Source organism: Daphnia pulicaria, chromosome 6, assembly GCF_021234035.1.
Source record: "Daphnia pulicaria isolate SC F1-1A chromosome 6, SC_F0-13Bv2, whole genome shotgun sequence".
NCBI lineage: Eukaryota > Metazoa > Arthropoda > Branchiopoda > Diplostraca > Daphniidae > Daphnia > Daphnia pulicaria.
This window is the reverse complement of record NC_060918.1, coordinates 6,586,986-6,692,365: the sequence shown is the minus strand read 5'-3', so window position 1 is coordinate 6,692,365 and position 105,380 is coordinate 6,586,986. Positions and strand designations below refer to the sequence as shown.

Below are 105,380 nucleotides of genomic sequence, written 5' to 3'. Positions count from 1 at the left end.
ATGAAAGTTGGTTCCTTATATACTGTGCCGTCGAACCATTTGCTTTTGACGTCAGATGCAGCAAAGCAAAAGTGGGAGGATTTTTTAGAAGATTGTAAACTCCATTGTGTGACGCACAGTGCTGCCCACTACAAGGCGTTCTCTTTGACGCGCTAGTAGTTTCATTGAACCATACGGCGATTTCTGGAATGTTTACGAAAAGGGAAACCACTGTCTGCCCTGGGGAAGAGAAAGAGAAAAATGTGCTGATGGCTGCGTTTTTTTTTTGTTTCTTACGATTATTGTTTGATCACAAGATATGCAGCACCACTTATAAAAATTTATGGTGTGTTGTTTCATTATAATCAAAATCAGTATTGTTTTTCTGGAAATGGAATGGAATTAAATTTGGTCGGATGTTTGCCGAATATGTCGTTTATAAGATATATATATTAAAGTCATCCTTCAGCATTGCAAATATCATTTTTCCAAAAACATTTCACATGATTTATATGTGTCTTCAAATGACATCAAATGATCTGAAATTTAAATCAAATTCTGTGAGAAAGAAAGGTTTTGTATTTATGAAACAGCAATTATGACTAATGACTGAAATGAGACAAAGAGAGGTAATTTTTCAATCTAAAAAAATACCGTCTCTCATCTGTGTCAAGTGCTGAAGACCTTTAATATCACAAATAAAATTGACATTATCTTTGTGAATCCGTGTAGAATTAACTATTACACAATAATTATACAATATTTCTATTTATTTGTAATGGGTTGCATTTGTGTTAAAGAAAAACCAAAAATTCTGCCCAAATGTGTTCCCTAAAAAGGTTTCCTTAAAAGTGTATAAAATCATACTAGAGAACTCATTTCAATTACATGTAAAGGTCATTATCGATATGTGAATCAGTTTTATTCAATCTCTTTTTAATGAACTCCAACTTCTGGTTGTTCTTCGAAAATTTAAGTTTGTTGATTGATGAACTGCAACAAAGGGAAGAAAAACATACAAAACCATGGAATTTTTATTAAAAAATCCCACTTAACTGATTTTTCAGATACAAACAGTGAATCTCTGTTATTTATTGTCATTTATTTACATCTTGTGTGAAATCATAACGCAAGTCTAAAAATATAAATTACACAAGATCCTTCTCAAAGTGAATTGTGAATGAAATATGAGTCAATAAGGTAATACAATTTTTAGAATAAAATTCTCGTTATGATAGGGTGATGTTTAACCATAGCTTGGTGCTGGGGGCTCGTAAATGGGCTGTTGATAGATGGGAGCTGGTGCCGGATAAGCTGGAGCTGGGTAAGCCGGGGCCGGTGCTTCGTAAGTCTGGCCTGGAGAACCGGCAGGTCCTGCTGGTCCAGCGGGACCTGGATAACCAGGGGATCCTGGTTTACCTTGAGGTCCGACGGGTCCAACAGGTCCAAGAGGACCAGCTGGTCCAGGGCCACCTGGGTAACCTGGACTGCCTGGTTTGCCTTGTGGGCCGACTGGGCCGAGAGGTCCTACTGGACCAACTGGTCCTGGACCACCAGGGTATCCAGGAGCACCGGGTTTACCTAGTGGGCCAACGGGGCCTGGGCCGCCAGGGTAACCAGGAGTTCCGGCAGGGCCGGGAAGACCATCTTTACCGGGCTTACCTGGTTGGCCAGGTGCACCTATCAAGAAATTATAAATTTAAATTTAAACACATTTACAAAAATTATTTGTGTGGTTAATTTTACCAGTGTATCCAGGAGCTCCGGGCTTTCCATCTTTGCCTGGGTATCCAGGGCCGCCAGGGAGACCATCCTTGCCAGGAGCGCCATTGTAGCCAGGGGATCCAGCAGGTCCAACGGGACCAGGTGGACCAGGGATCTTGCTAGGTGCGCCGGGGTATCCATCTTTGCCTGGGGCTCCAGCATAACCAGGAGTTCCAGCGTCTCCCTTAGGTCCGGGACCTCCAGGATAACCATTGGTGCCCGGTTTGCCAGGAGCTCCTTGAAGTCCAGCAGGGCCAACTGGGCCAACGAGTCCGGGACCACCAGGGTAACCAGGAGCTCCGTCTTTGCCCGGGTAGCCAGGTGCACCTGGTGGGCCTGGGATCTTGGATGGGATAGTGTAACCTGGTGGGCCAGCTTCACCTTTAGGTCCTGCAGGTCCGGGAGCTCCATTGTAACCGTCTTTGCCGGGAAGTCCAGGGCCTCCAGGTAAACCAGGTGCTCCATTGTAACCAGGGGTTCCCTTTTCTCCGTTGTAGCCAGGTTTACCAGGTGCTCCGGGAGCTCCATTGTAGCCTGGTGTTCCTTTTTCTCCAGGATAGCCAGGTGAACCAGGTTTGCCAGCAGGGCCTTGAGGTCCGGGTCCTCCAGAGTAGCCAGGAGCTCCTGGAGCCCCAGCATCTCCCTTATATCCAGCAGGTCCTGGAGGTCCAGGTGGGCCGGGTGGTCCAGGGATAACTTGAGGTTGTGAGTAGCTAGAACCTCCGTAGGCACCACCGTCAGATGATCCAGGTGGGCCTGGTGGGCCTGGTGGTCCCTTCAACCATGGAAGGTATTCATAGAAACTTTCCCACTGTTTCTGTATTTCGTACGTTGCTCCTGACCCATGAGGATTAAGAGTGGCCCACTGTTCCTTTGTAATAGAGACGGTTTCGCCTGCAGCTGGTGGTTGTCCGTATTGGGGTGCAGCCAATACGGATGCAAGCACAAGTGAAACAAATGCCTGTGTAGAGGTAGAACATGTTAAGATACGGTTACTTCACTATTACTAATTATTCTTTTTTCTCGTCACTCACCCAAAGCCACATGTTTGTTTTTTTTTCTATTTTCTACCCGTGTGTGATTTTTAGATATTCTGTCTCTGCAAAAAGAGAAACATGAAGATTTAAAATAAATTAAAAGTTATATATTGGTTCTGTTGTATGTAAAAGAGCAAGTGCTCAGTATTCGCAATTTTTCGAATAAATGGATAGTTTGAAAGATTTTTACCTCTCTCTTTCACGTTCAATGTTCTGAAGCCGTCTGCTCAACACTGAGTTGTACTATGAAAGTTGGTTCCTTATATACTGTGCCGTCGAACCATTTGCTTTTGACGTCAGATGCAGCAAAGCAAAAGTGGGAGGATTTTTTTAGAAGATTGTAAACTCCATTGTGTGACGCACAGTGCTGCCCACTACAAGGCGTTCTCTTTGACGCGCTAGTAGTTTCATTGAACCATACGGCGATTTCTGGAATGTTTACGAAAAGGGAAACCACTGTCTGCCCTGGGGAAGAGAAAGAGAAAAATGTGCTGATGGCTGCGTTTTTTTTTTGTTTCTTACGATTATTGTTTGATCACAAGATATGCAGCACCACTTATAAAAATTTATGGTGTGTTGTTTCATTATAATCAAAATCAGTATTGTTTTTCTGGAAATGGAATGGAATTAAATTTGGTCGGATGTTTGCCGAATATGTCGTTTATAAGATATATATATTAAAGTCATCCTTCAGCATTGCAAATATCATTTTTCCAAAAACATTTCACATGATTTATATGTGTCTTCAAAGGACATCAAATGATCTGAAATTTAAATCAAATTCTGTGAGAAAGAAAGGTTTTGTATTTATGAAACAGCAATTATGACTAATGACTGAAATGAGACAAAGAGAGGTAATTTTTCAATCTAAAAAAATACCGTCTCTCATCTGTGTCAAGTGCTGAAGACCTTTAATATCACAAATAAAATTGACATTATCTTTGTGAATCCGTGTAGAATTAACTATTACACAATAATTATACAATATTTCTATTTATTTGTAATGGGTTGCATTTGTGTTAAAGAAAAACCAAAAATTCTGCCCAAATGTGTTCCCTAAAAAGGTTTCCTTAAAAGTGTATAAAATCATACTAGAGAACTCATTTCAATTACATGTAAAGGTCATTATCGATATGTGAATCAGTTTTATTCAATCTCTTTTTAATGAACTCCAACTTCTGGTTGTTCTTCGAAAATTTAAGTTTGTTGATTGATGAACTGCAACAAAGGGAAGAAAAACATACAAAACCATGGAATTTTTATTAAAAAATCCCACTTAACTGATTTTTCAGATACAAACAGTGAATCTCTGTTATTTATTGTCATTTATTTACATCTTGTGTGAAATCATAACGCAAGTCTAAAAATATAAATTACACAAGATCCTTCTCAAAGTGAATTGTGAATGAAATATGAGTCAATAAGGTAATACAATTTTTAGAATAAAATTCTCGTTATGATAGGGTGATGTTTAACCATAGCTTGGTGCTGGGGGCTCGTAAATGGGCTGTTGATAGATGGGAGCTGGTGCCGGATAAGCTGGAGCTGGGTAAGCCGGGGCCGGTGCTTCGTAAGTCTGGCCTGGAGAACCGGCAGGTCCTGCTGGTCCAGCGGGACCTGGATAACCAGGGGATCCTGGTTTACCTTGAGGTCCGACGGGTCCAACAGGTCCAAGAGGACCAGCTGGTCCAGGGCCACCTGGGTAACCTGGACTGCCTGGTTTGCCTTGTGGGCCGACTGGGCCGAGAGGTCCTACTGGACCAACTGGTCCTGGACCACCAGGGTATCCAGGAGCACCGGGTTTACCTAGTGGGCCAACGGGGCCTGGGCCGCCAGGGTAACCAGGAGTTCCGGCAGGGCCGGGAAGACCATCTTTACCGGGCTTACCTGGTTGGCCAGGTGCACCTATCAAGAAATTATAAATTTAAATTTAAACACATTTACAAAAATTATTTGTGTGGTTAATTTTACCAGTGTATCCAGGAGCTCCGGGCTTTCCATCTTTGCCTGGGTATCCAGGGCCGCCAGGGAGACCATCCTTGCCAGGAGCGCCATTGTAGCCAGGGGATCCAGCAGGTCCAACGGGACCAGGTGGACCAGGGATCTTGCTAGGTGCGCCGGGGTATCCATCTTTGCCTGGGGCTCCAGCATAACCAGGAGTTCCAGCGTCTCCCTTAGGTCCGGGACCTCCAGGATAACCATTGGTGCCCGGTTTGCCAGGAGCTCCTTGAAGTCCAGCAGGGCCAACTGGGCCAACGGGTCCGGGACCACCAGGGTAACCAGGAGCTCCGTCTTTGCCCGGGTAGCCAGGTGCACCTGGTGGGCCTGGGATCTTGGATGGGATAGTGTAACCTGGTGGGCCAGCTTCACCTTTAGGTCCTGCAGGTCCGGGAGCTCCATTGTAACCGTCTTTGCCGGGAAGTCCAGGGCCTCCAGGTAAACCAGGTGCTCCATTGTAACCAGGGGTTCCCTTTTCTCCGTTGTAGCCAGGTTTACCAGGTGCTCCGGGAGCTCCATTGTAGCCTGGTGTTCCTTTTTCTCCAGGATAGCCAGGTGAACCAGGTTTGCCAGCAGGGCCTTGAGGTCCGGGTCCTCCAGAGTAGCCAGGAGCTCCTGGAGCCCCAGCATCTCCCTTATATCCAGCAGGTCCTGGAGGTCCAGGTGGGCCGGGTGGTCCAGGGATAACTTGAGGTTGTGAGTAGCTAGAACCTCCGTAGGCACCACCGTCAGATGATCCAGGTGGGCCTGGTGGGCCTGGTGGTCCCTTCAACCATGGAAGGTATTCATAGAAACTTTCCCACTGTTTCTGTATTTCGTACGTTGCTCCTGACCCATGAGGATTAAGAGTGGCCCACTGTTCCTTTGTAATAGAGACGGTTTCGCCTGCAGCTGGTGGTTGTCCGTATTGGGGTGCAGCCAATACGGATGCAAGCACAAGTGAAACAAATGCCTGTGTAGAGGTAGAACATGTTAAGATACGGTTACTTCACTATTACTAATTATTCTTTTTTCTCGTCACTCACCCAAAGCCACATGTTTGTTTTTTTTTCTATTTTCTACCCGTGTGTGATTTTTAGATATTCTGTCTCTGCAAAAAGAGAAACATGAAGATTTAAAATAAATTAAAAGTTATATATTGGTTCTGTTGTATGTAAAAGAGCAAGTGCTCAGTATTCGCAATTTTTCGAATAAATGGATAGTTTGAAAGATTTTTACCTCTCTCTTTCACGTTCAATGTTCTGAAGCCGTCTGCTCAACACTGAGTTGTACTATGAAAGTTGGTTCCTTATATACTGTGCCGTCGAACCATTTGCTTTTGACGTCAGATGCAGCAAAGCAAAAGTGGGAGGATTTTTTTAGAAGATTGTAAACTCCATTGTGTGACGCACAGTGCTGCCCACTACAAGGCGTTCTCTTTGACGCGCTAGTAGTTTCATTGAACCATACGGCGATTTCTGGAATGTTTACGAAAAGGGAAACCACTGTCTGCCCTGGGGAAGAGAAAGAGAAAAATGTGCTGATGGCTGCGTTTTTTTTTTGTTTCTTACGATTATTGTTTGATCACAAGATATGCAGCACCACTTATAAAAATTTATGGTGTGTTGTTTCATTATAATCAAAATCAGTATTGTTTTTCTGGAAATGGAATGGAATTAAATTTGGTCGGATGTTTGCCGAATATGTCGTTTATAAGATATATATATTAAAGTCATCCTTCAGCATTGCAAATATCATTTTTCCAAAAACATTTCACATGATTTATATGTGTCTTCAAAGGACATCAAATGATCTGAAATTTAAATCAAATTCTGTGAGAAAGAAAGGTTTTGTATTTATGAAACAGCAATTATGACTAATGACTGAAATGAGACAAAGAGAGGTAATTTTTCAATCTAAAAAAATACCGTCTCTCATCTGTGTCAAGTGCTGAAGACCTTTAATATCACAAATAAAATTGACATTATCTTTGTGAATCCGTGTAGAATTAACTATTACACAATAATTATACAATATTTCTATTTATTTGTAATGGGTTGCATTTGTGTTAAAGAAAAACCAAAAATTCTGCCCAAATGTGTTCCCTAAAAAGGTTTCCTTAAAAGTGTATAAAATCATACTAGAGAACTCATTTCAATTACATGTAAAGGTCATTATCGATATGTGAATCAGTTTTATTCAATCTCTTTTTAATGAACTCCAACTTCTGGTTGTTCTTCGAAAATTTAAGTTTGTTGATTGATGAACTGCAACAAAGGGAAGAAAAACATACAAAACCATGGAATTTTTATTAAAAAATCCCACTTAACTGATTTTTCAGATACAAACAGTGAATCTCTGTTATTTATTGTCATTTATTTACATCTTGTGTGAAATCATAACGCAAGTCTAAAAATATAAATTACACAAGATCCTTCTCAAAGTGAATTGTGAATGAAATATGAGTCAATAAGGTAATACAATTTTTAGAATAAAATTCTCGTTATGATAGGGTGATGTTTAACCATAGCTTGGTGCTGGGGGCTCGTAAATGGGCTGTTGATAGATGGGAGCTGGTGCCGGATAAGCTGGAGCTGGGTAAGCCGGGGCCGGTGCTTCGTAAGTCTGGCCTGGAGAACCGGCAGGTCCTGCTGGTCCAGCGGGACCTGGATAACCAGGGGATCCTGGTTTACCTTGAGGTCCGACGGGTCCAACAGGTCCAAGAGGACCAGCTGGTCCAGGGCCACCTGGGTAACCTGGACTGCCTGGTTTGCCTTGTGGGCCGACTGGGCCGAGAGGTCCTACTGGACCAACTGGTCCTGGACCACCAGGGTATCCAGGAGCACCGGGTTTACCTAGTGGGCCAACGGGGCCTGGGCCGCCAGGGTAACCAGGAGTTCCGGCAGGGCCGGGAAGACCATCTTTACCGGGCTTACCTGGTTGGCCAGGTGCACCTATCAAGAAATTATAAATTTAAATTTAAACACATTTACAAAAATTATTTGTGTGGTTAATTTTACCAGTGTATCCAGGAGCTCCGGGCTTTCCATCTTTGCCTGGGTATCCAGGGCCGCCAGGGAGACCATCCTTGCCAGGAGCGCCATTGTAGCCAGGGGATCCAGCAGGTCCAACGGGACCAGGTGGACCAGGGATCTTGCTAGGTGCGCCGGGGTATCCATCTTTGCCTGGGGCTCCAGCATAACCAGGAGTTCCAGCGTCTCCCTTAGGTCCGGGACCTCCAGGATAACCATTGGTGCCCGGTTTGCCAGGAGCTCCTTGAAGTCCAGCAGGGCCAACTGGGCCAACGGGTCCGGGACCACCAGGGTAACCAGGAGCTCCGTCTTTGCCCGGGTAGCCAGGTGCACCTGGTGGGCCTGGGATCTTGGATGGGATAGTGTAACCTGGTGGGCCAGCTTCACCTTTAGGTCCTGCAGGTCCGGGAGCTCCATTGTAACCGTCTTTGCCGGGAAGTCCAGGGCCTCCAGGTAAACCAGGTGCTCCATTGTAACCAGGGGTTCCCTTTTCTCCGTTGTAGCCAGGTTTACCAGGTGCTCCGGGAGCTCCATTGTAGCCTGGTGTTCCTTTTTCTCCAGGATAGCCAGGTGAACCAGGTTTGCCAGCAGGGCCTTGAGGTCCGGGTCCTCCAGAGTAGCCAGGAGCTCCTGGAGCCCCAGCATCTCCCTTATATCCAGCAGGTCCTGGAGGTCCAGGTGGGCCGGGTGGTCCAGGGATAACTTGAGGTTGTGAGTAGCTAGAACCTCCGTAGGCACCACCGTCAGATGATCCAGGTGGGCCTGGTGGGCCTGGTGGTCCCTTCAACCATGGAAGGTATTCATAGAAACTTTCCCACTGTTTCTGTATTTCGTACGTTGCTCCTGACCCATGAGGATTAAGAGTGGCCCACTGTTCCTTTGTAATAGAGACGGTTTCGCCTGCAGCTGGTGGTTGTCCGTATTGGGGTGCAGCCAATACGGATGCAAGCACAAGTGAAACAAATGCCTGTGTAGAGGTAGAACATGTTAAGATACGGTTACTTCACTATTACTAATTATTCTTTTTTCTCGTCACTCACCCAAAGCCACATGTTTGTTTTTTTTTCTATTTTCTACCCGTGTGTGATTTTTAGATATTCTGTCTCTGCAAAAAGAGAAACATGAAGATTTAAAATAAATTAAAAGTTATATATTGGTTCTGTTGTATGTAAAAGAGCAAGTGCTCAGTATTCGCAATTTTTCGAATAAATGGATAGTTTGAAAGATTTTTACCTCTCTCTTTCACGTTCAATGTTCTGAAGCCGTCTGCTCAACACTGAGTCTTACTATGAAAGTTGGTTCCTTATATACTGTGCCGTCGAACCATTTGCTTTTGACGTCAGATGCAGCAAAGCAAAAGTGGGAGGATTTTTTTAGAAGATTGTAAACTCCATTGTGTGACGCACAGTGCTGCCCACTACAAGGCGTTCTCTTTGACGCGCTAGTAGTTTCATTGAACCATACGGCGATTTCTGGAATGTTTACGAAAAGGGAAACCACTGTCTGCCCTGGGGAAGAGAAAGAGAAAAATGTGCTGATGGCTGCGTTTTTTTTTTTGTTTCTTACGATTATTGTTTGATCACAAGATATGCAGCACCACTTATAAAAATTTATGGTGTGTTGTTTCATTATAATCAAAATCAGTATTGTTTTTCTGGAAATGGAATGGAATTAAATTTGGTCGGATGTTTGCCGAATATGTCGTTTATAAGATATATATATTAAAGTCATCCTTCAGCATTGCAAATATCATTTTTCCAAAAACATTTCACATGATTTATATGTGTCTTCAAAGGACATCAAATGATCTGAAATTTAAATCAAATTCTGTGAGAAAGAAAGGTTTTGTATTTATGAAACAGCAATTATGACTAATGACTGAAATGAGACAAAGAGAGGTAATTTTTCAATCTAAAAAAATACCGTCTCTCATCTGTGTCAAGTGCTGAAGACCTTTAATATCACAAATAAAATTGACATTATCTTTGTGAATCCGTGTAGAATTAACTATTACACAATAATTATGCAATATTTCTATTTATTTGTAATGGGTTGCATTTGTGTTAAAGAAAAACCAAAAATTCTGCCCAAATGTGTTCCCTAAAAAGGTTTCCTTAAAAGTGTATAAAATCATACTAGAGAACTCATTTCAATTACATGTAAAGGTCATTATCGATATGTGAATCAGTTTTATTCAATCTCTTTTTAATGAACTCCAACTTCTGGTTGTTCTTCGAAAATTTAAGTTTGTTGATTGATGAACTGCAACAAAGGGAAGAAAAACATACAAAACCATGGAATTTTTATTAAAAAATCCCACTTAACTGATTTTTCAGATACAAACAGTGAATCTCTGTTATTTATTGTCATTTATTTACATCTTGTGTGAAATCATAACGCAAGTCTAAAAATATAAATTACACAAGATCCTTCTCAAAGTGAATTGTGAATGAAATACGAGTCAATAAGGTAATACAATTTTTAGAATAAAATTCTCGTTATGATAGGGTGATGTTTAACCATAGCTTGGTGCTGGGGGCTCGTAAATGGGCTGTTGATAGATGGGAGCTGGTGCCGGATAAGCTGGAGCTGGGTAAGCCGGGGCCGGTGCTTCGTAAGTCTGGCCTGGAGAACCGGCAGGTCCTGCTGGTCCAGCGGGACCTGGATAACCAGGGGATCCTGGTTTACCTTGAGGTCCGACGGGTCCAACAGGTCCAAGAGGACCAGCTGGTCCAGGGCCACCTGGGTAACCTGGACTGCCTGGTTTGCCTTGTGGGCCGACTGGGCCGAGAGGTCCTACTGGACCAACTGGTCCTGGACCACCAGGGTATCCAGGAGCACCGGGTTTACCTAGTGGGCCAACGGGGCCTGGGCCGCCAGGGTAACCAGGAGTTCCGGTAGGGCCGGGAAGACCATCTTTACCGGGCTTACCTGGTTGGCCAGGTGCACCTATCAAGAAATTATAAATTTAAATTTAAACACATTTACAAAAATTATTTGTGTGGTTAATTTTACCAGTGTATCCAGGAGCTCCGGGCTTTCCATCTTTGCCTGGGTATCCAGGGCCGCCAGGGAGACCATCCTTGCCAGGAGCGCCATTGTAGCCAGGGGATCCAGCAGGTCCAACGGGACCAGGTGGACCAGGGATCTTGCTAGGTGCGCCGGGGTATCCATCTTTGCCTGGGGCTCCAGCATAACCAGGAGTTCCAGCGTCTCCCTTAGGTCCGGGACCTCCAGGATAACCATTGGTGCCCGGTTTGCCAGGAGCTCCTTGAAGTCCAGCAGGGCCAACTGGGCCAACGGGTCCGGGACCACCAGGGTAACCAGGAGCTCCGTCTTTGCCCGGGTAGCCAGGTGCACCTGGTGGGCCTGGGATCTTGGATGGGATAGTGTAACCTGGTGGGCCAGCTTCACCTTTAGGTCCTGCAGGTCCGGGAGCTCCATTGTAACCGTCTTTGCCGGGAAGTCCAGGGCCTCCAGGTAAACCAGGTGCTCCATTGTAACCAGGGGTTCCCTTTTCTCCGTTGTAGCCAGGTTTACCAGGTGCTCCGGGAGCTCCATTGTAGCCTGGTGTTCCTTTTTCTCCAGGATAGCCAGGTGAACCAGGTTTGCCAGCAGGGCCTTGAGGTCCGGGTCCTCCAGAGTAGCCAGGAGCTCCTGGAGCCCCAGCATCTCCCTTATATCCAGCAGGTCCTGGAGGTCCAGGTGGGCCGGGTGGTCCAGGGATAACTTGAGGTTGTGAGTAGCTAGAACCTCCGTAGGCACCACCGTCAGATGATCCAGGTGGGCCTGGTGGGCCTGGTGGTCCCTTCAACCATGGAAGGTATTCATAGAAACTTTCCCACTGTTTCTGTATTTCGTACGTTGCTCCTGACCCATGAGGATTAAGAGTGGCCCACTGTTCCTTTGTAATAGAGACGGTTTCGCCTGCAGCTGGTGGTTGTCCGTATTGGGGTGCAGCCAATACGGATGCAAGCACAAGTGAAACAAATGCCTGTGTAGAGGTAGAACATGTTAAGATACGGTTACTTCACTATTACTAATTATTCTTTTTTCTCGTCACTCACCCAAAGCCACATGTTTGTTTTTTTTTCTATTTTCTACCCGTGTGTGATTTTTAGATATTCTGTCTCTGCAAAAAGAGAAACATGAAGATTTAAAATAAATTAAAAGTTATATATTGGTTCTGTTGTATGTAAAAGAGCAAGTGCTCAGTATTCGCAATTTTTCGAATAAATGGATAGTTTGAAAGATTTTTACCTCTCTCTTTCACGTTCAATGTTCTGAAGCCGTCTGCTCAACACTGAGTTGTACTATGAAAGTTGGTTCCTTATATACTGTGCCGTCGAACCATTTGCTTTTGACGTCAGATGCAGCAAAGCAAAAGTGGGAGGATTTTTTTAGAAGATTGTAAACTCCATTGTGTGACGCACAGTGCTGCCCACTACAAGGCGTTCTCTTTGACGCGCTAGTAGTTTCATTGAACCATACGGCGATTTCTGGAATGTTTACGAAAAGGGAAACCACTGTCTGCCCTGGGGAAGAGAAAGAGAAAAATGTGCTGATGGCTGCGTTTTTTTTTTGTTTCTTACGATTATTGTTTGATCACAAGATATGCAGCACCACTTATAAAAATTTATGGTGTGTTGTTTCATTATAATCAAAATCAGTATTGTTTTTCTGGAAATGGAATGGAATTAAATTTGGTCGGATGTTTGCCGAATATGTCGTTTATAAGATATATATATTAAAGTCATCCTTCAGCATTGCAAATATCATTTTTCCAAAAACATTTCACATGATTTATATGTGTCTTCAAAGGACATCAAATGATCTGAAATTTAAATCAAATTCTGTGAGAAAGAAAGGTTTTGTATTTATGAAACAGCAATTATGACTAATGACTGAAATGAGACAAAGAGAGGTAATTTTTCAATCTAAAAAAATACCGTCTCTCATCTGTGTCAAGTGCTGAAGACCTTTAATATCACAAATAAAATTGACATTATCTTTGTGAATCCGTGTAGAATTAACTATTACACAATAATTATGCAATATTTCTATTTATTTGTAATGGGTTGCATTTGTGTTAAAGAAAAACCAAAAATTCTGCCCAAATGTGTTCCCTAAAAAGGTTTCCTTAAAAGTGTATAAAATCATACTAGAGAACTCATTTCAATTACATGTAAAGGTCATTATCGATATGTGAATCAGTTTTATTCAATCTCTTTTTAATGAACTCCAACTTCTGGTTGTTCTTCGAAAATTTAAGTTTGTTGATTGATGAACTGCAACAAAGGGAAGAAAAACATACAAAACCATGGAATTTTTATTAAAAAATCCCACTTAACTGATTTTTCAGATACAAACAGTGAATCTCTGTTATTTATTGTCATTTATTTACATCTTGTGTGAAATCATAACGCAAGTCTAAAAATATAAATTACACAAGATCCTTCTCAAAGTGAATTGTGAATGAAATACGAGTCAATAAGGTAATACAATTTTTAGAATAAAATTCTCGTTATGATAGGGTGATGTTTAACCATAGCTTGGTGCTGGGGGCTCGTAAATGGGCTGTTGATAGATGGGAGCTGGTGCCGGATAAGCTGGAGCTGGGTAAGCCGGGGCCGGTGCTTCGTAAGTCTGGCCTGGAGAACCGGCAGGTCCTGCTGGTCCAGCGGGACCTGGATAACCAGGGGATCCTGGTTTACCTTGAGGTCCGACGGGTCCAACAGGTCCAAGAGGACCAGCTGGTCCAGGGCCACCTGGGTAACCTGGACTGCCTGGTTTGCCTTGTGGGCCGACTGGGCCGAGAGGTCCTACTGGACCAACTGGTCCTGGACCACCAGGGTATCCAGGAGCACCGGGTTTACCTAGTGGGCCAACGGGGCCTGGGCCGCCAGGGTAACCAGGAGTTCCGGTAGGGCCGGGAAGACCATCTTTACCGGGCTTACCTGGTTGGCCAGGTGCACCTATCAAGAAATTATAAATTTAAATTTAAACACATTTACAAAAATTATTTGTGTGGTTAATTTTACCAGTGTATCCAGGAGCTCCGGGCTTTCCATCTTTGCCTGGGTATCCAGGGCCGCCAGGGAGACCATCCTTGCCAGGAGCGCCATTGTAGCCAGGGGATCCAGCAGGTCCAACGGGACCAGGTGGACCAGGGATCTTGCTAGGTGCGCCGGGGTATCCATCTTTGCCTGGGGCTCCAGCATAACCAGGAGTTCCAGCGTCTCCCTTAGGTCCGGGACCTCCAGGATAACCATTGGTGCCCGGTTTGCCAGGAGCTCCTTGAAGTCCAGCAGGGCCAACTGGGCCAACGGGTCCGGGACCACCAGGGTAACCAGGAGCTCCGTCTTTGCCCGGGTAGCCAGGTGCACCTGGTGGGCCTGGGATCTTGGATGGGATAGTGTAACCTGGTGGGCCAGCTTCACCTTTAGGTCCTGCAGGTCCGGGAGCTCCATTGTAACCGTCTTTGCCGGGAAGTCCAGGGCCTCCAGGTAAACCAGGTGCTCCATTGTAACCAGGGGTTCCCTTTTCTCCGTTGTAGCCAGGTTTACCAGGTGCTCCGGGAGCTCCATTGTAGCCTGGTGTTCCTTTTTCTCCAGGATAGCCAGGTGAACCAGGTTTGCCAGCAGGGCCTTGAGGTCCGGGTCCTCCAGAGTAGCCAGGAGCTCCTGGAGCCCCAGCATCTCCCTTATATCCAGCAGGTCCTGGAGGTCCAGGTGGGCCGGGTGGTCCAGGGATAACTTGAGGTTGTGAGTAGCTAGAACCTCCGTAGGCACCACCGTCAGATGATCCAGGTGGGCCTGGTGGGCCTGGTGGTCCCTTCAACCATGGAAGGTATTCATAGAAACTTTCCCACTGTTTCTGTATTTCGTACGTTGCTCCTGACCCATGAGGATTAAGAGTGGCCCACTGTTCCTTTGTAATAGAGACGGTTTCGCCTGCAGCTGGTGGTTGTCCGTATTGGGGTGCAGCCAATACGGATGCAAGCACAAGTGAAACAAATGCCTGTGTAGAGGTAGAACATGTTAAGATACGGTTACTTCACTATTACTAATTATTCTTTTTTCTCGTCACTCACCCAAAGCCACATGTTTGTTTTTTTTTCTATTTTCTACCCGTGTGTGATTTTTAGATATTCTGTCTCTGCAAAAAGAGAAACATGAAGATTTAAAATAAATTAAAAGTTATATATTGGTTCTGTTGTATGTAAAAGAGCAAGTGCTCAGTATTCGCAATTTTTCGAATAAATGGATAGTTTGAAAGATTTTTACCTCTCTCTTTCACGTTCAATGTTCTGAAGCCGTCTGCTCAACACTGAGTTGTACTATGAAAGTTGGTTCCTTATATACTGTGCCGTCGAACCATTTGCTTTTGACGTCAGATGCAGCAAAGCAAAAGTGGGAGGATTTTTTTAGAAGATTGTAAACTCCATTGTGTGACGCACAGTGCTGCCCACTACAAGGCGTTCTCTTTGACGCGCTAGTAGTTTCATTGAACCATACGGCGATTTCTGGAATGTTTACGAAAAGGGAAACCACTGTCTGCCCTGGGGAAGAGAAAGAGAAAAATGTGCTGATGGCTGCGTTTTTTTTTTGTTTCTTACGATTATTGTTTGATCACAAGATATGCAGCACCACTTATAAAAATTTATGGTGTGTTGTTTCATTATAATCAAAATCAGTATTGTTTTTCTGGAAATGGAATGGAATTAAATTTGGTCGGATGTTTGCCGAATATGTCGTTTATAAGATATATATATTAAAGTCATCCTTCAGCATTGCAAATATCATTTTTCCAAAAACATTTCACATGATTTATATGTGTCTTCAAAGGACATCAAATGATCTGAAATTTAAATCAAATTCTGTGAGAAAGAAAGGTTTTGTATTTATGAAACAGCAATTATGACTAATGACTGAAATGAGACAAAGAGAGGTAATTTTTCAATCTAAAAAAATACCGTCTCTCATCTGTGTCAAGTGCTGAAGACCTTTAATATCACAAATAAAATTGACATTATCTTTGTGAATCCGTGTAGAATTAACTATTACACAATAATTATACAATATTTCTATTTATTTGTAATGGGTTGCATTTGTGTTAAAGAAAAACCAAAAATTCTGCCCAAATGTGTTCCCTAAAAAGGTTTCCTTAAAAGTGTATAAAATCATACTAGAGAACTCATTTCAATTACATGTAAAGGTCATTATCGATATGTGAATCAGTTTTATTCAATCTCTTTTTAATGAACTCCAACTTCTGGTTGTTCTTCGAAAATTTAAGTTTGTTGATTGATGAACTGCAACAAAGGGAAGAAAAACATACAAAACCATGGAATTTTTATTAAAAAATCCCACTTAACTGATTTTTCAGATACAAACAGTGAATCTCTGTTATTTATTGTCATTTATTTACATCTTGTGTGAAATCATAACGCAAGTCTAAAAATATAAATTACACAAGATCCTTCTCAAAGTGAATTGTGAATGAAATACGAGTCAATAAGGTAATACAATTTTTAGAATAAAATTCTCGTTATGATAGGGTGATGTTTAACCATAGCTTGGTGCTGGGGGCTCGTAAATGGGCTGTTGATAGATGGGAGCTGGTGCCGGATAAGCTGGAGCTGGGTAAGCCGGGGCCGGTGCTTCGTAAGTCTGGCCTGGAGAACCGGCAGGTCCTGCTGGTCCAGCGGGACCTGGATAACCAGGGGATCCTGGTTTACCTTGAGGTCCGACGGGTCCAACAGGTCCAAGAGGACCAGCTGGTCCAGGGCCACCTGGGTAACCTGGACTGCCTGGTTTGCCTTGTGGGCCGACTGGGCCGAGAGGTCCTACTGGACCAACTGGTCCTGGACCACCAGGGTATCCAGGAGCACCGGGTTTACCTAGTGGGCCAACGGGGCCTGGGCCGCCAGGGTAACCAGGAGTTCCGGCAGGGCCGGGAAGACCATCTTTACCGGGCTTACCTGGTTGGCCAGGTGCACCTATCAAGAAATTATAAATTTAAATTTAAACACATTTACAAAAATTATTTGTGTGGTTAATTTTACCAGTGTATCCAGGAGCTCCGGGCTTTCCATCTTTGCCTGGGTATCCAGGGCCGCCAGGGAGACCATCCTTGCCAGGAGCGCCATTGTAGCCAGGGGATCCAGCAGGTCCAACGGGACCAGGTGGACCAGGGATCTTGCTAGGTGCGCCGGGGTATCCATCTTTGCCTGGGGCTCCAGCATAACCAGGAGTTCCAGCGTCTCCCTTAGGTCCGGGACCTCCAGGATAACCATTGGTGCCCGGTTTGCCAGGAGCTCCTTGAAGTCCAGCAGGGCCAACTGGGCCAACGGGTCCGGGACCACCAGGGTAACCAGGAGCTCCGTCTTTGCCCGGGTAGCCAGGTGCACCTGGTGGGCCTGGGATCTTGGATGGGATAGTGTAACCTGGTGGGCCAGCTTCACCTTTAGGTCCTGCAGGTCCGGGAGCTCCATTGTAACCGTCTTTGCCGGGAAGTCCAGGGCCTCCAGGTAAACCAGGTGCTCCATTGTAACCAGGGGTTCCCTTTTCTCCGTTGTAGCCAGGTTTACCAGGTGCTCCGGGAGCTCCATTGTAGCCTGGTGTTCCTTTTTCTCCAGGATAGCCAGGTGAACCAGGTTTGCCAGCAGGGCCTTGAGGTCCGGGTCCTCCAGAGTAGCCAGGAGCTCCTGGAGCCCCAGCATCTCCCTTATATCCAGCAGGTCCTGGAGGTCCAGGTGGGCCGGGTGGTCCAGGGATAACTTGAGGTTGTGAGTAGCTAGAACCTCCGTAGGCACCACCGTCAGATGATCCAGGTGGGCCTGGTGGGCCTGGTGGTCCCTTCAACCATGGAAGGTATTCATAGAAACTTTCCCACTGTTTCTGTATTTCGTACGTTGCTCCTGACCCATGAGGATTAAGAGTGGCCCACTGTTCCTTTGTAATAGAGACGGTTTCGCCTGCAGCTGGTGGTTGTCCGTATTGGGGTGCAGCCAATACGGATGCAAGCACAAGTGAAACAAATGCCTGTGTAGAGGTAGAACATGTTTAGATACGGTTACTTCACTATTACTAATTATTCTTGTTTCTCGTCACTCACCCAAATCCACATGTTTTTTTCACTTTCTCCGCGTGCGTATTTTCGGGGAAAATGGGTCTGCAAAGAGGAAAACCAGATGAAACTTAATTTTCAAGTAAGACTTTGGTTCTAGTAGTATATATGTATAAAGGTAGATGCAAAGTGTTCGCATTTGTTGTGATCTAAGGATATTAGCATGAAAAATGTTTACCTCTTTCTTTCACGTTCTATGTTCAGAAGCCGTCTGCTCAACACTAAGTTGTGATAAGAAAGTTGGTTCCTTAAATACTCTGCCGTCTACCCACCCGCTTTTGAAGTCAGATCCAGGCTAGAAAATATGGGAGGGTTTTTTGTTGATCGTTTGGAGGTAAATGCTGTGCTGCCCACTACAAGGTGTTCTATTGGTCGCGTTACTCCTTTCATTGAGCCAGGCGGACCTAAAACAATGTTTATTTATTGCTTGTTTTTTTATTCTGGAATATTTGCGAAAAGGGAAACCTCTCTCTGCCTTGGGGGAGAGAAAGAGAAAGACGCGCTTCTTGCGTTGAGTTTCTTGTTGCTTTCGTCAAGTTTAACATCATAAGAGTAAGATGATTTTCAGCACCCCCACTAAAGCAAGTTTTTCTTGTTGTTTCTATGGGAACTTCATTTTGAATACAATCTGGCATATTTTATTTCCTCAGTAAGAAACGTTTTGGGCAACAGGAATTTAACAATAATATTCCTTTGCAATATCCGCAAGTAACACAACACATGTTCATACACTTTTTACATTGTTTTTACTATTGGCTTGCTTTTACCCAGATGAGTCATCAAGATTAAATTTTTTTCAATAATCGTCGTCGTTGTCTCATTTTGCACATTTAACATTTGTGCTGTTTCTTATTAGATCAACGAAGATCTTCTTGTCTCTCATTGAACATATAACGTTAATGCAAATAAATTATATGTTCAAGCATTTGTATCCCGTTCTAAGTCGATAGGCCATTTGGCTATATTTTTTTTTTTGCTATAATAGATGAATATTCTTTCTTATCAACGCATAATAGATTTTTTTATGATTTAAACAAACATGTTATTTGCCATGTTTAAAAAATTTAATTTATCTAGTATACATCCCACCTAATAGGCCTATAGTTGTTTCATTGGCAATAAACACTTGTTAAATATTCTTTCGTTTTCCGGTAGTATACAGTACCTACCACAAGTTTGAAAACGCACGAGAGAAGCTTATGTAAAAAGCCGATTTTCCCCGCATTCCCAAAAATCAGGTTTTTGACGGAAGGGTAAATATCGCCTACTAAAGCAAAGGCGAAAATTTCCCACCTCCGAAAATGAAACAAAGGGGAACACGCGACACACCGCGGGGTGGGATAGAAGTGGAGAAATGGGCAAAAATGACAAATCTCATTTTCAATTTGAATTTCATTATATTAAATGAAACTCAGAAATGTTTAAAATAACATTTGTCATAGAGCTAACGAAGCTTTTTATTGTGCACTTTTTGGCGTCTTCGTAGGGTTATTTTTTCTCTATTTAGAGAGAGGCAAAGTAGCCACTTTTTCATACGCTTCTACAGCGTGTTTCCAAACTTATGAATCCATTTTTAGCTGTCCTTCCCTTTAGCTTTAAAAATCTGAAAAAAATTCAGGAAGTAGCCAACCATTATGGATACTTCCAAATAAAATTCAATGCCCTCCGTCAAAAACCCGATTTTTGGGAACGCGGCAAAAATCGGCTTTTTACATAAGCCGAACACAAGCTTCTCTCGCGCGTTTCCAAACTTCTGGTAGGTACTGTATAACGCTTTCATTTGCTGTATTTGTCACTTTTACTTAGCTTTTCTGCAAAAAAAAATCAGTATTTTTGTGATGTTTGATTGTGGTGCTGTCATCCAACATGCTATAATAGGCTATCTAAAATCAGATAGGCCTTAATAGAAAATAAGCTTAATTTATTGCCATTATACGATATTAATGTGATGTAGATCTATAGGCTCAACGCTGACTTATAAGAAATCCAGCAAAAATTTGAAGAGCCAGAGAAAATTTTATTTAAACAATATTCGCAGGCGATGCCTAAAACCATAAAATAAAACCTCGTGAGTTATATTACATAGGCCCAAGCACCTGTATTGTCGAAATATAATACCATGATTTGACACAGCACGTACAACTATATAAAAATGTGTCTGATGACTTTATATTGATGTCCATTCCTCACTATGAACTAATAGCTGGTGCTGATTGTGGTGAGTTGAAGAAAGAGGAGCAGTGTAGGACTACTATATTAACTCAGCAGCAGAGGCAAACTCCTGTGTTCCTTCGGAAGAGTGGCAGACTCTAAACCGTACGCAGTTTTGGGATCGTTATTATTGGAAACGATCGGGGCGGCAATCATTTCTATGAAACCCCCCGATGATGCTTTATTTTGGAAGATTGGCGTCAGCAGAGTCTCGTAAGCATGTCCTTCGATGGTTGAGTAAGCAAAGCGTCCACCCATACGGTCAAACTTAATGACTGCACTATCGTGACTTGGGACTCGGATCAGATGAGTAGACACAAATAGGGGGATACCACGAGTGGTGGCCACAAAAAGTAAGAAAACTGCAAGCTGTATAAAGAATAAAGTGATTTGGAGATGTAATATTATAGGCTTATTATTAAATAAAGTAATTCGTTCACTTTATCACATTTAAAGTATATCGCTACATTGGACTTACGAATTTCATGTCGTGCAAAATGAGTATACTGGTGATGTTGAAAGCACGGATAAAAGTAGAATAACACTGTTGGGTATTCCAAGATGTAGCTTTTATACATCACATTCATTTCTGGGAGCTTCCGGGACACACAATGAACCAAGGGTTAAATTAACGAAAATAAAGTGCTTCGTGCAGCGACCTTCAGTTCAAAAGGCGTGGTCGCGTTATTGTACTTTTAATACAAGGACCGTCTCACTGATCATCTATTTTATTTGCAAAAGGTAAAGCGTTTTACCTACTATTTACGCTTTCTTTGTTTTCTAAATAATTATGGTTTGTGGTCAAGGTTAGGTCAAATTTTTAATGATGCAATATAAAATCGTCATCCGCCCTTTTATCTTGTGTTCAGCTGTAATTCAGGATGCATCATTATTAACAACCATTTTCAAATCAGCTCACGCATTTCATAAATTGTTCTAGCATTTTCCCTCTCTTTTCACATTAACTTTGGCCTTGTAAATTGAAAGGGATTGCACATTCTTTTCAGGTTTAAAGCAACTACAAAAACTACATAACACATTAACAAAACATGGAGCTAGATTAATCTTATTGACCCGCTTGTATAGGATGCCTTAATGCATTCATAAATTAAGAGAAAACGGTTTTCGGTGTTATAAACAATTGACTTATTGTATAGACGAAGATAGTACCTGTGGGTATAATATATATAGCAAGAATGACACACATAGATAGGCCTACTTATTATAGGCCTACATATATGGAATAAAAATAGCTTGACAGAATTTTTTATTATTCATTATTATTTGTCTACGTCTTCTGCATTGCCTAATAAGTTTTATTGGTCTATTCTTATTTGGTATCTTGTTCTCCTTTCTTTAAATTAAAATAATAAAAATCTGTCTTCGACGAGTCGTGAAATAGGCGAGGGAAAGTCGTTCAATTATTTTTCGATGACCGACTTTCATTAAATGCCACTTATACTATTAATTACTTATTACTATTAACATATGTTTATACAACATTAATGAGATCTATAGTATATCACAAAAAAGGTTGTCTGTGGATGGCATTGCAGTTGCCATCGAAAGAAAACGATGGTATAAATACTCCTATATCACTCACAAGCTCTCAATTAATTTCCTTTAATTTCTCAGTCAATTTACAATAGATTGTAAATTACGCCATGTAGAAAAAATCGATTGGCTGATGGGTCTTATTCCTAAAAGCTAACACATGCTGATGCATTGGTTCTTTTGCATCTTTTTCACGTGTCACCTCCTATATCTACGCTACATTAAATTCTATCAGCACCAGGTCACCAGCATTCATCTATATATATAAAGGAAAACTTCTGTAGTTGAGTCATCGAAGACACCAGCAGCACACTGTTCATGTCACCAGCAGCACAGCTCGTGTGTTTGGCGGTGGAGTAAGAAAGAGAAAGCTTTTGTATATTCTTCTTGTCACCAGTAGTGCTCGTTTATTTGTCGCGTTCAAAAAAGTGAAAGTTTTAGAAGACAAAACTCTATAGACTACACCTTGTAATCTTTTATTTAATATTGATGTTAATATATTTCCTGCTACCCTTATACTGAGACTGTCTTATACAGCATTATGCTATGTATACACCACGCTGAGATTTTTGGTTGCTGCAATCTTGTTGTAATGTGTAATTATTTTGCATGAAATGTAGGCTATTAAAAAAAATTATGCAACCTGCTAGTCTGTTCAATGTATAGGAGACGTAGAGATAGCGCCCTGTGCATATCACCTGTACCCTGTGTCTGTGCTGATGTTGATGGGAATTCTATCTTGAATTCTATAAACGGGAAATTGCACAGAGAAGAGTCCATGTATAATATACGGTAAAACTTGTGTATGGCCCCGTGCATCCCATATATATAATAGAAATTATGTGTGTTTGTGTCTATACGACGAGAAGCTGTATATATAGGTAGAGTCGGGTATATAGTGCATAGTTTGATCTTTTGATGCCCGCAGTTAAATAACAAAAATTTATTCTGTTTTTACATAGGGAAAACAAAACTACTTTCTATAAACTTAATGCCGGAGGAAGTAGAAATTGCAAGTTGTCATGAAAAATAAACGAAGCTTTCAAAGGCCGCTTTCGATGTGCAAAAATCAGACCAACGAATTGGTGCAAGTCCCGACCTAACATTATAGTCAGCAGCATGCAATGTATAAATTAATGCACGATGCACGACTCTAAAATCAGGTATCTTATATTATTTTAAGTTTTATCATTTCTATTATCTTTGAATCGATGGCTATAATTATAATTTTACAGCTTCTCAAAATTCCACTTAGGCTTATTATTCTGTAGCGTAACTCGTGACACATCTAGCATCTGTAGTTTTTTTTTAAATATATATGAATAAGGAGAAATTTCTCTTTTTAACACGGTGAAATTGAAGCATCACTAGATGAATCAATAAACGATGGGAATCATACCAAAAAATGGGCATCTCACGCAACGTCCGAAAAGGAAAAAAATGTTCACTTTCTAATTCATGTTGGTCATTCTCAACAGTTCTTCACAAATTTCGTAAAAGCCATCATCTTTCACTGGTGTCACGTGCCTTAGGTATTTACTTATTAACGTCATAATATCAGAAAAATCCAATTTCTATATTTTTGAGAATACGCTTTTAATTTAAATTCACGATAGATAACTTTTGACACTCGTTACTTTTTTACTCTACCATATTTTCGATTGATAAGCTCTTTTTTGTTGTTTTTTTCAGAAATAAACTGTAACAATTCGTTATTATTATTGTGATTTATTTACACCTTGTGCGAAATCATAACAACAGCTAATATTCAAATATAAACTGCAGCAGACTTCTAAAAGTGAATTGGGAATGAAATATGAGTCAAAGAGGTAATAAAATTTTTAGAATAAAATTCTCGTTGTGATAGGGTGATGTTTAACCATAGCTTGGTGCTGGGGGCTCGTAAATGGGTTGTTGATAGATTGGAGCCGGTGCCGGATAAGCTGGAGCAGGGACTGGGTAAGCTGGAGCTGGGTAAGCCGGGGCCGGTGCTTCGTAAGTCTGGCCTGGAGAACCGGCAGGTCCTGCTGGTCCAGCGGGACCTGGATAACCAGGAGATCCTGGTTTACCTTGAGGTCCGACGGGTCCAACAGGTCCAAGAGGACCAGCTGGTCCAGGGCCACCTGGGTAACCTGGACTGCCTGGTTTGCCTTGTGGGCCGACTGGGCCGAGAGGTCCTACTGGACCAACTGGTCCTGGACCACCAGGGTATCCAGGAGCACCGGGTTTACCTAGTGGGCCAACGGGGCCTGGGCCGCCAGGGTAACCAGGAGTTCCGGCAGGGCCGGGAAGACCATCTTTACCGGGCTTACCTGGTTGGCCAGGTGCACCTATCAAGAAATTATAAATTTAAATTTAAACACATTTACAAAAATTATTTGTGTGGTTAATTTTACCAGTGTATCCAGGAGCTCCGGGCTTTCCATCTTTGCCTGGGTATCCAGGGCCGCCAGGGAGACCATCCTTGCCAGGAGCGCCATTGTAGCCAGGGGATCCAGCAGGTCCAACGGGACCAGGTGGACCAGGGATCTTGCTAGGTGCGCCGGGGTATCCATCTTTGCCTGGGGCTCCAGCATAACCAGGAGTTCCAGCGTCGCCCTTAGGTCCGGGACCTCCAGGATAACCATTGGTGCCCGGTTTGCCAGGAGCTCCTTGAAGTCCAGCAGGGCCAACTGGGCCAACGGGTCCGGGACCACCAGGGTAACCAGGAGCTCCGTCTTTGCCCGGGTAGCCAGGTGCACCTGGTGGGCCTGGGATCTTGGATGGGATAGTGTAACCTGGTGGGCCAGCTTCACCTTTAGGTCCTGCAGGTCCGGGAGCTCCATTGTAACCGTCTTTGCCGGGAAGTCCAGGGCCTCCAGGTAAACCAGGTGCTCCATTGTAACCAGGGGTTCCCTTTTCTCCGTTGTAGCCAGGTTTACCAGGTGCTCCGGGAGCTCCATTGTAGCCTGGTGTTCCTTTTTCTCCAGGATAGCCAGGTGAACCAGGTTTGCCAGCAGGGCCTTGAGGTCCGGGTCCTCCAGAGTAGCCAGGAGCTCCTGGAGCCCCAGCATCTCCCTTATATCCAGCAGGTCCTGGAGGTCCAGGTGGGCCGGGTGGTCCAGGGATAACTTGAGGTTGTGAGTAGCTAGAACCTCCGTAGGCGCTTCCTCCAGATGATCCGGCAGATCCAGGAGATCCTTGTGGGCCTGGTGGGCCTGGAGGTCCCTTCAACCACGGAAGATATTCATAGAATCTCTCCCATTGCTTCTGAATTTCTTCAATTTGTGGGCGTTCAGCAGCGGGGTAGGAAGAAGCAGACCCGTATGGGTTCAGAGAGGCCCACTGTTCCTTGGTAATGGAAACAGTCTCGCCTGCTGCTGGGGGTTGACCGTATTGGGGTGCAGCCAAAACGGTGGCAACCAAAAGTGGAACGAAAGCCTGTTAATCACAAAAATCAGTTAATTAAGTCATTTTTGTGTTGATATGGTTAAATGTTTCTTTTTTAAGAAGAGGGATGTTGTTACTCACCAAAGCTCTCATGGTTGTTTTCTGAATTTACAACCTTTGTGTATACTGAGTCGATCTGCTCGACAAGGAACGATCTGCCGATGAGTAAATGAATGATTACTAATTGAATAAATTGTCGATAAAAGTATAAAGAATCTAAACTTTTTCAACAATAAATAATCTTTTTGTAATAACTGATTCAAGGTAAAAAGGAATTAAAATCATTATTGAACTAATCAGTTAATAGTATCCGTGTTTGGTTGAATATGTTATTACAGCTGGTCGTGACTGTTATTTCAAAAAAGGTGTACTGAATTTTTTTAAATATTATGCTCGTTTCTCTCTGTAAATCCACTATTGAAATTACATTCAAAGTGAATCTTACCTCTTATTGGGTTCGTTGTTTCCTAAACTGTCGACGGCAAAACACTGACTTGAAATGAGAGAACGCGGCCTTTAAATACCGAACGGGGTTGGCGGTGGCGGTGTAAACAGGGTAGCAAGAATGGGAGGGCTTTATTTTAGAGAACGCAATGGAAACTGTATGAATTGAGGTATAGAGTGTCCGCTACAAGACGTCCGATTGGCCGATAGACAGTGGGAAGTGCCAACCGACTAGAGAAATATACTGACAAAACCTTCTCCATGTACTAGAATGTTTGGCGTAAAAGGGAAAGCTCCACCATAGGAGAGAGAAAACGAAAGAATTGAAGAAAAAGAAAAAAAAAGTAGGCGGAGAGAAGTGAAGATCGTCAAGAAAATATTCTTCTTTAACTGGTTCCTCCTCATTGCCGGCGAGTCGTTGGCAAGTGCTGTAGAAGAAGGTTCGTTCGCCCGAGGAGCCCATGATGGTGACCCAGTTTGATGGTTCATGTGTAAAGGGACGACTCGTTCACAACTCTCCTTTTCCTAGAAATATAATCCCGCGTCTTAGCACAAGCACTGCCATAGGAAGATATATACATACAATAACCCAGCAGCACTCGTATTATTTTTGTTTTTCCTCTTCTCCTCTTTGAGACACCTGATGTACTTCACCATATAGCCGCAATTTTATTAAAGTACTTTTGACTCCTACGAGGCCACGCTCTCCATTTAAACTTCCTTTCACTCCTTTTTCCTTATATTATTGTCTCGATCTTTCGTCTCTTGAAAGAGTCAACGTGAAATCAGTACGGTCTCGTCTACTCCTCGTTTCACTGTCCTACACTTGAGAAAACATATTTGAACCTCACGATAATTCATGACGAGGCTATTGTTGGCTACAAAGGGAGGCGGAAATCCAATCTGTCCATCACAGCATTTCTCTCTGCTGTGTTACAACTTAAATCGCGGTCGGAGCGCGTAGGTTGGCGTTTTGACATGCCATCCGGCGCACGGAGCCGCGCTTTCAATATCGGTATGCAATTCTCTTCAGCAGAGCACTCTTGACGCAATAGAATGAGATATGTAGGTATACGTGTATATAGTGGGTTAGTAGAAAAGTGAAGAAGGATGTCGCGAAATATATCCCAACTCAACGTCCGGATCTAATTCGCATGGGCGACTTGCTGCGATTCACATGGGCTCCCCTCGTCGCATTCCACATTTCATGCTTGGCACTTGCCCGATGATGGGCGATGCGATGGACAGCAAAACGAGGACTATGTGTGTACATACCTGTTTATTAGAGAAATCAGGTTCAAGTTGTTTTCGAAAACAGAAACGCGGATCTTAGTATAAAGTCACGGACCCAGCAGTGTAGGTCACACCAGGTAGTCACGTATGTATGGACCGGTATGGACGTATACTATATATACCACTGCGATCTCAACAGATCGTTGCGTCGCCAATCGTTAACCTTAATAAGTAGCTAGCCGTTTGTCTTCCTTCAATCGCTGCCAAGAAATGCAGTAGCTACGAGGAAAACGGATTTCAGATGAACCTGTTGGACGGCCGCTCAGATCGCGAGATTGTGGGTCATCAACGAAAAAAAAAAAGATGAGAAATAGGCGGAAGGACAGCGAGTGAGAGAGAAAGAGATGGGAGAAAAGAAAGAGAGAAGCGATGGATTGCTGTACAGTCTGGACGAAAAGAGGACGCGGCCAGAGGTTGGACAGCACATCCTACATCGCCGAGAAAGTGCGTGAGCGCCAAGCAGATGGGCTGGATACTATACTCTCACTCTATCCGTATTTTGTGATGGACCAAAGGAAACAAATGAAGTGAAAAGTACGTGCGGTAAGAAAAACGTAGCCATGCGGGAATGCGTAGGGTTAGAGCAAGAGACCTACTTTTCACTCCACATCATTCGACTCGGACATTTGCCTCATGGCGAGAATGAAATAAGACAAAAGCAATGAGAAGAAATATGGATGTCAGCGAGCGGTCGGTTGAACGTTGAGGCGAATATAAGTCGATGCCTATAGCCTAGCCTACCTACCTACCTTTTGATCACCGGCCAGATATTCATATTATTTTTTTTTTTTTTCTTATTTTTTTCTTTTTGTTGATGTTGTTGTTTTTCTGGCTGTTGTTTGTATCAATGCTCGAAAAAGCATTCTTTCTCCGCTTCAGGGTGAGAAATCTCTTGGCCGCAAGCCCATTGCAAGCCATAGAAAAGAATCTAACTCATGCCGGAACGACGAAACTCTTCCTCCTTATTATATGTCAAACGCTCGGGTTTGGGATTATTCAGAACAAAATGCACGCGGAGTTAATTACAGTAGTCTACGCGTGACCGATCATTATTTTAATCTCTTTTCGTATATATATACAGAAACACCGACGACCGAACACGGACAAGGCAAAGATCTTAGCATAACGCGGACATAACCTTTTGTCTTCCAACACATCATATGATGACCATCAGTTGAAAGTTTAAGAAAGCTGCCAAGCTCCGAGAATTTCTTTTCGTCGTGACCTTAAGTCACGATATGAGCGACAACAGTCGTTTAAAGTTTACGCTGATGTATAGTTCAAAGACAACGAATTTCTTACTCGTCCCAGTAATATTTATAGCCAACACTCAATCTCCTATTATCTCTCGGTTTAAAGATAAAGTTGAGATAGACTATTATACACAGCGTGACACGTTTACGTATAGCGTACAGGAGAGAAGACTTGGCTGAAGCTGCTAAAAGGAGTGTTCGACAACGGGAGAGGCCGTTGAGTGCTGAGCAAAGTATAAGTATACACGAAAACTGCACGTGTATAACGATTTGGGGATTTTGGTTGGAATAAAGCCCAGCAAGCATAATGTGATAACGGAACGAACCGCAACATTCAGCAGTATATGCGCTCTCCGCTGGTAAGCAGAACGAGAAATTGATGGATACATCGACAAGATTGAGACGAAATCGTCCTGTGGGCGAATCCAAGCACTGGCGTGCTCCACTTCTGTATTATAGATTCTTTTTCTTCGACGAAAATCTAGACAACCAGGCCCTTTTGCTATATGTAGCTGCTGCCTTCGTTTTCTCCAGTTGAATCGGTGCCAACACCTGATAGCGCGTATTCGTTTATACCGCCATACTTCTGGTGCAAACCTGCATGATTCTCACCAGCAGTGAGTAGCCAGGAAGCGCCGGAAGACGCCCGAGGCGGAGACAGCAGCGCGCTCGATGCTCTCATTGTTTCTCTCTCTCTTGAAGCCAAAGAGCTTTCTAATTGAAGCAACCGACATCCTTGTTCTTCGAATAGCCGCAGAGGTTAATAGCAGCGTCTACACGTACGTATACGAGTAAAAGTGAAAGGGTGCGGACGAAATTTACGATGACGGACACGGTGGACTCGTCTTTCCGCAGTCTCAGCACTTTCAAGCAGCAGGGCCTCTGTTTCCTGCTTGCTCCAAGGGGTGAAAGTATGGCAACTGTTACATTCATTTTTTTTTTTTTTTTTTTTTTTTTTGTAAAGCGCTCAACTACATAATAATAGACTGTATAAGAGTTATCTCTGCCATCGCTGACGATGTATAGCTGATGGTGAATGGGTGTATCTATAATGCATGTTACATTCGACTTTCAAAGGAGAGAAGGGTGTGTCCCACTTTATATAGTTTCCCCCTCTTTGAAGATGGGTCACTTGAATAACACTGGAAAGGATTTCGAAATATTCGCATGTCAAAAGATCTTCTCTGAACTCCTTTCCCGTTTTGGTGACGAGCGCGTTGGCGAGTTTACGCGTTTATGGTATGTTTACGGTTATATTTGTAATCAATATGTTGTATTGAATTTTTGAAAGGACATAAACCGTGCGTCTGATCAACGGTGCGTACTGCCCTTGATGTCAATTTGGTTTCTGAATACTTCTCCGTGTCTATACGCTTTTCCAAATGAAAGTGATTCTCACTGATCGCTTCACGATTATTTGATAAATCTCCCACAACCGGCTTTTTATTTCTTTCTTATTTACGCCGTTCAGAACCGTGCCTGGAAAATGTGAATAAGTATATATAGTTGACAAACAACTTGAACGTGGAATTAAAATGGGGGGAAAAAAATCAGAGAGATATAGTGGAAAATAGAAAAAAAGAATTAAAACAAGATCAACAACAATGCTAAGAATCCTCGGTCATCGTACTGGTTTTGATATAATTGATTCAAAACGTGAAAACAAAAAAAAACCTTGAAGCCCCGGCTCTTCCTACACATAGTAAATCGTCTGATGTTCAATCTCAAGTTTACATCTACACGCAGCAAGGAAAGTGAAAGTTGAAGGCTCAATGCCGGAGACTCCCAGCAGACTCATCTGAAGTCGGCCGCGACTCCTTGATGTATGTTTAGAAACTTGTTGTATATAAAATAATAAAGCTCCCAAAAACATTTACATCGATCTCCGACTCTCCGTAATCTTAAGCAGCACATCGTTGAGGGGTTTCCCCGACGATGAAACTTGTGGATACTTTGCTATGGTGTGATTTATCAAATCGACCCAGTATTTTCCAAAAGCTGTCATGGAACCATACGCTGGACAGCTCCCATCACGACGTATCTACTTCTTGATTATACCAAATATTTGAAAACTACACGTAAATATTTATGTGAACTTTTCCCGTATTCCTTTTGAGAAAATTTCCATTCGACTTTTATCCGCTTTTTATATCCCAGTTCCCAGCAATATCTGAATGCTCGTCTTATTGATATGGCAGAGGAAATTACTTTTACCGCGCTCAAGCATATATCTGCATTCTTCAGGTGAGTATAGAAACTTATTGAACGCGCATCAAACATTTTCCATATGTTGGTCATCAGGTTTTAGCCGAGAGCCCGAGACAGGGAATATTATTTCTTTCTGCTCAGCTCGTGAATCTTGTCAATGATGCCCGTGCTGTCCATGTACGGATTAAGAAACTTAAGTGATGAGCACGCGATAGTGCAGCAGAAGATTTTTCAACGAGCTGTCCAGTTGAAGCGAAAGTATTGATCATTGCTTATTCTCTCCTAACCACAGAATAGAGACAATCAAAAAAGTATCTTACAGATTATTTCCATCAGTTATTGATATCTGAGGTATGTTGTGGCCTTCTACGTTTCACGTGGAAAGTGAAAGCTCAGCTATGCTGGTATACCACCGCCGTCGAAGGACGTACACCTCTTTCTGGTTTTAGAAGTTTTTTTTTTATTACTTGACAGAATGTTTCTATTTTCTTCCGTGTGTCTCGATGATGCCCATTTTTTGTTGTTTGCATAAGGTGTCTAGCGAAATCTCGCCAGCTTTCACCTATAAATTTTAACATCGCCCCCTATGACCTTAAGGTCTTATTGTACCAGACTGCATAAAGCAATACAAATGGCGAGTTCGTTGTTCATCGCAGCACGGTGGCTTAAAAGGTTTTAATGCAAAGGTGCGGACTTTCTCTGCATGTAATTAACATTCGGGTTTTATGCAGCCCTACAGATGAGCCGACCTTTCTCATATATCAATAAAAATATGTTTTACGACCATCTTCTATTGTTTCCGTAGGTAACACAGACACGTGAAGAAATAAATTTACAGCAGCAGCTCGCCAACTGCGGGCGGTGTCGGGCGGTGTAATATTCGTTCACCATTCATAAGTTTAGCATGTTGACGGTACCCCTTGAATGGATGTGCGGTCTGAGCAAAATTGCGCGTGGTTCTCATTTGTATACACGGAGGGCAGACTTGTATAGGTATGCTGGCGCAAAAGACCTCATCGGAAAACGATCGGCACGTTGTTGCGTTATTTTCAGACCAAAACTAACAGCTAAAACTAACAGCCATCTCACCCGGGCCGGGACATACAACATCAGATAATGGAACAAGCGTTGACCGCTGAAAAATATGATGTGAGATAGAACCGGAGTAGAACGGTAACTTTCCAGCAGGCTTATACCAACTGCAAGAGCAGTGAGGATGACGCACGCCATAGCACTATATTGCTCAGTCATTCAGCCAAGTCACTTTTTACGACATAGTAGGCTATGTGTGTCAGATCTCTGAAACCGTTGCGCATTTAATGAAATGCTAACATACTTCCGCAACAAAACCTAAGATACTATAGACGAGACGTCTGTATGTATACTTTCGATGGTCGACATTCTCGGATGGGAAGGAGAATGATGAAGAAACTTTTAAGCCCCTCAGAAGTCAGCCAAGTGGAATATCCGACCGAGACGTCAAGCTAGACCCAGTCTTTTTCACACAACACTTTCACTTCTCCGGCCTAGAACTACAATTACGGAACGCGCTCAGCAGCACTCACGATCGTCACACTTGGAGATTAGTCACATGACGAAGCATTCAGAGGATCAGACATGACGCAATTCGAAGCTTGCTGCTGGACGTTTCGCTTTTTACAATCCGCGCGTTCAACCCACTAGGCTAAACAGTAATAAAAGAAACTGTAAAACTCTTGCCTTTTTTTAAAACTTTTTTTAAAACAGCCAACATGTTTCTCCAAATTCGTCAACACTAAAAAAACTATATTTAAACTCGAATGTCTAACGAGCCATAATATATACGTTTAAACTTTATGTGTTTTAAATAAATGTCCTTACAAACAAGCTGAATAATTGCTGATCAACGACCGTGCTGACCGTGCTGCGTGCGCATAACAGCACTCAACAGCTGTATCGCTTAAAGACTTAAATGGAAGGTTGCACTGCAGGTGTTAGCAGGGTGTTAGCTTCTGTTAACTTAATAAAACACAGGGAAAGTGAAGCATTAAAGAGATAAAAGATCGTTTCAAAAAATGAATCCAGAGATTATATGTTCTCATTGGACTCCTGCTGGATTTATGCTCTATCTTGCTGGGACTTTATATCGTACGCCTAGATAAATAACAGGTCTACTCTTTTATCTTGATTGGCCAACGGGGTGGCTCGTTTCATCGATGTACCCGAATATTTCTGGTTATTTGATGGAGAAAAAAAAAAGAAAAAGCGGGGAGCGAAGTCAAACATGATTTCCATTTCAAGGTTTTTTTTTCTCCAAACTTCAAAACTAGATGAATTTACATACAAGCCTTTCCTGTAATTTATTTTCTTTGGGTCGTTTTCCGTGGGACATTCCAAATGAGAACCCTCTGCTGGATTCCACCGGAATCGGCCAGATTGGAACCGCATGGACAGGTACACAAAAATTAGGATTCACAATTTGAGTGTTTAATTAGTGCAGCGCTCAATTTTGAAATGACACGAATTTCAAAAAGGACGAATCCCCAAGTCCGCAAGCCATATTAAATGTCCCCCGCCGTGTATGAAATGGCTGCGCAATTTGAAATATTTACAAAAGTCATGCCCACTCATTGAGAGTTAAGCATCAGTACTCAACTATCCATACTGTAATTAATATAATATGAATTTCAGAGGTTCTAAAAATAACAATCATAGGAACTGGAATAATTTTTTTTTTTTTTTTAGAAAGAAAGAAAGAAAGAAGCAAAAAGAAACGTATCAAGAAACGAGCTAGAGAGATTCTGAAAAAAAGGGGAAATAACCAGACCATCAAGGACAATGCAAACGGGTATATACTGCTTCACTGAGAGAAGGTTTTTTTTATTCTTCTTTTTTTTCAATGCACCCATTGTCCAAACTTCAAAATCAAATATTCAATTTCAAGTTGGATTTTCCCCAAAAAAAATTTCGAAAAGAGAAATGAACCCTTTCATTATATATTGAAAATAACCATATATAGAAAATCGCAAGTCGTTTTTACAGTTTTGGGGAGAAAGTTTGTACCGTATCGTTTGTGGTCTGGTTTTGCCGTTTTTTTTTTCTTTTTTTTTTCTTTTTACCTGTGAGAGTGAGACAGATGTTGTTGTTTGAGGTGTACGAATCTTTCGTTGCCCTTCCCCTTATTTCACTTCAGACAAAGGACGCTGAGAATCCCTAGACTATAATACAGCACCATACATATCGAACCGCGGTTTTGCTAGATTAACTTTCACTTGAGGCTGGGTATGATAATCTTACTGCTGCTGTGGGTAATAACAAATAGTTAACACCACACCAATCAAGTAGGGTCTACAAATTCTGGAAAACCAATTCCGGAACTTTCCCTCGGTACCGTATTTCTATCTAAGCGATTGTTTATTATTAGCCAACGCATTTTTTTCAACAAACATTTTCTATTTGCCGTGTTTAGTTTGACTCCTGCAGCACGGAATCGTTCGCACACTATTCGGTGACCTATATTTTATAAGAATATTCAATTCTTTTTCCATCATCTGTAGGGCCCAATCCCATTAATATTCCCACCTTTATTGGTTAAAAGTATATAGTAATACGTTTAAATGTTATAGAATGCTACACAGGAGGGCGGTTAAATAAAACGCTGTGTCACCAAGATTGATTATTTTACACGTTATATTGATGGATGGACGAACCAGCAGAAGTATGAGGTCGAATCTAGTGCTACACCCAAAATTGTCCCTTTCACTTCAACCTGCTTTTTTTTTAAAATTTTATTACTTTAACCTACCTGCAGAAGGGCTAAAGGTATGTTTCTTTTATCTTCCCAAAAAATCCCCCCCACTCTTTGCCCTGTTGTATGCCTTTTTTGTGACCTATTTTAAACCTTGACCTATTTGCTCGTCCCTCCATTGCAACAAGCTTATAGCGATGGATGTATAGTCTTTTCTTATGGCTCTCGGGATCCAATAACCTTTCTCTCTTTACTGTAAATATAACTGACCTTGCTTAAGACATTCAAGTTGTCCACTTTCCTGTTTTTCTCTTCGTCACATCTTTCAAAACATCTAGGCTAGTAAACCACTCGTACAGTTTCCAAAGCGAAAATTCCCTTTTCACTTAGACTTATAAACTAACATTTTCCAGTTGGCAACCGTTTGTTGTAACTATGGGTTTTACCACACAGACTCATCGAAGAATTTCTTCGCGTTTTTTCGTTTTTTCTTTTGATATCGAGAAAGGTCCCCAATAAGCTTCCGAATTGATGTAGCAACAATGATTATTATCGTTTTTTTATTACTATTCCCAGCAGGTTCTCTTGTTGAAACATCTGATACAGCTTATATAGTAAGAGAAACAAAGAACCGATTTTTTTTTGTCGGCTTTCGCCTGAACGAGCGCGCTTCCTGAAACGACACGATATCGGGTGTTATTAAAGCGTGAGGATTGCATCAGATGGTTTTATAGCGCTTTCTAATATATTCATGAATTCATTGGGCCATGGGAATAAATCACACCAGGCTACATTTGAAGCTCTAGGTGCTCATCGGTAGACCTATCTATCTGTATATCATAGCCTTCGGCAGATGAAGCAGATATAGGCGTTAACTTGTTTCGTTTGATGGCATTACCCGACCGCACTTTTACACGAAACTTAGTTCCAGAGAAAGGGAAAGAAAAAAATTGGGAATACCGCATGAGTGTCTACATTCAGTCCTGCTTCAAAAGACTCGGCAATGAGTCGAGTCCGACGAGCCAGTTTTTAATAATCAGAGCGCATCAAACGCAATGGCTTTGGAAAAAACAAGAATTTAATTTTAATGGCGCACCGCAAGCACCGCAAACACCACAATGGGATGCGACAGCAGTCATGTCGGTCTAATCACATGCTATATGTGTATTATTTCTTATTCATCATTCTTTATACCGCAGCAACTATTTTCTGGACGTTACCCATCGTCTGCCCGCACTTTGGTGTTCGATGAATAATATTTACATCCCAGGCTAACGCAGGATGTACACCCAATCTCCATATTAGACTCATTAGACTCGATTATTTCTATTGCGCTAGTCAGCAGCCACAATAATTCCCGAGAAAAAGACAGAATATTGAAATTCCTTGAAACCGAACAGAAACAGGAAACATTTCTGGTGAATGGGTCAAACCTGTTCGCATGATGGCCAGCTTTCTAGTCGTGGGTAACTGGGCACAAATACAAATGCGCACACAATTTCAAAGGCTTGATTGTGAGGACTTTGTTAGTTAGATAACCAAACAAGACTGATATTGGGGTGACTTGAATGAAAAGTTGGTAAAAATCTGTGCTATAACGATTTGCCTTTCCCCCCTTTTGCCACATAAGGCAATAGAGTATGTAGCGTTTCGCCGCCGCTGTTGATATATGGCGATATAATAACTTCTCCGAAAATAAATCAGGTTTGATTTCGTTTTCAAAATTTTTTTGCTCAAAGTGTCTGCGTGCGTTGGAATTTCAGATACAGCAAAAAAAACGTGAGCAAAACAAATAGAAGGAGAATATAGCGCATGCAACCCCCCAAGCATATTAGACACTTTCGTCAAAGCTTTTTTTTTTATTATTTTTAATTCACGAAAGTTGTTATTCGCTCGCTCAAGTCGAGCTGGGGACTTTTCCGAAACGCAGCGTGATCTCCATCAAAGTTTTTTTTCTCCCGCGTCTGCGGGAGAGACAGCAGCGTAGTGACTATAAGTCTATGTACTATAAGTTATTTTACTATCTACATTGTGTGTTAGGAACGCTCTCTCTCCGTCTGCTGTCTCTTTTCGCTTGAAGTACATTTTCGCTATTAAATTGAGCGCGCGTCATATGGTGCCTTATGTTGCGATTCTCTTTATATTTTACAATTTGACATCCATTAGCTGGATGTATACTCTCAGTTGCTTCCTCGCGGGTATAGCCAGCAGGCGTGACGGGAAACGCAACTCATATAATACTCGCGCAAATGACGAATATAATTTCACTAATGGAGGTCAGGAATTCCAGAGCCACACCTATAAGGAATTGGGTATGCTTGGCGCTTGGCGGAGGGCTGAAGAATTTGATTTTTGCTTTTTGCTTGTAATACCGTTGATGGGAAACCAACCTCTCTGACATGTGAATAAATCGATTCGTAGAAGCGGGTCAGGATATCGTGGCGTGCAGTGGAGAAAGAAAAAAAAAATAGCGAAAGAGATCGATGGGCGGAACAGCACCGCTGGAGACACATGAGAAAGGAACGGGCGCGAGAAAGTGCGCCTTTCTCGGCCATGCGGACATGCGTAATATTTTTAGCAAAATGTCTGCTGCTCTCCCGAAACATATAATAGGAAAAAGTGGCGTGTGGGGGAAAAACCAGTTGCCGGCTGTACTGTATAGAAGGTTTGCGTGCCGCTGCTGTTGAATAGCGCGATTGCTGGATGGAGACGCGGATGACTTGCTCCACTTTCCCTCCCCTTGTAAGTCTGCGCACATACGCGTGAGAGTGATGAAAACAAAAGTTGCTGCTGCAATTGCCAAATAATGCTGGCGAGATAGATACACTTGAGATCAAGCTTGAGATCTGAAATCGGTTTAGCGTGCGGATGCGGTGGTGGGCTGGTGGCAACAACGGGGTGTCGCTTGGTAATTACTGATGTGTCATGCCGCAATAATACGCAATAATAGAGCTGTATATTTTCTCAAATAAGTATATTTTCGATTATCGTCACTATACCACTCTGAGTTCACTGTTCATTAATTTTTTTAATGGAAAGTGAAATGTGCTATGAATGAACAGCATCAGCCTTGATTGCAAGTATATATAATCATCGAGGCGAAGTATGAAGGAATTTATCAGTAATGTGTGCGGCAATATCTCATTCAACCGACATAATAAGGATGTTCTACCCGATTTGCTGGGCAATTTTAGGGCACAAAAGAAAGCAGCGCGAGCCATACGAGGCTAAATTTCAAAAGCGTCTATATGGCTGACTTTTTTGGGCATCCATAATTTCGTCACCGTAAATAATAATGAACCAAATTACAGTTTTTTTCGATGGAAATCCTATATTTAGGCTTGCGTTTCCGCATCATAAATCATCTTCTTCACAGATTGTTTTGGGGAGATTTATTTATATATTTATGAGGTGCTGACCTTGCAGTCTGTTTCCGATGAGCCGCTTTCTAACTACATCAAGTTTTTGTAATAATCAAATTAAGATGGAAGAAAATGATTGGCTCAATAAATCATGGGAAGACAGAACCCCGCAACAATGTTGTTTTTTTTTCGAAATAAAAAAACGCGGTTATATATTTTCGGTTATTTTAAATGGAATCAAATGTGAAACACCACCAAATAAGAATACAATTTCCACAATATCGCCGTGTGTATGTGAAAGCGAACAACGAAGGGGAAAAAAGTGGGCTATATTGCGTCCGCGGGCCACGAATAAATGAGCATCTTTTCTTAGATATAAAATTGCAAGAACCTAGTCGTCTGGAAAACCATCACAATGTGTAGCGGGAGTGGGGGAAAGCTGGCAATTTGTTTGGGGGGAAAATACCATTATACCTTATAACATCTATACAGCAATATATAATAGGCTAAACGAAAGGAAGTGAAGGACACGAGGAGAAATTAGATCTCTGATTTTCTTTTCTTTTCGGTTAAGTGGACTTTAATTGCGTAAAGCCGTAATCTCATTTCTCATATAAATGTCTCTTCACACATGATCGCATCTTCCCTTGAGGCACATGAATCAACTTTCGATTTTTTATTCTCTTTTTAACGCCGTCATCCCATTGTGGCTTTCGATTGTGGCTTTCAACACATGAAATAATTCAAATAAATGAGCGTCTTAACAAAGTCTAAGGCTTTATTTTTGCTGCAGAACTTTCAGATAACCGGAAACACGGATATGGGGAAATTAAGTAAGGTTGCTGAATTACAGGACAAGTTATACATAGTTTCCTCATTCAAACAAATTCAAATAAGCCGCGCTCAATTTATTAATTTAATAATTAGTTTGCATCAATTTTTACTTTCATTACTATTGATACGAAACGAGTACATAATAGGCCTGTAATATTAAAAGAGGATAGCCTATAAATCACAATGATGGAGAAGGATTAGCGGATATACAAACTCACCAAAGGCTCCTCTTAATAAGTAAAAATAATAATACAAAAAAGTTAGTTCAGGCGCTGTCTAGTTTGTGAACCCAAGCAAGGACCCGGACCCTGTTACCTTCACCGAAAATAACATATTATTAAAATCTAATAATTAATTCATCTCCATTGTTTAATTACAGCCTGCTATTTTGTGAGGAAACTGGATGTTAGATACGCTGGGTATATTCAACGTTGAATTGATTCAGGCTTCAGGCTCTTTTCAAGGTTATAGGCCTATTAGGTATGTGGGAAAGTTTTTGTCAACTGGTTGAATATATTAGATACCACATTATTAATATTCTCTATATAAAAGAAAAGGAAAATTTTTAACTTTTTTTTTTTTCAATTTCTCCTGGCGACCTCGTACAAAAAGGGTATTTCCCCGGGGAATTTCTTTAGCTTTCACACGTTATATAGGCGTTTTGCCATTTTTAAAGATAATTCCCCTGGGTATCAAAAGATATAGCCTACCTTCTCCGATTTGATTCTATGTGGAGACAATATGCTGCTTAATTTTATTCTTTTGGTTTTCCCCGACCTAAACATGGCCAGCTAATAGCTTCTACGCATAAATAGTATTTTACTCGGTATTTTTTATCAATTCTTTTATTTGCGTTGCTATCGTGATCAGATTTTCGGAATGTAAATGAGCTTATAGAAGCCACCAAATGCTTTTTATTAGAATGGACATTTCAAGGCAAAACATTTATTCGGCTAACCTTAAAACTAACGCAACCCAGACGAAACTCAGCCATAAAATTTCAAACTTTTCCATAAAAGAAGAAGTCTGCTGGGTGGTTTCGACACGGTTCAAATTGTCCTTGTAAGGTTAACATCCTCTCCGAGATAAAGGTTAATAACTTAATAGGGGTATTTCCCGAATAAAAATCGCCAGCTTTCACGCGTACGTGTGTGTTTTACGCGTTTGGCCATTTTCGTTTTCGGGATTCCCAATACCAAGCCCAATACGGTATCGGTCAGGATGTCAGATTACCAAGTATGTAAATGGTCAACTCAAAAGCCACTTTAAGCTAGCATGTATATACTTTCCAGAAAGTTTTCTTCAAAATGAATCGTTGCTGTCTTTCTTTACCTTTGCGATTGTGTCGATGGTATCAATGCAAAATGCTATAAACAAGAATTAGAAAAGAAACTTTTAGAATTTACCCCAATCTTCTCTTCCGCATGTTTCTTCATCTATTGCGTAAAACAGCAACATGAATAGCTGAAAAAAAAATATCATTTTCATTTTGGCAGAATCAAATAAATAGATTTAGTATTCGCAACGACCAATAAATAACATTAAAATAACAAAGTAGTGAGTTTTTTTGGGGCATTCTATAAATACATATATAAATACTTTATCTTACTCTTAAATGGTTTTTCAATCAAGAGTGGTTCAAACAAATTTTAAAAAATTACTCAATGATGGGAACAATTTCGAACTCTTAATAACAGATGAGAAAGGCCAAAGGACTTGATCAACGAGCCATCCGACTTAAACAGGGACTTAAAAACACAAACGAAAATCCGTTAATTAATTCCAAAGGCTAGTTAACGTGGGAGCAGATAAGAAGCTTAAATCGACGGCAGACGAGGCCTTGTTTGACTTGACTTCGTGGAGATTCGTAACTCTTGGTTCTTTCTGCTGTGATCTGTAATTTTGTGACGAATATCCTGATCCTCCACCAGTACTGTAACTCTGTGGCTCATAGGAAGGTTTCTCGTATTTTGGGGGAGGAGAATATGAAGGTCCTGGTGATCCTGGTGGCCCGGGATAGCCATCAGCACCGGGTTTCCCTCGAGGTCCTGATTGTCCTTCAGGACCAGGCACACCAGGATAACCTGGAGGGCCGGGCTTTCCTTGCGCACCTACTCCTCCAACTGGCCCAATAGGTCCTATTTGACCAGGGCGTCCTGGATTTCCGGGATGGCCGGGTGTCCCAGATTTTCCTTGAGGTCCGATTTGTCCAGGTTCTCCGGGGTAACCAGGAGTACCAGGGGGTCCTATTAAGCCATCTTTTCCTGGTTTACCGGGTGACCCAGGTGCTCCTGATTGTAAAATAGAGATTGAAATTTGAGAATACTTTTATTCAATTATGATTTGATTGATAGAATTTGTATACCCGTATAACCAGGAGGTCCAATAGGGCCGACAATTCCTGGTAAACCATCTTTTCCTTGGGGACCTCTTGGCCCGGGAACTTTACTGGGAGCTCCCGGATATCCATCTTTACCCGGAAGTCCATTGTAGCCAGCATCCCCTTTGAGCCCCGGTTTCCCAGGATAACCTGGAGGTCCCTCTTTGCCGGGATATCCCACTGGCCCAACAGGTCCGATCGATCCCTTTTGTAAAGAAAATCAAGTTACAATATTTTTCAAATTCCAGCGTGATATTCAAATTGTACATTACTATTTAACTGTAGAACCTAAAAGTTTAATAAGACTAGTAATTATAATAACAAAACTTAAAATAGGAATCTCACCTTTGGTCCTGGCACGCCGTTAGCTCCTGGATATCCATCTTTTCCCGGAGATCCAGCATAACCGGGAGGACCAACAGGCCCGGGGAGTCCGTCTTTGCCAGGTCGTCCTACGCACAATATTTAAAAAATTAGCAACTGTCAAAATAGAAATGATGTAGAAGTAGCAAAGTAAGAAAACAATTAAAACACCATTGTATCCAGGTTCTCCTTTAGATCCAGGTAGACCAGGAAAGCCATCCTTTCCGTTGTAGCCTGGTACTCCAGCCAAACCGGGAGGTCCAGCTTTACCCGGATAACCTGGATAATAAAAAATGATATTAAGAATGTTAAAGACTATTGAATAATTCGGGATAGATTGCGACCAAAATATTGATTCGCATTTGTCATTTTATTAAATGCGCTTGTCGACTCAAGTATGTACCTCTTTCTCCAGGAACTCCCTGTTTTCCAGGAATTCCATCATAGCCTGGTTTTCCTGCAAGGCCTCTTTCGCCTTGCGGACCGGGACCTCCATTTTTACCAGGATACCCCGGAGCTCCAATGGCACCAGGATACCCCGGAGCTCCAGTATCTCCCTTGTAACCAGCGGGACCAGGTTGGCCAGGTGGGCCAGGAGGACCGGGAATGTATTTTGGCTTCTCATAGCGATCTCCACCATAGCCTCCTCCTCCTCCACCACCACCACCTCCTCGGTAACCTCCTCCGCCACCTCCATATCTGCCTTCTTCAGCATATTCACCGTCTAATAGAAAAAGTCATGATGTGAATCAAGGAAAATCTCTTTTGAACTATTCTTTACGATTGTAATTGTATATGCGTACCTCTTCCAACTCCTCTTACAATAGCCGGTCCAGGGGGGCCAGGAGGGCCAGGAGGGCCTGGAGGACCTTTAAGCCACGGTAAAAAATCGAAAAAGCGCTCCCATTGTTCTTGAATTCTTTCAATGTTGGCTCGCTCTTCGGCTGGATAGGCACTGGGATCTGAGCCGTAAGGGTTCAACAAGGCCCAATCTTCTCTGGAAATCGGTATAATTCTGTCAAGCACTTCTCGACGCGGAGTCGCTTCAGCCAAGGAGAAAATTGTGACCGCCATCAACATTGGCGCAATAATCTGATATTGGAAATGATTAGTACCAGCAAAGTGTTTTCCAATATAATATTATAAAAAAAGGCAGATGGCAAACTACTGGCATTATTCCTTAATAAACGTACCAGCACCTTCATGGTAGACACTTTAACACACATCAGTAGGTTTGGTGGTCAATGGAAGTGTTGAACCAGTGGTAGTAGGTTAATAAGTTTCGCCTGCAAAAGTTACAAAGGGAAAACCTATTTACTACCAGAGGGTAAATTGGAACAGCCGTTGAGTGGGACACATAACGTTTTCAGTGCCTTGCGGTGCGCTGTAAGCTATATAGGCTATATATATAAGTAAAAGACGTGTTGGAATCACGAATATAGCATCCAAACGTCGTTTCGACCTCTTTTCTATTCATGCATGAATCGCAGAACCTCGATGTGAAATAGACCATGCTGGTGAGAGACAAAATACCATATCATCACTTGACTTAACATCTTATTGTGCGCACTTATAGTTCTGAAATGAAAAATGCATCAAATATTACCGAATAAAAAGCCGCAATAACGTAGGTTCGTGCTGGTTAACAAATCATTTCAAGGTACCGTGAGAATTTCGAAAAATCGAAACCAAATTCTTGGCGATTTGCCCAACTTGAATAGTGTGCGGCTTACCGCGTTGACCAGCAAGGGCGGCGGTGTTCTTGTTTGACAAGTATATCGCGAATAAACCTTTCAGTCCAATGACTTTCTATGATATATATATGATAAGATAGACGTCATGAAAACCACTTGCTGTGATTAACAGATCTAAGGGATATTTACAAACATGCAAATATTCTAACTATCCTATCTAACAAACCTATTCATTTGAAAATAAAATGATATCTCTTATAGCTTATTTACTGATTCAATGCGCAGAAAATGTAATCCTACAAGTGAGACACTATACGATACGGCACGGGCACGACACGAAAATCTTCCCTGCACACTTTGAGGTGTTTGGTAGCCAAACTGAATTACCTACCTCCACCAGGAAACGAATGCGATGTTGCACCACGAACTGCCTGCAGTTGGGCACTGACTAGGGCTGAGAGACCATCGGTCGTTTAAGTAGGTGACGCCATACGATGAGGAGATGAAATTCCCGCGACGCCTTAGTATACACCTTTGAAATAAACGCTGATTGTCCCGAAGAACAAGGCGATCAGCGGATGGGTGAGGGGATTCCACCTGGAGCGATATAGTCCCCAGCATAAGGCCTATGCTGTACAGGGAGGGAATAGAATATGTAGAGAGAGCAGGTGACGTGAATCAGGAAGTAAGTAAACAATGCTCACCGCGGCTTTTATTTGTAACCTATCAGCATTGAGGCTCTCACATGGCGAAACCGCACATCTTTTTAAAAGTGAAGACCTTGAAAAAAAAATGAAATTGTGTTTCGTGTTAGTAATAGTTTCTTTCTTTCTTTCTTTTTTGTTATTCTTTGTTAGTTTTTCTTTGGATTTTATTTTTTTTCATTCAAAAAGATTTGGACGGATAACTGTAATTAAGGTACTAAACACGACGTCTATAATAACTGCAGTAATACATCGAGAATTCAGTTAAGCGCCTTTTCAACGTAAAAAAAAAACAAGCTACAACAGTTGTTTTTTGTGGATCGAACGGTAAAACGCAAACAAGTAGAAATACACTTAGATACGCACTTCTTACTGCGCTTGATAAAAAACAAAATGCAGGCGAATAAGAAAATCGATGCGAATTTGATAAGCAGCATGCTGAAACAAAATTTTCGGCAACAGGTCGCTGCATGCTGCTGGCAATGAGATGCGCCATGTTCTCTCGCTCGCGACGTGATCAGACGTGGAACTGAAGGTATGTTGCTGTTGGCTCCCGGCAAAACAGTGTCCTTTATATAATCTTATTCTCGGAGCAATAATCTGACAAGATTCCTATTCAGGATAAAGATTGATTGCCAATATAGATAAAGACCATAAGACGACACGTATAGCAGCAAGTTACACATCGACTAAATTTACACATAGGTACATGCTACATGTATGTCGCTCAATTATCAGGATTGTAAAAAATGGGACGACTTTAGTTTTCGAGACGCACTTCTTAACAGAGCAAAGCAGCACAGCAGGACTGCTTGTATTACGTATTCTGAACTATTCAGTATCCAGCAGGCGTGCAACCCGTTTACCGTTATACCTGCTGATGCGAAGATGATTTTCCGACTGTACTCTGCTCCACGAACAAGAGCGCTATCTGTTACCCTTCGCACTACTTAAAGATTTAAATATAAAACTTTATTATAAATCCGCTTTATTTCTTATATTAATAAATAAATACATTACAATCATTAGAAATAAAATTTAGGCTATTATTAATATTATGTGCGATACGAACGTTATCAATCCGCATCGACTGGTGATGGATCATATGTTTTACGTAAATTGATTTCAGTAGATTTATTCAAGATAAACCTCGAAAGGGATTTGAAAAATTAAACCTGTTGACCCCGATTAAGTTTAATCTGGCAGAAACATAAAAGGTTTCAAAATGATACTAGTGGCACAGTAAATATAGGTTACGTCTGTATAGTGTCCGTAGGGTATGTACACATCTTTTTTTTACAGCGTTCATGCAATATATTTCTTTCGAAATCTAATTGAGAGAGAAATCTGGGTGAAATGAGTCAGCGAGATAAATGTGACAATCTGTGCAAAGAATTCTTATCTCAGCTTGCCTTTCCCTTCAAAAAGAGGCATTGAAACAGCTCCGACTCATATAATTGCATACCTCAGAAACTACTATTAGTCGTTCCACTGCTTTCGGTCTACCATGCCATTTTCTTTTGTGTAATTCAACTAGTCACGAAATTATAACAGTTATGTAAATGGCCAATGTCCGACAAAAAAAGGGAGAGAGACGTTACACTTTAGTGAGCCAGTTCCAGTCCGCCATATGCTGCTGATCACTCAACATTCGACAACTAAAGACACGCTTTTATTATACAGCGTATACCTATTTAGAAGTCCAAATTTACCTCATTCTTGGAATGCTGATGAAACATGCAACATGCCCTGATGAAAGAACTAGAACGAAAAATATTGTTTTTGAGAACATGAAGACTTGAAAGATGAAGTGAAGCAGTATAGTTTTAATTTTAGATTTGCCGTGTCAAACAGTCAGCGCAACAGTCAAACTGGCCAACGAATTTCTGTTAAAAGAAGCATAAAGCGCCTAGTTATAAAGCGCATCATGCGCGCGTTTTTCCAATTTTAGGGGTGTTGAGCCATCCAATAAAAAATTTCAAAGCTGACTAAAATATTCAAATACCTGTAGGCTGAACAGCAATAACAGACACTTTTAGTACTGTTTCTTTAACTGTAAAATCCGTGTCTATAGTTTGATCGCCAAGAGATATAATATAATAACTTAACGGATCTAGGGCATCCGCCGCATGACATGTCTCAAAATCACGTAAATTTGTATGAAGTTTTAGTTCTGTTACTAACGTGGGACAACAAAACCGCAGGCTATGAGTTTGATTTTATGTGGGAAAGGCGATCCAGCGGACGGATCAGATAAAAGGCAAAAAAAAAGAAAACAATCAACGAAAGTAAAAATTCTTTCACTTTGAACGCCAGATATTTCATAACCTACGTACTGAATCTTGAACAGCACAATACATTTCGTTCCGGTTGAAAAGGATTGCCTTGTTACGTAAGGCTTGCTCCCAACGGGCGCCGGTTCATAGCGGTTGCATCCTATTCCCTTTCGGACTAAAAAAAAAATGTAATGACGGCCTTGATATGCTGCATATTTTTTTTTTTTTTTTTTTTTTTTTTTTATAAACGGTATGGCGACAGTATAGAACTCCAAAGACAGAAGAACTCCACCGACAATAGAACCCCAATATTTTAAATAATTTTTAAAAATTTCTTTGCATGCGACAGTATAGAACTCCAACGACAGTAGAACTCCAAAGACATATAAGAACTCCCTTTTTAAATATTATTAAAAATACCCGACAATAGAACTCCAGAGCCCGACAGTAGAACTCCACTAATAATATTTAAAAAAGGAGTTCTTATATCTTTGGAGTTCTACTGTCGTTGGAAATCTATACTGTCGCATACAAAGAAATTTTTAAAAATTATTTAAAATATTGGGGTGCTATTGTCGGTGGAGTTCTTCTGTCTTTGGAGAGTTCTAGTTCTACTGTCAGCAACCCGGCATGAGGAATGAAACCTCTGCGATGGAAAAAGAACGTTTAAAATAAATATTCTTCGTGAAATTATATAGATATTAGTCATTAGTAAGTCATAATGGGTTGTAACGGTCACCGTATTTCGATTTGAAACAGCATGATTCTGTTAATTTTAAATTTTACGATGCATTTTTATCGGTCGACATTTTAGAGAACACTTATTGTATAGTAACGACAACATAAACACAAGACAATTGTGTAGCAACAAGTGAGGGGAAAATTACATACCGCGTGACAGTTTTTCACTATTCCAAGGTTTGAACCACTGACCCTATAGAATTGCAGTCCAAAAATTACAACAGATACTCCAGTCTTTCACTTTTGATGTGATTATTTAACAGTGAAAGAGGTTCTATATAAAAGTCGAACATTTTTTCTAACAAATAGCTGTTAACTTGTACCGAATCGGCAAACAGAGCGTGACAAAAAAGCAAATTTATTTACGGTTAATTGAATAGGTGACTTTCTCCTATAAATTTATTACTTTTGCAGACGTTAGACGTATAAGTTTTGACGATTGACAATAATTTCTCTTTCTCTGAAAAAGACAAAAGAGCATATTTCCATTGACTTTCCTTGCAATTGATTTATTAGCAATAAATGTCAACTAAAAGGACTAAAAGTCTTTTCTCTTCTTGCAATCAACTATTCATCTCTAATAATCCAAGGAAATATTCTACTTTCCCTTTCTATAAATCCTAAACCACTCAGCACATAGATAAATTTGAAACGCGCAAAATAAAACAGGAAAAATGGAATTGGAATAGTATTAAGAAATAATTTGTTAACAATTACTTCGTTAAGAATGTGCATTTTGTATTTAAAGCAATTAAAATCTTTCAGTTTACATCAACCAACTGTTGCAAGTGAAGTGAATATGAAATTGCCATCGCTTTGCGATGACGAGGGTGAAAAATGTATAGCGTTTAGAAATATAGTTTTCTTTTTAATGTTGATGATCACCTAAAGTAGAATCTGAGAAAATCTATCGTCCGTAGGCGGACTGAAGTGGCTGGAATGAGGACTCGGCTGAAGGTGTCCACGTAGACTGAATGGGAGCTGACCAAGACGATTGTGATGGGGTATGGAATGGGGAAGGTTCCTCAAATACAGCGTGATGAGAAGGTTGCTCGACTGATTGGGTTGGGTAAGCTGGAGCTGAAATTGTGCTTATACTGCCAGCTGCACCGGGTTGTCCAGGAAGACCAACTGGTCCAGGGCCACCTGGTGCTCCATTTTGACCTGGACTACCTGGACCCCCTTGTGGTCCGAGTCCTCCTTGTGGCCCTTGTTGTCCTGGTCCACCCGGGAAGCCAGGTGAACCTGGTTTACCTTGAGGTCCGGGGCCACCGATCGGTCCAACGGGTCCAGCTGGTCCAGGTCCGCCATTGAAACCTGGAGCACCGGGTTTGCCTTGAGGTCCAACTGGTCCAGGTCCGCCTGGGAAGCCAGGAGCGCCGGGGCCTCCGTTAAGTCCATCTTTACCGGGTCTGCCTGGTTGTCCGGGACCGCCTAGATAAGTAGTTAGATAAGTAGAAGACAAGTAGTAGTTAGTTTTGTAGTTTAAATAGAGTAAATATGAAATTGAATGAATGCAATGAAAGTAGCTACCTGGGAAACCTGGTCCGCCTGGTAGTCCGTCTTTGCCTGGAGCTCCTGGCCCGCCAGGGAAACCATCTTTTCCGGGCGCGCCATTGAAGCCAGGGGAACCAGCAGGTCCTTGGGGTCCAACTGGTCCAGGTTGCCTGCTTGGAGCACCGGGTTGTCCATCTCTGCCAGGTCCACCCGGGAAACCAGGAGTTCCAGCTTCTCCTTTAGGGCCAGGTCCTCCCGGGAAACCATTTCCACCAGGTCTGCCAACTGGGCCAACTGGTCCTTGAGGTCCAACCGGGCCGACAGGTCCAGGTCCGCCAGGGAAACCTGGAGCTCCATCTTTACCAGGGAAGCCAGGAGACCCGGCAGGTCCAGGTTGATTTGAGGGCAAAGTTACTCCGGGTGAGCCAGGTTGACCCTTGGGTCCAGCTAATCCAGGTGATCCATTGAAGCCGTCTCTGCCAGGGGATCCTGGACCTCCATTGAGACCAGGTGCTCCGTTAAATCCAGCTTCTCCCTTTGCTCCAGGGAAACCAGGTCCGCCAGGAGCGCCGGGAGCTCCATTAGAGCCACGTTCGCCTGCTGGTCCAGGTCCACCAGGTCCACCATTGAGTCCAGCAGGGCCAACAGGTCCGGGTCCTCCAGGTGTTCCTGGATTTCCAGCATTTCCAGTTTCTCCCTTCGGTCCAACAGGTCCAGGGGCGCCAGGTGGTCCTGGTGGTCCGACTATTGTGCTCTGTTGTGACTGTCCGAATCCTCCTCCAATAGCACCTCCATCTGAACCAGGAAATCCTGGTGGGCCAGGTGGGCCTGCTGGTCCCTTGAGCCAAGGCAAGTACCTGACAAGCCGTTCAATCTCTTGTTAGCCATAGTTCGGAAACTTATGTTATTGTTTGTCAATTTCGTAATTACTCGATGAATTTTTCCCATTGTCTTTGGATTTCTTCAATTTGAGGTCTTTGTTCAGTCTGGAGTCCGTTATTTTGTGTCCCCCATTGTTGAGACGAGATTTGTGGAGCCACCTCAACAAACTGAGGAGCAGCAGGTTCATACTGGGTAGCAGTAAGCTCGACTGGATTCAAGGATGCCCATTGGTCAAAGGAAACTTGTTGAGAAGCCTCAACAGTCTGTGGAGCAGGACCGTACTGTGGAGCAGCAAATGCCGCTGCAACCAAAAAGGGGAGGATAGCCTAACGACAAGGAATTGATTACGTTGATGATGAAAACTGCCTTATTTTAAATGTCTAGTAAAACTTACTACTGCCTTCATGGCTATATAGTCTTCTCAATTAGCGTCTTGAGTGACAGGGTCGACTGCATAATCAGAAGGAATCGAATAATCAGAATTCAAAGTTTTCGTTTTTAGGATTATCAAAGGTTTGAAATCTTAACATGATACACATTCAAGTCTAGAAATAATCGAATGAATCATGACTCAATAGCACTACATATGAGACCATGCATCATACATTATGATATTTAATTGAAGCCTCTGAGTAAGAATCGCTATGTTTCCACCAATTGTTACCTTTTCTTAAGATGTTTCTTCGATCACTGCCAACACAACACTGACCATAGACAGCAGAGATCCCGCCTTTTAAACATGCGCGTTGTTGCGCGCGGCGTCTAGGAAATGTGAAAGAAGTGACGTAACCCACGGGTGAAGATGAGAGTGGGACGAGGTAGACGGTAAACTGGGTGTACACATAGATAAAAGTAGAAATCTTAACTGTAGAGAAAGGAAAGAAAGTGTAGAAATAACACAGCACGAAAAAGACCAAGCACCATAGATCTTTTTTCTGAGTTGACACCATTTCTCTTTTACTTGGAGTTAAATCTTCAATGATGCATGTTGCTATTTATGTTGTATCCTGAATTTTTTTAGTTGAATGAAGGAGTAATATTTTCCTTATAATTTGATGTTCTTGTTATAATAAACAAAGGAAAAGGCTTTTTGTCAGTCAGTTCTTTGAGACTGACATATTACCCAAAATAGTAGAGTATTCGTTCAAATCTAGTCTTATATCTTCCTCCAATCTATATTATTATCTTTGCTATTACATACCTTAATCACCTTATAACCAATGATTCTTCGACGCGTTACTATTTCTAATAAAGTGCAAACAGATATGTAAAAGCTAAACAGTGCTCCTATAAACTCTTTGAGTCCTAATTAAGAAAAGACAACTGCTTTAATAACGCATTTTCGTTTCATTCGTTGTTTCAAAGATAGTTGATAGTATAATCGACCATCCTAATCAGGTTTTCTTAATTAAGCGTGTTAATTCAAGAAAAAAACTTCATACCACTATATTACGGAAATATCAGTTATAGGCCTTATAGCGAAAGGAAAAAAATGAAATCCAGCAGGTGGTTGATGCGATCTAGGAAATACCACCGGGAATACCTGAGGCATTTAGAGCTATACATAAAAGTGAAATCTTTTTTACGTTTAGGGAAAATGAACAAAGGTATATACTATTAAGTGATGAAAAGACGCACCAATAGTTCGGGGAATTTATTTTGCTGAGTGGACTACGTATATAGCCATCAGCAGCCTGACTCTCTCTTTTAAATTTAAAATTCTTCCTTATTCTAATTAAACTATATAGGAGCTGACTGTCCGACCTCAAAACAGTTTATACCTACTCTCTAAAATGCCCAAAATACCTTGTTTCTGAAGACCCTGCAAAGAAAACGTTTGGTATTTCATTTTTTTAGTTATTTTTCAGCATTTCTGGTCGGTAAATGTAAGCTCAATAGATGAAAGAGCGATCGTTAGAAAATTCTTTAAATCTTTTAGATCACCACATCCACCAATTCAAGAAAAAGCAGATTTAGGCTAAACAACAGAATTCGGGGATACATAAAACATGTTTTGCTTTAGTACACATAACAGTTGAAAAAAATGTGCTCGTCACAAAGAAGTACTAGAAACCTTTTTTTGGCAAATTGGAATGCAGACCAATTTTTCTCGCAATCTCGCCCCAGTTTTTTTTATCTGGGGGATGGAAAGTTTGCGGCCGGAGCAAGTGATTGCTATGTGTTTTCAAGTGGCAGGGTTGGACAGCCGCAGGTCTTCTGGGTCTATGGACAACAAGGATAAATAAGTAAAATTTTGAATTTCATTATCTCATTTCTCATGCGACATTTTCTTCAATGAGAAGGGGAACATAAACATGAATCCAATAAACCAAGGACGTGTGCAGAAATAATATATCATTTGCGCAAATTTTAGGATTCAATGCAAATTAGTTCCAATTTGTGATGGAGGGAAATCCCATCTTAAAACCTTGATGAAACAGAATATTCATTGGAATAATTAGAGCGTTATATTTCTGGAAAGGTTTTGGCTTTTTTATTGAATATAGTATACTCTTTTTAATGCGACACAGAACCTGTGGAAATATGCTTATTGTTGTTATTGATTGCGGAATCTCAAATAATTAAAGACCAGATTGTACCAACGATTTTTAACTTTCTTTATTTAAATTACAATTGTAATATCTCCAGTAAAAATAGATATATGTACGGACATTTTTCCAAAAAATTTTGTTTGGATCTAAAAAAAAACGGTAAGCTGCCCGAATTTAGCAAAAGACCAACTCATAAGGCCTTAATAATGGTTCTGATTGGTGGCACTTCACTCCATTTTGGCAGCCAATGCATCTGACAGGCTGGGCTTAATAATAGCGCGCAGGAGCAGCGTAGGTGACTCGTCCCGGAGCACCGATCGGTCCAATTGGGCCAACTGGTCCAGTGGGTCCAGTTTCACCAGTTTTGCCTGGGTAGCCAGCAGGGCCGACTGGTCCGACGGGGCCAACAGGACCAGGACCACCGGGGTATCCAGAGGGGCCCTGTTTTCCTTGAGGTCCAGCAGGGCCGACTGGTCCAACAGGTCCAACGGGGCCAGGACCGCCGGGGTATCCAGAGGGGCCCTGTTTTCCTTGAAGACCTTGAGGACCAGGAGCTCCGGGGCCACCAGGGGTACCAGGTCCACCAGGATACCCATCCTTACCAGTTTTGCCTTGTTCACCTTGAGGTCCTGCTTAGCCAACAAGTAAAAACCATTAGAAAAATTCTATTAATCACATTTTGTCCACGGTTCACGAACCTGGAGCACCAGGAGCGCCGTTGTATCCATCTTTTCCAGGAGCGCCAGTCAAGCCATTGGAACCGTCTTTACCAGGAGCTCCATTGTAGCCTGGATTTCCAGCAGGGCCTCGAGGTCCAACAGGGCCGATAGATCCAGGTTTGCCGTTAAGTCCGTCTTTGCCTGGAGCTCCGTTGTAACCTTGAGTTCCAGCCTCTCCCTTGGGACCAGGGCTGCCAGGGTAACCAGGAGCACCATCTTTACCAGCGGGGCCTCGGGGTCCAGTTGCTCCAACTGGGCCAATGGGTCCAGGACCTCCAGGAGCGCCAGGAGCTCCGTCTTTACCAGGGTAACCAGGGGCGCCAACTGGGCCGGGGACATTAGATTGAACAGTTACCCCAGGGGCACCAGTTTCTCCTTTAGGTCCAGGAGCGCCGGGGGATCCATTGTAACCGTCTTTGCCTCGAGTACCAGGTTCTCCATTCAAGCCTGGAGCTCCAGGAGCTCCGGGTTCTCCCCTTGCGCCAGAGTAACCAGGGGCCCCAGGGGCACCAGTAGCTCCATCATTGCCTCTTTCACCAGTCAATCCTTGTTCTCCAGGTGCTCCATCATCTCCGGGCTTTCCTTGAGGTCCGGGACCGCCAGTGTATCCAGGGGCGCCAGTATTTCCCTTTTCTCCCTTAGGTCCAGCATATCCTTGTGGGCCAGGGGCTCCAGGTGGTCCAGCAATATATTTATCAGAGTAGTCAACAACTCCGGGAGCTCCAGCGGGTCCTTGAGGTCCTTGGGAACCAGTTGGTCCTCTCAGCCATGGAAGGTACCTAAAAGGTTCGTATATTTATTTCGTCTGCAATCTTTTAAAGTTTCAACTGTTGCTTACTCAAGGAAGCGTTCCCACTGTCTTTGAATCTCTTCAAGCTCGTAGTTGTCACCGGAAGCAACTTGAGCCCGCTGGTATTGCGGAGCAGCCAAAGCAGCCGCAAAGAGGCAAGTTAAAATGATAGCCTAAACAAAAATACAATAACAAATTAGGCTACAATAACTGTGTGATGTGTTATGAAAGGACAAATCAGCTAACTTACTGTTGCTTTCATAGTTATCAGGTTAAATAATGCTGGTAGAACAAAAGTTTGCTTCTTCAAAACAGCAAATATTCTAAACGCAAAAAAATAACGGGTCGTAAAAAATTCACTTTTCAATCACTTCAAAATGTTTGCGATGAGATGATGTCGCTTGAAATCCAATTTTAAGGATTTTGAAAAAGAAGCTAACCTACCTTTAGGTTTGAAATGCTGTTTGCTTTTCCGCTGCTGAACCAACGCTGATGAAAATTTGCTGATCTCTCGCCTTTTAAACTCCCAATTGCTCCAATTAAAAGTAAAGGAAAATGGAACTCTTCATGAAACACCGCCCGTTAAACCTGAAAATGCAAGGCCATAAACAGGTTGCCGTACTGGAGCACACCAAATAAAATTGGCTCGATTCAACTTTAACAGTCACTCACCAAAAGTGAAAGGTTAATATCGTTAAAATCAAACTGAAATTCATTTTATCCTTAAAGAATCGAAGTGAAAGGGTTTACCGGTAGTAGACGTATATCAATATTCGTATACAGTTTTGAAGTCTAGTCATGCAAACCTGTAAAACAACATGCTGATGGCTTTCTTTCTCACGCAATTTATGGCCAAAGGCCGAAACTTTAAAAGATTGTATAGATGCTCGTCAATCAATATGTAACGACTCTCTAAATTATTGTTTTCTTTTTTCTTAAAACGCAAAGATAAGCCAAATATTGTGATAAGTCCAATTCTCATTTTATGTAATAATTGTCTTTTCGGTGCGCACCCTAGTTTTCTGTCTTGTATCAATGTTCCGGCTTGCATAAAAGAAAGTAAAGAAAAGTTTGTCCGTCCGAGTAAGGTTAGTGAAATTAAATTCATCTTCCGGCATACGTAAGGTGTGGCGTGATTCATTGAGTGGTTAGATTTCTTCATCTGACTTCTGAAAGACACTGCAAGCGACTGCAAGTAATAATATTATACGGGGAGAAAGTGTTTAAACCAAAAAAGCTGAAAGTTGCTCAGTCCTCTTTCACAAATAGACCTTTTTCACAATGCAAAAAGTCTGGATTTTTCAATCCGGCAACGCAGAAATTGGCCACGTTAGTTCCGATTATTTTTCTCCCATGTAATTTCCCATAAGAAATTGGGGTCCCTGTAGTTTAAATTCAATTTTTATTTTTGGGTATGTTAAATTTAAAATATTGTTCACAGACCGTGTTCCCCGATGAATTGGTAACATTTTCATGTATATATAATATTGATTATAATTTGTATTCCGACTAAATTTTTTTTAAACCAATTTAGATGAACTTTCGTTCAGTGCCGAACCACCTGTGAGTATTGATGCCCGTGGTGATGGTGATCTAGACAAATCATCGAAAAGAAAAATTTTCTTGTCCAGGCAATGCTGCCTTTAACTTTTCGAAAAGGGCGGTATAACAGCGACCGCGATTGTTCCAAAGACTGTTTGTTTTGGAATGAAGGCTTGACCTTGCTAACAGGCCATACGAACCAGGGTAATAACAACAGAACGTCGCTCCAAGAATACATTGAAACTTTGACATGGTAAGTAGTTGCAGAGCCAAGTTTCTTTCAATTGTTTCAAATTTCGATAAATCGCTAACAGTTTTTTTTTTCAAAACAGGAGAGTAAGGCCACTTTCTGGGATTTTGGAAATCCTAGCGTCGGATACTGTGGTGTGGACCACCCCAATAACCAACGTCAATGGACCAATTTGCTTGTATTGCGATCGTCATGTAAATCGTATATACCGTGCGGCAACTAAGTCATGCAAATCATGCAGGAGTAATTTCATGACAACCCTATTTCCACCGAATCCAAGATTTATTAATCTTTCAAAGAAAGAAGTGCGCCGGGACAAGACGTTGGTCTTCTTGTGCGCCCGGTTATCGAGCGGGGATGAGTTGACCGAGGGATATTTTGACAAAATAGCCACGTCACTAAAACAAAGTGAAAGGTGGGTGAGCTTTATTCATTGCTTTTTATTTATAAGTTGTCTAACTTTTTCCATCATCTTTTATTTTCAGCAACCCAGGACGATTTGGTAAATTCAACCGTCCCGGGTTGCCGGCAGGAATGGAGGTTGTAGGAAAATTTGTCGCACGCGCGACTGCAACTAATACAAGATACGAGCTTCTACCAAAAATGGTAGAATTGCCTAAAATAATAAGAAATTTGTCGGTTATATTGGCAACTATGACATGATTGACTTATTTTATGATTGCAAAAGATTCGACTTACTACTGCCTTCATGGCGAGGTCTTTTGAACGACATCAATGCTGAAGCTGATTGGCAACCAATGAATCTGTTGCCAGAATTCGTAGTACATCACTACTGGCCGGGAAATACAGTTCTCATAGGAATGTCAACACCTTCCTGTTTAACCGTTTTGCCAAATCATCTGGTATTGCTTTCTGTAGTTACGTAATATCTCTTCATAAATTTGTTATTGTTTTGATTATCCAGAAAACATTCATCGAGGAAATTTATGTCCGTGGAATTCCAAAAGACAGCATTTTTTTATTGTCATTGCTTAACGCCACGAATTGTAATTCAAGCAAGTATGAATCAACAGTTGTGCTGGCCCACGACTTGCTGATCGCCTGATAAAAAACTTGTTTGTTTTGATTTAGTTTCTCGTGAGGGCATCAAAAACACAGGAAATTTGATTTTGATTAAACTGATTTGTAAACTAGACTTTTTTCTTGCTACCAATAACGCCTTACAAATTTTAGAACTCGACTTGTAATTGAAATTATAGAAAGTATTCTCTTGTTTAGTGTACATATTTGTATATTAAAACGCACTTCACATTTGCTAGTTTACATCAATCAACTTTAGTCATATGAAGTGATCATCATTTTGCGAAGGTGAGGAATGTGAAATGTAGCGTATAGTTTTCTTTCTGTCAAGAGATATTCGTTTGAATGTACAAACGCTGACGTTCAGCCGATAGTTGCGATCTTCGTGAATTTATCGTCCGTAGGCGGATTGCAACGGCTGGAATGCGGGCTGAGCAGGAGCTGACCATGAAGATTGAGCTGGAGCTGGGGCCGACCATGTCGACTGAGCTGGAGCTGGAGCAGACCACGACGACTGAGCTGGAGCTGGTGCGGGCCAAGACGGTTGCTGAGCTGGAGCTGGGTATGAGGGTTGTTCAACTGGCGCTGGGTAAGAAGGCTGTTCAGCTGGGGCTGGGACTGTGACTACACTGCCAGCTGCACCGGGTTGACCAACAGGGCCAGGTTGTCCAGGGCCACCTGGTGCTCCATTTTGACCTGGACTACCTGGACCCCCTTGTGGTCCGGGGCCTCCTTGTGGTCCTTGAGGTCCTGGTCCACCGGGTAAACCAGCTGTACCTGGTTTACCTTGAGGTCCGGGGCCACCGATCGGTCCAACGGGTCCAGCTGGTCCAGGTCCGCCATTGAAACCTGGAGCACCGGGTTTTCCCTGAGGTCCAACTGGTCCGGGTCCGCCTGGGAAGCCAGGAGCGCCGGGGCCTCCGTTAAGACCATCTTTGCCTGGATTGCCTGGTTGTCCGGGACCGCCTAAAATACAAAATGATGTTGTAAGTTCACACATGAAGTGAAAATGGAAAACTATTGAGGAGGTGAATGGGAAATTTATTTACCTGGGAAACCTGGTCCGCCTGGAAGTCCATCTTTACCTGGGGCTCCTGGTCCACCTGGGAATCCGTCCTTGCCAGGGCCTCCGGGGGCACCGGGTTGTCCAGCGGGTCCGGCAGGTCCAACTGGTCCAGGTTGTCTACTTGGGGCACCAGGTTGGCCATCTCTGCCAGGACCACCGGGGCTACCTGGAGTTCCAGCTTCTCCTTTAGGGCCAGGTCCTCCCGGGAAACCATTTGTACCAGGTCTGCCAGCTGGCCCGACTGGGCCAGCTGGACCAACAGGACCGACAGGTCCGGGACCGCCAGGAAAACCTGGAGCTCCATCTTTGCCAGGAGCGCCAGGAGCACCGGCAGGTCCAGGTTGATTTGAGGGCAAAGTTACTCCGGGTGAGCCAGCTTCGCCCTTGGGTCCTGCGAATCCAGGTAGTCCGTTAAAGCCATCTTTACCAGGTGTTCCAGGAGCTCCATTTCGACCAGGTGCTCCGTTAAGGCCGGCTTCTCCCTTAGCTCCTGGTCCTCCTGGACCTCCAGGAGCGCCGGGAGCTCCATTAGAGCCACGTTCGCCTGCTGGTCCAGGTCCACCAGGTCCACCATTAAGTCCGGCAGGGCCAACAGGTCCGGGTCCTCCAGGTGTTCCTGGATTTCCAGCATTTCCTGTTTCTCCCTTCGGTCCAGCAGGTCCAGGGGCGCCAGGTGGTCCTGGTGGTCCAACTACCGTAGTTTGTTGGGGTTGGCTGTAGCTACCACCATAACCACCGGAAGAAGCTCCAGCAGAACCAGCAGTCCCAGGAGCACCAGGAGGACCAGGTGGGCCAGCAGGTCCCTTGAGCCATGGCAAGTACCTAGAATTAAAATATTAAGAGTAAATACAGTCGTTCCTAAATGTTTGTTTGTTTAATTAAAAACGACCGATTAACTTACTCAAGGAATTTGGCCCACTGCCTCTGGATTTCTTCAATTTGAGGCCTCTCTTCGGCAGGGTAAGCATTGGAATTGCTTCCGTAAGGGTTTAGTGAAGCCCATTGATCAGCTGTGACTGGAGCTGTTTGCTCGGCGACTTGTGGTGCAGGTCCATACTGCGGAGCAGCCAAGACCGTCGCAACCAAAAATGGTAGAATTGCCTAAAATAATAAGAAAATTTGTCGGTTATATTGGCAACTTTGACATGATTGACTTATTTTATGATTGCAAAAGATTCAACTTACTACTGCCTTCATGGCGAGGTCTTTTGAATGAATAGCTTTGTGGTGAAATGTGTTGACTGATTAGGGGAACAACAACGTCTGTAAAAACAAGTAGAAAAGAAAAATATTTGTTAAACCAACATGTCGTTGAAAACCAGTTGCTTAAACAATTCAGAAGAAGGTACAGACTCTAGTTCCGGAATATCCCTAGAGTCTCTCTACCATTAACCTACTTTCGCTTTCTCTACTTTTTTAACTTTAAGAGGTCTGTGAACCATGGAGACTGGAGAGTCAAGTCCCGAGTGAGTGAGAAAGTATACAAATAACATGATACAACTTTGAGAGCAAGGCTAAATTAATTCGGATTTCAATTTCGTTCAGAATTCTAACTTTCAAAATACTAAACGTCTCTTTTAATCGGACATGTAAAAGGAATCGACTTTTTGTGTAATTTGTGGGACTGCAACTAAAGAAAAGTTTACTTATTCGCAAAATTCGTCTTGATACTTTTTTTTAATAGCGAGAGGTAGAGAGAAAATTCAATTGGATAAGCTTTTATGTAAGTAGTGCGGCACAATACTTGAAATCAAACTCTCCTACCTTTCAGAAGATGTTCCTCAATTCAACGACGGCTCAACACTGACCATTGACGGCAAGCCGTACGCCTTTTAAACGTGCGCGCTCGCGTTCTAGCGAAGGTGAAAGAAAAATGAAATCCACCGGTAACATCTCGATGCGCCCATCAGAGTCTATACCGGGCCTTGAAGAAAAGATGAGAGCTAGGCGAAAACGTGCTATCTTCCGTGTAGAGTGGGTAGTCCCGCAGCTGGTTTAACATAAAAGTGAAAGGTTTGAAGAACCGGGAGAAAGGAAAGAAAAGAAAAGGGGTGTAGACGTAATCAACAAAAAGGACGAATAGTATCACAGAGCCTATTTCTGAGTGGACACCAGCGGGGATACGTGACCCAAATCTCTTCTTTCTTCGAATTATCTCTTCAAGTCGGAATTCGGGAAAGAGAATCTCTTTCGTTCGGAACCAAACGGAAACCCGTTTTACGATCCAGCTTTTCAAAGAAAATAGAGCCCATGGGAGAAAGATAAAAGTATTGTTCTTTTCTGAAGATATAATCTAGACTACAACACCAGAAATTTCCTGGGTATTTGAATTTGAAAATGTGGAGAAAAAATCAATTGAATTTAATGGGTGTCAAGCCGTTTGTCACTTGGTCCAATTGCTTCAAGCATGGCATTACAAGGTAATAAGACTTCAGATTTTATAACGTGATTCTCCAACATTGAAATGTGGGTTGTTAACGAAAAGGAACTTGCTATACAACATACTTTTCGCAACTCACTTTCTAACGTCATTTTCAGACAAGCGCAAATTTTACTTTTTTTTTTCAAATCGAAGCAAAAAACATGGCCCGCGGATAGTTAATGATTGATATCTCTAACGCTTGTCCAGTGTCGAACCCAAGATTATAGATGCATTAAGCTGACTACGGGAAATGAGGCGGAGAAAGCGACGGTAGAGATTCGTTTACCCTTAAAACTACCAGTAGGCTTTAGGTCGGAGGCGCACTGAGACGCTTTAAACAGAAAGTGAAGTCAAAGAGGCAAAAAGGTGCATCACTGCTGGTGGATGCTGAAATAAGACTCTATTGCGTTTTCGTTATTATTACAATTGCCTCAAGATGAAACAGTGAGACCTACGGCACTCTTGACTTCCCGCCACGTTTCTTGGGCAATGTCGGCAGCTCTAGCGCCACCCTGATCAAGTATGCTGATCAAGTAGTTGGGGTCTTTCAATAGCTCCATGTACCGATGGCGGATTGGTCGAAGAAATTCATTAACTGCCTCGGCGACAACCAGTTTGTACTGGGCAGTGTCAATGTGTTGGTTCTCGTGACAGATACGATCTGCATCTAGGCCAGTGCAAAGCGAGTGAAGAATGATCAAATTGGACACAGCTGGCCGGATGGCTGGATCGTATGTGACAGCTGATGTGAAATCAGTCATGGCTTTCTTGCACTTTTCGACGACGACGTCAGGATCGTCAGTGAGCTCTATCCTGCTCTTTGCGTCAGGGTCAGATTTTGACATCTTTTTATCCGGATTCCGCAAGCTTTTCAATCTGCTGGCCGATTCGTCTATTGCAATTTCAGAAAGTTGGAATATCATCGCGTTATCTCATTGCCACTGGTTTTGAAATGTTGTTACCATATACTACAGCACTAGGTCTTGGAAATATGGGGCCATATTTGTTGTTGAATACTCTTGCCAGATGTTGAGCCAGCTGTATATGCTGCAACTGATCTTCACCCACAGGAACATGGGTGGCTCTGCATAAAAAGGAACAAAAAGTCAAATACAATGTTAACAGAAATTTCTCCTGTCATCATTTTTAAGGAAGATTAAGTGAAATAGAGACAAGTTACTTGTATAGCAAAATATCGGCAGATTGAAGAACAGGATAAATATAAAGGCCTAAAGGGATGTCTGTCATTTTTGCTGATTTCTCTTTAAATTGAGGTAAATGTCCCAATCGTGGCAGGGTTGTTAGACAGCTTAGAACCCAAGAGAGTTCAGCATGTTGAGGGACCTAATAAAGAGAGGACTAATAAGTCACAAAAGAAAACAACATTTCACTAATTAACAGCCTTTAAAATGCCAAGCTGCAAAACACCTTTGATTGCTGAAAGAGAATGCATTTCTCATGATCGATCCCACAGGCAAGAAGTGATGCAGCCATTTTCAGGATGTTCTCTTTCAGTGCTTTTGGGTCCTAAAAACATATAGGGTTACGTGTGGGTTAAACTCACTACAGCGAGAGCTTCCTTATAATAACCTGGGGAAGAGTAATTGAATGAAGATCTACAATGCTGAAGAGTGAGTTTTCGTTTTGAGTTTGAACCCATTGTCGAACTGCTCCAAAATAATTGCCCAAATGTAAAACTCCTGTGGGCTGAATCCCAGAAAATATCCGTCTGGGTGCTTTCTTACTATTTGTTCCTTCTTGAGAATTCTATAGACCGTGAATAACACGAAATGAGTGTTTGCTTCATGAAAAACGTGCACTCGAGGGTGCTAGCAACGTTAGTAGGGTCTATGTGATTACATTATTACCGCTACAAGCGAGGGGGCTGTTAGAAAGAAACTTTCTATCCAGAAAAGATGATCCACTTTTACTTTCTGCTGCTGGTCGAAGAAGACAATGAAGCGTTCTCGACATGCACAGACGGGACAGGCACAGACCTGACATTTTCTATACAACAATAATACGAGATGGCTAAGGCGGATGGCGTTGATCATTTGTTCTCGATTCTCCGTTCAAAATACTATTCCATCACACATTGTTATGTTGTTTTTTTTTAAGTTTTAAGTATATTTTCGTGTATGAAAAATTATCAAATTATTTATGAGAAATACAATTCGGAATTAAAACTTAAATTAAATTATTTTGTAATATATCATGGCGTTCCCGCACAGAATGTTCCACGACTTTAGAACACTTTGACACTTGTTTACAGACACATCAGATCGTTTAGATCACAGCCAACGTATGTCTGGCTTCATTTTTAAAGAGATTCATTGCTTTTAGTTCGAGTTTTTACACATTTTATTTGTGGTGGTGCTATGACTAACGTTTGCAGAGTGCACGGCAGTACTTCGGAATGTGTTTCATCGCAGTTTGCCAAGCTCAAGATTGCCGTCGCCTTGGTGGTGATACGAGACAAGCCGGCTGGTCAAAATGTCAAGGATTTCGTCAACAACTTGATTTCATTTCACCAAGACAAGGTAGGTTCATTCTGTAATGAGCTCATTTTGAAAGCACTGTATTGTTTGTTTTTCATTTGCATCTTTGAATGGCAAAATAAGCAATTATATATATTTTTACTAAAGGACCAACGTTGGAAAGCCGAATACCACCGACTCAAACAAGAAGTCCTTCAATTAAGACAACAACAACTTTTATTCGCGATTAACAGCAGGTTGAATTCACAATCGAGTGGTAAGACCCGAGTAATAATCAAGTTTGACAAAGTTTGCTTTCATTATCAATATGGCAGTTGGATGAATTTCTTTTTAAAATCTCGTTTGGTTTGGTTTTCAATTTTGCATATGTGAAATGGGAACAGCAGACGACGTTAGTAGGCGAGACAATCGTCATTCTCGGTCGTTACTTACACCACCAGACTCGCAATCAGATAGCCAGCCCGAGACGACCGTGGCACTATTGCCAGCCATTTTAGAGACGACTAGCAGCAGCAGCAGCAGCAGCCCTGGAGATGTCGAAGACGTCGATCGCATGGAATTTCTACGGGCTTATTTTTATTTGGAGCATCAGCTGCGCTCGAGTCGGCCACCACCGTCAACACCGGCAGCCATCAGCAGCAGCAGCAACATCAATGGCAACGAGATCTTGGAGAAAGATGTGATTCGACAGAGCGTGCTGTCTGTATTGCAACACGTCGAACTCTGCGCACCCAAAGAACAATGCGATTTCTCCAAATGTCTGGACAGTTTGCGTGTCTGCGTTCGTCTACTCGACGCCCACGACAAGTGGAGTCAACCCGTCCGCGCCAAGTTCATCGAACTGTCCTCGTCGTGGCTGCAGCGCGTCAATCACGGCGACAGCGTGCTCCGACATTACGCCCTGCTCGAGATCCTGGCCGATTCGGACGGGATGGCCGTGCAGCTGGCTGGGAGCCTCGTCAAGTCGATAGCCGAGTCGCAGCAGCGGATGAACGAGTGGGAGTGGGACGGAACGGAGCTGCTCATCCCTCGACCTGTGCTGGCCCACTTCTCCAGCGCTTCCTATTACTTCCTCTTGTTGGAGAAAACCATTCCCCGAATGGCTCCGTCCGATAAAAGTCGCTTCGTGACCAGTTTATCCCACGTTGAACAGCGGGTTCACCTCAACTTTCCCCTCTTTGCCGCTTCCATGATGCGCCTGACCCATCAGCTGGCAACCAGCTGAATCGAGAAAAGAAGAAAGAACGAAAAGAGCCCCAAAAATAAATCAAAAAAAGAAAAAGGAAAGGAGGAAAAAGAAGAATTGAAGGAGAACGTTGAACGTGACCGCCTGCCCTTATTCATCCCTGCGTGCGCCGCAATCAATTCCCGATTGTTTTTGATTTCTTTCTCTCTCTCTCTCTCTCTCTCTCTAGTAACTGCTTCTTGTTTCACCAGTTGATTGGCAATCTGTCTTTTTGTGTGTGTCTGTGTCTGTGATGGGTTTATTGCATCTGTACATTTCTTTTTCTCTCACGTACTTTGTTTTGTTTTGTTTTTTTTGTTTCGTTTCTTTCATCATCAAAAGGAGGCCCTTGAGCTTCACCGGAACACTGTGGCGTGGGGAGGGATTGCTGGGCGAAGGAGGAGGACACAATTTTTTAGAAGAGATCAAAATGGGAACTTTTTTTTGGTTTTTAAAGAGAGGCGGGAAATGATGCAAGGAATTTTAATAAAAATGTACATAACAAGTTCAAGAAAAAAGAAGAAGAAAATAACAAACAAACAAACAAAACAAAGAAGCTTTCTCTTTTTTTTATCCATCATATAATTATTATTATATTTTGTTTTTTGGTTAATTTTCTTCCACGTCTCGTTCGTTCTTCTTCACGACTGGAAACGAAAAAAGTGTCGGAACCCGAACGAAACCATCTGTCTTCGGGACGAGTTTCTTGTTGTTGTTGTTTTCGACTCTCTGCCTTTTCGTATTGGAAATTCTTTGTTTTTTAAAGATAATAATTGACTTTATGGGGGGAAAAAATGTTTTTGTATCCGATGGCTTATTTGGTTGTCGTCACGAACAGCTTCTCTCGAAAAAAAAAAATTTTTTTGACTAGTTTTAGTTGTCTAGGTCGTAGCTCTGAACGATAGACGCTTTGCGCAATTCGATCATTGGCATGACACCGTTTTCCTGCATGTGAGAAAAGACAAAAAAGAAGAAAGAGAATTATAATAACAACAACACGTTCAACAAGAAAAGGGAAAGTGCGGGAGTTTTTTATTTCGTGACGGTCGTTGAACTTGTGAAATGTTTAGCGAAATAAAAAAACGAACCGGTTCATTTTGGGTATTATTTTCTTTTTGCTCCCGTTTCCCCCGCACTAACCGAATAAATGAGAGTAAATAATAATAACAATTCATACACGAACCCCGTGAAGAGGTGGAACGTCGTGGTTGGTCGGAACGTAAGTGTGACTGGGTGGCGTGCACCGGAGACAACTGCGCCTCAATGTTGGCCGCTGTCGGGATCCTTGGCAGCGCAGGGCGAAGCGAAGCTCCTCGCCCATCTCGGAGCAGAGCGATTGCTGCTCGACGTCGTGACGGCGGATGGATGGATGGGGGAAGGTGAGGTAAAGTAAACCACAAAGTGTTGGAAATTCCAGGAATAGAAAAAATAAAATAAGAAAAAGTGGGCGGACAGGTAGCGGAGGAAACGTTTTTGATTGCGGGGAAAGGTAACGAAAATAAATGCATCAAATAAATTTGAAACATTTTTTGAGAAAGTCAAGAAGAAGAAGAAAAGAATAACGAACGATGTGAAAGCGAATCGACCGCAGTTGGGCCGGGACTCGTCCACGATTCACTTAGTGGGAATTCGGGCCATGGATGGCAACGTCGATTCGAGTTTTTCATCGTTGATTATTACAGTTATCGCTCGTTTATTACGTACCTTCTCTTGCTGGGCATTTCGTTTCGAGTTCCAGCAAAACTCCAAAATGGCCACGACGATGGCCATCGCCAGACCGCACAGCAGGACAACAAACACGCCGCCTATTGTCATTTTGGCGGATGCCGAAATTTCATTCCCCCGCCGACGGACGAACGGAACAAGGTGGGCAGCAGAGAAGCGGACGAAAAACGGGCAGTCGGTCAAGAGACAATTCAAGTCACGTAAACATGAAGAAAGAAAGAGAGAGAGAGAGAGTAGCCAGACACACACACAATGGATCGTTAATAAGGCTCTGTATGGCTTGGTGATGCTGCAAAAGAAGCTTGTTGCGTTAGTGTAATACTATTGGGGCAACAATAGAATTCATAAAGGGAAAAAAATAAAACATGTTTGCAAAAGACGTGGGGGATCGGCGAGGAAGAAGGAGAATGCTGATGGAACACGGTGAGAGAGAAGAGAAAGGATTCTTATTTCTTTTTTCATTAATAATAAAATAAAATAAAAGATATAGCAAAGAAGAAGACTGACCGATATTTTCAACGCCCAAGGCACTGGCTTTCGACTCTTTATTCTTATCGTCTCGGTTGCAAACGTCACCCGTATCTTTCCACCACTGTCGTGTAGGGAGAAAAAAAAAACAGTTAGAAAAAGTTGACAATTTATTACCGAGGCGTGTGTAGTCATTTGCGGAAGAGTTTGCGGTGCAAACGAGTTTGTGTTGGCTTATATTCTCATTTGTTAAAAGAAATGGGCCATTTTTTTGTGTGTTAGTGTTTCAAGGAGATTGAATAGTTTAATTGAGATAGTCCGGGTAACCGCAAACGCGTACGACATTGTCGATTGTCTAATGGAATTAGCGTTCAGTTACCTTATTATACAACAAGTGGATGGAACCTTTCTCTTGCAGCTCCAAAATGGCCAAAGATATTCTATCCCGCCACGGGGAACCTGGGAATTGTTAAGAAAACACGATAAAGAAACGCATCCAACATAAAACGCCAAGCTTCTCGCATTAAAAAATTTAAAAACTACAACGGATCAAATTCCGTAATCAGAGATGAACAAATTGCTTGTAATAATAATTTAAAAAAATTAAAATTACCTTTTGGCGTCCCGATGCCGTAGCCTTTCGAGTCGAGAAGACCGCCGATTTGGGTCAAATTGCAATTGCGTTGGACGACATAGTCGAGCGTGGTCGACTCCATCAGAAAGGCAAAGTTGCCTTCCATCACGCGCTTGGTGCCTTCCTCGTAAGTCGAGACGAAGACGGACGGTTTTTTGCTCTCCATGTAGCGCCACATTTTCTGGTACGTCTCGATACGAGAATCCTTTTTTTATTATTATTTCCACGTCACGGTCGTCAACGTAACGCGGGAGGGAGAAAGAAAAAGAAAAAAAAACATCTTAGCTTCTTAATTACCAGAGTGGAGATTCAAGATATTCAGACTTCAAGGTCCGCTGCCCATCATTAGTTTAAGGCCATCGGGGTGAATAAATGTCGGGGAAGAAAGGGGAAAACTACAGAATAAGATTTTTTCTTCTTCTTCCAGCGCTCACTCTCGTTTTTAAGAAAATTGAAATGACTCGGCAAAAGAAGCCGAGAAACTTCAATGGGAAAAACTGGGTTATGCCTTAAAAGGTCGTCGTTCATCCTCTTATCCCCAAAGTTTTACAGCCTTTGATGTAACAAAATGAACACAAAAAATATAATAATAATAATAATAAATGAAAGAGTTAGAAGAAGAAGCTTGCATACAAGACAAGCTTGAGTGCTCGTTTCAACCGAGACCGGTTCTGCTGTCCTTGAAGATCAGGTGGTAAATTTAACAGAAGAAGAAGAAAGGAGAAAAAAAAACCCCAGAAAACAACAATTTGGTGGGCTATTAAAAAAACCAAATTTAAGCTAGGTTTTTCCCCCTATAGTGTCGTTATCCATTTTAATGAAGCTGCCATGTGTAGAGAGAGAAACAAACCCAGTCGTAAAAAAAAAATAAGAAATACCAAGAAGAGAAAGTGAAAAAGAACGAGAGAGAGAGAGAGCGGGAAGAATGAAGAAGAAAAAGGGGATGGCCGCGTATCAAATTAATTAAAATATTTGTCTTTTTATGATAGTAGATATTGCGTAGTATACTCGAAAGAAAGTCATGGTGGATCCAGCCTCGAGAGTGCCGTACGAGATATCGCTCTGGTCGGCCAAGTCCTCGACCGAATCGATGGGCGCAATCATTCGCTCGACGGTGAGGAAGGCCGCCAGATTGGCCGTGTACGACGAGATGATTATGAGCGTGAAGAACCACCAAATGCCGCCGACAATCCGCGTCGACGCCGCCTGTTGCCGCAGCCCGTCACGCAATGGGACAATACCGACGGCGAAGATATCAAAGCAACACACACACACATCAATATTAGCGTCATTATTATTATTGCATAGCACTTTTTTCGTCATTTGCAGACAAAAATAAATAATTAGACACGAGTGAATGACTTTTGCCGTGACCGTACGTGTCCGTTTGTATGTTGTGGGTGTTTTTTTTAAACGGGTGGATGATGGATTGAGAGGGATGGATATAGAGTTTTCTTTGTTCGTCATCTTTTGCCATTTTTTCTAGATACCGTCGAGTGATATTCGTACGAGAAATCAGTCGAAAAATTGCGCAAATCGTTTCAAAGCTGCCACCGAGAAAGACGTTAAACACGCTCCGCGTTTCCATCACAAACCAAAACACGCACATCAAGAAAATAGAGGAGACTATAGAGACGACGAGAGTCAAAGTTCCATAGAGATATTTTAGCGTATATAGAAAAAAAAAATGAAAAAGTCAAAAATAACATTTTCAAAAAAATATTTTAAAAGAAAAAAAAAACAAGAGGCTGAATGAATATTTAAAATCCCACGGTTCCTGATCAAATTATTATTTTTTTTATTTTTTGCTTCATGCAATCGTCCCGATGTTATCCGGGACCGAAATAGAAAACACACAGTCCCATCACGTGAGCAATAACAACCAGAGAAGGAAAGAAAAACACAAGACACGGGCCCAAACAAACGGGAGGAAACGAGGAACGGGATGATGGGAGAAATGAATTGGAAAGTTCGGGAATAAAAGAAAAACAAACGGGGGAAAACGAACGAGAATAAAATAACGAAGAGACGAAGAATAAATAATAATAAAAAAAGAAAAATGCGAACTTCTCACAGCGATCACCAACAAGGGCCACTATCAATTACAAGCCAATGAAATTTTGGAAAAAAAAAATATATATTATGCAATAGATATGTTGTGTAAATAATGACAGCGATGTATAGTATAAAGGTTGGCATAAAAGGAACGAGGAAAAAGCGGGTAAGCCATTACACATCGTACACTGTAATGTCGATTCTATGTTCGAGGAGAAAAAACAACTGCCAAATGATGATTGGATCGATACAACTAATTGGTTTGTGTAAATATAGTATACTGAAGCCTCTATTTATGCACAATCACTGTCAATCATCGTCAATCGATGAAGACGTCGTGATTTTAGGGGGGTGAATGATAAAAAAGCAAAAATACATTAGCACAGACTCGCCTCGGCAGGTGGTGGTGAACTTGTGTAATTATTAAGGTCTTTTTTTTTCCAAATGAAAATGGCTTTTTTGGTCTTTCTTGGTGACAGATGGAACGACTTGGGCCAGCTTGGTATCAACCGCTGGCCGCTACTCATACAGAAGTCTATTGGCTCAAGACAACAGAAGCAGAACGCGACAAGGTTTGTTTGGGAGCGATATATCGGGGGGAATTGAGGGCTAACAGAAATCATAAGGCTGCAGTAAAAATAATATTTAAAAATAAATTTGCGTTCATTGAGCTCTGATATTGGGTAATATAACGTATAAACTGCAGCTCGAGAAAATCAAAAGGGAAAATTACAGTTTCAATTTTTTTAAAATTTTTTGTTCAAAAAAGCAAAAAGGAACAAAGAAAACTATGGAAACCAATCACGTTGCTTTGGCCTTTGAAAACTCTCTTCTTTTTTGATTGAATTGATTTTTGGACGAGAAAAAAAGGGGGAAATTCGTAAGATGCGGTAAGCCGCATTAGAATGCTAATGCGCTCGTCTACAAGTATTTAGCGGTATTTCGAACTATTTGCAACAATACGGTTCCGAGATTGCATTTTAAAAAAAGGAGGGGGGAAAGAAGTTGAGGATTTTCAGATTCTAATTACATCCTCCTGATTAGAAATCGACGTCGACTTATAATTCGACCGCCGTGTAATTGCATCAAACCTTCCGCCGGAACGCAATTCGCTTTGATGTGACTCGTACGAGTGCAAAGAAGAAACAAGTCTTGTGGAAAAGAAAAAAAAAAGGTGAAAGACGCACACAAAATTGGAATAAAACCTTGCCGCCTAAACGAAAAAGAGAAATCAAAATAATCGGGAACACGCACGCAAAAGTTTTTCATTTTTGGGGGTTCCGGTAAAAATCGCGGGCCTGATTGAAATTTTTGAAATTGTGACCGAAGCGAAGGCCTCTCTCGAGATCAGACGGCCACCGCCGCAGAACAACGAAATACCTTGGGATTGAGATCGGATCCTTGCTGCATCAAAGTGCCAATGGTAAACCAGAAACTGTTGGCCAGCGAGAAATCGTTGCTGCTGGCCAGCACCGGCTGATCGCTGCTAAACAAGGCATCGTGATTGAGTTGGTGCTGCTGCTGGTGGTGGTGGTGGTTCTGCTGCTGCTGCTGCTGTTGCATGATCTGGTTGATGCCGCCGCTAATGCTGCCCGACAGGTAGTGGTGGCAGTGGTGACACCGGCTGCCCAACCCGCTGCCGTTCACATTGTCGTGCCACTCGTAAGGCGTGAAGCGGGCCACCACCCACATGGAGAGCGAGACGAGGACGTAGGCCAGCAGCAAGAAGAGCCAAATCTCCACGGCCAGCGGATTCATAAAAGAGAAGAGCCGCGTCGGCGTCGGCGTCGGAACCTGGTCACAACTCGTTTTTTTGTTTTGGCTGTTTTTTTTTTTTTCATATTTCGAAATTCCCGCGCCTTTTCTCAAAACTTTCACATGCAAAACCTATACTTAACAAAACAGCTAAAATACTATCTTAGATCATACGGATATAAATATAAAAGCGCTTGCTGTGAACGCTCTAAAGCGGAAAATTGACGGGGGACGCCAGCCGTTTTTAACGAAAAAATCTTGGGGGCAGCTTTTGAAACGTTCCGTAAATTTTTGAAATTATTTTTTGTCCGTTTTTTTTTGGCGTAGAAGCAATGGCATTTGATTTGTTTTTGTGTTGGGTTTGCGTGTGTATGGGTGCTGACATGTTTTTGAGCGGGTTGGTGAGAGCTTGTGGAGGATGTACGGGTAGAAATATTTGAGGTTCAAGCGGTCAAAAAAGAAATAAAAAATGTTTTTCGGTGGAATTTCGGGTGGGGTGTAGTTAGAGACCTTTGGATTGAGTCCCGATCCTTGACGGAGAAAGGTTCCGGTAATGAACCAGAAACTGTTGGAGATGGAGAACTGATTCTCGACCACGTCGCTGTCGCCGTTGCACGGATGCGGGTTGTTCCACTCGTAAGGGGAGAAGCGGGCCATGACAAAGAGAGTGAAACTGACCAGGATGTAGGCGGCCATGACGTAGAGCCAAATCTCCACCGCCAGTGGATTCATAAAGGAAAAGAGTCGAGTCGGCTGACTGGTCGGGATCTACTCACGGCACAACCCACATTCATCATGTCAGAAATTGGTTTTTGGGTTTTTTGTTTTGAATTTTGAGTCGGAATTTGAGTTAGTTTCGAAAAAGAATTCGATTTCTTATTTCTTTTAGTATCAAAATAGGCATACACCGACACGACATAAATATAGCAACATGTTTATCTCGTGTTATTTTTATGTAGGTATAATTCAGGTGGCCAAACAGAAGACCTGTAATCACTCAGTCGGAAAACTCCCGCTGCGTTTTCGTGTTATTCACGACTGCCATATAACATAACTAACATGTACAGTACATCCAACCAACTGAGAAAACTTTCACTTTCGCTCGGTTTGTTGACTTTGAATACGTCCCAAAAGAAAAAGAAAAAAAGTGCGGTCAAGGCAAACCAGTGACGAATATTTTTTTTCTTTTTTTTCAAATCCAGTCTTAATAAAGAGCTTCTACTATGCCGGTTCTACCAGTAAATCTTGACTTTGAAGGCCGTTGTTAATAGTGACAGCCCAAAAAATTTTAAAAAATAAAATTTTCGACGTGTCATTCGAGAAAACATATGACATCATCGAGCGACAGGTTTCTCCTTTCCCTGTCATTCAATTGATCCAACTCTTAACCATTTTACAATTTTTTTTTTAATTGTTATGGATTGCTAGACGATGTCGAACATTTGTTCAATTCAATTCAAATAAAAAATAAATAAAAAAGAATGAATGTCCGCTATTAAACGGAGATTTTAGGGCAAAAATACGAGCGGCACTTTGAAAAGTTGTAAAAAATAGAAATAGCTAAATATTTGTGCTGTCAGAAATAGAAACGAATTTTTATCGGATTGCGCGTCAATAAAATAAGAAAAAAAAAAAGGAACGGGGAATCACCAACCTTAAACAAGATGCTTATGCCAAGGTTCATAAAAGGCTTGGTAAAATCAATGACCATCTCCCGAGCGTAGTTGATCGTCATCGATCCGACGGCCAGATCGGCTTTCTGCAATTCCAATAAATCGTCCGTTTTGAGCGTTTTGGTTTTTTACGATTTTCAAATTCATGCAGAAGTGCGCGGAATTATTCAAAAAGAAAAAGAAAACGACCACCCGACGATCGAATCTTACCTTTTCGAGAATCTGACGGACGACGCCGTTCCATTCGCCAGTTTCGGGATCGAGAGCCCCGTACTTTTTGTCGGGCACCATTTCAATGACGTAATTGAAACCAACCATTCCTGAAATCAAATTTAAAAAAAAATCAAATCAAATCAAATCAAAATTCCCGAATTTTGTTGCGCGGATACACGACCGACTTCAATTCATTTGATCGCCGGTCATAAAATAATTGAACGGCGAAACGGACGGCCCCATCTCACACACAAAATAAATAATAATGGGCTAGATCTAAAAGAAAAACCCTCAAATCATACCGGCAATGGCTTTAAGTAGGTCGATGCAGAATCCCTCGTAGCGGTCGTTCCCGGTCAGATTACGTTCGGATCGAAGCATCACGTACGGCATTTCCTGAAGTAACGGGCCGCGCATCAATCCCAAAGCCAAGCGCGTACAAATCGAATGGCACCCAAAAAAAAAAAGGCATTAGATAACGTCTCGGTCTTTCTTCTTTTATTTATTTATTTGTATTTATTTCCCCCCTTTTCTCTCTGCTCCTCCTCCCCCCAGAGACAGCCGCGAAACATTTATATATAAATCGCATTTTCTGATGATGGTTTTACACTCCATCGGAGCCGCGGGAACCATTACAGTAGCACAAAAGACTTGAATCTCCAATCGGAGAGAACTTTGGAAACTTTTGTAAAGTCGAAATCGAACGTCGAAAGAATTTAATCGAGCCATCGAAACACGTTGGTTGTTTTCTCTCTCTCATACTTGATGATGTTTCGGTTCTCTTTTCTTGTTTGTATTTCATTTCATTATTTGGTTTGTTTTTGTTTCGCTTGATCGGTCTGAACCCCACGGAGATGATGTTAATCGCATCATGGCAGCAAAGAGTTGCCCGACGTTCTCTTCCATCACATATCAGTTCCAGAGAAAAAGAGAAAAGGTGCCCAGCTCTAGTCCAACAGAGTAGAGAGTAACAAAAAAAGAAGTAAAGGGGAACGCGCCAACGATATGTAATTAAGATCTCTTTTCAAGCAGGATGATTCTTCTTGTTACAGCACAGCTAGTCGTCGCACACAGTTGTGCTGAGCTCTCTTTTTCTTTTTCTTTCACGCTGTACGCGACACCGGGGGATGGAATATATCAGAAAAATGGTGGTGGTGGTGGTGCTGATCCGTTTAACCCAGTCGTGTCTCGCATAGATACAGCAGCAGCAGCGACCCAACCGGGGGGGGGGGGGGATCTTCTTCTTCTCTTCTCATTCCAATTTGCTTTCTGCTCGCTTCGTTGCATCACAACAGGCCAGCCCAGTTTTCCCTTTTTCTTCTTTTCCACCCATCAGTGGTGAGGTGAGAGTGTCACACAAGACCTGAGCCTCAGGAGAGAGGGTCACTCTCTTGTTTTGTTGTTCAACATTCATAACAAAATTTGAGGCTTTCCCTTTATTTTCTAACCGCCAGCGCAACTCGTTTTCGTCCATCATCAATCAATCAATCAGCGAAACGAATTGGACAACCGACGGTGATGAGCAAACCCAACGATTATACGCCCCTCTTATTTTGTGGTGATGAGAATAATCAGCTTGCTCCCTCCCAAATAGTTGTCTAATTATTCATTATTGACGAACGACGACGGTGGTGTTGGTTTTTTTAATTTTGTACCTCGTTGGTCATGACGATGAGCGTAATGTTGGGCGTGCTGCCTTCGTAGAATGCCACCGGATCGGTGATGTTGAGCCCAGACTGTCCGTTCCATTCGCCAACTTTGGTGAGATTCTCGCGCTTGAGCTTGAGAAGGTCCAGCGTGATATTGGAGCGACGGCCTTCCTTGAAGCGGATGGGACCCGTCAGTCCGACAAATTCCACCTAATACGTTTCGTCGAAGCGTAGAGAGGCACAACCGCGAGCGGGCCGTTGCCAAATTGGAATCAGAGAAGAGAAGCAATTAATAAAAAAGGACACAAACACACAGAAGAGAAGACTAATGCAAAGCTATTCATTCCCCGCCGAAGAATAGAATAGCCATAAATAACAAAAGAGAAAAATAACAAAACAGTATGTTTTTCTACAGAGCTGCCTGTGCAAGGGGCCGACGGGCTTTCCACGCTACCTTATCAGTAAACACGTACACAGCCCAGCAGCTGTACACACACACATACACTACGTACATCAAACGGCATAAATCAGAGTCCCAGTAGCAATCTCTGATACAAAGCAATACAATCCATCTATTTCTTCTCTATTTTCTTTTATTTTTCCTCCCTCCAAATAGTAGATTCCAGTGTACGCTAAGTGTATACAGGTTATATAACTGCCGTCTAAATAAATAGACGTGGGGGGGGGGGGGGGTGTGGATATATATTTAGTGACATATATATGACGTTTTGTTGCCGGGCGAGTTGCTGCTGAGCTGTGTGTGCTACTATTTACTATATACCACTACTATATACCGTGTTGATGTAATTGAAGAGCGACGATCCGTCATTCCACGGCTGCTCGATATCGCACGAGAGGTTGGCGAGACGCAGAGCCGTGCCCCGATCCAGGGCGGCTAATCCGTGGGCCAACGCCATGACGCTGTCGTACACCAGAGCCGGCTCGGCCTTGACAACAGCAACAACAACAACAACCGCAAACAAAACAAAACAAAAAAATAAAAAAAAATTTGAAATGAAATGAGTTGAGTAGAAATTTTGGTAATTTCCCCACCACCACCAACTTTGACACACCTGGATTATGTTGGATTTATTGAGGATACTCTGGCCGATGGGCTGGAATTTCTCCATGTCTCTCAGCAGCTGACGTGTAAAGTTGCTCTCGGCGTCGACGATGCGGAACGCCGATATGTTCACGAAATTGTATTTGAAATCCTCCAAGTCGAACGTTTCCAAATCCTTTTAGGGTTTTTAAGTCCCGACAGTCGAAAAACAACAAAAAAGAAAGTTGGCAATTGAAGTTTAAAGAGAATAACACTTCCTCGCCCACGCACACAAGTTGCGGTTTGAATTGATTAATCCTTTTGGGTTTGTTTTTAAGTCCCGACAGTCGAAAAACAACAAAAAAGAAAGTTGGCAATTGAAGTTAAAAGAGAATAACACTTCCTCGCCCACGCACACAAAAGTTGCGGTTTGAATTGATTAACAAACTGCACCGTGACTGTGTATACGTATAAGACGGAAACGTTCAATTACCGGCGAGGCGAAGAGGTAGTGATACTGATAGTCGTTCATCTGCAATTGGAGAACCTGGTTGGGGTTTGGTCGACGGTGGCGGTGAACGAGGCGTGAACGGTTGCGACAGTTGTCGACAGACCACCACCACACGTACGTAAATTATCGTCGGTGATAAACCAAAAAGAAAAGAAAAGAAAAAAGACGATGAATTGCAATGGGCTCTCATTTACATATTGATGTGTTAGTATCCATCTTTGTCTGGAGGATTATACGGCCAAGGAAACAGGAAAATCAAATTCGTCTCTTTTTTGTTTCTCTTCTCGTATATACACGAGATTTAAGGAGAGAGAGAGAGTCACTATCCGTGCCGAGATTTATTCATTTATTATGAACTATAAGTTGTCGCGTTCCCTTTTTTTGTTATTTTATTTTATTTTATTTTATTTTCGGGTCGGGAGAGGAGAAGTTGAGACTACACACAATGGAATCTACGACGTGGAAGTTGGAAAGAGACAGTAATATCCACCGCCGGGGCATTAGTGCCCTCATAAAGTCAAGAATGTGAGTGTCTCTACTCCGACGCTCCAGGATTTTTTTCTTCTTTTTCTTCTCCTCTCAAAAAAGGAAAAAGAGAAAATCTTTGCGTCCGTCATTTTTCATATTTCCCGGCTTCTCCATCCCGGTTGTTACAAAGATCACGGAAAATAAGGGCGTGAAAGGAAGACGAGGAAACCCACTCGACGATGTCACGTAACTCTAACAAAATCAAAAGACATGATCTAACTTGACTCCCACCCCCCCACAAACTCGGTCGAACGACAATTTGGCGCGGGCGTCGGATTTCCCCACCCCCCCCCAGCACTGCTGGCCGCTTCAGGATCGTCGTTAAAAAAATAAATAAAATGAAAATAAAAGAAAAGAAACTCGGCTTTTCTTCGCTCCCGCCGTCGTTTGTGCGTGTGGCATTTCGACTTGTCTGCCGTTGGGGGGGGGGGGGGGGGGGAAGGTCTGATGGAGGCTGGATGTGTTTCGGATAGAACAAGGCGTCGCGGTGTAACACATCCATTACGATCGTTGCGAACAGCTCCCCCGTCTATAGCTGGCCCTGATGCTGGCCTTTTGAAAATGCCGAAAAGGATCTGGAGTGTGAAGACGCGCCTCTAGCGACCGCCAGTGGGCGGGAGGGTGGACAAAATGTCGCCGCCAACAGATTTATGTCCGCAAGTATTTCCCGTATTTCCAAAAGGAACAAGGAACGAATATATATATACCATATCCCATCATCTTTATATGAAGAAAAAGAAGAAGAAGAAGAGGATAACTTTTGTCTTCCAGCTTCTGATTTGTGTCTTTTGATTTCGCTCTCCCTGCGGCTGTAATAGACTATACCCCCCATCTACTGAATGGATATTATTATTACGATCGACTGGAATTTCCCTCCCTTTCATCTTCCGATTTCCCCCCCTTTTCGGTTAGTTGGCCAAACTCTATCGAGCGAGACCAACCCCCGTTGGTCGACGTACGAGCAAAATCGACGAGCAAAAAATGAGAAAGAAACTTGTGCGGATTGTTTTTGTTTGCGCTAAAGTTTTCCTTCTCGATATGACTTACGGCTCTGAAGAAAATGTGGACGTGCTCCGTCCGCGTGTCGACGATAATGTTGTTGATGTCTCGTTGCTTGATCTCGCGCAGCACTTGGCGGTAAGTGTTGACCGTTCCTTGACGGATGTGCACTTCCATTTTGCTCGTCGGCGGCGATCGCACCAGATCCTGCAGCCGCAACAAACCTAAGGGAAACACACACGCAATCGACAACAAGGCCAAATTAAAACGAGTTACATGATCTTATTAAATTTTTTAAAATTCGTCTAAACTAAATATTCAAAATAAGGTCGTGAATCACCTAACCGAGATGACACTACACACACGTGAGGTTTTAAGGTTTTGCGGTTGGGTTGATGGGGCATTCATTTTTCTTTCTGTAATGTGTGAGGTACAGAAAAGAGCCGTTGAACAATTTAAAAAAAAAAAGCTCTTTCGAAAGTTGAAACCCCATTTGAACAAATAGCAGAGGCGGGAATCGTCAAACTCAAAACGGAAAATACAAAATAGTGGCGAATGTATATAAGAATATAAGCACACAGGACGGTAATAACCAGCCCATGTAACGCCGGGAGTTATTCCAAAAACATTTCCAAACGAGTGTGTGAGGGGGGGTTCGTTCGGAGAACGCCATAAAAGCCCTGGGAAAGAAAACCTTCTGGCTGATATCACGTCAGCGAAAAATAACATGTGGCAAATACTCCACACAACACAAACACACACTTGCGTAGGGTTGGTAGGGGATAGTATTTATCCGGGGGTGTGTTTATTATTATTATCATTATTATCGTTCGTTATAATGCAGCGGCAGCAGCAGTAGCAGCGACGCCCCGGCGAAAAATAATCGCATCCACATTTTTCGTTTCATTTCCCACTTCTACTCCTTTGCGAGCTCTATTTTGACGCTTGTTTATGTGACACGAAAGTGCGCAGATATATATTACAGTTACACAATAGTCAGTCGAGTCGCTTTGAGGCGATAAAAAGAAAGAAAAAAAGAGCCTCCCAGGCGCTCTATTCTACTTTGATAGCGAACTGGATCACTTATTTTGACTTTCGTCTGTTGGGTTTTTCTCCTTTCAAGTTTTGCTTGGGACTGGGAGACTTAAATCAAAGATTCGAATATAACGGCAGGCAGTGCAGCAATGTGTTGACACAGTTGGGGCCAGGAAGAAGAAGAAAGAAAGAAAAAAAAGAGTGCACAGCACACAGGGTGATATGACGATTGGATGGTGTGTTTGTGTGTGCCTTCAAGTCATATTTGAGTCCCGGGGAAAGAAGATGAAAAGGGTGGCCAGAGAAAATCTCATATATCGTATCGCTTTGGCTGTTATACATAAATCTAAATATTAAGACTGTCTATATGTGATAAGGAGTTGCGGGGGAAAAAGGAAGTCACAGCAAAAACATCTTCTTCCGTTTAGCCGGAAGCTCGCCAAAGCATGAACAAATCTAGATATAGTAGTCGTGTACAGTGTGCAGTATATAACTATAGATATATATATATTATATAAACTGAAGCTAACGGAATAGATGGATATTATATCGCCCTGCAGGACCGGATATTTCAGCGCTGCGCTCTCTACCCCGGGAATTTATTTTTATTTTTTCTTGGGTTTTTTTTACTTCTCTTCCACCAGATTTATGCGTCCGCTGTGTATTGGTGACCAGCACCACCTCTCCCTTTTATTTTATTATTTCTTTTTTCGCTAGCTTATAGCCTTTCGATAAAGTCACGAAAGAAAAAGATAGCCGGAGATGTATAAAGAAGAAGAAGAAGAAGGCTAGTAATAATGTAACACACAAAGTGTATTATACACATGAGTGTATACGGCGGGGGAGGAAAAAGAAAAATAGGACCGTGAGAGTTGAACGAGAAGATGGACTTTTGGGGTTCTCCTTTTTGGCCTAATGCCAGACGTGTGTTATTGCAGCCTATTATATCGTCGGCGAAAAAAATAAGAAAAAAGAATCTAAGATGGACGAGAGTCAGAAATGGGTCGAGTACTCCACAATATTATGTGGCAGCGTCCAGTCATGCCTGTGTACAACAAGCATTTGGCGAATTTCTCACAGAATAAAAGCGAGCGATAGAAACTCTCTCGACCATAATGACGACACACTGTTGTACACTGCAGTGCACACAGCACACACTCTATTACATATACTACACATATGCAATTCCTTTTTTGTTTTTTCAAAGGCGATATATCTGCAGTACTATAGGTTTTCCCCCGGACGAATAGAGCGCGCGTGGCCGCATATGGTCTCTCCTATATGTAGCCTACACCCAGAGCAGACGTGTGTGTGTGCCAAAGGCTCACGGCACAAATAATATGCCGGCCAGTTGTTCGTACTGTCGCAGATTGCGCGACTAGACATTTTATTATTTAAAAAAGGAAAAACTTTCTCCGACTCTGTGAAACAAATAAACAAAATTTTCCAAGTGACGCAGAGGGCGTCTTCCGTGTACACAGTCACACAGTAGTATATGTACTATACCTATCGCTTTTTTATCAAATTAAAAAGAAAAAAGAAGGAGAACCCGGAGCACAAATAGGATTTCTATAACTGAGCTCCTGGCGCTCGCGGCGTCAAGCAGCAAGGAGCTGTAGGAGGTTTTCTATAGGGTTGGGTCGCTGAGTGCGGATCGATACCATTAGACTATGGCTGAACGGAAGTCGAAGGAATTGTCTTTTTTTTTCTTTCTATCTCTTCCAGCGCAATGTTTTTGAATAAAACAGAAAATTATGTTCCCCATGAAAGCTTTGACGGTGTTCTTTCTTCTTCTTTTTTTGACACTGGGTCCTCCAGATATGTCAATATTTTGAGGGGGGAAATCATTTGGAAAATAATTGATTGTTAGTACCTCCTTCGTCTTCGTAGATGATGGCGACTTTGGTCCAGTTGAGAAAGCGCATCAGGTCCTTGTATGCGGCGTTGAGGACCTCTTGCGACGGATGCAGATTGATGGACAGCTCGTTGCGGGCGCTCGTCCGCGACTCCAGGTCCAGCCGGGTCTCCAGGTGCGGAATGTCCAGCGCGTCGCAGATGGACTGGACGTGAGGACCCAGGACCGGGTCCGATGGCCCAAAAATGGCCTGAACTCCAAAGTCAATCTGCTTACAAGCTGCAAATGAAAAAGAACAATTTAATTAAGTACTTAAAGTTAACAATTTGAACGGGAATGTCACGAAAGAAATAGAGCGGGACATGTAATACAAGGTATTCGAATGACTCCAACAACTTGGAAGTTATTAAATATTAATGTATGTGTTCTTCAAGGTTTTCACGCTGGCGGGAATACGCTTGAACAAGCTGGACGATCGTTATCATTCCCCCACGTTACGGATGGGATGAAACACATAGCCCCCAACTCGTTATTATTATACATTATTCGAGGCCGATTGAGGCCATCCACAATACTTCTCTTGTTATAAAACTTTAGACGTGTAGTATTTCTCGTTTGGAAGTAGTCGACTCGGAGAAACTTGGGAGAATTATAAAGGACACGTAGCCGAGCGGTCATCTTCAAGGCTAACCGGAGCAAAGAAATTCAAATCAAAGTTGAAGGACGTTATTTTGGTTCTCACCAGGAAAAAAAAAATCAAATAAAAAAAGAAGCCTAGAACGATTAAATGGTGAAAGTGACGGGAGATCACGGACCCGAGAGTATCTTGTCCAATTGTATCCAACGCTCGCGATGGGGTCATTACAGAAATACAAGGCCAGAAACGCAACTGGAAGCTATGAATACATCCCTAACTAGCTATAGTACTACATACGTGGCCATTGTCAAGAGTTTCAGGATCGAAAGAAGAAGAAAATAAAATCCTAGCTCCTTTTTTCTTCCCCCTTCTCTTCTGTATGATCGATGATGAGTCTAACGTCTAGCGAACATGTAGCTAAAAAAGAGAGATCGAATCTTTTCTTCTATCCTCGGGGTTTCCTGTTCATTTCCCTTTTTCGGCGGGCTCCCGATGCCGAGCCCGCGCCGACTTTGGGCTGGCATTTAAAGGGTTTCTTGATCCCTATTGACGTTTCATAATGGACCGATTTTAAAACGACATCAGGAACATCTCTCTCTCCCTTCTTACTTTTCCTTATCCCCTTTATATATATTACCCATTTCGGGTCTTATTTCTTCCTCTCCCTCCCCACACCAGCAGCACCGATCCTTTGGGCTTCGGCTGCGGGTCGGTCGCTCTTGTTATTCTCTCACCGGATCTGCTGATATTTCCGATCTTACAAATGAATCGAGTCGTTTTGGGTGTGTCCAGATTGAGTCCAACGCATTTTATGGGGTCTTAAAATAAAAAAAGAGAGAGAGAGAGAGAGAGAAAGAAAATCTTCCATACTTCTTCATCTTCATTACAACTTATACAGAGAGTTGGTGATTTATGACTTTGGGAGCTCATGTCGAATGCCAATAAAAAGAAAGTTTCAGCCGTGTGTCGTCGGTTATAGTTTAACAAATAAAGACCAATTTGATCAAAGTGCATCAAAGTTTAGGTGCATCTAGAAAAATGTGTTTGATTTGCAGCATTGCCTTGAACAAGATAATAAACGAAATAATCTTGAGTTTCAGTTTTAACCAGTTTTTAAGCTAGGTTAAAAACTAAAGAACTACCATTCCTAGTCCACAAACATATCGAAAAAACAAGTAGTTGTTAGTGTCTGAGTTGCTTAACCAACGAGAACCACTAAGTGTTTGCTCACATCATGGGTGATTTTAAACAACAAAACACTGAGATGCCTGACATGATACCTTCATCATTTTCTTCTAAGTTTTCTTTTAATTTTGCCATGGTGGCTTAAGTCTGGCCTCTAACAAGAAAGAAGTCTGAGCTTTATGACTTTGTCTGCCTCTGCCAGCTTTTTACACTCCAAAATATTTCACATTCACATTTACGAAAGTAAGAAAAAATATACTTTCCAAAATAGTAAAATGTCCATTGGGAAGTGCACAAACTATTTCCTTGCAGGTTTTAATCGTTTTATCTATAATTTCTAGTATTTTTCTCACAATGGCTCAAAAATTGAAATGCAATGTGGCGCTGAAAATTGTAGTCTGCAATCTGGAATTTCTATTTGCCAGATTGGCAGATTGTGATAATATTAACGAGTTTTTTTTAATTGAATCATGGTATTTTGGTCTTGTTAAAAAAAAAACAAGTATTCAATAAAAATGATTGGATAAAAAACGAAGTACAATAAAAATAAAACTTAATAACTCGAATCAAACCGAATGATGCGATAAAACTAGATGTTATGTAACGCTAAAGTGGGAAGGCTCTTTCCGCTTCCTTTGATTATTTCGGTGCCCCAGTGAAGGTGATTCGGTTCTCTTTCCTTAAAGGTTAGTGTGGCATGATTTCCCCTCCGCATATTTACACAATGGATTCTGTCTCCTCGACGGATTCATCACTCGGTTTTCTTCCAGTCTCGCGTTACACACACACACAATCGTGAATCGTCTCGGGGGAGAGGATTACATACGGGACGCTGCCTATCAATGTGGAACAGAAGAGATCTAAACAAAATCAATCATCTGTGTGTGGAGTATATAGTACACGTTAGGTACGCTGTCGCAAATCAATCCTCTTAAGATTTTACAATAGGCCCAACGACCAATGGGAGGCCAAGGCCGTCGCCGAGGCCGTATAAAAGTCAAACCTATTAAGTGAGGTACAAGAAGAGCCGAACATCGGCTCGATGATGGCCATATTTTATTGATTGCACGCAGTCTAGTCGCTTTCTCTTTCACTATAATAACATTCACGGATTATTTTCCCTTTGAAAATGATTATTTTATCATCATTTCTTTTTTTTTTTTTACTCAGATGAATTTATAGCCGTGAACAATAATAGCTCCTCTCTTGTCCCCGAGCCCTTGTTGTATTATGCATGCGCCTATTATTAGTACATGGGCTGCGGTTGATATGTATACCTCCCCGTTGTATATAATAGGAGAATATAGAAGCAGCTCTATCTAATATTGCAATATAGCTCTATTATTATATAGCCTCCATAGCCCCACCTCATTAAGCAGCATTATTCCAAAAAATAATCATAATTAATTAAATCAAGAAAAGAGGGGGAGGGGAATTAATCTGGTTGTCAACCGTCACCTTGTCCTAAGAGTCTATTAGTCAACTCCTCTCTTTATATTATAGGTCCACCATTTTTCATTTTCTTTTTGTTTTAACTTTTTCCAACTTGTTCTATCCCCCCGTTAACTTTGGATTATTGGACTTTTGATGTGTATAACCTCCCTCCTATATCGTCTCTAATAATAATAATGAGAAAAGAAATATCAAATGGTGTCGTCTGTGGGCTCGACTGAACTCGATCCCCTCCCGACTCCATCCGCCAACACAAATTGAAGATTGGAGGAGAGTTATTGGTGCGCCTATGCGTCGTGTGCTGCTGGCGCGTGCTCAAGCGTGTAGACAATTTCGATGGCCCAGCTGGACAACTCAAAAGAAGAAGAAGAAGTTGACGAAACGATATTATGTATTTGATTGTCTCTGCAGCAGCGCAGCCGGGACGAAAAAAGAAAACAAGGACACGCGGGCTTTGATGCGTGCGATTATCTGATCTCCCGTTCGTTGCAAAGAAAAGAAGAAGAAGATTTTTTGATTTTGATTTTTTGGCCCCCGGCTGCTGTCGACAAAATCAAATCCGAGTGGAAACAGAGGAAGAGAAAGTTGTCCCTCATACTAGTTAGATAATATCATTATCTTCAACTTTTTTGATTCGATTTCTAGAATAAGGTGAAGGCGCGATCTCCGGCTCTACGTGCTCGAGCGTGTACATCTTTCAAAGTCTGCCATCGTCCAAAACAAAACCAAATATCTCGACAAAAGTTTCTAGACATGCAGACGAAGGAGGAGAGGGGGGAAGATGTAACTATTCCCGACACAATACAACAGACTTGTCTGCTGTCCAGCTATATTGTCGATAAGGTCCCTCTCACACACGAGTCTCTGAGGGCCGATGAATCCGGGACCTGATCTGTAACGTCCTCTTCTTCTTTTTCTTCTTCTTCTTCTGAGTATATAGTAGAGCAGGCAATGTTCGTGCTGTCTTTGTGTGAATGTGACGACTATACACGCACTCACGTCGCGAGCGAGGGATTTATTTGAGAACAAATGTTGTGCGATGTTGTTTTACCCCGGGATTCTCTATGTATACTCCTGCCGCTTCTTGACACGTTAGATAAGCGAGTCCAGCAGGAAACCGGACCCGCAAAATTGGAATGCATGGAAGACAACGGACTCCTTCAAAATAAAAGAAAGAAAGAAAAGTTCATCTCTTTGACTTTAACTACGTCGGAGCGGCGCTCGAGATTCTATCCTTGTCTATAGGCTTCTGGCTTTTTTCTTCTTCTTATCCGCCCATGGACGTTTTTTCGATTACCGACGTGTCTGACGTGCCGGCCGTGTTGATCGCCAAGGACACTGGATTTACTTGTCCCGATTCCCGGCGTCCGGCCCAACAAACAACCCAAAAAATGCGGGAGAAACAAAGAAAATAAAAAAAGACTTTTCTTTTAAAAAAATATAATAACCCGCGGCCATTAAAGTTGTTATTTGTTTTTTTGAATTATAAAATGATTTGATCGTTGATTTAACAAAGGAAAATGTTTATCGTCGTAATTTGGTACTTGATTGTCGGTTAACAATCAAATTAACCGGTGGTGGGGCCGCAAACTATTGACAGCCGGGGCCTTGTTTGGCTATTCTTTTCCTCCGACCTCCATTTTTCACGGCCCTTGTCTTGCGGGAGATGCTATAGCTGTATTCCACACCACAGCAGCAGCACCCACTCTATTATTCCATCACGCCATTGAGGAGGAAGATGGCCAGGGCTCTCTCTCTCTCTCTATTGATTATTAAAAAAGGGATGAAAGGGATCGGTGCGGAAGGAATGAAGGGGAGAACACCCGAGAAGAAGCCAGGGCACGAGTGATGTGCTGCCGCCGACACGAAGATAAATAAATAAATATTAACATCTTATCAGAGAGATCTCTCCTCATCGGACTAGCAAAAAAAAAGAAAAGAAAAATGTATAGCGGGATAAACTATAAGGAGATGGAGAGAGTGATGGAATGCCATGTGGCCTCTGTTGTAGATGCTTCTCTTCTCTTCTTCTTTCTTTTCTTTATTCTCTCCTTCTTGTCTAGGAGATGATTGGAGAAAGTGGTGTGCCGGCCTTGTAGCACCACCACCAGTGTCTAAGGGCACACGCGTGTATATGTACATATCCATACCGTAGGACATACACCATCCGGCAGACTCTGCGCGCGGAGTAAAAGAAGAAAAACGAATAAAAGAGAGAGAGAGAGAGTGCTGCCGAGATAGAATACAGATATTCATTTTTCCCCGTGTCTATTTTTTGAGGCTTTCGCCCTGGAGTTAGAGGGACTCTATATGGTGGACCCATAAAAAATAAAAGTTAAATGTTTCTTCTTCTTTCTTTGGGAGGTTGTTGTTGGAATGATTATTTATTTACGGGCGGTGATTTGTGGGATATTTTTCTCGTCTCACCATGGACTACCATCACAACAAACGATTTCGTATAGTGCAAAAGAGGCTAGCTAGCTAGCTCTCTTTGTTGTGTGCGTACGTTAAAAAAAAGATTTTTCTTTATTATATTCCGGCCAGAAGGAAGATGGAGGGGCCAGCGCCATTTATTTTTTCCCATTTTAGTTTCTCCGCATCGATGGGCTGTTAAAGCGGTTTGTTAGTTTCGCCCCCCTCGCCACATCATAAACACACGCGCCTGCATTGCATTTTGCCCTTTTTCGGACTGGCGAATAATAATCTCTAAAGGCTCCGGGCGACATCGTAATATAGCACTCTGCCAGCATCGAGGTGTTGCTAATAAAAGAGCCTTCAGGCCGCTTTTGTGTTCCCCTGCTGCTGTCCAAATTGGCAAAATCAATTCTTTTGTAAAGATTCGACTGCATGGGCATATAGACATTTGATGTCCATACAACCAAACTTGTATGGCATCTTTTGAGTTTCTGTTGCGGGCGAACGTTGTGGGTGGGCGCGAGAGAGGATGAAAAATATTCCTCCTAACGAGTTCATAAAGAAAATGCCAATGTTACACGGACCGGGCATGACCTAAATAGTTAAACCAACTCTATAGCTGTATACATCCTTAATTCCTTATATAGGGATGCAGCACCGCGACAGATACAGTCACAGTATCATTTTGTTTTGAGTATTCCTCTCGAATCAAATAGTTTAAACATCGGGAAAAAAAGTCCTATACCGTAAAGATAATGCGCATGATAGTCCAAGAGCTGTGGTACCTTTCTCCTCAAATTATTCTTGGGATTCTGTGGCCTTTTTTTTGTATTGGCTATATAGGCGATGACGCTATTATGGCATGTCTCATCACTCACAACCAGAAGTGAGCCGAAGCTCTCGCGTCCTAACACGTCAAGGAAAATCTCCAGCGAATGACACAGCAGCACAGCAAAGAGACAGCAGCAGGAGGAATATAGAGTTTCTCTGCGTCTATCTGCCATGCGCTTTCTCCGGCGCACCATCATCATCATCTCCTTCTCTCTAGATTCTTTTACGTGCATGTATAGAACTAGCTATAGACTTTCACGCCAGACTTGGACGTCATCGTCACTCTGGCTGGCTGATGTACTATAAGCTGAGTTGAGCTTCTTCTTCTTCTTTTTTATATTATTATTAACTCGTATAAGATTCCTCCGCTGTTTATACTGTACACTATATGTATACACAGGATTAAATATTCATTTATTACGTTAGATTTTCGTTTCGCTTTCCTAATGAACCGCGCATTCATCAACCACCTACGCATGGCTGGGTGCTGGGGTTGCCGCGGGGTGATCTGGTCTGGCGACGTTCATTTATAATATACGTAGATTATTTATGGGCAATAATATATTTAATATACCATACCCAGTCGACCTATCCACACCACCCAATTCAATCCAACAGTCTCAGAAATATCAACGACGCCAATCTAACGCCCCCCAAAAAAATAATTAATAAAATAAAATAAAACAAAATTACGTATTCGGGAAGTCATTTCATTTAATCTGTGCAGAGATTCTGCAGAAATGAATGTTGTTATTTCCTGATTTGGTTTGACGACGACGCAGAATTCTTAATGCTGCCAAAAGCTGTACACTAATCAATTTCCGAAGGTTTTTTTTCCGGCCAGAAAATTCCGAGAAAGTTGAGATTAATTGAAAAGAGTCGGGAATTTGTAGTGAAAACTGGATAGAGCGCATCATCATCACAGCAATAATACATAATCTGATACACTTCAAGGTATCGTGTAGAGGAAGGAGGAAGCAATTAGATGAAGCAGTCACGCATTTCCGGTCCGAATCGGCAGTGCGCGCGTTCGCATTCTCACGAATTGCATTCAGCCGAGCGCGCGCGTGCAAAAATAAGAGAAATTCCGCGTCCGGCAAAAGTAGAAAAAAGGAAAAGGATTTTATTTTGATTGACACGGATGTTATTAACCGTAACTGCGTGATGATAACGCGCAATGGCACACATCTATTCGGCAAGTGTACAGTTATACATATTATAGCTAAGTTGAATAGCGTTGAAAGTTTCTATATCTTTTATTTTGTGCGTGAATATCTTTAGCGCTTTTTTCGTTCACATTCGCTTTTGAAAACGAAAATAAAAGAGAAGGGTTTTTTGGCGGGTCATGTATGTACAGGCACTATATTTGTATAGGCTCCCAAGTTTCGTCTATGTGTCCCATCAAGAGAGAGACACTATGGAAAGAGAGAGAGCGACTAACAGCGGTGGCCTGTTCTTGATCAACCCATAACAGGAGTATGTCATGGCTGTGCATGTTTGGATGCTTTTAGAATAATACACTGGGGCTCGGCTAAATAATAATATAGCCTATAGCGCAGCAAAGCTATTTGCACTCGTCATATCAAGATATATCATTGGCAAAGTTGAAATTTTGTAATGGAAAGCTAGTGCTTTTTTTTAATGTTTTATCTGGTGGAAGATATAGGAGTGGCGTATAGAATATAATGATAATCTCATGCGTCTTTTTTTTAAACAAAGTGTTTTTGACTATTTTTGGGTGTTTATACAAATCGACTCGATAGGCCGTTAGCGCATTATGTACAGCTAGGGACTTTTCCCTCCTTTCTCTTTGGGATTTTCCGTTCGTAAACGTGGGCCGGCCAATTGCATAGGATAGTCGTGGCAGATGGGAATATAACGGGCCGAATATAACGGAGAAAATTTCTGTGTAGACTCTCCTGCGGTGCCAAACTTTTAAGCTCTTTTTTTTATGCATCCCATAAACATTTGAATGAGGTGGGCGGGAGACACACACATAGAGAAACTCTCTCTCTCCCAAGTCAGAGGTATATACCAGACACATGCATAGCGCTATATAATAATGACGGGTCTTGTGTCTATTCCTTGTATCTTCACTTTCTTTTTTCTTTCTCCTTTTTCAAAACTCGCGGGCGATTTCTCTCTTCCCCGCTCGCCTAGCGACCGACCCTTTTGAACTGCTGTCTGGATGTGTACATGTCGTGTACAATTTGGCCCTACACAACACAGCTTGTACGTTATTGTAAATAGTCCGACACATGTGAGAGCTTCAGAACTCTATACAGTATAGTACTACATGTCTCCGGGCTAAATTCACGCGGGCTCTTGGCGTTTCCTCGTGTAATTTACGGCACTTTGATGGAGTTCTCAAAAGAAAAACGCAATGCGAACCCCACCAGCAGCACGGAGGAACACCTTTTTGGGTTATTATTCCATGGGTCTCGATGACAAGTTTTATCATTTATGACGGGATGATTCGCACGAGGTTATCTCAGAGTGCCCAGATTTGTTGTTGTTCTTTTTTAATGTTTTCCGTTCGTGATGAATGTCACGCAGTCATTTGTTTTTTTCGGGGGAGTTGTTCCAGGTTTATTGCGGGACAAGTGCTATGGAGCCGAGTGGATTATTATTCTGATGATTGTTAATTTGTTGATGTGTTGTGTTTTACCTTTTTTGGACGTGCGAAAGCTGTCGTCCCTCGGCACGTACTGGATGTCGTACACGAGCGTCGTGTTGGGCAAAATGGTGCGTTCGCGATTCAACCGGTAGACGGCGTACTTGAAGGCCAGTTCGGCGCTGCCGTCCTTCTGATCCTCTCGGAAGATCCCACCTGTCAGAAATTCACATCACGTATTTTTGGGGGGGTTTGGTTTGATTTGGTTTGGAAAAAATTTTCGGACGATTGACACGTGTGTGAGAGAAAAAGTGAAAGCCAAAAACAAAAATAATCATTAGCATTTTTCGGCCAAAATATAACAGATGCTGGAGATAGTATTAAAAGAATATAGGAATTATTATTGCGGACCCGATGCTATTGCCAAATAATTGGAGCCGAATAAAATAATCGCTCTCAGTCTACCTGCGGAATAATATTTGAATCTTAGTGACTTGGATGAACATAGCCTTCTAATCAATCTTTGTATATCCTCTTTTCTATTTTGGTCATTTCGCATTTTTTTGTTTTTATTTTTATTTTTTTGTTCTCGTTGAACCCGTCGCCAGCTAGATTTTCTCTTTTGCTATTTTTATCAAAAGCTTTTTTTGTTAAAATGGCAGGCAGAAGGCCAACGGGTTTTATTTTATTTTTTTTATGGGAGGAGGGGAGAATAGATATATTTTACGAGAGATGCGATATGCCGAAACGGTTGACTTTTACCCGTTTTTAAACGGACGTCAAACGGCGCCATCACAACGGTCCGCACACAAAAAGGAAAAATTTGGTACACACGAAACCATCAACGACCAGCAGTTTAATAGGTAATTTCCCAGCCTCCAACCTTTTCCCCTTCTCTCGTTTTAGACCGTTGTCAACATCGTCAAATCCCTATACGAGCTCCTAATATAACATCGCCAGGATATGGTATCTATAGGGAAGATGCTTCAAGGGTATACCCAACGACCGTCCATATACGGAATTACCCTACAAAATATATATACTCTTATGAATTTAAATTTCTAGTATTAAACAGCCCTTGCACGTTGGAAAGAAGATGTAAAAACTACTGAAACAGAAAGTTTACTACATATATTATAAATTCAATTTTCAATAGAAAGAACAGCGCAGCCGAAATCAAAAGTTGAGTGATAAAAATGTAACATTTCTGTCAAAAAGTTAACTTGATTCAAATTTACCCTCGTCTCTAATTTATTCATATAGAAATTAGAAAGAAAAAATACTTCTAGTCAATGAGTATTTCAAAACGTAAATGAATGAAATTCTGTACATGTGTGCTGGTCTCATTCCTAGGAAATGAATATAACGATCCAAAATTGGTGCTGAGAGGAATAAACAACAACACGAGCGCTCGCACTCGGGAGAAACTTTTACTTTTCTACGCTGTTTATAACACCCGTTCGTTATTAGACAGCAGCTGGGCTCTGTATTAAAAAGGAAATAAAATACCGTGCAAAGTTTTGACGTGAAAAAAAACAAAAAGATATCGGGGTGGTGATGAACGCGGGCACGAGAGAAAGGCGAAAAAAGGACGAACTGCAGATCATTTGCAGCAATTTCCTCGTTTTTATTTTTATTTTATTATGTATAGACTTTCACTATACGTATATATATACTCTACGCTGCATACGTGTTATTTCTACACAACGCACCACCTGTTATTCCTTTGTTTACACAATTGGCATTTAAAAAATGTAAATGGGATTTTTTTTTGGAGTGGTTTGTGTTACAAGGCGAAAGTATCGAATAATAATAAAAAAAAGGGCTATATAATGACAGCGTTGTGCGTATGCTATGCGCGCGAAAGTTGCTCGAGTTCAAACGAATTTAACTAAACGTCTTTTTTTTTTATTGGACTAGGAAATAAACATTTTTTTTTTTTTCTATCTTTCTCCGTATAATAACTGTCTCCTGGTTTCCATTTTATCGTGGGAGAACCTGCCTGATGGCTAATTAAATACGTTCCCGGTAAACCCCATTCTGTCAATGTCTAGAGAGAAGTGAAATCATAAGATTTATTATTTTTTTAAAGGCCAAATGCATTCGTCTAAATTTCTTGGGAATCGAATTAAAACAGACATCGGGTTATCGGAATTGAATTTTAAAAAAATATCGCAGATGAAAAACAAACAAACGAATAAATTGGCGCAGAGCCCAATCAAAGTCCTTCATTTGTATCTAGCTTTTTATATAGTGTATCTTAATTAAATGCAAATAAATTCAGCGCGTTAAAATTTAATTCCTTCTTCCTTTTCCTGAATTTTAAACAAGTTTTCCCTTTCTTAGTAATAATTTCGCAACAAACATATATTATAGAAAAGGTCGAATTTCTAGCTATCTAGAAATTGGTATGAATCACGATAGTGGATCTGCTATAATAAAAGCAACTTTTATTGCTCAAGTTATTTCTCGTGACAGTCAAACTAAATAAAAATTTAAAAAAAAATCAGATAAATTTAACAAGTCGAAGGTGTGTCACGTCGAATGTCTATATGGCTTTCTCTCCATATGGCTGTAAAATAATACGCCATTGGATTACTTTTTCTTTTACTCCAAGAATCTGATATGGTAATCCGTATCTGATGCAATTCCAGGAATGGGCCGTCAGCGACCCAACGCATTATAATGTGCGCTCATAACTCTCTTTCTCCTTTGCACTTAAATGGACGTTCATGATTGCAGATCACACCTAACGCACGCGAAAGTGGGCGAGAGTGTATGCGAGCCAAATTTCACATCCGTTTATGCTGCAGCTGGTAGTACTATTATAGTAATCAAATGCCTTGGGGAAATTGGAAATCGCTGCTGCTGCAAATGAAAATGCCGACCTGTTGGGTCATGTACCTTTGAGAATGTCTCAATTATGCTAAAGATCATCAGCGCTATGTATAGTTTATACGTAGGTATCATTTGTAAACATGCAGGAGTCTCTATACCCACAGCGAAAAGCTCCCCACCGAGAGATTTATTCCTATTTTCTGATGTATACTTTCATTGTGTTCAATCAACTGCAAATTGTACTCACGGTAATGATGTAAGAGGTGACGCAAAAGAAGGTGGGAAAGTGACAAAGCAAAAGACGCAATAGATGCGTGTACTTGGTCATTATTAGCACGCGCCAATAAAATGATTATCCCGTTATTTGAAGGCCCTGATGGACTTTCTAAACATGTACGTCGAAATTGAATGTGTCTCGTTTTTTTTGTGTGACAGCCACCCTGTTGAGTAACTCTTTAAGGTACTGATGTGGAATACGTCGGGGCATGTAGAACTTGTTCAACCGAAAGTGTGACTGGCTTAATTCAGTAGTTATACCTGACCCATAACACGTATTATAGTCAATCTTATATCTCTACTTTATAGCCAAAAATGGAAAAATTATATCAAACGGAAATTTCGTATTCTCTCCTCAACGCGACCGAAATCTTATCAAACGATTTAAATCACTTTTAGTTTTTCGAATTCAATTTTTGAAGGTAATTTCAACAAATAGCTACTTTTTTAGCGAAAACTTTCCATTCTTATATTCCATCAGTGATCAGTCTGGCGTGATTAAGCAAAACTTCTTATTGGCCACCAAATAAACCGCAGCGCAACCATATACATTGTCTGACACAACACGAATAATTAAATGTGTCTATACATGACCCAAACTTTTTTAAGGATATCTAAAAACCTGATTGTGCTTGTGAACCTGAAATTCTTGAATGGACAGAACGAGAAAATGAAATCTAAAAAATATTCAAGTCTATACAACACAGACATTGGCCGGTGCTAATGTCCTGCGCTAGGTAATATGCTTTTAGTTCCTCGTTTGCTCGTCATGGCGCATCGTCCAGCGCCAATATTATCGTATAGAAAAAAATAAAAAGGAATTAGATATATTTCTATAGCTCAAAACATGTCCACGAATAGTTGTGTGCAACACAGAGAAGAAAAAGAAAAGAAAATCGACAAAAATGTAGTTGTCGCATACACACACAAGCACATCACACACATTGGTCTAGCTTGTCATTTCCACGGCTTCTCGCTAATAAGATGACGACTAGCGTAACCTTACAAATGATGGAACGCGTACACAAACGTTTCAATGGCTTGGGTCGCCCCAAAAAGTGTACAGAGCCGTCACAGCGGAGACAATCGACTATACTATACCTTGCCAGCCAGCCAGCCGCCGGCCCATATGTCCGCACATCGTGTCTGTCTCCCTTTGCTCTCCTCTGTACATCGCCCAGTCTTTGATAATCCTTTTTATTTTCCTGATTATTATTTGCCTTTATAATATCGATTTCATGTACTACGATGATCTATACACTCTCTCCATCAGAGACCGTGTAGACAAGTGGACTGCATGGCCTATACACTCGATGGATATCAATGGCCAACCAAACTAAGGTGATGGCTGATGAGGAGCTATCGATAAAAAATTGGTTTTTCTTAGCTTGGGAAAGAGTTGGCCGGCTATAAATAATATCCGCTGGTCTTCCACAGGATCGACACGTTCCGATCTTTGAGCGCTGGGGGAAGAAAAGAACCACAACTCGGCAGGAAAAAAAATATATTGACATAAACACGCCGACCTGAATAGATCCCAAATGATGTACCCCCCCCCCCCCCCCGTCGTCGTCGTCGATGGTATAGATCTTTGATATAGCGCGCGCGCCCGCGTCCTGCTTGTATAATATCAATCTCGATGCCTAATAGCATTAGATATAGACACAGCAGGATCGCCAATGGCTCCTATTTTTCTCGGTCTGTGCGGGCTCCTATTCGCCAGGCCGTTATCGCCATCTCTAGTCGCATTTCTCTTATTACTTTCTCTCAACTTTTTCCCCATTGAATTGTCCATCCACACTGATATCCTATATAACTCCCACTCTCTGAGGGGCATAGCCAACAGGATCTTTGCTGGCCAGCGCTTAGGTTATCTCTATATATTCTTTTGATCATTATTAGCTGGCCGCCCTAATGCTTTAGATAATACTACATCTAGGACGATATGTGGTTCTCCCCTGGCTTTAGGTACGATATTATATACAGCCTGTCTGCATGTATACACGTATATAGAGCTCCAGCATACATTATAAAATTTAATCCTCGATGATGTACTATATGCATATAAGAAAAAAGACGTGGCTGGGAGCAGCGTTAAGGTTTCCTTGCAGGTGGGGGGGACTGTTGGGAGGATTGAGTATGTACACTATGATGCAAAACGACGACTACAAGGTGTGTAGACCATGTAGTGCTCTCTCCCACCCCCTCTAGTCGGTATACATACTAACCCCCAGGTGAGGTACATTTTCACGAGCATGTGTAGACTCTATCTGGCCGCCGGCAGTCCTTTTCTCTATGACGTGAACCCCTAGTATAAATGTGCTGGTATGGAAGACGCAAAGGGCGCAAGATTTTTTGGGCCGGACTTTTGGGCCGCCCAGTAAGTAAGTAGCATATAGCGGGCCAGCACAATATCTAAGAGGTGTACGACTGTGTACTCGTACCTGGGCCGCAGATATCCTCTAGTAACAATGCTGTGTGTGTCCTTTATTGGATGAGTGTTTATTTGTGCCTTATTTCTTTTCGGTTCTTCTTCTTCTTCTTCTTCTCCTTTTCTCTCCTCTATTCTTTTGAGGGTGGAACGGGCATGGGGACGGCCGCACTAATCGGATTGGTTACATACATATATAGCCTCCTCTATATAGTTTGAGTCTTTTTACTTTTTACTTTTATTTCTTGTCAAAATCCTCTTCTTTTTTCTATTCTCTTTCCTACTTTCCTTTCTATTCCTTTCCTTTCGTCCAGGTATTGATGAGCCCACGACATGTATAGACTCACGGGTAGACGGCCAATATCGGATTGATTTAGCTTCTATTATATACTGTACAGTACATATTCCCCATATTAAACCCAACCCATCAATCATCAACTGCAAGACTCTCGATCTGCATCCTTGGCGAGAGGACATTCTTTTTAAGCCGGGCGGAATATAGATCGAAGTCTATACAAGCGGAACGTGTGTGGCAGGCGCATATCAACCCAATGTAGCGAAAAAGTTAAGTCTATAGATATTAGATATGCCCAACGGTGACGACGAGTTGCGGGTTTCACGCAAACGGATTCCTGTCAACGTTCTAGTCGTCGAATCGGAACTGCACATACAGGACGCCTTACTAAATCAAAGGCTAGATAGTAGTAGCTGCACAGCCGCTCGTGGGGGAGGGGAAATATGCAACCTCGAAGATAACTATCCAGACGAAAAAATAATACATATAAGAGAAGATGTAGAGATCCCGATTGGCTAATATTTATATCTAGCAATAGGGAAGAATCTACATATTTCTAATATAGACTGACAGATCAAATTCGAGCGAATAATGTAGGGGGAAGAAAATTCAATCATCCCTCAGCTCTCTCTATAGAGTATATCCCTACCGGCATTTTGCGTCTAGAAATATCGTTCCGGCCGGACGAAGAAGGGCTTCCGGAACGAGATGGATATAGTACGTAGTGAAAATCAAATCAAATATAACTACTAGTTCTTTTCCTTTTTTTTTTTACTCTTCCAATTACGTTACTACTTGCTGTGAGTGCTGTAACAGTCGAGTCCAAAAAAATCGATAAGAAACTTTGTAGCATTTTTTTTTTCTTGGTATATAGAGTATAAGAAAAGTGGGGGCGAATAATAATTGGGTTCTTGTCTATCGATTTATTTTTTATTATTATTTTCGTACCTATTCGGATGACTGGCGGAAGTGCCGAAACGGACTGGAAGATGAAGGCGAGGGCGAGGAGGCAGGTGAAGGAGCGGCTGTTCCACGACGACGACGACGACGACGACGACCAATAGCCCGCCGACAAGCGGATATCATCTGCCCGGAAGGTTTCTTCGTGAGTTCCGCTCAAAGTTGTCGCTACTGGAGCCCAGGACGGAAGGAGCCATTTCCACTTTTCTCGCTTCCTCACTGCTGCCGCTCCCATGGCGCTCAATTCATCGAGTTCCTTACCGGCTCCTGGTGGCTCCTCCTCACTCACTCCGCTTATGGCGCTGGTCCTTTTTTCGGCCTAGCGCTCCTTTTTAGTCCCTGCACAGCAGCAGTGCGATCAACTATTTCTTTTTTGTTTCGGCAGGCCGGCAGCAATAACGACTATAGCACCTCACCGGCTTCCCTGTGTCACAGTCCCGTGTCCCAACCAACCGACGATCCAGCCGATGGACTTTCCAGACAGCGATGATCGAAGAAATGAGCGTTCGATTGATCGTTAGGGAATAAGAAACATCACTGGTGTTTTGGTGTTTTTGAGTCAAGCTGGCACACACACTCGGATAACGAACTATGTGTATGGCCGACACACAACACACTAGCGACTCCTGACCAAGACGACGGAAGGTAGGGGGGGGGGGGAGATAATAAATATTCAAATGACCAAAAAACGGGAAAATGGAAGAACAGATTCGGGAAGAAAAAAAAAGGATCGAATGAAAAATCGCCAACGGAATACTACTGACGTGGAGCGGAGGTCTGGAAATACATTTGGGGTGAGAAATGCAAATAATATCAAGAAAAGTTTCAATCGTCGATGTCAGAGGGCGAGCTGGAGTTTGTACAGCACTGCTCCTGTCGTCAAGGCAGCCCGTAAGCGACTGGCTTCCCCCCCCAAAAGCTGCTACTCCCGCCGATCCTACAACACACACCCATCCGGCAGCGCGACACACACACACACAGCACACACGCAGAAGGAGCCAGAAACACCCTCTCCCCACCCACTCCTGTGTCTTATGCGCTTCGACCCACGTACCCCCACCAACCACCAGCACCACCCCCCGAACGAAAAGAAGAAAAATAAAATAAAAATCCCTCCGCTCCTATGTAGGACTTGTCATATCCCGCCCGACTCTTCGATGGGTGTATATGTAGCTCCTGATGCGAGCTCCTGGCCTGCCTATATCTAGTAGAGACGAACTCTATACTGTCTCTTCTGTCTCTCTCTATACACCTTTTCATCCGGCTCTTCTCTTTTCTTTGCGCATTCGTGTGTCGGGACATCGGCCGGGATATAGTTGCAGGAGGTCTAAAATATAATAAAGGCCGGACCGGTGCTGCGACGGCGCATTATAGATCCTGCAATTGGTTCTAGCCCCCAGCTCAGGAGCCCGCCGATTTTTTTTCCATTCGCAATAGCAACTAGACCGTACATTTTTGGCTGATGTCAATCAAAATCTAACATGCTGGACAGAGCCGATCAGCATATGTTATCATCTTTTTTCATTTTTGAAGTTAACACATTCATCAGACACGCCAGATGAATCAAAAATGAACCCAAGATGCGCTTAGATAATTTAGACATTTGGCTGTGTTATCGTGTTGTACAACATATATGGTTTATTTCTTGAATCATGATCACGTTAGAACGCTGTCAATTGTTTCGATCGTCTCCGATTGCAAAGCAAAGCCCATCTACTGTTTCACGACGTGTTTGGTTGGCGACTGGGATTTGTCGTTCGACGTTCAACAAAGCGACGCAGCCAGCAGACGACGAAATGTGTGTTCTCAGTCAACATGGAAATCAATGGGTACATATCTCTAATGGGAAATCATACGATATTGCTGCTGATGGGCAAACTGATCCGTCGAGAGTGCATTGTATTATCGCCACCTTGATTCTATAAGCGCCATTTCATTATTTCTATAGATTTCTCTGCTGTCTGTAGCTGTTGTTATACTATTATACATTTATATAGTTGATAGTGCTTCTCATCTCTATATGCGATTTTTTTTTTCGGCAAGATGATTGATGTCCATTCTTCTGGTTTTGATGCCAGATGCCAGGATGGGGGGAAACCGGAAGTCCGGAAGATGAATTTTGGCTTTTTTCATATATACCAACTTATAAGTATACGTGTGAGCTAGTATCTACAAGAGCAACGCTGCCCAGCGCCCAAGTGTCTAGATATAGTAATATCCACGAAGGAGAAAGAGAAAAGAAAAATACGAAAAAGGATTGAGTGGGTCGCTGGATGGTATATACTACTAGCTATACATACAGGGGCTCGTTGTGTGTTTTATTACACTTATTGGGACCTTTCTTTTTTTTTCTCTCTCTCTAGTGTACAGCCCAGCACGTAGAGAAAGATAGATATTGTTTTTGTAGTGTAAATCCAACCCACACGGCCGTCATCCTTGCTGTTGTTGGCCCAGCCAGTATCTTGTTATACCGAGCTATCGATTATGGGAGCGGAAGCTATATTCACTGGGCAACAACAACCACTGGACAGCAAAAAAAAAAAAAAAAAAAAAAAAGGAAAAATATAAAATTATTTGCGGGGGCTATATATCGAAGCAGCAGCTATATATTGGTTAGCCAGGCAAAATCCGCCAAGGAGCTCTTAATAATTTCCCCCTCTTTTGATCTAGCTATATAAGATGTGTATAGGTATCAGAAGAAAAAAAAACCCGTCCGCTCGAAATGACCGCGACGGTCGTGACACGGAACAAGGCACAACATCACACAAGCGCCGCCCAAACGAGATCCTAACATCATCATCATCTGTAACATGTCCATTTCTCTCTCTCTTCTTTGCAGCTTTTATCCAGCAGCACAGCGATCCACAGTTCACTGTCCAGCTATATTAGAGATCAATATTGTAAATCCAGCACTGGTATCTACATTTGCTGCCGTGCGCATCAAACTAAATGTATAAGAGTATAAAGACAAAGCAATAAAGGCATTAAATAATAATAATAACCAGGGCAAAAACAAACATATGATATGGCACATTATTATACAAGAGTGGGTGAGAGAGAGAGAGTTGAACTTGAATGGCCAGCGCACAGCCCGTCACGCGGGATTTTTTGGCGGGCTATAAAAATTGATTTTCATATATAAGAAGATGGCTCTGCTGGGTGTGATAGATCAAATCAGGAGAGCTATCCGCGCGGACGATATACTATACTAGATGATGGATATACAGGGCGCCCGCCACTTTTCCCTTCCACGGAGCTAAGCTTCGACGATTGCGGCCAGTTAACAGCTCGGCGAAGATGGAAGGAAAGTCCGTCCGAACGACCGAGGGGTGTGCGGACGATTGATGGGAGGGATGAAGCCTGGGCGAAAAAAAAAAAAGATGGAGGGTGTGAAAAAAGATGAGCAGCATACATTAATGGAGCTAGACTCTAGATCTCCTATATACACCTCGATATAGCACCAAACGTAATAGTTGTGCTTATTTACTATTTTATTTTTTCAAATAGCCCGCGCTCGCTTTATTACGTATAAGCCAGTTGAAATCGACATTTCTAGAACGCGCTGGTTTATTTTGTGTGTGTGTGTAATAAACGAAGCCCTTTATCTGCATAATTTCGCTATTGAATCTAGTGCGAAACTATCGAGACGAGCTTAATTTTCTCTCCTTTGCTGTCGATATCAAAAGTTAGAAAGATGCCCCCAGCAGGATCCCATCTTATTTTATTAATATCATCACATCATCGATTGTTGGCGTTGAGCAGATAAAGCCCAGAACCGTATATAAATATACAGGGAAAATAGACCCCCCTCCCGCGTTTGTACACATCTAATAAGAGAGTCATCACAGCCCAATTGGTATATTATATATAGCTGATAGCTTCTTCATCTTCTCTCATCATTTGTGATTATTATTATTTTTTTCCCCATCTTAACTGTATACTGTATGTATGTATATAAAAAGTCAAACAGTGTTGCAACACCCCCGGATATCTTCGTCCCACGCTATAGCGCGTTTTCCTATATATTACATGCGCTGCACACAGCGCGATAAGTGTTGCTGCGGCACGGTTATACATGCGACAGCCAACACTGTACGATCCTTCAAGAAAGAAGGGGGCGAACGTTACGTAATAAAGGCTTGATTATCTATTCGGCACGAACGAGAATAATGTATATCATTGGCGCACCGCGTATTAAATATAAATAAGACGCGGCATCACCTTGTTATTTAGATTTCTTTCGACCTGCAATGGAAATAATGAATTCGTAGCTGCTGCGGGTAGATAGCTAGAATAGCTTTGAAACGTTAACAATATTCCGGTCGCTAATTGATTCACAGACATCTCCTTTGATAGTATAAAAGCTAATATATTATAGGGGCCCGACCAAATTGGCTAGATCGCTTTAGATTCCTTAATATTCTTGTTGCCTTGGTTGTGTAATATAGAATGTCACACAGAAGTTGCCGCTGGATCCTACTATGTTTGTACCAGAAAGTTGGAAGCCAAGATTCTTGTCCTCTTTGGCCGCTCGCTATAATTTACAGCAGTCCGGCACTTGTTTTTTCCCCTTTCACAACTCCCATATATATTTTGGCCAGCCATCTTTTATTTGGATATTGAAGATTATGTCTGTTTTGGGGGGGCTAAAAATAGAAAAGAGAGACGACATGTAATCGGAGGCTTGGCTTGATCAAACAGAATGAAAATACAAATATAACTGTCATCATCAGATCCAAAAGCCAAAATAAAATAAGAGATGAGAAACGGTTTGATTGCATCCGGAGTTGCCGCGTGAATCACCGAGTATAGATGATACGCAAATGGACGCCAATGAAGAAGGTATACCGGTATATACATTGTCGAGTTTGAATGTCTCGAGTCGGGAGTGACGGCGCTCATCCGAGTATTGCATCGGGCGGCGTCTCGTAACGACGCGTCGTAAACTACAGTCGAATCGTATTGGCGGGCATCCGACGCATATCCAGCAGCAGCAGCCCATCACAGCCTCTCCCATTTTCACGTTGGTCGCGGGAATTGTGTGTCGTATTACAATACCGTCGGAGAAGAATCTATATAGACAACCCCCCTACTAACACGTTCTCTTATTTCTTCAGCTGGTCGACTTGTAGGAGCAATAACTCGTCAGCAGCTCCCGGATCAATGTGGGTGCATGTCGACGACGACGTCGGTGGAACTCTTGTGATCTAGACCAACATCCAGTCAACTGTCATTACCGGAGACATATTAAACAATGCTTTTAACGCATCGGCATTCATTCTTCTTCTTTTCTTTCCGCGTCTGATTCCCTTGATTGCCGACAAAAGATGGGCGCAAATTCAATTACAAAGGAATCACTGGGCGTTAACTACAAACAATTATGGAATTCCTTCCGCTGGATATGAGTCGCCACAGCGTCTAATATCATTTAGAACGCGGAGCCATAGCAGCTTGTGGTCGTTCCCTGATTTGCCCGAGAGCTGCTGGATTGATTCGCCGGCGTTTGATTAGCTCCGATTGGTGGATGCTGAGATAAGTGTTTCAGCATGTTGTCCAGCATCCAGCAGCTCTATACACATGTATACTTTCTGGAATGGTAGGAATTGGAATATTATATGGTATACGTCTGATGAAGCATTCGATCCAGTCGACAGAAGTTTTGTCCCCTGAGCGGGAAAGTTTTTGTTTATTCAAACGGCAGTCAAATGAACGACGCTCGAGTAGATAAACTTTTATTCCCTCTTGGCTTTTTTTTTTTTTAAGAGGATCCTGGAGAGTCTCATTGTGGCGGTTTCGGTGTAATAATAATTATCTGCGGTGCAAATTTGTGCTTTTATCTTGATTGTGGTAGGGGAAATAAGTGTAGCCTAATGAGACGAACTATTAAATACTTAAATAATTTAACGATCCGTTCAGCGGATATCGAGGGCAACTGAGAAAACCGCTTGAACGGTTTGAATTTACTTGGGGGTCGATTTTTAATAAGATAATCGATACCTTAAGAATGACTAATTAGAAAATTAGCGTCGTCTGCTTCCATTTTGCATAATATTTTCGACTTTCGAAAGCAGGAGCTTCTCTGCTCAAGAGATTACAAAGAAAAACGGAACGATCACTTATTTGGAAACGTTAAGTGGCTGAACGAAAATTAGCACAAGAAATAAAATGAAATATAGTGAAATGTTTCTTACTATAATAGCATTTATCATGTATGCCCCCTGTTGATGCATTGAAGTTTGTTTGCATCAAGATGTAACCTTTTCCTTTAGTGCAGATGTGAGGCCAGAGCCAGCCATCGTAAGAAAAAGATATTCAAGTTTTTCTTGTGCTGTTGTTTGCACGTCATCAACAATCTCAATATCATTGCTAGGATTATAATGATTTGTGTTATTTTTATTCCTGCGACCTGCAAGATATTGGAATGATGCATGACTTGCAAAATGCAACTGTATTAGAAGGAAACCTTCGATTCTCCCATTTATTAAAAATTAGGGTTTACCCACAATTTCATTTTCAACTTCTTCTTACTTGTTCAGTTGTTGTTTCTGTAAATGCTTTTTGTAACTAATTTTTTATTTTTCATTTAGATACACAGCATCACGTTTGATTGGACCCACTACCGATGTCGGCCGAGTGATCTCTTCGCCTTTCTTTAAATCCCCTATGTCCTCGTGTACACCCATGTGAGTGTGGGTGTATCCACGAGGACGCGGGATGCCCTTTCTCCAATCCCGCCTGGTGGATTCAACTTCTCTGTGGATGGAAGGAGCACTTGTGGAATCCTGGCCGTATTTCCCAGGCTAGAAGGTAGGAAACAATTATCTCTATTCTTCCTTTTTGGCTGTTTGATGGCGCTGGTTATAAATCGTTAGATAGTACGATTATTCCTGAGCTAGGCGTTTGACTGTTTTCTCTTGCCGTTTTTTTTTTACTCGGTTAGGGTCCATTAAATAACCAATGGAAGTGGTTGCTCATTTGTAAAACGACTGCAGCTCAGGCTTGTTTTATACCTCACAATTTGTCTGTGGGTAAACAATCCAATTCCAAAATATATTGTAACTTTAAGTTTTTAATGCTTCAAGCAAAATGCAACTAGAAATTTTTACGACCAAGAGGGACCTGCCGCCACACGGGCACCTCTTCGTTATATCTCACTGCCAAAAATGTCAGGACATCAAGGAGTTACGAAAGTAAAATAGGCCGTTGTGTTTTCACATTGTGTACTAGCGTTTATTTCTACATAATTTTGTGAGTTGGATTTACCGCTTTTATGGTTATAGGCGGTAATATCAATAAATAATCCGTTGGCTTACAATTTCTCTCCCCCTCTTGTAGGAATATTGAAATGTCGACGGTTGTTCGTGCGCACAAAATGATTCAGCATCTTTTCCAGTTTTACACAACAAAGTGAATCAACTCGTTTCAGGCCCAGTTACGCGGAATCATTGGTACTGTAGCTACCGTATTCCCGAGGGGCTGTAATCCTTTCTCCGCACAACCCCGAATGTAATAGGTTTTAAATACCTCGTCATCCTTCCCCCGCAAACGAAATTGAATCAAGCACAGTTGGATAAACACATAGAACGCAAATGCTTTGAAAAAAAGAAAAAAGAGTCTCCAACTTTCTCTGCTTTGTGTTTCACTTCTGCTGGATTCCTGCGTTGATTTGTCGATTCCGAGTATTAGTAGTAGATCCTCCTCCCTATCTATGTTAATGCATATGTAGATTGTGTTCAGCATGTGAAAGTTCCACACGTCCATCCACCGGGGTCATTCCTTCCTTTTCCAGCTAGCTCCGTGATGGGCCTTACGGTGTGCCATGCGACACGCTTGGAATATTCGAAATAACTAAGGAGAGAATACGAGACAGATACCAAATACATACTCTAGTAGCTATAGTTGAGCCCCCCGTGACTGAGCAGCAGGGAAATCCCGCCATGATCCACTCATTTCCGAAATAAATTGAAAAATACAAAATAGGGGCCGAAAATACTAAAGACTCTGTCTCTCGACACGCGCGTAACAGAGTTGACGGAAAGTCTGTTTTCACGGTACGTACGTACGTACACGAGTAAATAATGACCAAAGGAGACATTTGAAATTTCGTATCGGATCGTCGACACGACAGAGTCGAACATCACAAATGTTTGAGCTGGAAATGTGATTTCAAATGGAACTGCGATCAGTCTTGTTGTAACTTATCGCCCTCCATTTAAAACGTGATATGTTTGATCTAAGATATGCGTCATTAAGACTCGTCTCTTTCTCGAAGAAGAGATGAAATAGAATTGGGGAGTCTGCGCGGAGATGCAGATGCTACACGTAATTTGTAGAGTTGTCGGGGCCGTCAAGTTCACAAAAGGATCGTCCTTACAAGCCATCGATTTTTTAAAGCAAATGAGTTTCAAGTTTTCTTCCGATTTGCCGTAGACATGCGAATGCTTTCACTTTATTTTATACCCTTCGATTTATAGGCTACTTGTTCCCTTTGCTCATATTTGATGACTGAAATTGATTTGAATTTCAACCAGGTCTACGATGTCTGCGGGCGGCAACCAGCGAATTACAGGCTGATTTTATTAAAGATCTACATATGTAGTATCAAAAGACTTTTTCTTTTCTTTTTTTTCTCTATTCTTTTTGCTATTATGGAGTTCATATACAGATGCACTCAGTGCCTAGCCTAGCAAGTATTGGGTGGCATAGTTAGCCGATAGAATCTTGACATCCCAACAAGTGAAACACAGCAATTACACGCCACACGCAGACGTCCCGGGAGATTAGGTTGCTTATCACCCAATAGAGGAAACTGGGTAGGGCGGTGGTGGTGGTGGTGGTGTTTCCTATGCGTCTTATTTTCAGTCTCTTCTGTGTCTCCACGGTGATTTAAATCAAAAAAAGGCTAAGAAAGATTCCGATAGAAAATCCCGGCATTGGAATAGAACCGAGAACAAAGTTGTAATTCAACGTCTCTTATTTCTCTCTACGCGACTGCTGGTTCTCTTTCTCTCTTCCCCCTCTCCTTCGCTTCGTTTCTTCCTCCCTTGACAGTTGAAATCCCGAAAATAGGAAAGACAAACTTCTCCTCGGTGTCCTATTATATGGTTCTTTGTTGCGAATAAGTCTTCGCCAACTATATAGGGTTTTCCGCCGCAGTCGCCAGTTTGACTATTCCAAACAGCGGATTGTTTCTCTTCGGCCTTTTTTTTTCTTTCTCTCTTTCATGGTAAATTACTCCGGCCAAGCGATTCCATGTAATATAGTTCTTTACACACGAAAGAAGGTAGCTATACAATAATTACGGTACCGAGGTTCCGTATAGAGACGCTCACGAAATCTATATAACCAAATCATCTTCACATGGTTGAATCGGCTTATCGACTTATTCTCTCTCTTTCTTCTGTATTTAGTCCCAGACTACTTTGAATGTGTACACAGCGACGAGAGACAAGCCTCAAAATAGCGGAGCAGAGAAATCAATGTCGCGCTTACAGAAAAGATGCCATAGTCTATGTACTGTGGATAGCGTTCATCTGTAATCGGATATAGTGGTTGGCATAACACGTGTAGTAATGGAGGACCCTTTCTCGACCTTAACCTGCCATGTGCATACCAGGTGTATTTTTGGACTTTTTCGTTGATAAAAGACGATGTAGTTTGTCTGACATGAGAGATTCTGTCGAGATAGTTGCGCGTTAGGGTGTTCCGCTTAGAAGGAAACCCGTGAAATAAAAAAAGAAAAACCGGCACGGGTTTATTAGCGCTGATTCGATTGCCCGTTTCTTTTGTATGCCACCGCCGCCTACTTTATAAGTCGGTCCTCTCAGGTTGGGGGAGGACCTCTGAAGCTCCAAGAACCGTATTGGAATATTCATGGCGTCTTGCATCATATTCATCTCGAGGTTCCTCATGCACAGGCCAATTTCCTCCATCTCAACATCTGAGCCTTCACTCCTTTCCCCCCGTTTTTGACATGGCGAAGCTATAGAGAAGAAGAAAAGAAGAAGAAATAAAAGACCCCTTTCACTTCTACTTTGCTAATCAGATAGGATATGTCTTGACTTTTGCCCGAGCAACTTGAAAAGTAGTTTATACCTCCTTTAACGCATTGGTGGGGGGCTGGCCTTGCACGTTGCGTAAGTGAATGAGACAATCAAAGTCACGTTTCTTGTAGACTCTGCTTCTAATCGTTCGTTTTGTTGTTGTATACCAGCGAAGAAGATCAAACGGTATTTTTGTATTTAAAGACAAATGATGCAATTATCTACAAGCATTTGTTTATGGCCGGGGAGAGCGCTAGCCCGAAAGAAGGTCGAGTACAGTAGGATGTACACGCGATCAAGACCGACAAAACTTGTTGTTTTCAATTCCGCCTGTATTGAAGTGTGAAATCGAAATGCCATCAGCCTCCCTTCAGAGACTTGAGA

The 105,380-nt window shown here is 42.1% G+C and overlaps 14 protein-coding genes and 2 long non-coding RNA genes across 26 annotated transcripts; 2 read left to right on the top strand and 14 right to left on the bottom strand.

Moving 5' to 3' along the window:
* Nucleotides 1–1,051: 1,051 nt before the first annotated feature.
* LOC124343549 (collagen alpha-1(III) chain-like) lies at nucleotides 1,052–2,842 on the bottom strand. The gene is made up of 3 exons (XM_046796898.1): nucleotides 2,778–2,842; nucleotides 1,726–2,704; nucleotides 1,052–1,659 (listed from the first exon to the last, which is right to left on the bottom strand). The coding sequence occupies exons 1-3, from the start codon at nucleotides 2,787–2,789 to the stop codon at nucleotides 1,226–1,228; spliced, it is 1,425 nt and encodes a 474-aa protein (XP_046652854.1). The 5' UTR covers nucleotides 2,790–2,842; the 3' UTR covers nucleotides 1,052–1,225.
* Nucleotides 2,843–4,077: 1,235 nt separating this feature from the next.
* LOC124343547 (collagen alpha-1(X) chain-like) lies at nucleotides 4,078–5,868 on the bottom strand. Its single transcript, XM_046796896.1, has 3 exons — nucleotides 5,804–5,868; nucleotides 4,752–5,730; nucleotides 4,078–4,685 (listed from the first exon to the last, which is right to left on the bottom strand). Exons 1-3 carry the CDS (start codon nucleotides 5,813–5,815, stop codon nucleotides 4,252–4,254), a joined length of 1,425 nt encoding a protein of 474 aa, XP_046652852.1. The 5' UTR covers nucleotides 5,816–5,868; the 3' UTR covers nucleotides 4,078–4,251.
* A 1,235-nt stretch (nucleotides 5,869–7,103) lies between these two features.
* On the bottom strand, nucleotides 7,104–8,894 carry LOC124343548 (collagen alpha-1(X) chain-like). The gene is made up of 3 exons (XM_046796897.1): nucleotides 8,830–8,894; nucleotides 7,778–8,756; nucleotides 7,104–7,711 (listed from the first exon to the last, which is right to left on the bottom strand). The coding sequence occupies exons 1-3, from the start codon at nucleotides 8,839–8,841 to the stop codon at nucleotides 7,278–7,280; spliced, it is 1,425 nt and encodes a 474-aa protein (XP_046652853.1). The 5' UTR covers nucleotides 8,842–8,894; the 3' UTR covers nucleotides 7,104–7,277.
* Nucleotides 8,895–10,139: 1,245 nt separating this feature from the next.
* Nucleotides 10,140–11,921, bottom strand: LOC124343551 (collagen alpha-1(X) chain-like). Its single transcript, XM_046796901.1, has 3 exons — nucleotides 11,857–11,921; nucleotides 10,805–11,783; nucleotides 10,140–10,738 (listed from the first exon to the last, which is right to left on the bottom strand). The coding sequence occupies exons 1-3, from the start codon at nucleotides 11,866–11,868 to the stop codon at nucleotides 10,305–10,307; spliced, it is 1,425 nt and encodes a 474-aa protein (XP_046652857.1). The 5' UTR covers nucleotides 11,869–11,921; the 3' UTR covers nucleotides 10,140–10,304.
* Nucleotides 11,922–13,165: 1,244 nt separating this feature from the next.
* On the bottom strand, nucleotides 13,166–14,947 carry LOC124343550 (collagen alpha-1(X) chain-like). Its single transcript, XM_046796900.1, has 3 exons — nucleotides 14,883–14,947; nucleotides 13,831–14,809; nucleotides 13,166–13,764 (listed from the first exon to the last, which is right to left on the bottom strand). Exons 1-3 carry the CDS (start codon nucleotides 14,892–14,894, stop codon nucleotides 13,331–13,333), a joined length of 1,425 nt encoding a protein of 474 aa, XP_046652856.1. The 5' UTR covers nucleotides 14,895–14,947; the 3' UTR covers nucleotides 13,166–13,330.
* Nucleotides 14,948–16,191: 1,244 nt separating this feature from the next.
* On the bottom strand, nucleotides 16,192–18,159 carry LOC124343546 (collagen alpha-1(X) chain-like). The gene is made up of 4 exons (XM_046796895.1): nucleotides 18,099–18,159; nucleotides 17,909–17,965; nucleotides 16,857–17,835; nucleotides 16,192–16,790 (listed from the first exon to the last, which is right to left on the bottom strand). Exons 2-4 carry the CDS (start codon nucleotides 17,918–17,920, stop codon nucleotides 16,357–16,359), a joined length of 1,425 nt encoding a protein of 474 aa, XP_046652851.1. The 5' UTR covers nucleotides 17,921–17,965; nucleotides 18,099–18,159; the 3' UTR covers nucleotides 16,192–16,356.
* A 1,844-nt stretch (nucleotides 18,160–20,003) lies between these two features.
* On the bottom strand, nucleotides 20,004–20,735 carry LOC124343557. Its single transcript, XR_006919285.1, has 2 exons — nucleotides 20,610–20,735; nucleotides 20,004–20,500 (listed from the first exon to the last, which is right to left on the bottom strand). It is a non-coding gene; the product is annotated as an uncharacterized LOC124343557 (long non-coding RNA).
* Nucleotides 20,736–23,397: 2,662 nt separating this feature from the next.
* On the bottom strand, nucleotides 23,398–25,708 carry LOC124343545 (collagen alpha-1(I) chain-like). The gene is made up of 4 exons (XM_046796894.1): nucleotides 25,560–25,708; nucleotides 25,196–25,269; nucleotides 24,082–25,105; nucleotides 23,398–24,015 (listed from the first exon to the last, which is right to left on the bottom strand). Exons 2-4 carry the CDS (start codon nucleotides 25,205–25,207, stop codon nucleotides 23,561–23,563), a joined length of 1,491 nt encoding a protein of 496 aa, XP_046652850.1. The 5' UTR covers nucleotides 25,208–25,269; nucleotides 25,560–25,708; the 3' UTR covers nucleotides 23,398–23,560.
* Nucleotides 25,709–39,716: 14,008 nt separating this feature from the next.
* LOC124343544 (collagen alpha-1(I) chain-like) lies at nucleotides 39,717–44,243 on the bottom strand. Of its 6 annotated transcripts, none has more exons than XM_046796889.1 (9): nucleotides 43,377–44,242; nucleotides 43,064–43,303; nucleotides 42,172–42,264; nucleotides 41,782–42,070; nucleotides 41,382–41,702; nucleotides 41,150–41,257; nucleotides 40,961–41,067; nucleotides 40,601–40,820; nucleotides 39,717–40,526 (listed from the first exon to the last, which is right to left on the bottom strand). In XM_046796889.1, exons 3-9 carry the CDS (start codon nucleotides 42,202–42,204, stop codon nucleotides 40,012–40,014), a joined length of 1,593 nt encoding a protein of 530 aa, XP_046652845.1. In that variant the 5' UTR covers nucleotides 42,205–42,264; nucleotides 43,064–43,303; nucleotides 43,377–44,242; the 3' UTR covers nucleotides 39,717–40,011. The 6 variants fall into 6 exon arrangements, with proteins under 6 accessions (XP_046652845.1, XP_046652844.1, XP_046652849.1 ...); XM_046796888.1 differs by having other exon boundaries at nucleotides 43,064–43,298; XM_046796893.1 differs by having other exon boundaries at nucleotides 42,178–42,264; nucleotides 43,064–44,243.
* A 2,867-nt stretch (nucleotides 44,244–47,110) lies between these two features.
* LOC124343541 (collagen alpha-1(III) chain-like) lies at nucleotides 47,111–49,502 on the bottom strand. Its single transcript, XM_046796885.1, has 5 exons — nucleotides 49,437–49,502; nucleotides 49,167–49,222; nucleotides 48,821–49,098; nucleotides 47,927–48,747; nucleotides 47,111–47,827 (listed from the first exon to the last, which is right to left on the bottom strand). The coding sequence occupies exons 2-5, from the start codon at nucleotides 49,176–49,178 to the stop codon at nucleotides 47,301–47,303; spliced, it is 1,638 nt and encodes a 545-aa protein (XP_046652841.1). The 5' UTR covers nucleotides 49,179–49,222; nucleotides 49,437–49,502; the 3' UTR covers nucleotides 47,111–47,300.
* LOC124343556 lies at nucleotides 48,544–57,452 on the top strand. The gene is made up of 2 exons (XR_006919284.1): nucleotides 48,544–48,601; nucleotides 57,391–57,452. It is a non-coding gene; the product is annotated as an uncharacterized LOC124343556 (long non-coding RNA).
* Nucleotides 51,377–53,419, bottom strand: LOC124343552 (collagen alpha-1(I) chain-like). Its single transcript, XM_046796902.1, has 5 exons — nucleotides 53,278–53,419; nucleotides 53,084–53,156; nucleotides 52,882–53,006; nucleotides 52,023–52,822; nucleotides 51,377–51,953 (listed from the first exon to the last, which is right to left on the bottom strand). The coding sequence occupies exons 2-5, from the start codon at nucleotides 53,093–53,095 to the stop codon at nucleotides 51,592–51,594; spliced, it is 1,299 nt and encodes a 432-aa protein (XP_046652858.1). The 5' UTR covers nucleotides 53,096–53,156; nucleotides 53,278–53,419; the 3' UTR covers nucleotides 51,377–51,591.
* Nucleotides 55,860–58,629, bottom strand: LOC124343543 (collagen alpha-1(III) chain-like). The gene is made up of 5 exons (XM_046796886.1): nucleotides 58,497–58,629; nucleotides 57,918–57,995; nucleotides 57,634–57,833; nucleotides 56,716–57,554; nucleotides 55,860–56,632 (listed from the first exon to the last, which is right to left on the bottom strand). Exons 2-5 carry the CDS (start codon nucleotides 57,927–57,929, stop codon nucleotides 56,058–56,060), a joined length of 1,626 nt encoding a protein of 541 aa, XP_046652842.1. The 5' UTR covers nucleotides 57,930–57,995; nucleotides 58,497–58,629; the 3' UTR covers nucleotides 55,860–56,057.
* A 908-nt stretch (nucleotides 58,630–59,537) lies between these two features.
* LOC124343553 (tryptophan--tRNA ligase, mitochondrial-like) lies at nucleotides 59,538–61,223 on the bottom strand. 2 transcript variants are annotated; one of them, XM_046796903.1, is made up of 6 exons: nucleotides 61,023–61,223; nucleotides 60,745–60,921; nucleotides 60,583–60,681; nucleotides 60,335–60,498; nucleotides 60,117–60,238; nucleotides 59,538–60,046 (listed from the first exon to the last, which is right to left on the bottom strand). In XM_046796903.1, exons 1-6 carry the CDS (start codon nucleotides 61,206–61,208, stop codon nucleotides 59,586–59,588), a joined length of 1,209 nt encoding a protein of 402 aa, XP_046652859.1. In that variant the 5' UTR covers nucleotides 61,209–61,223; the 3' UTR covers nucleotides 59,538–59,585. The 2 variants fall into 2 exon arrangements, with proteins under 2 accessions (XP_046652859.1, XP_046652860.1); XM_046796904.1 differs by having other exon boundaries at nucleotides 61,015–61,207.
* A 122-nt stretch (nucleotides 61,224–61,345) lies between these two features.
* LOC124343554 lies at nucleotides 61,346–63,167 on the top strand. Of its 2 annotated transcripts, none has more exons than XM_046796906.1 (3): nucleotides 61,346–61,694; nucleotides 61,800–61,908; nucleotides 62,039–63,167. In XM_046796906.1, the coding sequence occupies exons 1-3, from the start codon at nucleotides 61,533–61,535 to the stop codon at nucleotides 62,875–62,877; spliced, it is 1,110 nt and encodes a 369-aa protein (XP_046652862.1). In that variant the 5' UTR covers nucleotides 61,346–61,532; the 3' UTR covers nucleotides 62,878–63,167. The 2 variants fall into 2 exon arrangements, with proteins under 2 accessions (XP_046652862.1, XP_046652861.1); XM_046796905.1 differs by having other exon boundaries at nucleotides 61,349–61,694; nucleotides 62,036–63,167.
* On the bottom strand, nucleotides 63,035–96,125 carry LOC124343540 (glutamate receptor ionotropic, kainate 2-like). 4 transcript variants are annotated; one of them, XM_046796884.1, is made up of 20 exons: nucleotides 94,942–96,125; nucleotides 88,208–88,369; nucleotides 79,038–79,298; nucleotides 76,178–76,353; nucleotides 74,585–74,638; nucleotides 74,123–74,287; nucleotides 73,844–73,996; nucleotides 73,056–73,259; nucleotides 71,703–71,796; nucleotides 71,398–71,507; nucleotides 71,169–71,273; nucleotides 70,025–70,282; nucleotides 69,140–69,553; nucleotides 66,713–66,910; nucleotides 65,684–65,909; nucleotides 65,450–65,529; nucleotides 65,110–65,194; nucleotides 64,582–64,682; nucleotides 64,055–64,216; nucleotides 63,035–63,822 (listed from the first exon to the last, which is right to left on the bottom strand). In XM_046796884.1, the coding sequence occupies exons 1-20, from the start codon at nucleotides 95,186–95,188 to the stop codon at nucleotides 63,751–63,753; spliced, it is 3,327 nt and encodes a 1,108-aa protein (XP_046652840.1). In that variant the 5' UTR covers nucleotides 95,189–96,125; the 3' UTR covers nucleotides 63,035–63,750. The 4 variants fall into 4 exon arrangements, with proteins under 4 accessions (XP_046652840.1, XP_046652837.1, XP_046652838.1 ...); XM_046796881.1 differs by lacking the exon at nucleotides 70,025–70,282; XM_046796882.1 differs by lacking the exon at nucleotides 70,025–70,282 and having other exon boundaries at nucleotides 64,061–64,216; nucleotides 94,942–96,123.
* Nucleotides 96,126–105,380: the final 9,255 nt, after the last annotated feature.

Bases quoted from the DNA above. Each gene is read 5' to 3' on its own strand.
- LOC124343549 (XM_046796898.1), bottom strand. The intron at 1,660-1,725 runs GTAAAATTAACC...ATTTCTTGATAG, and splicing joins CGGAGCTCCTGGATACACTG to GTGCACCTGGCCAACCAGGT.
- LOC124343548 (XM_046796897.1), bottom strand. The intron at 7,712-7,777 runs GTAAAATTAACC...ATTTCTTGATAG, and splicing joins CGGAGCTCCTGGATACACTG to GTGCACCTGGCCAACCAGGT.
- LOC124343552 (XM_046796902.1), bottom strand. The intron at 52,823-52,881 runs GTAAGCAACAGT...CGAACCTTTTAG, and splicing joins CAGTGGGAACGCTTCCTTGA to GTACCTTCCATGGCTGAGAG. The intron at 51,954-52,022 runs GTTCGTGAACCG...TTGGCTAAGCAG, and splicing joins CGGCGCTCCTGGTGCTCCAG to GACCTCAAGGTGAACAAGGC.
- LOC124343544 (XM_046796891.1), bottom strand. From the start codon at position 42,204: ATGTGTGTTAAAGTGTCTACCATGAAGGTGCTG. The intron at 40,821-40,960 runs GTGAGATTCCTA...TCTTTACAAAAG, and splicing joins ACGGCGTGCCAGGACCAAAG to GGATCGATCGGACCTGTTGG. The intron at 40,527-40,600 runs GTATACAAATTC...TTTTACAATCAG, and splicing joins TGGACCTCCTGGTTATACGG to GAGCACCTGGGTCACCCGGT.
- LOC124343540 (XM_046796884.1), bottom strand. From the start codon at position 95,188: ATGGGAGCGGCAGCAGTGAGGAAGCGAGAAAAGTGGAAATGGCTCCTT. The intron at 74,639-76,177 runs GTAAGTCATATC...AACCCCAACCAG, and splicing joins TCCACATTTTCTTCAGAGCC to GTTCTCCAATTGCAGATGAA. The intron at 65,195-65,449 runs GTAACTGAACGC...CCTACACGACAG, and splicing joins TCCACTTGTTGTATAATAAG to TGGTGGAAAGATACGGGTGA.
- LOC124343553 (XM_046796903.1), bottom strand. From the start codon at position 61,208: ATGATCAACGCCATCCGCCTTAGCCATCTCGTATTATTGTTGTATAGA. The intron at 60,499-60,582 runs GTGTTTTGCAGC...TCTCTTTATTAG, and splicing joins TTCTCTTTCAGCAATCAAAG to GTCCCTCAACATGCTGAACT. The intron at 60,047-60,116 runs GTAACAACATTT...AAATTGCAATAG, and splicing joins ACCTAGTGCTGTAGTATATG to ACGAATCGGCCAGCAGATTG.
- LOC124343545 (XM_046796894.1), bottom strand. The intron at 24,016-24,081 runs GTAAAATTAACC...ATTTCTTGATAG, and splicing joins CGGAGCTCCTGGATACACTG to GTGCACCTGGCCAACCAGGT.
- LOC124343541 (XM_046796885.1), bottom strand. The intron at 48,748-48,820 runs GTAATTACGAAA...ACGGCTTGTCAG, and splicing joins CAATGGGAAAAATTCATCGA to GTACTTGCCTTGGCTCAAGG. The intron at 47,828-47,926 runs GTAGCTACTTTC...CTACTTATCTAG, and splicing joins AGGCGGACCAGGTTTCCCAG to GCGGTCCCGGACAACCAGGC.
- LOC124343543 (XM_046796886.1), bottom strand. The intron at 57,555-57,633 runs GTAAGTTAATCG...TTTTAATTCTAG, and splicing joins CAGTGGGCCAAATTCCTTGA to GTACTTGCCATGGCTCAAGG. The intron at 56,633-56,715 runs GTAAATAAATTT...TTTGTATTTTAG, and splicing joins AGGCGGACCAGGTTTCCCAG to GCGGTCCCGGACAACCAGGC.
- LOC124343551 (XM_046796901.1), bottom strand. The intron at 10,739-10,804 runs GTAAAATTAACC...ATTTCTTGATAG, and splicing joins CGGAGCTCCTGGATACACTG to GTGCACCTGGCCAACCAGGT.
- LOC124343547 (XM_046796896.1), bottom strand. The intron at 4,686-4,751 runs GTAAAATTAACC...ATTTCTTGATAG, and splicing joins CGGAGCTCCTGGATACACTG to GTGCACCTGGCCAACCAGGT.
- LOC124343550 (XM_046796900.1), bottom strand. The intron at 13,765-13,830 runs GTAAAATTAACC...ATTTCTTGATAG, and splicing joins CGGAGCTCCTGGATACACTG to GTGCACCTGGCCAACCAGGT.
- LOC124343546 (XM_046796895.1), bottom strand. The intron at 16,791-16,856 runs GTAAAATTAACC...ATTTCTTGATAG, and splicing joins CGGAGCTCCTGGATACACTG to GTGCACCTGGCCAACCAGGT.
- LOC124343554 (XM_046796905.1), top strand. From the start codon at position 61,533: ATGACTAACGTTTGCAGAGTGCACGGCAGTACTTCGGAATGTGTTTCA. The intron at 61,695-61,799 runs GTAGGTTCATTC...TTTTTACTAAAG, and splicing joins TTTCATTTCACCAAGACAAG to GACCAACGTTGGAAAGCCGA. The intron at 61,909-62,035 runs GTAAGACCCGAG...AAATGGGAACAG, and splicing joins GTTGAATTCACAATCGAGTG to CAGACGACGTTAGTAGGCGA.